General features: G+C 41.7%; 6 protein-coding genes across 15 annotated transcripts; 4 read left to right on the top strand and 2 right to left on the bottom strand.

Annotated features, from left to right (window-relative positions):
* Positions 1-2,459: 2,459 nt before the first annotated feature.
* Positions 2,460-17,810, top strand: LOC146977313 (ARF GTPase-activating protein GIT2-like). Of its 4 annotated transcripts, none has more exons than XM_085793452.1 (20): positions 2,509-2,752; positions 3,331-3,464; positions 3,628-3,740; positions 5,158-5,263; positions 5,901-5,987; positions 6,075-6,205; positions 7,272-7,366; positions 7,466-7,511; positions 7,782-7,830; positions 7,942-8,014; positions 8,117-8,214; positions 8,327-8,438; positions 8,947-9,098; positions 9,216-9,368; positions 11,564-11,773; positions 11,941-12,030; positions 12,650-12,732; positions 13,466-13,618; positions 14,685-14,748; positions 15,059-17,810. In XM_085793452.1, the coding sequence occupies exons 1-20, from the start codon at positions 2,701-2,703 to the stop codon at positions 15,266-15,268; spliced, it is 2,211 nt and encodes a 736-aa protein (XP_085649578.1). In that variant the 5' UTR covers positions 2,509-2,700; the 3' UTR covers positions 15,269-17,810. The 4 variants fall into 4 exon arrangements, with proteins under 4 accessions (XP_085649580.1, XP_085649579.1, XP_085649578.1 ...); XM_085793451.1 differs by having other exon boundaries at positions 7,779-7,830; XM_085793454.1 differs by lacking the exon at positions 11,941-12,030 and having other exon boundaries at positions 2,460-2,752.
* Positions 17,811-17,897: 87 nt separating this feature from the next.
* Positions 17,898-20,028, top strand: LOC146977312 (glycolipid transfer protein-like). Its single transcript, XM_085793455.1, has 5 exons — positions 17,898-18,144; positions 18,603-18,661; positions 18,768-18,901; positions 19,017-19,167; positions 19,304-20,028. Exons 1-5 carry the CDS (start codon positions 18,042-18,044, stop codon positions 19,484-19,486), a joined length of 630 nt encoding a protein of 209 aa, XP_085649581.1. The 5' UTR covers positions 17,898-18,041; the 3' UTR covers positions 19,487-20,028.
* A 1,796-nt stretch (positions 20,029-21,824) lies between these two features.
* Positions 21,825-43,479, bottom strand: LOC146977311 (protein FAM222A-like). Of its 6 annotated transcripts, XM_085793450.1 has the most exons (4): positions 43,147-43,472; positions 34,519-34,687; positions 23,455-24,566; positions 21,825-23,424 (listed from the first exon to the last, which is right to left on the bottom strand). In XM_085793450.1, the coding sequence occupies exons 2-4, from the start codon at positions 34,646-34,648 to the stop codon at positions 23,116-23,118; spliced, it is 1,551 nt and encodes a 516-aa protein (XP_085649576.1). In that variant the 5' UTR covers positions 34,649-34,687; positions 43,147-43,472; the 3' UTR covers positions 21,825-23,115. The 6 variants fall into 6 exon arrangements, with proteins under 6 accessions (XP_085649576.1, XP_085649571.1, XP_085649574.1 ...); XM_085793445.1 differs by having other exon boundaries at positions 21,825-24,566; positions 43,147-43,479; XM_085793448.1 differs by having other exon boundaries at positions 21,825-24,566; positions 34,519-34,684; positions 43,147-43,471.
* A 4,932-nt stretch (positions 43,480-48,411) lies between these two features.
* Positions 48,412-68,058, top strand: cplane1 (ciliogenesis and planar polarity effector 1). Its single transcript, XM_085793444.1, has 50 exons — positions 48,412-48,508; positions 48,830-48,984; positions 49,087-49,222; positions 49,306-49,425; positions 49,672-49,904; positions 50,015-50,118; positions 50,205-50,361; positions 50,465-50,568; positions 50,657-50,839; positions 51,110-51,359; positions 51,471-51,671; positions 52,021-52,817; positions 53,427-53,617; positions 53,711-53,791; positions 53,881-54,045; positions 54,779-54,943; positions 55,361-55,592; positions 55,708-55,844; positions 55,931-56,148; positions 56,235-56,399; positions 56,671-56,818; positions 56,904-57,013; positions 57,117-57,266; positions 57,376-57,487; positions 58,108-58,423; positions 58,514-59,632; positions 60,358-60,509; positions 60,593-60,678; positions 60,764-60,828; positions 60,965-61,220; positions 61,311-61,682; positions 61,793-62,479; positions 62,574-62,761; positions 62,856-62,943; positions 63,037-63,115; positions 63,740-63,874; positions 64,116-64,178; positions 64,260-64,330; positions 64,585-64,804; positions 64,924-65,183; positions 65,297-65,396; positions 65,559-65,708; positions 66,076-66,118; positions 66,211-66,342; positions 66,435-66,606; positions 66,705-66,760; positions 66,844-66,993; positions 67,191-67,333; positions 67,465-67,709; positions 67,844-68,058. The coding sequence occupies exons 2-50, from the start codon at positions 48,904-48,906 to the stop codon at positions 67,997-67,999; spliced, it is 9,744 nt and encodes a 3,247-aa protein (XP_085649570.1). The 5' UTR covers positions 48,412-48,508; positions 48,830-48,903; the 3' UTR covers positions 68,000-68,058.
* A 1,012-nt stretch (positions 68,059-69,070) lies between these two features.
* Positions 69,071-106,565, top strand: wdr70 (WD repeat domain 70). Of its 2 annotated transcripts, none has more exons than XM_085793442.1 (18): positions 69,071-69,126; positions 69,938-69,997; positions 70,114-70,197; positions 70,284-70,386; positions 70,564-70,777; positions 71,907-71,966; positions 72,491-72,624; positions 74,113-74,266; positions 77,306-77,382; positions 84,738-84,912; positions 92,309-92,408; positions 92,833-92,917; positions 93,027-93,165; positions 100,187-100,287; positions 100,991-101,070; positions 102,740-102,856; positions 104,463-104,625; positions 105,329-106,565. In XM_085793442.1, exons 1-18 carry the CDS (start codon positions 69,102-69,104, stop codon positions 105,414-105,416), a joined length of 1,959 nt encoding a protein of 652 aa, XP_085649568.1. In that variant the 5' UTR covers positions 69,071-69,101; the 3' UTR covers positions 105,417-106,565. The 2 variants fall into 2 exon arrangements, with proteins under 2 accessions (XP_085649568.1, XP_085649567.1); XM_085793441.1 differs by having other exon boundaries at positions 70,552-70,777.
* Positions 106,566-109,740: 3,175 nt separating this feature from the next.
* Positions 109,741-116,249, bottom strand: gdnfa (glial cell derived neurotrophic factor a). The gene is made up of 3 exons (XM_085793443.1): positions 115,488-116,249; positions 114,330-114,560; positions 109,741-111,042 (listed from the first exon to the last, which is right to left on the bottom strand). Exons 2-3 carry the CDS (start codon positions 114,532-114,534, stop codon positions 110,483-110,485), a joined length of 765 nt encoding a protein of 254 aa, XP_085649569.1. The 5' UTR covers positions 114,535-114,560; positions 115,488-116,249; the 3' UTR covers positions 109,741-110,482.
* Between the last annotated feature and the right edge of the window lie 2,105 nt (positions 116,250-118,354).

The following is a 118,354-nucleotide window of genomic DNA, read 5'->3' as shown; positions in this document are numbered from 1 at the left end:
GTTAAATTATAGGCCTCATGAAATTAATTATCACAATCACACTAGGAGAATTAATCCATTCATATAGCCTACAAACATACTCACCGCAACCTGATTAAAAGAGAGGGCAGCTGGGTCCATTAGGCTTCACACACCAGACCAGCTCATTTCTTTATCACATATCACATGAACACTGAAAAATGAATGGAGGAGAGAGAGAGAGAGGGAGAACAAAACAAACAATTGAAATTCCCAGTCAGTATATTATAGGCCTATATAATGTGTGAAAGAGTTTACACATTGAGCCTCAAACTGCAGCAGAACGTCTCCAAATGGAGAAAACTCTCCAATTCATTTCTTTTTATCGACTGCTGACTTGGTAGCCATGATCTTTTTTTTTAAAGTATATTTTTTGGGGCTTTCTCACCTTTAATGGGCAGGAAAGTTAAGAGAGAGACAGGAAATGGGAGGCAGAGAGCAGGATTCGAACCGGGGCTGCCTGCAGTGAAGAGGACTAATAGCCTCAACACATTGGGCGGGTGCTCTACCAGCTGAGCTAAACACTGCCCCTAACCATGATCTTTTGATTGGAGATATGGCAGTGTACAATATGTTGCAGTCAGCTTTGGTGCAATTCCATGTAATTTATGTAACCACCTTGAGGTAACACTCAACATGAAGCAGGAGACAGTGAAGCCTTGAATAGAGATGGCATATTGTGAGCAGAGATATGAGGATTTTCATGAAATTGATTGAAAGCAAGGACAAGAACAAGACTGTAACTGGGCATAAATCAAAAGCATTTTCGGTAAAATTTCAGAAAGGGGACTGACAGTAGGTGAGGGAAGCGCTGTACTACATGTACATTACTGTACAGAAGGTTTACTGGCAGTGTGCATCAAAGGTAACACTCACTTAAGAGCCTACATGTATTAGCCTATTATTTGTTTATTGCGTGCAGCATTGCAATGTTGTGACAGATTAAAGTGAAGTAATTTACACATTGTTAATTAGGCTAGTTTAATAAAAGATGATCATACAGGTTTCATGTGAAATCTCAGACATCACAGCGGCAAAGTAACTAGGCTATCATGGGATCAAAATTACAATGCTCTGAGATGTGTGGGAAATGTGTGTATAAAGTAATTAAAATTTAAAAAAATATCCAAGTAAAGCACATTAAAGCAGGAGTAAGCGATCCGGTCGTTTTGGCTAACTTCTTGTCAGCCGATGGAGTTAGCAGTCCCCGCCCTCGTCCCTACGTCACCACATTCATGCGCATCCCTTGGCTGCACACACAGAGAGGACCGCCCCTTTATGCCGTTCTCTCTCCTCATTGGATGAAGGTTGTAGGATACAAGGAAAGTTTTCTCCTCGGCTTACAGCAGAGCAGAGTGACTGACAGACCCGTGTTTCAGACCAAACACTCTAAAGTGATTGTCGTCGGAAGATATAACTATTTAAGACTTATATTAACACAAATATTCCGCTTACTTCTGCTTTAAAGCAGATATCAGTGGAATGTTTTTGTTAGTCCTAAATAGTCCTCTTTTCCGTCAGCAATCACTTACATTAAGTATTTCAGCCTAAACACGAGTCTCTCCGTCACTCTGCTCTGCTGTAACCCGAGGAGAAAATTTTCCTTGTGGGATACAAGTGTTATCCAATGAGGGGAGAGAACGGCATGAAGGGCTGTGTGTGCAGCCAAGGGATGCGCGTGAATGTGGTGACGTAGCACGAGGACCAATTGATGCCTGACAAGGGCGGGGGCTGCTAACTCATGGTGCGTTCAAGGAAACTCGTACTTTGTGTTTTTCCTTCCTGTGAAGTCATACCAGTTCGATCTGGTACGAGTTCACGGGTCGGAAGTTACGAGTGGCCGTTATAGGGAACTTTCACAGACAACAGGACAGTAAAAACACGAGCTACGGGTTACCTGGAACGCTACCAAGTCGTAGTTGTGACTTGAAGCTGTAACGGTTTCAAAAGCCTGCCTTGAACACAGCATTAGCCGAAACGGCCGTGCCGCTGTTATCTGCTTTAACTGTAGCCTACTACCACAATACTTGGAAGACAAACAGATGAGAGTTTTTTTGATTTATTAATGAGTCATACCCAACTCCATATTATGAGGTTTGCAAATATTACCAAGGCCTTATCTGTGAATAGAATAGAATAGAATAGCTTTGTCATAGGCTACGATGATTTGCAGAATAAAATATACAGTGACAAAATCTTTATAAAATTATAAGGAGCCATAAAACATAATAGAAATTCCGTTAGTGCAGGATGAACAATTGTGCAATGTAATGTAATGTACAGGTGTGCAACTCTTTAATATTATTATTTTTTCAGTATTAAAGAGTCTGATGGCTGCTGGCAGGAAAGACTTTCTGCTCCTTACATGTAGGATAGGATACTAGGCCTATAGACTGGTGTGATGATGAGACAGCGAAGGAAACAAGGAAGGAAGCAGACAAGGAGGCAAGGAGGAGGAGGAGGCTCTTTCTCTGAGTATTGGGATGGGACACCGCTTTGTTCAACAGTAGGAGGGGAGGGCAGACGGGCACACACACAGTTGCTTTGCCTGTGCTGGAAGCGTTAAATACAATCTAACGGGGCGGACTATCCCTGTCTTATCCTCCTCGTCCGGCTGTGTTACAACCGTACCTTATTATTACACTTTGTCTTTCGTGGACTCTGAGGATTTCTGTCGAGGGGATGTCAAAGCGAGTGCGAAGCAGAGAGGTCTGCGCTGATTGCAGTGCTCCGGGTAATGATGTCAAACAGGCTAGCAGGAGCGCTAGCCGCCTGGCTAACCACAGCTAGCCTTGACTACAACTTAACGTCCAGTCAGATAAACCTAGTTAACGTTAACAAACGGCCGCGACTAATTAGCCGTTAGTTAGCAACGCGGCTAATTGTGATTTCTTTTTTTTTTATTCTCCTCTTGTGTGGAAACATTTGTTAACATATCGTGTCTGTGTCTTAACCTACCTACCTACCTACCCACTCACACGAACTTGTCTAAATCTGCAACTCTTTGCTTGAAATTGCATTTAACGGTGGTTTGTGTTAAAATATGTTTTACGTTAGTTAGCTTAATTAGCTACCTTGCTAATGTAACCCACGTCTGATAGCATTAGTAACTGTAGTGTTTATTTTACGTGTCTAATCATCGGGAAGGAACTGACCTGGTGGAGTTGTCTGTGGCTGTCAGTTAGCAAGTATCTATGTAGCCTGAATGGACTATAATTAATCAATTATCACAAATGCTTTAGCTTAAAGTGGTATGTAACGTTATTATTTACTTAGGTTGGACTAACCAGCTCATTTTGCATCCTGTTGTAGAGCCACGCTGGGCCTCTGTGAACAGGGGTGTGTTGATCTGCGATGAGTGCTGCAGCATCCATAGAGGACTGGGGCGACACAGCTCTCAAGTCCGACATCTGACTCATTCTCCGTGGCCCCCCTCCCAGTTACAGGTGATGAGACACAAGCTAAGCACATACAAATGTGTAATGGATTAGAATGTATTCAAAATAAGAGTTACATGTAGTATAGTGGGTACACAATCAAACACATCTTTAAGTGGTTGGGAAAAGATTCAGTTCAAGTAATGTGTCTTTGTGGTTTTTAATATTTTAGATGGTCCAGACACTGTATGGCAATGGAGCTAACTCCATATGGGAGCACAGCCTTCTGGACCCTTCTTCCTCAGTGAGTGGGAAGCGCAAAGCGAACCCCCAGGACAGAGTTCAGTAAGTACTTCAAGGATTTTGATGCGTCAGAGCCGATTGTGGTATGCCTGTTTGCCCTTTTGATATTAACATCTATTGGCAAAATTGATTTTCAGAGTTAAGTTCAGGGAACATGCATAATTGGTCTGCTGTAGCATGAACATGACTCATGGCCAATGGGTCTCAAGGAAGTTTTCAGCACTTCAGTGAGTTGGTTAACATGCTAACCATGAAAGCATAATATACTAAATGCTAAGAAAAGCAACTGTCGATATCCTAATCATGCTACGCATATGGGATCAATTTGACATTTCCTTGATTAACCCACTCATTCTGCAAGCAGTAATTTGAAAGGGTTTATGTAGGCTTTCCCTTTATTGTGAAAGCTTTTCCACCAGCAGTATCTACTGTCGCTCAGAAGGCATGACAAAAAAACAAAATCCCTGAGGGAGAGAGATGTGATGTAGTCATCCACTGCCAGGTATAAACACTGTGTCGGTCTGGTGTCTGGCTGGTGGGGTAAAGATAAATAGTCAGCCACACATAAACACAACCGTGCTTAGACCAACCCTTATACACAGAGCAAATGCATTCAGTCAAGAGACAACAGACATTTGCAGACAGAGTGTACGCATTGCACCAAATGGGAGGCAGCTGTCCTTGATCGCAAATACAACTTTCAAGATGAAGCTTATCTCATTGGTTACAGGAACTTTTTCAGGGGACTTCATGCCCTTTGAGGCACTAAACAACCAGGACTAAACTTAGTTCCTCTAGGAAAGTTCCAGGTGTTTAACAAAGGTTCCCCCTCGAGGGATATTTATAATTTATGATGGAGCATGAGCTGTTTGGACAGAGTTCTGTGATTGATTAAACATTGACCCTGCAGCTGCTTCAACTCATGTACCGCTTGATTCACACAACACAAGGAAGTATTGACTTCAGGACGTTATCTGGACTTATCTCATTGTTTATTAACGTGAAAAACAATGTTAGTCTTTGTTGTGAAATCGACTTTCCGTTAGTTACGTTTAGTTTAGTAAACTGTATTGTACTCTCTCATTACAGAGATATAGTTGGTCTTATGATGGAGAAGAGGGATGTGAATTTGCAACTCTAACTTCAAGGGAGGGTTAGACCCACAGAAATAAAAGCTATCCACCTGTTATTTGTTTGTGCTGGCTGAAGTGACAGCAAAGAATACCGTTCTGTTGCATGTTGGAGGTTATAATGGAAGAATGTCTTTGCTGCAGTTCAAACACTGCACTTTCATATTTGCAGAGGTGTGATTTCAATATCAGAAATCGTGACGTCCCCAGTTGAGAAATGTTCTGCATGCTGTTTGTCTTTAATAGCCATATACATTTGAAAATGTCAATGACGGTCCAGATTTTTAGTACACTGAGTTTTAGATACACATGTCTTTTGTTGTTTTCAGCCCCAACAAGACAGAGTTCATCAAAGCCAAATATCAAATGTTGGCATATGTTCATCGGATGCCTTGTCGGGAGGATGATAGTGTAACCGCAAAAGACCTCAGCAAGGTGAGAAAATGACTCAGTTGTTTCTACACTTTGTATTCACCAACCTTTATTAGGTGTACACACAACTAACCCAGCGTTGTCCCATGCTATTAAGCCGCTTAGAGACAGTAAAATCAATGGTGATGCTTTTAATTTTGGTAGCCTAGCACTTCCCATTTAGTTCAGAAATGGCATGGTCTATTTCGCATTCAGTGCTGCTGTGACATTCTGCCACACACATTTTCTTAAATTAGTCATGCTCATGCTGTGACTATCAAATAGAATAGCCTGTGTGACCTCAACTCTCAGCTGCCTCTAGTTCACTCTCTTCTAAGATTTATGAAATGAATTCTGGATCATTCATCCCAAATAATTTGATAGCAAGTTGGATTACATGCATATGGATATTATGCATTTCAGTAACCATCTATGGGTCACTAATACCAAAATCTATGGGGTTTATTAAGAAAAGAGTTAGAGAAAGTATAAAGGATATAGAGGTGCCTATAAAGCTGCACTAATATTAACCTTTTATCATACAGTTTTATATAGTTCCTTCAGGATAATGCATCATGTCATATGTATTTATTTATGCAGTGAAGCCAGAACTCAGCCAGAACTTTATTAAAACAAACTACTTGTTACAATATCATTTCAGCAACTGCACTCCAGTGTTCGGACTGGAAACCTGGAGACCTGCCTCAGACTCTTATCCTTGGGGGCACAGGCCAATTTCTTCCATCCAGTAAGTCTAGCGGAATAAGCAGCAAAATAAATTGTACAAGTCAACATACGACTAATGCTTCATCCTAATGTTGTTTTGAAACCACAGGAGAAGGGAAACACCCCACTACACATAGCAGCAAAAGCAGGGCAGATGTTACAAGCAGAGCTGTTGGCAGTTTATGGTGCTGATCCTGGGGCCCTGGACTCCAGTGGAAAGACCCCTATTGATTATGCAAGGTAAAACCATCACTTGATTTTATTTAACACTTGCTCATCTGTTTATTTGTCCTATTAAATACCGTTTTTATAGTTTTGAGCACCAAAACTATACAGTATAGTGTTGTGAAAAACATAATTTTAGAGATGCCACCATGTCAGACTTGTAAGACATTTAGGTGTATGATATTTTTATTGGCCACATGAGTTGTGTGGTCTAATTTCACAGTGTTGCCTACATAGAAAACATGTTATAGCTACTGATGTTGTGGTTTTCATAACTACTCGGTAGCAAAGCTTCATGCAGCCCAGCTCGCTGGTGGCTGTGCTACAGGAAATGATACACATCCTTTGGAGATTTAAAATACACAGAAAAAGATGCGAGTATAATACGTGGGCTATTTATATACTGATGTGTTAATGAGGAAATGTTGGACATTGTCACTAACAGGAAATGTGCTGGACAGTGACCAAACACTGGTACACATGGCCTAGTTAGAGACCGTGGAAACAGTCACAAGCTGAAATGGCTAAAATATTTTGCATGCCTTGGACTACAATGAACACTAGACACAGACCCCAATGGCATTATGTCACAGTTTAACTAATTCAATAACAGTATGACTAACTGAGACAGGATGGGAGTGGATTCCAAAGCACGTACCGTAGCCAACGCAGCTTGAGTAGTTTAGCAGAAGTTGATCTGAAGATAAAACCACAGATATTAAATAAAGATAGTAGCAGCTCTTCCATGTCATGTTACTTGTTGAACAATTTTCAACACAAATAAAACCTGCTTGCTAGCTAAAGCATTGTTGTACTTAAGAGGAATTCCTCAAAGAAAACATACTTGGTTTTTTTTATATCAGCATGGCTGGTCTTGCTCTGTCAATGAAATACTCAATACATTACTTTGAGCCACCAAACCAACATCATACTCTTAAAGAGGAACAATATTTTCTGTGAACTTAATTCTCAGAAGTTTATGATGTAGAATATTTTAAAGACCTCCTACCTGAGGTATTGTGTAGCCTCAGTGCAGATCTGCATGTCTGTAGTATAACCTTTTTATTTGTAACCTGTGCAGACAAGCTGGGCACCAGGAGCTGGCAGAGAGGCTAGTGGAGATCCAGTATGAACTCACTGACCGGTTAACATTTTACCTTTGTGGAAGAAGACCAGGTACGTGTAGTATGGACCTCAAGTGCTGCTGCTGTATGCTTATTTTTCCTTTTTTTTTCTATGTTAATCACTTGCTGTCATGTCCTTGTTGTGTTGTAGATCACAGGAATGGGCAACACTTCATCATCCCACAGATGGCAGACAGGTAATAGCTGTTGTCAGTAGTAGTTACAGAAGTTGAAATTGTTAAATGCACAGAAAATAATATCAAGTTATAGTATCAGCTCCAATAGGCACCAGGCTACTGTTAATGCTATGATATATATTCACATAATTGCAATCCTATTTTTTCTATGCTGCATTGGATGGATAAGAAATAAGTAAGTACGTTTGTTACTTTTGCTGTTGTTTCTCAATAGTTTGTCACCAGAAAAATAATTGTTCCTTTTTTTTGTTTTGTTTTGTCTCACAGCAGTCTGGATTTGTCAGAGTTTGCAAAAGCTGCAAAGAAGAAGCTGCAGTCGGTGAGACATTCCTACTTGTGATTTGTTGGACTTTGAGAATGTATTGTTCTTTTTCACCTGCTGTTCAGTTATTCAGGAAGTAAACAGAAATTCTGCTTTGTTGTGCTCTAGCTAAGTAACCATCAGTTTGAAGAACTTGCCATGGATGTTTATGATGAAGTTGACAGAAGAGAAACAGATGCTGGTAAATTCAAGAATTTACAAAAAAATGTAAATACCGTAGTATATAATGACGTGATATATAATGTATGTTATGTATAATTTCTACCTCGTTGTGTTTTTGCAGTGTGGTTGGCCACTCAGAACCACAGCACACTTGTAACTGACACCACAGTTGTACCTTTCCTGCCTGTCAATCCAGAGTACTCATCTACCAGAAACCAGGCAAGGGATTGCATCAGTGTTGCCTCCTGTTTAAATTTCAGATTTGTTGTGTGAAGACTGAGTTTAACAGCTCTTTCACTTGTTTCCCTCCTTTTGTGTTCTGTTTCCTCAGGGTCGTCAAAAGTTAGCCAGGTTTAGTGCTCATGAATTTGCTACCCTTGTGATCGATATTCTAACTGATGCGAAACGACGGCAGTGGGGTAATTCCTGTGACAGTCCCAAAGGTAAGGCTGATCTTTTCACATATGTTATTTTAACAGCTAATGAACCTTTATTTTGGGTTTTGTTAGTCTTTGTATTGCAGTAAGTGCACTTCTCAGTGGGGGGATGGAAAATGAACTGAGAATATTCAGTGAAGAAAATATAAATTGGTTGGTGCAAATGAGATGCAGAAAAGTCAGTATTGAATTTCTTATTCAAATGTGGCCCTTGTGGGCCAGCTTTATAGGCCACAATTAGAGTGTAGACCATGTGTACCAAGGCTGCCAAACACTGATTGTGAATTCAGGCTTTAATAATGAAAACTTGTGCATTCTGTAACTCACAAACCACATCACAGCCTTTTTTATTCATAGGGCATGCTCAAAGAAGACAAACATTGTTTTGGTTGATAATGAGGAGCCAGTCCTAATTTTTGGACTCAGTGTAGGGAAAATAATGTCTGTCTCTTAGCTGTGTAGCTAGTAGGGTTTGTTTGATCTCTAGTCTTGTGATGTGGTGGTCGTTCCGCAGAAAGCGTGGAGCTGATCCTTCAGGGAATCGACAGCCGCCATAACAGTGAGAGCCAGGACAACGATCAGCCAGATTACGACAGCGTGGCATCAGACGAAGATCCAGTCCAAGAGGCGACTTGTGGGGACAGCTGCAATGATGGAAGGACCAAGGTTAATGTTTGTCAGACTCCTCTGCCAGTAAGAGATAAAGAAACAAATACGACATTGTGCTTTGCTTTTTAAACTGATCACATTCCTTCCTGTCCCGCGTAACATGTTCTCCTGCAGAGCTCAGAGTCATCTGACCTCTCTGATGGACCAATCACAGTGCAGGAATATATGGAGGTGAAGAGCGCACTTACTGCATCAGAGGCCAAAATACAGCAGCTTCTCAAAGTCAACTGTCACCTTAGTGAAGAGCTGCGGTTGATGCAGGGCAAGGTTAGTGAAGTCACCTGTAATTGAGAAACAAAGTAGATTTTGTGCTGCAGATTGTTCAGACTTGTTTATTTCCAGCATTACTTTTTTTATTAGTACACATTAATATTTTAAGATGCATACTGAGAAGGCTTACACAGGATTTACATCCTCTCTGAGCCTTGTTGTCCTGGTTATTATTCACTTCCAGTTGTATTTCCATCACAAACAATATGCGCTGACATTGTTACAAAGGTGAGTTATTGATAGCACTGCCGCATCCTGTTCTCCCATGAGTGCTATTTACTAGAGGAGTGAAGTGCATTTAAGTGCAACTCTTACACAGTCAGCCTTTAAATAAGTAAGTAATATTGAATATCAGACATGTAGTAATTTGATTTCACCCAAGGACACAAGTAATTCATGATAAGGACATGGCTCTATTAAAAATTATACTATGCATGAATCACAGTGTGTTTGAATGTGTAGCTGCAGGGAAGACTGGAGTTTGACATATAAATGAATGAAAATACCACAGGGATTCTGCTTCACTGGTGTAACAGAGAAAATGGCTGCTATGTTTCCGGATGGGTGAAATTCCTGTGGTGATAATTAACAACCACCACAGGAATCTTTGATGCTATTCAGTTAGACCGCACAGCAGATATAATGGAAATAATGTTATAGTTCTTTGTGATCTAAAACAGAGGATTCAAAGAGGACATACAGGGGACATACTGATTCATAATCTTAAATCTACAGAAACATCAAACAGCCACAAGTCACACAGCACCTAAATGTGATTAAGAGTGTTGCAGTGTGGGTGAATCACTGGATTTATCTCCACTCAGTGTTCACCGTAACAGAAATGTCATTGAATTTGGTCCACAACACCTCCAGAAGGCATTTAGTAAAGTAGGCTACTGGCAAACCAGAACAACCCACAGTCATGTTATGTATATCTTTATTCCAGGCATATGGTGTCACTCAGTTCCTTATTTCTGAGAATTTCCATAAAGTACAGTGTTATAAATTTAGATATTCACACATCATTGCAGTTTTATTTGCTGAGGTTTGAGGAAACCCCAAAGTCTTAAAATGTCTGCCACCACCCCAACACAGTGGTGAGAATATTCTAGTTAATCAGCAAAACACACAAACCTTGGTGTGGGCATTTTGTACTGTTATTGTTGTTATTGTTATTGTTATTATTATTGTGATTATTATTATTCACTCCTTTCATAGAAAATACTTCCCTATGTGGAATGCCATGAAATCTAGTTATTTTGTTGAGCAAAACCAACTTACCTTGAATGTCTTGCCTCTGATAGACACTAATGCAATTAATGAGGTTGTCAGGGTGTCATCCTGAGGAGCTGGCATGTTTGGCAGAGGTTTTTGCATTTAAAAAAAGGAGGTTTGTCACCTACGCAACCATTTTTGAAGATTTAATTTGGTTTCCTTCGATTCCTCAAAGTGTCACAGCCTGGTTTCTTTCTCTCTACTCTTGGCTGAGAGACGGTGTTAACACAATGTGCTGCCTCCTCCTGCTGGTTTATTTTCTCCTCGACCATGCTGCTTTTTAATTTTTTTTCTTTTTTTACACAAGTTAGCTTTCTCCATTCTACTCCCTTATCTTCTTCACCCCTATTGCAGTTCCCAAAACCTCAATTAGTGACACAGTAGAACCCTAATACGTCTCCTAATATATAAGCTAATAATCCTGTAAAATCTCCTTTTCAAATATTCATGTCTTTTGAGACAAAGGACCAAACTGTAGCCAACACTGCTCTTGCTTGGTACCATGTAGTTAAGTACTTTATCTGTTATCCCAAAAGTTAATTTGTTGAATTTTTTATTCTAATTTACATAATAATGTTGACAAGAAGCTTAGAAGGTTGTTTCCCATGAAAGAGTGCTGTTCGTGTAAATAAGGGCAACTACTTCTGCAGCAGTTTGTCAGGGTCGTACTTCAGGTGTTGTTGGCAACACACAGTGTCAGCACTTTGTTTGTCAGAGAAACAATCCTTTTTGTTGTGAGAAAAACTTTGAAGGCAAACCAAAAACAAAACGGAGATGAAGATGAACTCTCCACGGAGGAATTGCTTTTCTCCTGCAGACTTAGCTGGATTTCTGCTCTATTATTGATGTCTGGCCGGGCTTGTAAGGAGATCAACCCGCAGCTAGAGTCGAATTGAAAGTTATTTTGTTCTCCACAGCTGAATTCCCTGCAGACTGAAAACACATCGCTGCGGTGGCAGACCCCCAGCGGACAGCAACACCTGCAGGGGCCCTTAGGTCGACACCCGCCCCGCGGGGGTCGTGCCATGTCCATGTATGAGACGGGTTCCACCGCGAGGCAGTACCCCCACCGAGCTGAGACGGGCCGGCATGAGGATGGAGTCGTTTTACAACCCTTCCCGACTAATGTAAGCACAAGAGCACCAGTGTTCCTGCTGGATTTGTCCTCATGGGAGGACAGGACAATGATGCCTGGCTTGGGGGGGCTGGCGTTGGTTTTTTCATTCATTCATTCAGTCAATCGTTTATTGCATCTCAATGGAGTATGCTCAACTTGGTTTGACCCCTTTTCTAGATTGGTAGGGGTCCTTTGGGGACGGCTGCTTCCTCCCTCCCTACCTTCCCCTCTTCCCTGTCCTGGTCGTGGGATGAGAGATCTCGAAGGGTTAAGTACTGAAGTTTAGTGGCAGCCCCAGGGGACGGTGAAAACTGTCCCCCCCTGCTTGACCCCCACAGTCTTCTCTCTCCTGACCTGTGTCTTCAAACTGCTCTTTATCAGTATCGCCTTTCTGCATGCATGCACCACAGTGCCTCTGCTACCGTTCAGTTACCTGAACACCTCCAGCTTCTTCTGTACAGTGAGCCTCGGCCAGAGCCACTGCTTTCTCTAGGAAACATCAGAAGTGATGATGAAATGCTGCACGAGAGGAAGCTGTTTGAATGATCAGACAGCAAAGTCCAATATAAAAGATAAAATATCCCATAACAGTGTGCCATTGATAAGAGAAGACACGGTTTCCACGTGGATTTCTTTGCATTTACTAATCGCATCCACTGCAGTACCCACTGTTACACCACAATGACCTTGTTGTGTATTTCCTGTCTTTCTCTATTTACCTGCTTTTAAACCAAGTGTCTGATAGTGTGTGGTCATGGCTTTGTTTTCAGAAATGCATGATTCTGACTCATACGTGTGCGCAGGTGCTCCTGTAATAGGTCTGTGCTAATCATCCGCACCATAAACTGTATTTTTGATTGATTGTAATCCACTGATGTGTCTACAGGGCTGTAGTTTAGAAGGACGGAGCACAATGTTGGAGAATGATTGCGACACTACGCCCAACCACTCTGAGGTGGAGGAGACTGGGTAAGACCTTTTAAAGTTAACTTTGCACCCCACTGATCAATATGACAATCACTGAGACTGATTGTTGATTTGAAAGCACAGTTTCTTTCTGTGAAGGTTTGTAAACTTTACTGCTGATTTTGTAAAAACCATCTGATTGGTTCTTCAGATTAATACATTAAAAATATTTTTTATATATCAAGTCCTGGTATATATTGATTTTATTGATGCTGTTAACAGAAGGCAAACAGATAAAGTAAGAATTGCCCAGAAAGAAGCAGTAAATTAAATAAATGTGAAGGTTTTTCTTTTTGGGGCGAGACTCGACTAATATTAGTTTAAACAGATGTTAAAACATGTCATGATTGGTACAATCTGTCTAGACAGCACGAGGACTTTCACCGGTCTGATGTAAGATACCAGTTGCAAAACATCAACATGTGATGAGGAGCTAAGGGCCTGACACATCACTGACCTCCAGTTGTTCTCTTTCCATTTACATGTATATGCTGTATGTAGATTATAGTGGCTATTTTTAAGCAGCTATAAATGTGATAGAACAGTACATAGTTTTAAAACAAGCTGCTGCTGCTGGGTATGATAAGATTTCACTAAATTCTTAGTCATCACACTGCCCCACCTATTTTTTATATTTTTTAAACAAAAATCTGTTTTAATATTCAAGATAACATGTATAACCCACTGTCTTTACAGCTGCAAACACTGATAAAACGTTTTTGCTTTGCTTTTGCAGCAGCCCTCCTCCAGCCTCGGATGCTGGGGAACCAGACGGGGGGGAGGAAGATGCCACACTGCCATGCACAGAGGACGTCATCTGTAAGACAGAGCAGATCACTAAGAACATACAAGAGCTTCTGAGAGCTGCCCAGGAGACCAAACATGAAAGGTAGTTTTATTATTAATATGTAATTGATTAACATGTGGTAATTGTAATTAAACAGCATAAATGTGGTCAACTCCTGAAACATCAAATTCAGCTCTTGTCATTATTTGCTGTGACAGTGTTCACCCTGTCAGCCTATACACTTAATCTGTGCCTGTATTTCTGTCACTTAGTCCAGCCTTTTAGTAAATGGAGTAACTCTGTCCCAGCTGCTTCTAGGTCAGTGGTTTTCAATGGTTATCCTCCAGGCCCAGAGTCCCGCTGTTTTTCATTCATTTTAGCCAGCTAACTGGTAACTGATTTTCACCTGTGTGGCAGAGCCGTCAGTCACGTAAACGATAGAAAACCAGCAGAACGTTGTTTTCAGGGACCCAGATTCACTGTTTTTGAGCCTTGTTGTCAGGCTCCTGTCCCTGTGTCCCAGAAGCTTTGTGTCTGCTGGGGGTTAGTCCTTATGTCTTTCAATGCAGCTGACAGGAAACAAACACCACATGATCATGTTCCCCTGTGACCTGCCAAATCCACAGCGACTCACTGAGGTTTCCTGCATCCATCCATTTGTTAATTTCTTACATTTTCACTGTTTTATCATGATATACAGTGTTAACCATTTCCCTCATCTTACTCTTTTTTTAATGTAAATATTTTGAGATTAACAATGTGTGCAATCTATCTGAAGTGCTTGTGGTTTTTCACAGTCGTTAGTACTATATAAAGCTGTAAACAGTACTTGCAAGATATGACTGGTCTAACACTATACTTTTGTTTAATTCAAGTTTTTTATTTTGAACATCAGGGCCTGTGGGATCTCACCCAGGCTGGTTATCTCAGAGTTCTTCTGCACTTGTACCACTTGGCTGCATATATCTGGTGGTCACATTATCAAATTAATATAATAGATTTGCAGCACAACAGACACTGAAAATGCAGTCTCCCATTTGATGTACGGAAGTTGTGTGAGTGTACACAATGGTAAAAGAGGATCTGACCTCAGGCGGTTCTTTTAATCATATTATTATATGTCGTGCAGGAGTGGTTGATCACCCATTCATCCTTTTGTCTCCAACAGCTTCCTGCCTTGCTCTGAAAAGATCTGCATGGCCGTGACAGAGATGGCCGCCCTGTTTCCCAAGGTAAGATGACTCCCGTCAACAGTGTGCTGCCCCTCCCCCTGCCCGAGTAATTAAAGGATTTGTTGTTTGTTTGAAAACAGCCAACGGGAGTGGCTTGCCTAGATGAGTGGGCCGTGTTCATTGCATTACCTTGTTTTATGTTTAGCAATTATTGGATTACTTTGTTTTATGTTTACTCTCTTCACACACACGCAGACACAGTCCCCATGGGCCCACTGACCACAATGAGAGTTTATTTTATAGGCGTTGTCATGCAAGTCCCTTTTACTGAGTCTCTCATCATCATTATCATCTCTCTACCCCCCCGCAGAGGCCGTCCTCGGAGACCGTGCGAGGGTCTCTGTGTCTGCTCACGTCGAGCGCCAGCCGGCTGCACGGAGAGTGCCAGAAGGCTGCCGATCACAACCCCTGCCCGTCGGACATCCAGCTGGTCACTCAGCAGGTCATCCAGTGCGCCTATGACATTGCCAAAGCTGCCAAGCAACTTGTCACTGTGACAACCAAAGAAAATAACAACTAACCAAAAACCCAAAGACATTCCTACACACGCCCAAAATCCATTTAATCGACGTCGTTGCTAATTTGATCTTAATCATTTAACACCATGTTTTGTTTTCCCATGTTAATCAGTGCGATCATTTACATACATTCCTTGAGATGGGAAAATCTGAAAACAACAAAACAATATGCCATATAAAATTATAGATCATTCAAAAGCTTTATTTATTTGGTTGTTTTGTACCAAGGTAAAATGGAGTAACAAAATGGAAACATCTTAAAATATACAGTGTAGTACACAATTAGTTAGAAATCTTTACCTCACAAGTAGATCAGTTTCATCCACACAATTTCCGAAAGTGCAATGTTGTGTGCGTGTGTAAATATAAAACAATCAGAACAACAAGCAGTTGAGCCTTTCGACATTGTACTTGTCTTCTTAGTACTTTCATCACTCGTGCTCCTTGAGTCTTGTTTCTGGCGTGGCCGAGCTGCCAGAGAGGACCAATAGTCTGCAAGACACCAGGCATCAAGGATCACAGTAGATGAACCTAAACTAATCCAGTGACATTGGTTTATTTTAACTGAAGCCATTTTAAATGTTTTTTTTATTTGTAAGATCCAATGATAGTGTTTAAATCTTGAATCATCGTGATGCCACTTGCTTAGAGTACAAATGTTTGTTTAGTAAGCAAACTGTGATTAGAAAAAGAAAACAGCTTCAGTGCATTGAGCACGCTGCAAGGCCAGCAGTACCCAGAGTGTGCAACCTTTCAGTCCATCCAGTCCCTCCGCGCTGGTGACACATTTTCATAGGCAAGGAGGTCTTAGTAGTTTTTTGGAGTTCTGTTACAGCCATACTTCTAATGCGTGCGTGTGCGTGTGAGTACGTGTGTGTGTGTGTGTGTGTGAGAGCGCGGTTGACAGAGATGGCCTCGACGGTCTGTGTGAAATCCATTTTGAATCAATTTTAATAGCATTATGCAAATATATAAGATGTATGTATCCATGTAATTCTTTATCAAAATAATCCAAATGCTATTCTATTTATAAACTGTATGTCATACCTCTAAGAAAATATCAATGTTTATTTTCATAAGCTTTTTTGTTTAACATGATGCTCCTCACAGGCTAACTTTTGTTCTGAGGTTTGGGACGTCTCAGCTGGCAGTTAGTTCTAGGCAACTTGTGATCTGTTCATTTGACGTGGTGCTGTAACTCCGGTGTATTAGATGCTGCCTCTGGTGAAACGCGTACCGCTAACGGTTTACAATCAACGATAAAGTAAATGTGCCCTCTCAGTTAGAGTCCCCGTCGTAGAACCTGGGTCTAATGTGTCAACTCGTTGTTGTGAGCCAGAGGTTTGAGCCAGGGGTGGACAGAAAACTAGAATACCACACACACAAGTGGAGCACAGATGATTCAGTATTAACCAAGTAATCAGTGTCTCTCTTTTGAAAACTTTGAAGTTACATAGTTACATCTGGTCAATATTAAAAGAGCCAGAGCAGCGTCCTGACTGTAACCTTTTCCATATGAATATGTAGCCCCATCCTTTAAACAGCCCCCTTGAATTCAGTAATGCTTTCCAAAGCAGAGAATGTCCTTTCTTTCTAAAAGCAGCTTATGGAAAGAAAAGAAGTTCAAAGCTTCTTTAGTGCACATTAGTATTTCATTAACGTCTACGGCTAATTCAAAAAGTTTCAAATCGTTTTTTTTTTTTTAGGTTTTTTTAGCTTTACTAAAGATCCACTTACTCGCTTTTTTCATGAGCTTTCACCCACATCCCTGTACATGAGTTTGTAAAGGAGTTCATCTTATTAAATTATTGTTTCTTTTTATCTTTTGTCGCTCAAATTAAAAAATGTTTCGTCTTTTGTTTTTTTTGTAAGGTGGTGCCGACTGTCTTTTGTTTTTTTTAAAAAACACCACTACTTTCATTTTCTTTGTTTCAGTGGTGCAATAATTAATGTTTTAATTTGAATTAGCTCACAAGTTTTAAAGCAAGACAATGTAACTTTTGCAAAACAACAGCTACTGTAGCCACAACTCACACAACGGAGCAAAATGCTACAATGTATAATGTAAAAAGAGACTAGTCATTACATATTGACCATTATAAACCAATATTTATCCAAATATTGGCAACATAAGCTAGTAGTACTACATCAATAGAGGTAGTTTTATCAAAACCACTTAGTGTAATGAATTCAACAAGGTTGATTCTTTTTTTATAGCTTATGAAATAAAGAATATGTTTTTTCTTATTTTAAAAGTTAGATAGTCTTGCTTTAAATCTGATTTCATTTAAAAGCAATTATCCTGACTGGTCCAAGTGCACATTAATTGTAACACATACATAGTTATTTTAAAATAAAGGTAAAAAAAAAAAGTTTTTTTTTGTCTGTGGGCTACTTGAACAATTCAGTACAAGTATTTAGTTACTTCCCACCCCTGGTCTCAGCCCTGACATTTAATTCCTTGTAACTTAAAGCCTGCCACTGCCTCTGTGGTTGAAAACAATCCCTGCCTTAGGTATAATAAAGTATAATTCATACCTCAAACGCGCTCAAGTGTTGTGTTTTTTTGGTCGTGTGTTGTTGCGGGCGAACAGCTTGTTGTTTAACACGCCCATGTTTAATGTCCCACCTGTCGGAGAAGTACGAAAGTGATAGAGACGTCGGCTGCTCCCCACCCATCTGACAAGAAGTGAGTTCCGGGTTCTGTCTCGCTGTTACAACCGCTGCTGCTGCTGCTGCCGCCACCGCTGTCGCTGCTATAACACGGGCTGGACCATGGCTCTTTTACTGGAAAACCAATTCGGAGAGCTTCCTCCGGACAAGTCCGTTGACACTAAGTTATTTCTGGAAGCCGTCTCTCACATTCCCCTGTTCTTCGGTGAGTATTACCTGTGTGTAAAGTCGATAAAAGCCACGTTGAGGTGACTTTAAGAAGCGCTGCTGTCGCGCCGCAGTCGCTGTCACGGTTCATACTTTTGCTGACTTGTTCCTCATGATATGTTGATTCAAAACGACATGTCCCTCCGTCGGATCCCATGATTGGGGCCCTTTTAAGACGGGACGGGGGTTATTTCATACACTGGCCCGCTGGGTCACGGTGGGAGATCTGAACCAGCTGCGGCCGTGAAGCCTATAGAGAAACTCTTTGTTTACTCATTGAACAGAGCACACATTGACCTCATTGTGACTTAACTGAAACTATGCATTCACTGCATACCCCCCCTCCTGTTTGTAAAGGCTGATCTGTATTCATCCTCCCCTCTTTGAGCCTGGGGATGTGTGATGAAGTCATTCATATTTTATTGCTTTGCTCTCAAATTTCTGCTTCTCTTTCAGACTGCTTGGGATCAAAAGTATTTTCAGTGATCAAATCCGACATTAATGGCAATATAACGGTAAGATACAGATCTGTCTTGTCTTGTTTCTGGTGTGTTTTCATACCACAGTTAATGGAGCAGCTTTCTTTCATGCAAACTAAACTCAACATGTGCATTTTTTCAGAAAATTAAAGCAGTGTATGCTCAGGATCCAGCAAAGTATGTCACCCTGCAGGACATCCTGGTGACAGAGCGGGAGGCCCACGGAGCACAGTGGCCCAAAGTTGGGGCAACGTTAGCTCTGATGTGGCTCAAAAGGTGAAGCACTATTGAACTCACTGTTATGTCATACTGTATGTTGAACTCACCTAGTAGCCACTCAACTAAAAGCAGGAAGGCTCATCTTTCCTCCCTCTCCCTCTCTCTCCTGCAGGGGTCTCCGTTTCATCCAGATCCTGCTGCAGAGTTTAGCAGATGGAGACAGAGATGAGAACAACCCCAACCTCATTCGGGTCAATGTCACCAAAGCTTATGAGCAGGCGCTGAAGAAATACCACGGCTGGATTGTCCAGAAGATTTTTAATGTGAGAAAGAAAAAGAAAAAAACCCAGATCCCTTTGAAATAGTAGATTAGATGCAGCATCAGAAAAGATGTTTCCATGCAATGTTTCCATGTTTCTTTCTTTTTTGTGACATTTCTTTTCTTTTTGGTCGTTGCAGGCAGCGTTAATCGCAGCTCCTTATAGATCGAACTTCCTCAAGGCACTGTCAAAGGGAGAGGAAGTGAAAGAGGAGGACTGTCTAGCAAACGTGCGTCAGTTCCTGGTTAATTACACTGCCACTATAGATGCCATCTACGAGATGTTCACGAATCTAAACGCAGAGCTGGACTACACTGTTTGATGTCCCGGGACATAACTGGACTGGATTTGCAGGAGCGCCCTGCAGCACTTTCTTGTCTGTTGGGCATCAGACAAGTCCACCTTTCAAAGGTGTTTTTAATAAGGTTGTTTTACTTTTTGCTTTCAGTGTGGTATTTATTACTTTGATTATGCTTAAGTAAATACTAATATACTGTATGTGTTCCTAAAATTATGCAATTGCCTTAAATCTAAACAATCATTCTAGCAGAGAAAACATTTTTGTTCCCCATACATAATTGAATGTTACTGTTTGAGCTGCTGCTTTATTTATCTCATTTAATGGTGACTTTCACCTGACAGGAATACGAGATTGTAAATGCTGAAAAAAAGTGCTTTTAATGCTTAACATTCAGATGTTGTCTGCCTGCTGAGCCCTGGAGTTACCTCCACTGTTAACCTGGGAGCAGCGGCCCCAGAAGTAATCCGTAAATTTGAACGGTGCATTTCCAGTTGAATAATAAGTGCTCGCATCCACTGAGTGCCTTGGTGTTACTGAATAAATGCATACTCTTTTTAAAGTAAGCTCAGAGTCTATATGTGCCAGCAATTCTGTTAAGAGATTTTTTTTTTTCTCTTTTACCTTATGGTGAGTTTGTGATGTGACGTGTGTGTTTAGCAGGGAAGTGTGGTTGAGATGCGCTTGGTTTGTTTGTATTGTTCTCTGGCCTGTTCTGCCCCTTTTAATGCCTCAAACGAGCGTAAGCATGGCATGATGCTGTGTCATGTGCACGTTTACTTATACCAAGCATATTCCTTCTATGAATATTCACACATTGTTAGTTCCTCAATAATCAACAATGAGCAGATTTGTAAGAAAACTGTGTTAAGACTTTTAGTCGAATCAGTAAAACCACACTCACAGGTTCACTTCCTGAATTTTACTCTAGGTGGCGATATTTACTTGTCTATACTTTCTGTTTTAATCATATTTATGGTGCAGCTACTGCATGAGACATTTAAAATGATGTTACTGATAAGATGTATGTTGCAAAACAGATACAGTTCCAGTCTCAGCCAAATTAGATCTGAAGTGACTCTTTGAAAAGAAAAGGAGAAAAAAAAAAATCAGTTTTGTTGTCTGTAATTCTTCAAGAGCTAGTTTGTGAGAGGCTCATGATAGACATCAGTTTGATCTCACCAAAAAAGGCAAACTGCTGACAAAAATGTCAGTGCGGCTTAGTTGGAACACGATACATACATTAAAAATATATATTTATATATACACTTTAGACATTAGCCGTAAATCTGAGGAAGAAAAATCCCCTCTCTTTTCATGTCTCCTAATCCTCCAAATCAACCAACCTCTTTCTCTGCCCACTCTTACTTATCTGAAGTGTGTCCCAGAGGAGCCAGAGTGGCTCTGGTTCCTCTCCCAGAGAAGCCCAGCCTGAGCTAATCGTCTCTGAGTGAGAGCAAGAGGGGCATGTCTGTAATCCTGTAGGTTTATCAGAAGAGTGTCCTGGCCTGTCCCGCCTGATAGATAGGATGGAAAACCTCCAAGCGGAGCCAGGACACAACAGGAAATCATTTACAACAAAGCCTCAATGACAAAGCCGCTGACCTTTCACACTGCAATATTTATCAGCAATAAAGTCATCAATGGAATATTGCAGTTTTATTCACAACGCTGCGTCTACGGCCATTATTCATGCCATCTAGGTTATTTGTTTTGTAATAGGCTACTTAAAGTGGGTGCTGCGGTGATCTAAACTACATTACTGCTTTAGCATCCAATTTAGGGGGACAAATGAAGCGAAATAAGAGGTGCATGAAGGCACACCATCTACGATTAGCAATTCAGAAGCTGGGTAATAGCGAGCCCATTTCTAAATCATGTGAACGTTCATACTCTTGTGGATGTATCTTAAAGAAAGCATGTATTTTTCATATAAAAAATGTAATATCTTAAGGACAAGGCCTGTACATTTATGTGTATTTTGAAATATTCAATGGCTTCTGCCTGAATCGTCTGCTCTCCTTCTAGACTAACATAATTCACTTTAACAAAATTACTGCTTTCAACTTGCATCATTTAAATAGGAACCAGTCCAATGTATTTTAGTAAAGGATTGACTTACATCACATAATAAACCTGAGATCCTCCAGTGAAAAGATGGATCTTAATAAAATGAAATCTGACTAAAAAAAAAAAAAAGACCTGCCTGGTGGTTAAGCCTTAAATCCCTTTGCAATAAACCCAGAAAAATGTCTCATTTTCCCACAACCACTTTATCATTCATGAATATAATATAATCAAACCATCTTCTCAGCTGCACGTTTGACAGATAGTAACTAATGGCATGTAATAACACAAACTATTTGCTGGGTTTAGAAAATTTCATTTACTTGACAATCCTTATTAAGAAGAGGCAAAAAAAGGGGGTGAGGGGAATCGGGGTCATACATTGCAAAATGTAGTTATTTCAACAACATACTTCATGGAGAGCGCTCACATGTTCATATATAATAATTGCACTTTATAATTATAGAGACAGTTTGCTATGTAACTCAACAGGCCGACATAAATAAATAGTATTACAGAACCAGTGCAGACACACAAAGATCTACTCAGTCATACATCTCACACCATCAGAGATAATATAGCCCTACATAGAAGATACATATAAATGATTCAGTTGGCCAGCTCTCTGACATGGCACTCCTTTATACCCAGGTGTTGTGTAACAGTGTCAGAACCTTCCAGAGAAAAAAAAACAAAAACATTATATCATTCAAGAAAAATGTCTACACAACCTCTTACAAGTTAACAAAAATACAACCAAAAGGGCACATCTTGCTTGGCCTGAATGCCACAGTGTTGATTTGGATATGCAACAGTCCTAATAACGCTGAGCTGAGCATGACTACATTGAATCAATTAAGATGTTAAATTACATAACTTTTGTCTTCGACTGCATAACGGAAAAAAAAAATATATTCACATTTGTACGCAAAGGATCAAAACGCTTCCCTGGCCTGCACAGTGGCTGGGAGATTTGTATCATATTGCAGAAGCTGGGGCAGGAGTCACTGAAAAGAGGACGAAACAAAACCCACAATTAAACAGCGGACAACCAAAAATAACCGAGGGACTTTCCTCTCAAATAAGAAGCAATTGTATGTAAAAAAAAAAAAAAAAAATGCAATATATTCACAGGAACTGTAAGCAGAGAGCCCTCCCAAATTCAAGTGTTTTTTTTTTTTTTTAGAAGGGTACCAATGATTATTTCAGTTCAGCACATTTCTATTTTTTGTAAAGGCGTACAGAGGAATCACCCGCAAATGACACGGTCCATGTTTAGGATGGAACGGCAGATTCTGATTGGGTGCTCAGCGTCAGTAATAAGATGAACAACAACAGCAGGCTTATTTGATGGCCGTTTAAGATATAAAATTAAAACATGTAAAGTCCATAAGATAAACTTATATCTTAAGTCGTGATTATCATTTACCTTCAGGCTTTTAGAACACAAAGCCTCCTACAAATACAGTACATGCACAAACTAAAAAAAGGCATGTCTCATTCTCATAGATGTCTGAACTGACACACTTCCACTGTCTTTAATGGGTTCGTCACCCCTGCGGCCCGCTGTGTGCCAGCACCTCGTCTTATCTGTAGACAGGGAGTTGGATGTGGGTCTGCTGGTGGTGCTCCAGCAGCTGAGGCATCCCCATGGCTTCGTACCCACGGCCCAGCATGCGCTCTTTGATGCAGGGAGGGTGGATCTCACTGATGAGGCACTCCAGAGACTGCAGGCTGCTGCTGAGTACTGCAGCGTGGCACAGGCTAGTACTAGGCAGCCCACAACAGAGGTTTTGGTCTTTGCTGTAGACCTGGGTATGTAGAGGGAGAGGAGGGTGGATCTGCAGCTGGTGATGCTGAGGGTGTTGGTGTTGATGATGGTGGTTGTGGTGTTGGTGTTGGTGTTGATGGCGGTTTGGGTGGAGGTGGGGATGCGAGAGCCCCAGGTCTCTAGGCCTGGCTGCACATGTACCCGTTGCCAGCACCTGAGTAGTGTAACAGTCGCTGTTAGGGGTGGCCACCACGCCGTCCCAGAGAGGAGCGAAGTACTGTCCGACGGAGAACTCCCCCGGCATGGCGGAGCAGTTCAGAGAGGAGCCGCTGACTCGCTCCTGCCCGGGAGGATGCGGCCTGTATGACAGCTGCGAGGAGCACGCCAAAGGGAGGCAGGTTTCAGGAGACTGGCCAACCCCGGCCTCTGCTGCTCTGTGCCCCTGAGCGCCGTTACTCACGCTGTACATCCTCACTGCTACCTGCTGATACGACGGCTGCTGCTGCTGCTGCTGCTGCTGCTGCTGCTGAATTTGATGTTTGTGCTGCCACACTGCGTAGTCCCCTTTTTCTAAGTAAGCAGCTTTGGCTACGTCTGCACTCTGTGTCGGCAGCACGGCCCCCGTGAATGCCAGACTGCTCTGGGGCGGCACTCCCAGGACAAAGTCTGAGTCTGAATGTGCCACTGCGGCCACAGCCTGCAGAGACGGGCTGGCTCGAGCCTCCCCCCCCAGCTGCAGGGTCTGGCTGTGGGGAACTCTGCTCATCTGCCTCATCAGGCTTTGAACCTCTGCCAGCTCCGACTGGGGGGCCAGGCTCCGATCTCCCGAGGCCATCCCTGCACTAGAACAAAGCGTCTCAATGGGTACATCAGGCAGCTTACATGCGCTTATATGATAGGCCTTGTGCCCATGTCTGACAGCGTAGCCATTATTCAGGGGATTATTATACGGTGCCACGGAGGCCTGCGTGTTTGCATGTTTAGTCCTCCTGCCCTCAGAGTTTTTCACCACACCTTTCACCACCACGGAGGCTTTGATGACGGCCAGCAAGCCCTGATATCCTCCTGAGTACGGGTTTGAGTACGGGCTGTAGCGGGGACCCGTGGTGTCTAAGCCGTTGACTGTTTTGTTGAGCTGTTTATGCTGCGGCACCCGCACGTCAGATGGAAAGATTTTGATTGACAGCGGGCTGTTGGCAGTCTTCTGGGCAAAAGCATCCAACTCCGCAGGAGAAGGGTATCGAGAAACCATGGAGGCCGGCTCGCCTGAGAAGAAAGCAGACAAAGATATGCCATCAGTCCACAGGACGCCCAATGAAACCTTGTCTCTTGTTTTGTATGTGTGTGGGTTTTTTTATTTTTATAAACCTACCTACAGGGAATAAACGAGAGACATCAACTAATTTTACAGAGGGAAACACCTCCAGCTCTGCTTGAACAGTGCTTAATGAAATTAACTCAGACTTTGTTCATCCTAGAATTAGTTTACCCACGTAAATCAAAAGAAGAGCAGTGGGAACAGGAGAGTGGCTAATTTTACTACAGTGAGATTAAACTAAAGTGAGGGAGCAGGGGCAGCTGAAAACAGCAACTGTGAAAAGCTTCTCTTTAACAATCACTAATTGGAGTCCCCCCCCCCCCCTTACTAATTAATATTTCAATAATTTGAATAGTAGAATGCTTCCTAGCTGATCCACACTTGCTTTTCGGTTGTTTGTTAGTAATTTGCAATGATTCAAGCATCGCTAGTTCCTACCTATGATCTTTTCTTGTGCCATTTTATGCTTTTATGAACCTGCACCCATTCTACTGTAAAAGAACAAAAAAAGCCTGAAGCCTTGATTGTGAAGGAAAAGTTGTTGCTGCTGGAAAAAGAGCAAAGAGCACCACTGATTGAATTGTGTGTGGGTAAGCTAACGGGGACAAACTAAGATTGGATTTAAACACTATTATTCAAGCAATTTCATGGCTGCTTAACTCCATGCGACAAAGGAAAAAGTGGGAGAGGGGGCACCCCATTTAATAACAATAAATCACCTGTTAGAAATTACCGCCACCTTTCGGAGTGACACTTTTATGGAATTCCTGACATAAAAAGAAAAAAGGTGCTCAAATTAACCTAGATCACAATGAGTCAGTGGAAATAATAGCAAGCAAAATAACAAGCTTGTAATCGGCAGAAAAAGGCTAAAAATAATAATCATAATAATGAAAAAAAAAACCCAAAACACTTCATTTCATTTTCAATAACAAAACCAATTCCAGCTACGCAGGGGCGAGGCTCACTTGTTGTTCCCCATTTGAAATTGATTTGGGAGTTCATTTCATTTCAGGCCTACAGTGAGCCTCCCGACTGTGAAAATGATTCAATCTACAAGATCCATCTCATGAAAGAAATAAATTGGGTGTTTAAAATGGAGGAAAGAGGTAAGGTGGAGTGTTCAATCCATCCAGAAATCTCCCAGCGGAGCAGAAGGAGCAGCACCATGGTGCCGGGAGCATGAATGAATTCTACAGAGAAATACAACAAAGCAAAAACACTGCTTATTATGTATCACAGTGTAGTGCTGCTATAGAAAACAGTGACATCTGGGATGCTGGAGAGGTGTTTATACTGTACACAACATCAAGATGTGAGCTCTCTCTTCTCTAGTTTCCCATCATGCTTCTCATGGAGAAAGAGCTAACAGGAAAAACCAGCTGCAATAACAATTTCAAGCCCTTTGGATAAAAGCTGAAAATCCATGACCGTAACAGATAAGCAGAGGACGGGGGTTTCATATCCACCTGAATGAGAAGTGATCGATATATCAATACGCACATGCACTGACACCATAGCATAAAACCTGCTTACTTTCTGCCTCAGATAATAATGCTCAATTGGCAGAGATGGATCATTTAGTGAGGCGTTTTGGCTGATTCTTGCTCAGTGAAATGTCAGTGTTAAGCCCTGCAGGCTGCGATCAGCTTGCTGTTCCACAAACATTTCAAACACTTTGAATGCTAACACATCTTCACAGGGTGTCTGATATTGTTAGTCCAGAGATTACAGCCCTGTCAGAGCCGTGGAGACACAACACAGCTGCGCTTCCCACTGTGGCTGCCTTAATGTGGCACTATGGAAACCTCATTAGCAAATAGTCCCTTCCCCACTCTGCATTCACATATTTATCATCTAAAGGCCACTACTGTGTGACATATGCATTAAAAAAGGGGGGATCATTTGAGCTGGTCTTGCCAGAAGCCCAGCCACTGGGTAATGTGAAGGCAAAGCTGAGATCAGACGCAGCATGACAAGCATTAAAGCTGCTCTAAATTACAACCACAGGTAATTGTTTCAGTCTTGAGGACTTCATTACCAATCAGTGCTGTTAAACTGCAGTAAACTGCGCACAGCACGTCATGTTTATCGGTCTGCGGTGGCTCTTTGAAAGCATGTGGTAGCAGTGGTAAAAGTATATGCTGAAGTCATTGTTCACAATATTTGTTCATTTCACGGTTTTAAAAACACACCCAGCTCTAAAGAGGACCTTTAATGTGTAGTTCATTTATTCTAATCAGGCACCAAGATGGATGGAGTTTCCCTCTGAAGGCGTCAAGCAGGCGAAGAGCCCACTTTGTAGAAGTTGATATCCCACACAAAAGCTCCTCATAAGGGCACGAGGATTTCTCTGCATTATTGTCCATGATATGCAAAAAACATTATATTGCTATAATATGGGAAGATATTGCAATTATTCAGCTTGAATGGTCATTTTTGCTTTTCATTTTCACTTTAAATAACTGATCATGTAATTTTTGTTGGGTCTTGTACCAAACAAACATGTCTGTTTGAGGCTTTTGTTGGTTTCTCTTGCAGTAATACAACACTTAGGCTCCTAACAATTAACAATTTTACCTTCATCAAAAACATTTCAGCTTGTGTGATTTTGATATTGCACTTGTTTTTTTACATAGCAAATAATTGTGCAGCCCTAGTGATTGTGACCAAAATAATACACAATAACAATATTATTGTGTATCATATAGCATGGTATTGTATCACATGAAGACAGAAAGAGGTGCACTGTGATGAAATATGACAAAAAGTGAAGGTGTCTGAACAATTTCTGAATGCACTATGAGCGAAAGTGGTGATTAAACAGCATCAGCTTTCAAGTGTCATTTGAACTTTCCAAAATGTGAGCAAGTTTGAAGTAAGCTTCAGGTTAGTGTCTTGCTGTGCATTAGACCACATTAAACAGCCAGAGTATTTCAAAAACATATGCAACAGCTGCTTCCAGCTCATTCTGGCTGTTCTCCTGAAAACAAGCAAATAAACAAGTTTTTTTTTTCCTCCTCCCTACTACTCCTCAGTTGGCAACAGTCATTATATTCAAGCCAGCCATTTGGCTCTGGCATTTACAGAAGCCAGGAAATGAGTAAATATTTTTACCTAGCAGGTGAACTGTCTGGGCAACGATGTACTTTTAGCTTAAGAAGTGTATGAGTCACTTAAACAAGATTAGTCACGTTGTTCCTCTAGTAGTATATTAATGCAGGCTTAATGTTTAGCACGCAGTCAGCATTTCAGACACAGGAAATGCTCTGTATGTAGCACACATTAACTGAAAGTGGCCAAAATTATGTTAATTTTATATATTCTTTTTATCTTCTCTTTATCTTCTCTCTTTTGCCAGCTATACATTCATTGTGACACTGTTTCCTGTGCGTCTTTACTGTAGTCACAATGAAATTCAGTGGTGTAAAATCAAGGAAAGAGGTGAAAACAAATATGAGGCCATTCACATGACAACGGGGAAATGGCAGCTACGTGTTGTCAGGTAGAGAATGGCAGAGAGATAATTAGCAGTCTGACCTTAAGCACTTAATCACCCTGAACCTGCAGCCTGCACGCCGTTTCACTCCTCGGCCCTGACACGCAGCACAGGCACACAGAAAGACGAAAAACAGCACAGAAAAATAACACCAGCCACTTTTTCACCAGCAGCCTTGGCCGAGGCAATCGCGCTTTGCTGTTTACACATTTTAATTCTTTGACCCTTTAACATTTGCTTTCAGACGGGTCTGATTGAAGTAGTTTACGTGGGATTAAAAAGCTTGTTTTGTATTTTTCATTTTTCCACAAAAAAAAAAAATCTGCATAATGACTCTGATGCGTGTTGCATCTAGAACACAGGCTTGATAAAATTTAATGGTCCCACCAGTCAGGCTTGAATGTTTTCTTCCTTAGACACGGCTCCACACAATAAACACGCTGCTCAACTGTTGTGGCACCATGCTGAGAGAAACTGGCACTCTTTCATAGGAAACACCTAATCCTGATTTCCTCTTTCCATGCAGGAGACTTGCTTGGGAAAAAAAAAAATTAGTTGGGAGGAGGGAAGGGAGGGTAAATCAGAAACTCTCAATCACCACAGGAAATAATGATGTGTGTGCATGTGTATTTGTGGCTTAAAGAGTTTTTGGGAACATTAACATAAAGATAATCTGGAGGGACAAACGCTGCATTTTAATCACACCATGCTGTAAATATATAGGCTCTTTTATAACCCTGATTCCACCCCCATACAATTCTGCCACTTTAAACTGGCTAATCTTTTTCCCGTGGTCACACTCGAAGGCATCCCCCCCCCCCTCCTAGATTAGAGCGGAGCCCTCATTGTTTTGGAGCAGTTTAAGTTAATCGCTAATTTATGGGCAAAACAAGCCCCGGAGGCATGGGGCTGAAAACAGGAGCTCATTGCGTTTCCAAAGTCACCGCATCCGACGGTTACATACCCCAAGGGCCAACATAAGGGAATGATTAGAATGACCAGCAGATATGTTTCCCGTATGAACTGAAGCTAAAGAAAAATCCATAAATGACTCTTCATTAATATCCATACATGATGGACTGGACGGCCAGAAATACCCTACTGGCCTTTGATGTTATGCTGGAGACTCGTGGTGAACACTTTAGTGAGATAGCATGTTTACAAGAGTCAAATCCTCAGCAGGAACATGGCACTGAGAGCTGGCAGTTAATTACAGAACAGCGCTTCTCAGCGAGCATAAATACTTGTTTACCACACTAATCATCCCGATATTTTAAATACCCTGGCCCTACCTTAATAACCAGGGACTGAGCTCAGCACATTTGCAACGCCTTTAAAAACCTATGTCCCTGTTACCATGACAACCCCCTCTTTGCACCCAGTTGGCCCAATAAGCCCAGTCATTAGAACCATGTAATTAATTGGCCCTGCCTTCATTCATCTGTTTGAGATGAGCTTGTGCAGTTGACTATCTGCTGGTTAGACGGACGCAATAACACCCCAAAACTAGCAGCTGCCGGGTTCTCCCTCACCCCCCGACTCAAGCCACAAATGGAAGATAAAATGATGATGTTTGTTTTGTTTTGCATCATTTATATGATTGTATGTTAATTGCATTCGCCGTTGATGGATAACTTCGATCAGTCCATTTCCAACTTCAGCCAGAAGTCAGTGCAAACATGGAGATGCACAGACATCAGTGATTTATTAAAGCTGTTATAGTTTCCAAGGTCCTTGGTCCTGGAAGTAGAAGTCACATTTATTTCCTCATTGATAATAGTGGGTGACTCGTAGTTGGAGCACTTCTGTGACTTAGATGGACATACAGCTCTCCAAGCTGAGGCATTAGAAGACATAAACAACTCTGATGGGGAATAACTTTGGCCCAAAAAAAAAAAAAAAGTGAAAGTAGCCTACATTTCATAAACTGTGACGGCAATTTGTTGTGCCAAATCCTCACTTTCACGCAAACTTTCATTTGTGTTTTGAAAGTGTTGCCACCCTGACTTGCACCTCTAGCTGGATTCTTCTCCACAGTATTGGCTAAAGCTCATGGGTAGTGTAGTATTTATAGCCATCTGCTATGTCCAACTGACAGGCACAACAAAGCTGAAATAATTAAAACTGGAGTCTGTAACATATACCTAAACGGTTGTTAAATCATTCAGGAGATGTTTCCCTTTAACATGAGAATAATGGCTGGAAAGAAACACTTGAATATTTGCATGCAGTCGCAACTGTGTTACACGCCACCTCACAAATGTAAAAGGCCAATGACTTTCCATTTGGATCTGCTCTGGTCTATATATCAACTCCTAAAAAAAACAAAAGGGAGTGTGGAGTGGTTTAGCAGAGTTGTTTACTGAACAGCTGCCGGCTGCTGTTAGGAAAGCAGAGCTGATGTGACTGGTTACATGAGCCATATTGTAAATGTGTCGTAAAGAAACAAAACATTGTGCTGAGTAAAGCTAAACGGAGCCGAATGGCAATTCTCCGCTTTGTCGCCGAACACGCTCTTTCACATTACGGTCATTTGACTCCTCGCTGATATAAAATATATTGATTAATACAGGTTTAAACTGTGTCATCAACACAGAGAGGTGCAGTATCAGCAGCTTTCAGTACTTCAATGAAAAGGATGAATATTTATCTCCTAAGAGGTGAAAGGAAGGTTAACAGTTTCCTCCATGTGGTTCACCCAACCTGGCAACCAGGGGGACCATTAGATAGAGATGGATGGGGTGGAGAGAGTATAGACACAGGACGTGCTGACATCAGAGCACCAAATCTCACTCACACTAACTTCTCTATTCACAACCTTCTTCCGTAAACACGCAAACATAAAACTACAGACAGTCATTCACCCTGCTTTCATCCGCCGGCCCCTCTCCATGTCAGTACTGTCTACATGAAGGCAGCTCACAGGACATGGTAACCTCGGGGTTGAACACTGTGTGTGCTCGAGGAGGCTCTGGTGAATACTCCTTTGCATCAGTGTCACTCCTCATTTGTTTCTGTGCCGCTTGGCCCAGCTTGGGCAAAGTTTCCCCTCTAAAAGCCGGCAAACGAGCGCAGGCCAACAGCGTGGGAAAAAAAAAAAAGAAGCATTTCCAGGCCTGGCTTTCAAGCGGAGATAGCAGAGAGGAGCGCGGCTCTCATTCACTCTCATCACATAATTCCTAACCCTCGTTTCTCAGAAATCTTTCACATGGGTTCTGCGTGGCTGAGAGCTTTCATGTCCTGTGCCTTCCATTTATTGATAGCTAAAAATGGAAATGGCTCTCAAAAGCGCAGCAGCGACCAAAGACCGTCCCCATTTAACTCGATCCAACGACAACTCATTTAATGAAGAAGCCCGGGCCACACACACTAAGCTCCCATCAGCAGTCTATTCCCTGTGGCTGTGCTTGAAATGTCAGGATTGAGCTGGAGGGTGCTGCACTACGCTCAGTCGCAGTACATAAAACTCAAAGGGGAGGGGGTTAAAAGGCCCTGCAGGTAAACAGGATGAGAAACGCACCCCTGGTTCTGCCTGAGGCAAACTAGGCCCTTCTGTTCCAATGTTTAGCAGACAAGTGCTCCACTGATTCCCAATTAATATTTAATAACAAAAAAGACAAAGAGGTATTTCACCCAGGGAGAGAGCTGGGAGACGATGATATGAGGATATGGAGCTCAAGGAGGAAGGAAATTCAACATTTCAAAGTTGAATTCACAAGTTGGATACACAGTGTGTGGTTTTGTTTAGGCTGTATAAGTCTCAAAATAATAACGCGCCACCACCCTTTCCATGAATAACACAGGTATTTCCTCTTCATTTTGACAGTTTGGCCCTCATGTCCGGACCAAACTTATTTTCATTGTGTGTTTTTTGTTGCCCCTCTTAGATCTGCTAAAACATTTAAGGTTCTTTGGTGACCTTATGGAGAACTCTCAGCATGGCTCTGCCCAGCCTCAACCTAACAAGAGGTCTAATTCAGAAAACACCTGTGTTCCTGTGCAGGTGTTAAGGTTAACCTGTCACTGGGATCCAATAATTGCAATAAAATTAGGCCGTCTAACAGCGCAGTGCATGATTCACAAACAAAGATATCTTTTATGCGAATGCACAGGCCAATGGAAATGAACACAACATTTACTGGTAATGGGATCAGTCAGATAAGATAATCCTGACCGCTGCCCGGCTGCAGATATGACATATAGGCTCAGCAAACACTGATAGTCAAATTATGGTGATTCACTCAGAGAAAAATCTGGATGTGCACAATGTTACTGGTCAATATTTGCATACTCTTGCGTTTTTGTTTTCTCTGAGAGCACAGCCTGAGTCCCACACAGTTTCATTTCATTTACAATTAACCCTGTTAACTTCTGCAGTGCATTAGCTGTGGGTCTAAACGAAACACTTTTAAATATATGACAGCACAGACTCAAAATAATAACAACACAACTCACTGCAGCACCCATGGCTAAAAGAAAACCCACGGATCTTTCAAAGGACCAAATAATTTAAGCAGCTCTATAGCTATATGGATTTATAAAACTGCAACACACACACACACACACACAGTTGAACCATTAAACTATAAGTAATTATGAATCTTCGATATAGCTTCAAACCAGACCCAGCAAGGAAGTATAAAGCATCAGCAATTTTTTAAAGCAATCGAGAAAAAGGAAACCACAGCAGAATAACTTCATTTGTGGTGCTATGATCTCATTATATGAATCTGGACTATCTAGGAAGGAAAAAAATAAAAGAATGCATTTGAACCACTGCACAAATATTATAGAGTCACGTATATAAAAAGAATACGAACTAATTCTGCAAAAACAGATGTTGCTTCTAATTTGTTAATTGAAAGAAACCTAATCACAAATGTCAATCAAGGTTAGTTCTCAAAAATACCCACTCAACCTTTCGGTGGATGCAGTGTAATCAGTCAGAGATGAAGGTCAAACAACACTGACATGGGGGCGCTTTCTGCTCAAAATGTGAACATCATTAGTAACCCTGTATGGGAGAGTTGATTAACTCTGTAATTTCAGAGGTCCACTTTGACCTGCACGCATTTGCACTGCAGGAGCACGCTGATTAGTAGCCCAATTAAGAAGCATCATCATCAACATCATCATCATCATCTAGGAGGCCCATTATTTTAATTCATGAAGCTTCACATTCACAGCAACTGAAAATTCAACCCACTGCTAAACCCATGTGTCGCAGGGATGCCCTGTAACCTCTACGCTAAGTAAGACACAACACACACGACTTTTATTAATTACCTACCCAACAGGTGGCTGGTGGTTGTTTGGTAATAAACGCTGATTAATGTTCGAACTCTGTTGGCAGGGGAGGGGGGTTAATATTTAGTCTTTGGTTGTGCCTAGGAGAGTATAACTTATCGGTTGTGTAATGGATAATCACCCCTACAAGCAAATCAATCAATCAATTGTAACGTTGTTTTATGGAGTAGGTGGAGCCAGGGCCGTAGCCAGGGTTTTGAAATTGGTGAGGTCCGGAGGGGTCCGGAATTAATTAAATGATAATTTTATATGTATTTTTTTATTGTATGGCAGCCATCTAGGGAAGGTTTTCACCACTGTTCTAAGCTTAGCGTTCTCCTTCAGTGGATAAAGGCATCTCTCACCGTGGTTCACTGGCGTCTCAAAGCTTTAGAAATGTCTTTGTAACACTTTCCAGACCGGTACAGTAGGTGTCAATTATTAGTTTTTTCGTCTGTTCTTGAATTTCTTTCACCCCATGCAAAAAAAATTAATTATCACAGTTAGTTCATGATTTAACAATGCATCACTTTGGACCCTTCTAGCTATACATAATTACATCAAAATGACCCACAATTATATAAAGTAGACTTAGACTTTTTATAATTATTATCAGACCTATTAGTTATGAAAGGAGGCTGGTTGAGCCTTACACCGCTGACCAGCAGGACAGACTTGTCCTGTGGTTTTCAGCCTTTTACGTAACATCATTTGTTCCCTGTCCATTAAATACAGTGCAGTGGAAAAGTTTGCCCTCTTCCGGATTTCTTACTTTCTTGCAGATTTGTCACACTTAAATGTTTTATTTTATTTTATTTACTTATTTTTTATAGTATTTTGGCAGGGTTTTGAGGAATGTGTGAAAGTTATGGACGTGTGTGCAAAAGACGCTATGTCTGACGCTTCTTCTATTTTTTTCTCACAGAAACTTTTACCGAGGTCCGGACCTTGGTGACCTCATAGCTGGCTACGGCCATGGGTGGAGCAACTAAACAGGGCTTGGCTCTTGTCCCAGGAAACTTTTACTTAACTGCTTTCTTTTTGATTTTCTTTAACATCACTTTTCACTTTGTTTTTCTTTTTTTGATAAATGTGTAAGGACATTGCAGACTCACCTTTGTGGGTGCAGGGCTGCAGTGGTGGTACCGGCAGCAGTAATGGCGGTGGTGGAACATCGAGGCTTTTGGGTGTGCAGGGCAGACGCTGCGACGAGAGGTTCTGCCGTCTCTGGATACAGGCCAGCATGATAGTTGACTATGGCTGCACACAGCCTGGGTAAACCTGCTGGAGTCAAGAGAAACAAAATGCTGATTGAACAAACCTGAAGGACAGCTGCTGTGCTTTGAGTTAAATGCTAACCTGAGCAGGGTAATATACACACAATGAAAAAATGGCTTGTGTTAACAGGTAGGGCCTACAGTACATGGTAACCATGCTTACCATTAGCTAATTAGCACATAAGCACACCAGTTGAGGCTGTAAAATCATTAGTTTTGTAGATACTAGCTTATAAACAATAAAATCAATGTTCGGGTATGAATGTCAGGATCTATTATGAGAAAGAAAGTTAACCTAATGTTGGTGCTAAAAGGTTAATTCAGAAAATCAACAGTCAGTGGGTTTCATTCTCTGAGAACAATGAAGGTCTGTATGAAATCTTAAAGCAATCCAGCAGTGTTGAAATGGATCCCTGATCAGTTCTGCTCTCTCATCTTTTCTTATTTGAAAGGTTTTTCTACATTGAGAGGACACGCAGTTCTGAGGATCACTGGAGAGAACCTAGTTGCCAACTTTAAGTTTTTTGGGGGGGAAAAAAAATCAAATGATGAGCAATACATTCAAAGTCTTGCATCAAACATCAGTTTGATGTTGGAAAGAAAACTGCAGGTTTGCACACTAGAAAAAAAAAACCCATAGGAGGCTCGATTCAAAAACATCTTATCCCTGCTACTTCAGTAGATTACATATCTTAGAACTCTTCCAACGTCTTGGGTCCTTTTACCATATTAAAATTCAGCAGCCCCACTTTGAACTGCCAAGACTGCGCATTTAAGAAAGTAATATCACTTAATGACGACTCCTTCTGCTTAGTTGTTATGATGGTTCTTTCCTGTTATCAACCTTGGTCTGTCGGCTGCAATCGCACAGATCATTTACAAGGCCCCCTGTAGCCTCGGGCTGTGTGTTTCAATTTGTAACTAGCCCTGAGACCTGGATTTCTTGTTCCATAAATTTATGGCTGTATTGATCAGCGGAGAAAGCCAAAAGCAGCTCACTCCCTAAAATAGGCTGCGCTGTTTGCAGAGCTAAGTATTGTCAGAGGAAATGAGAGACTGAGTCTGAAAAAGAAGGCGCCTCTCCACAGCTGTGCTGATTGAAGCAATCATTGCGGAGAAGAAAGCCAGGCATTGAGGGAATATTTCAGTGATAATCGCATTTGACATTCTCTTTGATTATCTGAGAGAGTCAGCAAATCTGAATGCTAGCACTGCAGAACTACAAAACCTGGGGCTACTGTAAAATACTTATTACTGTATAGGAATCAGGTATTTCATATACGCCGACAACAAAATATCACAGATGTATAGGCTATTAATAGTTAATAAATCCAACAATTGCAAATGGAAAGACCCACATTTCAATACAGCCTGGTGCAATGGCGATATGAGCCCGTAACACACAGCTGTCAAGATTGCTTCGTCTTCTTGTTCGGTGTATTTGGTTCTTTTGGATTTTTTGCCTCGGTTTCTCCCTCAGGGTCCAGAGGGCAGCTAAAGCGAGCCAACCGCACAACACAGTGTTCAGTGATGAGCTGCAGAAACATGATTATACCTTCCCCTCAAAAAAAAAAGGAAGAAGAGACGGGGTGGCTTTCATTTTTACTCAGGTGCCAGCCCCTCACTCTTCCCTTTCCCCGTGTGCCCACTCCCCTCCTCCGCTCAACATCTGTCCCTTGGTGACGAGCCCACTTCAAACTGCTCGGCGCAACCTGTCTCATCTGAGCGCGCACATCTGAGGAGCTAAAACCCCTCAGTATGGTCCGATTCCATTTTTGAAAATAATAGCAGTTTCACAACAACCCCCTTCCATTACCACACATTTGTCAAGAGGGAGGTGCTGAAAAACGCTGAAGGAACACAAGGGAGAAAAGGTATCTCCAGGGAAATCCCTTCACGAGCAGAAAATGAGACATGAATTGGAATACCTTCCATTACCCTCCCTAATTTGCAACTGGAAGAAAATACATCAAGGAGGTCATTATAATTCAAAGAGAGGCCAGCAGTGGCTTAAAGAAAAAAAAAAGTTTCACTGAAAGCAGAAAAAGGAGCTAGATATGATGCATAAAGTGCAAGTAATGATGGTTTCTTTCATCCTGCTATCTAAATTTTAAATTTAAAGAGATTTTATGAAAACTTAAGCTTAAAATTGCCTTTCTCACTCTTGAGTAGAATTACCCGAAAATGGGGGGGGAGAGAGATAAAAGATCAAAGTAATCCCTGAATTCATGATATTATCTGGGCAAAGTTCTCAAGCAGCAGTATCAGTTCTCCTGCCCTCCATTTAATGTTCTGCTCAACAAAAAAAGTTTTGTGCCTCACACACTTTCTTATGATGTCACATCAGGATATCGCACAACTGTGGAACTGCTGGAATAATGTCACACAACTCCAAAGTCTTTAAAACTCAACCTTCACAAGTAAGGTCAGAGATCGTTGTGGTCAGCGTTGCTCCCCCCACACTTCCAAGACACTTTTCGTCACTCAGCAGCAGCCAAGACATCACGGCTGAGTTTATAAACCAGATGTCGCACTTCTCACATTCTCTCCAAAGCCAACGCTCTGGCACTTCCAGAGTCTTACAAGTTCATTTCTTCAAGGACTTCTGTAACATGCATATTAAAGAAAAAGGACACAAAGTTTAAGCTGCAAGGACGTCTAATCCTCGGCACTCTCAGGCGACATCCACGCGGCTGATAAGCAGCATGATGTGGTCCACTGAGGGGGTGCCAGGAGATAAAAAAAAAAGAAAAAACCTTGTGCTTTGCGGTCCATCTAACTGTCCCCCACGGTTTTCTGATAAGGGTGTTTTGGCAGACAAGTTTATTTTTCAAGCCTCCTCTCTCATCACTGACAGGATTTAAAATGCCTTGTTTTTTTTTTTTCTTTCTAATGCCATCCATCCACCCGGATCAGGACAGGGCATTTTCAGAGAAGATAAGGTCAGCTGAAGAGCTGTAAGGGAAGGGATGGAGAGACTTTACAATGGCCTGTTCACTTTAAAAGACAGCTAAGTGACGCTTTAATTGTTCATTTCAAAAAGCAAATACTCACCAAAAATATACCCTTTAACTTCTTTGAGAAAAGCAATATTTATGGTGTAAAATGGAAACTGGTATCACTTAAGAGTTCCCAGTAAATACACTGCTATGTAAAGAAAATTGAAAATGGGCCATGCCTGACTTTTTACCTGCACAAAGTGGCAGCACAAGAATAACCATCAAAGCAGGAAAAATGGGATCTAAATTATACAGGGGAGTCAGACAAGAGCATCTGTCTGACCTTCTGGAGTCTTTTATGACTCTGCACAGCATCAAGGGTCAGAGCGAAGATAGAGGCAAATTGCAAAGAGAGCTTCCCTCTCAGCAAACATGCACAGGAAAAAAAAAGATGCACACACACAGAGACAGACACACACACGCACACACACACGGGCAAACACCCCCTCCCTGCCTGAACCATCTCAGCTCCTGTTAGCGGTTCTCAGAATCCTCAGTTAATAATTAGATGATAATGAAAAAGGTTTAAGACGAGCACCCTTTTCACTCTCTGGGTGGATTAGCATGTGAGTGCTATGCTAATGTTTCTCCTTCCTTCCACTCAGAAACTGCAGGCGAGCGGAAAAAGGGAAAGAACACAAAAGCAAAAAAGGAGAAGGTTAATTTAGAAGGAAATAAATGATTAACAAAGAGCAAATGGTTATTAGAGAAGAAGAAAAAGCAGTGTCGCTCTTTGAATGAACATGACATGGCCCATGAATAACAATACACTTACTGTATAATTAATTGTATATTATTTATGGCTTCATACAGTCTTCAAGGTAGGCACGGCAGGAACCTGTTTAAGTAATGGAGACCAGACAAGTAGTCTGACATTCAGTGCTGCTGCAGCTGCTGGATTCATCTCTATATACCCCTCCTCTCTCTCTCTCTCTCTCTCTCACACGCACGCACACACACACACTCCCAACCCCCTCATACAATTTTAATAGAATCTATTACTTCTGGATTAGCCGATAAGAGCTGCCCTGGTTAAATTCTATAATAGTTTGCATAATTGGTATCAGAGCAGCATATAAGAGAGACCCAGATTTCTCTCTTCTCCTTCTGACACAAAGGTTCACATACAGGATAACCAAACAACCCGGAGCCACTCTGCTCCACGCTGCAAGAACACTCAAGGCCCGAGGCTGATAACAATGAGCCTCATTTCCATTGAGATTAGCTCCTGTAAAAGGTATTACAACAGTCTTAAAAAGCGTTTCCTATACAACTTGTGTGCAAGCACAAAATTTATGTAAATACGATCACTGGGCAATACTCAGACAGATGTCCACGGCATTCAGTTGGATGTAAATCATGCAGCGTTAATGGCTGGCTGTCTGGGGAAAAAAACATTAACATTGCACTTTCTCTGCAAAATTTCACATAGCCAAGACAAGACAGTTGTGTTGCATCGAAGCTACGTGCACTGACGGCAGATCGGGCTAGAAATCACAGGTTTTCAACTCCATAACAGCAGCCAATCATCCACTGACAAATTTAGGAGCAGTCTCTCCTAGGCTACATATTGCCTCACTATTGCAAAGACACACGCGATAGGGTAAAGTCTACCCCATGTATAAATCAAATATAAACTTGCACATTATTATTGGACTAACTAAATTTTCCTCATGTTCCTCGCAGTCTGTAAATTGCACAGCCACCTCCCCGTGTTGCGTTTCCAATAAAGGAAAACACAGCTTATATCAATGTGTTTTAGGTCTACTGAACAAAGCAATATATGAGCTCCACTGTGAAACCTACATCAATCAACATTTCATTTCCCACTACATCATCGATTTACCTTCTAAATAAACCACAGTTATTTGAAAATCCAGACAAACTACATATTAAATATAAAAAAAGTCTTAACTTAGCCAGAGATTGACATCAGGATTTTTCCCCCCCTGCAACTATACCTGCAGAGAAACCCCTACAGTCGCACACAAAGCCTGTCCCCATCCATCTTTTCACTCCCACCACCTAATAGTGAAAAAAAATTACATCACCTTCCGTAGGAACAATCTCAAACAGTATTTTCAATAATTTAACATCTAACACTGCGGCAACAAATGGTCTGAAATGAATGACAGTCCAACTCAGTGGGATCAGAGCTTGCACCATTAACTTCAGCAGCAGCCACAGCTACTGGCAGCATGAAGTATTTGCCTATGAGCTTAACAGTTTTGACAAACAATTAATCATTTACGTTGGAGTTAATATCGGCCATTTCTGTGAGTCGCTCTTCCAAAACAGCACTGGTATGATGATTAGTGGTTAACCTGTCCAATACATCATGTTATATGTAAACTATATAACCACTGTTTGTTGAGTAAGTGGATTTTTTCCCCCCGCTTATGCACATTTTCCTCTGCCCAGCCTTAATCTACAATGAGGAAATGGTTAAGCTATAGATGAGGAAAGAGGTCGTACTCCTGGGGTTTAAACATTGGATTTGTTATGTGGAAAATAGTAATTCCGGTTTCTCATTTTATACAGATGCTGAGCACAAATTAAGCCATTAATCCAAAGCTGCACAATTAAATCTTATCTCTGAGAACAGCCTTGTTGTGGAGAAGAAAGCCTTGGACTGACCCAAATCTGCCCTTGCACGTAGACGATGCCAAGGTAAAAGAAACTCACCGCATGGGGTAAAGTCTGGCCAGTGCCAAGGTAGCATTAGAGGGTAAACAGAGCCTTATCTTATCCTTATCCCAGTATGCACACTGAGACGCACTGTCAAAGAGCTATGGGTATGCTGTCCAGCCTTTAGAAAACCTTGACTTCAAAGATAACAGATGGTGAAAGAGTAAGCTGAAGGTTTTTGTAGAGAGATAACTTCTCTTTCAAATCGAAGCAAAGCTATGATTTAAATTTCATGTTGACATCTGCCGGTCAATTTGGACCTCAGTTGTAGACGTCCAATTTAAGAGAGGAAGACAGAAATTAGAGGAAAATGAGTTTATAATACTCAAGATTAAACTCAATCCCACCAACCCCCCCCTCCACTCTTGCAGCTCTGTCATCTGGTTGTTTAGCTTACTCTTACACTGTTAGGGGTCACCGACACTTCCAGTCATTAAAATCTTGAAGCAAACATAAACCTCTGTAGGGGAAATGCTGCTTGTATGGCTCATATGGGAGATAACATAATGATAAGCTCTCAACCAGGCATCACTGACTGAAACATCAAAATGTTCTAGGGGGTCTTTGATCTCCGGACCAACTAAAGATGTCATCGTCTTACTGCATTTCTACTCGCAGCAAATGATAATGCATCAATTGCAATTTGGCAGTCTTAATCATTAATTTGAAGTAATGACCATCATGTAGACAAAATAAAGATTAGTGTTCCAAACAACACCGTCAGTCCTCTCCCTTCCCCAATGACCCCAGAGGCCCAGTCCTTAACCTTCCACCCTTAACCCCCGTCTCACTGCCCCTTCATCCCATTAGAATGAAAAGACCAATTAGACAGATTTCAAAAGATGGCAGGCTGCCTGTAATTACACATGACATCTCTTAGCAGATAAAAAGGTGATTACAAAGGGTGCACAGGAGAAATTGCTAAGCAACTGAGCCAGTGGCATTATCCCTGTAAGTTGGGAAGAGAGGTTGGGTGCATGCATGTACATTTTCAAAGTCATTTTGCATCATCTTATCATTTGGTCTCCAAACCACAGACTGACGCACAACAGAAGCCTCACTGAACCCACTGTAACAAGCCTCGAACACGGAGCAATGGACGACATGGCAGGGAAAAAAAAAAAAAGGCATGACCTTAATCAGTCCTTGTTCTGGCCTGGGTAATGATCATCCAAGAAAAGGTCATTCTCGTGGTGAGCAGTTTCCTCCATTCAGTGATTCAGTAGGCCTGGAGATTGAGCGAGCCTGGGGAAACTTCACAATAAATCAGAGCTCAGCCTCACTCCTGAGAAAGCAAAGGGAAGCAGGCAGCCAAATGACAAATCCCTTCTCTTCTCGGAGTTGGAATTACTGCTGGGGTGTGATGTGAGATCAGAGGGAAAACCCCATGGGATACCTGAGCATTGACTGCTCATGATACGAGGCAATATACAACCACCTCAAAGAGGCTCAGGCCCCCCAATGCAAAACACATTTCCAGAGGAGAACCAAAGCATGAAAATCTGTTGTTGTGTAATTACAGCTATTTACATCTGACAGTCTATAATTGAAGACCACAGCAGAGCTAAAGCACAAGCGCTGTTAAGTATATGAGGCGTAAGCATGGATTGAATGTCAAATCAATACAGAAGATAAGGCACTAACATTTCACTGTGGTTAAATTAAGGCTACAGTGGCATGATTTGAGTATATTAATAGAGAATGATGAGAAAGAAAGATTTCTGATCAAAACAAAAATCATTAACCCAGGGGAGTTGACATACTTTTCTTTTTCAGTCAGAAAAGAAGCAATGAAAGAGAGAAGAGGACAATAATAAGACACCAAAATTGCAGGCTTTTCTTCTCTATCCTCTGGTGAGAAGCTGTGACATCCCATCTCTCTGGGTAATAAAGGATCTGGCACAGGCAGGAAAAGCATGCAGAGTAGAATTTCACACCTGGCCAATAATCTATAGGCCCCTCTGCTGCGGCTAACCTTCAACCTCGGCTGCCACCGGTGCAGTGAGGTGCAATGATCCCACCTCCGGCTTCTAGACAATAGAAATGGAAACCTTCAGAGGCAGCCCTGAATGACCGATAATATACTTCAAAGCACTTCCCGTTTCCACTGAGCTGCTGAGCGCCTTTCAGTGCAAGCAAAAAAAAAAAAAAAAAAAAAGCCAGCATCCAACTCACAAATGCAGACAGACGAGACTAGGGATCGTATCAGCTCACAACAGAGCAGTTTCTAAAGAGGAAGAAAAACACATTTAGAAACTATGCAAATATTTCCTATTCATATATAATTACCAAATAAGGCCTGCAATTATCTATATTCAACTGTCAAATGGATTTCTGGGAAATATCCTGCCATTAAATGAATTATCCTACATAGTGGGTATAAATTACACCCCCCACAGCTGGACTCGGCCCATATAAATACACATTAGGCAATAGCAGGACACTGATATATAGTAAGGGCGAGACGCTCCTATCCATTAGTGCGCACTGGGCATCTTTCACCACTTAAGCGCTGTCGACCTAAAATCAATGCAGGGGCGAATCCTGGCATCATGCACTGAAGCATCTTTTACAACCACACGTCTTCTTCTTTTCTTTACTCTGTCATTGTCGTGTAGTCAGTCAACACAGCGACCATTAAAAACCAATCCAGTTGCTTCAACTGCGGAGGAAACAAAACATGTTTGTTTTTTTTCTGGAGAAACTACATGCCCAACACAAATACTAAAGCATCGATTTAAACAGTATAGGGTGGAAATAAACATAATCGATGTCTTACAGAGTTTGGTGTTATCATAAGGCTTGTTTATCTTTGGTTCGCCACGGCTGATTGGTTGTTCTCCTGCTCGGAAGGCGTATTTCCTCTGCAAAAGCAATCTCGCCACTGATTTCGCGATGCGCACTGGAAACCTCCGGAGATAGTAATATCCATTGATGAAGCTGGCTCCGGTGGCTGCTACTTCCTCATCAACATATTGGTGGAAGATTGTTTCACCGATTTGTGCTTTCCGTGCGGCCGCATCTCAGGAGCCGACAAAGCTGTGTAATGTATGTATGAGTGTGTGTGCGTGTGTGAGTGTGTGAGTGTGTGTGTATGTGAGTGAGTGCCACACAGAGCGATGTCGGAATGGCAATGAGTCCTCTGCACTGTTGAAACCGGCTCCGGGCCAATCAATCAAGCCTGGATTTGAATATTCCCACGGCTCGGCCAATCCCGTGCAGTAGAAGGCGGCCGCTGCCGTGATGCCAAACCCGTCAAAGTAAGCACGTTGCTGTTTCGCGGAAAAATTTAAAGGAGAAGACACATCTGATTATATTAACCACCAGTCTCTGATATTAAACACATAACAAAATGCAAGTTTCAGATCCGCCTTGATCCCCGCACGTCTTATCGATTAAACGAGCCGCACATCAGCTCTGTGTTTGTGTTGCGGCTCAGCCAATCAGTGGAGTTTAATGAAATCCTAATCGGATGAAGGTGTGCAAGAGCAGAGCTGGAGATAAAAACCTGCATCACTTTGAATCAATGATGGAAAAAGTAGCCCACTCAGATCACTTACATAAGTTAAAGTAGTAGGAGCTATAACACCACACTGTAAAACATAACAACCATTATCATCAAAATCTCCATACATTAAACCTGGTTATGGATATAATGTTATGAATGGTATCATAACATTATATAGCCTAGTTATTACATTGTGATTTTAATGGCTGGTTGATACCTAAACAGGGTTAACTGGAAGGTTTATATCACAATTCATCAAATGGATCATTCTGTGTTTTGCAATTAAAATGAGAATCTCCGCAGTCACTCTGAAAGATAAGCCAAGCTCTCTACAATTTATAATCATCATGAGATGCAGCGAGGCTGAAGTATGAAGAAGCATAAATTGGAAAGTGCACTTACCTCAAAATTGTCTTTAAGTACAGTACTTAAGTAAATTAACTTGATTACTTTCCATCCCTGATTGAGAGAAACAGAGAGGCACCTTAAAATGTAATGCAATCCAGACACACCACAAACTGTAGCCTCATAAATTGCTCAGACATTGAATCAGCACCTAGTTGATGGAGTCGGCCAAGATCATGGATCATGGTCTTTTTGTTGATCCTAAAAAGAGAGATAAAGAGGTTTAACAGGCTGGTTTAACAGGTTTCACAGAACCACAAACAAAAAGTGATATTAAAAATGTGCAGGGAAAACCTTTCCAGTGAGAATGACTAATGTGTCTTGACAGAAACCGAGAACTAATTTTACTATAAATCCTGTCCCCTGGGTTAGAAATATCTCTGGATAAGAGGTTGTCACGATCTGTTGCCGAAAAAAATTTAGTATGCCATTTTTGCAGCAGATAGTCTCTCTGAGCCCACAGTGTCTCCCAGTTTGAGTATCCCGGTAATGTGCTCGTTGGCTCGTTGGCATGGCTCACTGTGACTTTTAAATGGAAAGGAGCCACCATTAATGTCATTAGTCATACCTGTGCTTTTCCTGCTGTGTCAGAAGTCGAGTCAGAATGAAAATAAAATGTGCATGTGTTTGACTAGCCAACACCCACAGAACCACAATTTAATGTGCAAACTAGTTCATCCAGTTTTCAAAACATCAGTGTTACATTTTTAAATCATGTGGTGACAGTGCGTGTTTCTGTTCTGGTCTTACATTTAGCTTCCTGAGTTGGGCACTCTTCATATTTCCAGCACCTATCAATACAACAGTGCACCGCCTTGTTACCTTGAGGTGCATGAGGTGTGTGGCACATTCAGATAGAAATGACAGTTTATGCTCGACTGCTCACTCTGCTTAAATCTAATGATAGTTCCCCGTGGCTGCCAAAATGTACATGTTGTAAGTCTAATGGCATCACAGCGTGAGGTGACTGCATTATAGGAGAGGAGTAAATGTACCTGCACATTTCTATGGCTGTGTGTGTGTGTGTGCAAGTGTATTTCACAAGTAAATGTGTCAGTGTGCAGATACTGTCAAATAAAATCGTTTTTTTTTTTTTTTTTTACCCCCCCCCCACTCGAGACATTTGGGCTTGTCATGGAAGGAAAATTACAGGTGTGAATAATAAAGTTAATGATGGCTGAATGCTATTTAGTCACACTGTCATGGATCACAGGCACACTTGAACAGAACAGAAACATCGTTATTGTAACAGCAGTGCTTTTTCAGGTATGACAAGTCTGAGTTTCTACCATTTGATCCCAGTGCCACCACACAGTCTAATGAGCTATAACACAGCAGCACTCGCTCCTGCTTTTAAAGGATTAGACGTATGGATACCACTTTCATATCTGTCCATCAAAGTAAGACTATAGCAGCAGCCTGTTAGCTTAGCATAAAGAGTGGAATGGGGGAGGTGGAGGGTGGGGGGGCAGCTTACTGGCAGCTGGCGAAGATCAAATTAGTGCATAATGAGTGTGAATTTCTTGTTGATAATCCTCCAGGTTGATAAGACTCAATGTGCATGGTTAAGAAACAGTCCTGCACATACAGTCACAACTTGTTGTTTTTATGCTTCAGCTTTTCAGTGGATTCAACAAATTAGGTATGACATGTTAAATTAGTTTCTCCTCACATGCTAAAATTGAGTTCAACCATCCCATTAATTTACTCAACAATGCTGCCTTCACAACCCCGCTCACTGGTATCGCCCCAGTGTGATGATGGAAACCAACCATACTTGCTACAAAACCCAACCCATTTAAGGCTGGTGTTTTGTTTTGGGTTTTTTTGTTTTTTGTTTTTTGGAGAAAGGCAATCACGCACACACAGACGGACTGAAAGAGAATCACATATTGTTTCTTGACAGTTCCCAAAAGTGTCATTTTTCAGTATACATGAAGCCAAAAAAGGCAAACAAGGTTACTGTGGTGACTTTGTCTTATATTGAACACTGGAGATATACTGTTAAGTTTATCATAAATTGTTGATAATGGACAGATAAGTTAAAGTCCACTGTTATCATACAAATATAGTAGTCATTCTGTGTTATTTAGTAGTTGGCTAATTGATCAGTTCAGAGTGGATCATCCAAGGCCAAAACACAACTACTAGAGTACAAACCTACAATATTACTTGTAAAGTAATATGAGTAAAGCCGTTCCATTTGTACCATGTCACTATGGAGTGAAAATGCTAATCAAAGTTAGGGCTGTAAACATACAGGCCTATGTAGAGGCACAGACAAAAATACAAACATATGGCCGCTAATAAATACTATATTAAAAAAAGAAAAAAAAACGTATTAGGTAAATACCCTTGGGACACAACTAAAACCGCGAGCTAGTTAGAATTTTTCAAATTGGCTCATTAGCATGACAATAATAATGCTGGCTACTGCACAATTGAATCAACATAACAAACTGGTGACAAAAGAATGAATAAGCTTATAATGTGAATGCACAGAGTCTGTGTAGGGTTGTAACCACCCCCATCCTGATAATCATTCTGCTTTGGCCATGTCCTCAATGTGATGTCAAGCTCTCCCTCTTAAGACAGTCCTCATCAGGCCGAAATGAACCTGGCAGTGACAGTAATAAAGAGCTCCATCTGTGCCTGGCAGGCGGAGGCAAATGAACCAATAAAGGTCTGGTGAAGTCTCCTCTTTCACCTATTGGCAATGGCTGCCGTCATCTCCATCATGATGAAAAGGAGAGAGTGCAAGGGTAATTAAATACCAGCAGGGGCCAGGGGGCAAACCTAATAACTCTCGGTAACAAGCCAATAAGAGGTCTTATTGCTTAAGGGTTCACACAACCCAGAGCATGTTAATAGTGAAGGAGGCCACTTACAGCACACAAACATTCAAATAGTTAATAGGCCTGCCGGTTCCTAAGAGAAAATTGACCTTGTAGAGAGATATCAGCAGTAGCTCACAGACAAAGTACAAAAACCTTTTACACCACCTTATATCTGCCATAGTGATATCTTCTTCCTGAGCCAGAGCTGGCTTTAATGTGAACTCAAATACACTTAGCTGTGCTGGGTATAAATATAGTGCTTAATGAGCCCTGTTGTAGCATGTTGCCATCTGCTGGCAAAATAATGTCTGTGCAAAGGACCCAGCAACATTAGGGATGTGTGGTGTTCCACATACATGTCACCCTGGTGATCTGTTGAGGCTCTGTCCTGAAATTTTGCATGTGTGCATGCCACTGGCTCCAATTTAAAATCAAATCAATAACCCATACAAAGCAAACAACAACCAAAAACCACATCCTCACAATAGAGAAGCCAAAGAGAATCATTAATTTAAATGGCAATTATGTTTGTGTTTAACTGGCATGAGTCCTGTGAACTGTCAACAGTAGGTGCTCAAGTAGTTGATGTGTATTGCATTCATTAAAAAAAAGAAATAGAAGAAAATTGGAAATCTGATCTCATAATTATGATTTACCATCTCATAATAATCTCAAATTTATGTGAAAGCTATAGCAGTAATTAAAGTTATTAATCGCTGCAGTCTGAGGCGACAAAGGCATTATGTCTCTTCCTAATTCAATGCACTGTTATTTCATCTTTTATTATCGTTTGAAATATGGAAGCCACTAAAATATGAATAATATTATCAAGGGAGGCTTTTTTCTTTCTTTCTTTTTTTTTTTTGTGCTATATCCTTTATAATAACTTAATTAGACCTATTAATAGAATTAAGGTTTTTTTTGCCAACAAAGTAGGCCTATTATGAAAAAAGTTATTAAAAGTTACATGTATGTAAAATAAAATAGAATAAAAGTCTTCACATGTGTAAACAGAAGTTAATAGTCGGTGAATTTGTGATTGGCCAATTATCTGGGCGAGATCCATGTGTAGTATAACCATGGATCTATTATAAGATATATAATAATAAATAAATAATATAATACATCCATGAGTATAACTAAATATCCCACTATTTTTTTCTCCTACTTCCCGATAAATAAATAATATAATACATCCATGAGTAGCTATATCTAAATATCCCACTATTTGTTTTTTCTCCTACTTCCCGCTAGGTGTCGACGTCGGCCTGTGACGTCTTTACCTCTGCGTTCCTACGGCAACGCACTGAAGCTTCCTCCAAGGGGATCATGGGAAACAACCCTGGCTACTGGACCGGAGGGAGTTTCGAAATATTTAACAATTAGCGACGGTAATAACGTGTTATACCACCTTTAACTTACACTTTCCGACCCACCGATGTTAGCATAGCTTTACAGCCGAGCCATTGTATTTGACGTACCCGGGTTTGACTTTTTCGGGAGCCTTGTCCCTCGCTGTAAACAAAATTAGCTAGATGGCTAAAGCTAGTTAACGGTTTATATAGCACCGAAGAAAACACCACTATCCCGGGGAACAGACAATGATGTTACCGCGTATTTAAAGATGATGGGTTATGAATGTTTACTTTGCTACAAGTAAACACGTTAGGTACCCGCTAACCCTATGGATTTATACCGCTTTGCTTATCTAGACTAGAGGGATCCTGTAACTCCAGCCCTTCCTGAATGCAGAACCACTGCGGGGGACTAATGCTGTCCGCTAAACATGGAGCTAAAGTTGGAGGTTGTTTTGTCATCCAGCATCAAAAGAAAGAAACCATGGCCACGATTCTGCTGGCTTGGGCAGGTGAGGAGACTGAAGGGTTCAGTGATTTTTCACCAACGACGCCTCAACTTTGCTATCCTTTGTCGGGAGAAAAGCCACTCACTCTGTGTTGTATCTTCTCAGGAGAAGGAGTCTGTGTTCCTGTTAGATGACAAACGGATCAGTGAGATCAACATGGTGTCTGGTCGCACCAAGAAGAGGACCCCCAAACTCCATCCTCTGCTCAGCAATGTGGTCACAATGGCTTCATCCCACAATGGTGTGTTTGATAACTTTCAAAGTATTGAAAAATGTCATTTCAGGGCATACATTTACACGTGACTATTGTTTTTGTTCTTTTAGGCATGTGGCTTTGTGGACTCTTGGTCTCAGGAGAGCTCTTTCTGTGGAACAGGGATAAAGACTTGTTGAAGACTGTAGCAGCAGCCCCTGAAGTGGTCCACATAATTACTTCTGGTCAAGGTATGGACAGTATGTATACGTGGTATGCTCATCACTCATTTTCTTGGACCACTTAATGCATTCACTTTTGGAGAGTTGTACAAATACTTATAAAATATTTCATCCTGGATAATTAAATAATCTGATTTACATATGATTTGTTACTAGCATCTCAGTTTTCTAAAATCTTTTGTTAATGTTATGCTGAAGTGGGTGATCTCAAATCTTAACTCACGTAAGTGTGTGTGTGTGTGCGTGTTTTCACAGGAAATACCACCAGGTTGTCTCTCCAGGTTTCAGGAGATGGGATGCGTGTTCTGCTAGTAGCCATAACAGGTCAAGTCTTCCTATGGGAGTGTATGGATGTCCGGGATCTGACCGGACTACGAGATGGCATAGTCAAGGGACTATGGGCGCATATACAACCCCTTGAGGATACCATTCTGCCCTCCTCACAAGACAAAGAAGCATCTCAGCACACGATATTTGTGAAGACAGAGGTTTGTACACATACTAAGAGAAGGCCTGCATAATTGGTATATTTGTCCATTTCTTATTCTCTATAACCCTTATCTCCCACATCAATACATCTTTATGCAAACTCCTTCAGGCCATGGGTGATACTTGCTTATCAGCCCTTGTTTTCACATCTGGAAAGACCCTAATCATCACCTGTCTGAAAATTCAATGGGAGGAAGGCCACATGAGAGTTGGGTGAGTGAGCAGGTTTATGCCACAGTCAGGACCCTCACAGGATATTTCTGTTGTAAAAATGTATACAGTAAATTTCTCCTTTGCAGGTCTGTGGGCTTCAGCATTCAGTGGGCCACCAAGACATACCCCATGTCTTGTCTCACGCCCCCGTGCCAACCAGTGAAGTCAAGAGGGGCCTTGGTGACAGCGTTTTCCCCTGATGGCCGACTGTTAGCCATCGTCCTGAACCAGAGACAGCCAAAGGTGACGTCACCTTTTTCTTTTTCAGGGTCTATTCATTTGAAAAAATTGAGAATGAATGAAATGAATTGAATCAAGTTTTTTTTCTCCTGTTTTCTGAAACCAGGCTTCACAGGTCCTGTATGTGAACACACAGAACTTTGTCTCAGTATCCAGCAGCCTCGGAGGATGTGGAAGTAAAAAAATGGAGATACCCTCCAAATACATAAGGTAGAATATACATGTGAAATGACTTTGAAATCATTGATGTGCAGTGTGTGTTTATGTAGAAAAGACCTTAACATATATTTTCCTTTAGGTCCTACTGGGTGGGAAGTATGAGCTGGTCACCTAGCGGCCTGTTCCTGGCTTGTGTTCTCAAGAGAGGCTCCCTACTGATGTCGACTCGCCTGGGTGGACTTCTCACTTTAACAAGCTCTGGTTGCAGTGTTGACTTGGGGCCGGCACAGTTCCTACCCCTTCACCCTCTTGTCACTTACCGGTACACATCTGAGACATTTTACTCTTCATCTATAACTCCATGTTACAAGTTGTTTTTTTGTTTGAGCTGCTCTTTTCAGTTATTACATCACCCCTCCTCTTTTACTGATTTCTACACTTTCATTTTCCAGCATTACAGTCTGTCGCCTATCATATTCCTTTATCTCAAGCATGATTGAAGTATAAATGCAGTGTGAAATTTAATGGTTAATTTTACATATTTTTCGTCCTATTTGCTGTATGTAATGAAAGTTATTCTGTTTCTTGACAGGCCACCGCTGTCTGCAGGGAAAGGGGAGGCCTCTCTCTCCAGTTCCAGCTTGTCTGTGCGGGATGTCCTGAGGCAGCGATATTCTGTGACCTGGCACCCACGTCTGTTGTATCTCATTGTGTCTGATGGCTACATGGCCACAGTAATGCGGGTTCTGGATAGGCCTTCTCCTGCCATGTTGCTGAAAACACTTCTCAAGGACGTAAGCAAGGATCTTGAGAAGGCCAGCTGCAAACTGGATAAATCACAGGTGACAAACCAGACACTTCTAAAAGTGGGGCTTTCTTACGTAGTGTCAGCTTTTGCATGTACTTTCTTTAGAACTAACAGTACATATTTTCTCACTTTCTTTTTTTTTCAGATTCATGTGAAGGCCTGGTTGGAGTCCGTGTCTTGTATGAGTCTTGTCGGCAGCCTTGAGACGCTCAACCCCATAGTTACCTGTGGCCCCAACACCACAGACTCTGTCTTTTCAGCAGCCACAGATGGAGCCACTGTGCCACTTTTCCTACAAGACAAGGGGACCCTGGGTGGAACTAAGGAGCTTCTTGAAAAAGTGCAGGTTGGTCACATGTTTTCTGCTAGGTGATTGTAGTATTAGATTTCTTTGTAGGAATAATTACCCTTCATTGGCTTGTTTGTTTCTTTTCCTTTATTTCTTAACTTTGTTGTATATTTTGTGGGGATATACTTGAAAACATGTACAAAGATGCAAAGAGATTGAAAATATTGTTTGTGTTTGTGAAGACAATGAAAGAAGCTTTGCAATAAAGTAATTAAAAAAAAAGAATAATTATCCTACTAATCTGCATGTAATTAAACTGTAGGATGCATCATTGTTGCTGTATCTAGGGCTGGATTCACTAATGTCAGCTGTCTTTGACTTGTGCTTTGATTGTGTGGGTTCCTAGACTTTCTTTGAGGATGACTCTGATTTGGATGGACCTCCTCCTGGTTCTCATATGGAGGATGGCGGCCGTTTGGAGTTCGCCTCAATGTTCGACACACTCCACGCGCAGGACACACACACACACACCGACGCTGGACTTTCCGTCGGTCTGGATTATGAAAAGGACTTTGTCGAAACAGAGAAGAAGGCTCCTCTTCTTCACCGCGATCTTGGGAAAATCCGGAGTAAGCTGCTGACAGCCTGGGCCTTCGGCATGTCTCTAGGAAACGCTGTCGAACACAGAGCTCGTCTGCTGAAGCATACCCTCTATTGTGTGGTGCGATTTGCCGCTTTGCTCCATCTGATCCCCGGCTCCGTGGTCCACACGGGGAAAAAGAATAGCTCAGTTTCCGCTCGCCTCCTTCGTCTCGTCAAAGCCGTTCTATCTTTTCTCCCCTGGGATAGCACTCACTCAGATGGGCCGTGCTGCCTGGGGCTGATGGTAGAGTTCAGTAAACGTCTGGTACGCCTCCTGTTGACCCCTCACCCTGAATTCTACCGGACCGGTCACTGTCAGCTCTCGTCTCAAAATCTATCCACCACCCTGCGTATCTTGCAGCTGATCTCTGATTCTCTTGACCACACCTACAGTCTACAGCTAAAAACGGCCTGGTGCTCTGCAGAGAAGGAATCTCTGTCTAAGCCTCCACAGCTCTGGCCTTCAGATGCGTACTGTGTGCCTCTGCTGCAAGAAGACAAGGAAATGACTCACGGCTTGCTGCATAAGGCACAACCTGTTCCCCAGCGACCACCCAGCAGGTAGACATTGTCTCTTTTGGCTTTATACAAACACTACTAGCCAAAAGTTTTGACACACCTTCTCATTCAATGGTATTTCTTTATTTTTATTACTGTAAATTCATACTGAATACATCAAAACTATGAAGGAACACATGTGGAATTATGTAGCAAACACACAAAACTATTAATTAAAACAAAAGTGTTATCTGAGATGGTTTGGTTGGATGGTCAAGTTGGACCACAGTCTGAAGGAAAAAGGTGCTCAGCACCTCATTCAAGACTGTTGGAAAACCATTTCGACCTCATGAAGCTGATGAGAGAAAGTCAAAAGTGTGCAAAGCTGTCATCAAATCAAAAGCTGGCTACTTCGAAAAATCAAAAACATATTCTTTTTGTTTACAACATAATTCCATGTGTGTTCCTTCATAGTTTTGATGTCTCCCAGTCCCATATGAATCTACTGGAGAGTAATGAAAGTAATGAAAATATAGAAAAACCACCTGAATGAGAAGGTGTGTCCAAACCTTTGACTTTTAGCATATGTGTTAATGTTTTTGACCCAATAACTACCGTATTTGTTGTATGAATGTCACTTCAAGAATGATGGTTTTCTCCTTTTGTGGCCAGATTGTTTGGAGTGTGGCAGTGGGTGTACCAGATCACCCAGCAGTATATGGAAGAACTGGAAAGCTTCAGAGGCTGTGATGGATGGGAAGAGGAACAGCAACAGTTGTCTTTCATCATGTCGCAGATCCAAACAGCTCTGCAGGCTACAGGAGAAAGGCTGGAGGAAGGCCCTGCTCTGCTGAGTTATCCAGGTCTGAAACAGATGGAGTATATAATGTTTTAATCATATGGAATGACATCAGGCCAAAACTAACTAACTTAGCATGTCACTCCTCTCCCTGCAGGTGAACATCTTTTCCTGCGTGGCCACTATTCAAAAAGTGCTGATGCTTGGTGGGAACATATTTCTGATGAGAGTACCAAAAGTAAGAACCAGTGCTTTAGTGTTGCCGTTAAAGTAAATCATATATGTCCACAGTCAGACTGAAATGGTGATCCTTTGTCTTTTTATTAGGTTCTGCTCGGAGCGTCTTCCAGGAGACACGGATTTGTCTGGCGCTGCTGTACAGTCTCTTGTCCCAGTACTGTCTGAGAGAAGCTCAGGAGTTGGGGGATCACATGGCTCGTCTAATACTGCATAGGGCAGGACACCAGAGACACAACACAGCCTGCATAACAGGTCAGCCACGGCCATTAACTCCTGTCTTTTAGATAGTTTTCATATGGATCAGTTTTTTTTTTGTTTTTTTATTTCAGTTTAGTATAGACAATACAACTTGAGCAAATCTGAGATATTTTACATTAACTATAGAAACTGCCATACATTAAGAGATTACAAAAAACAAAAAAAGAAAGAAAAAGATAAAATGAAATAAATAAACAAAACAAAATCACATTTAGGGGAGGGAAGTGTGGCTAATGATAAAAACTGTTATTACCTTATGCTAAAGAATCATAGCCTTACGCTGTGGAGCATATGTCTCTGCTTGTTCTAAGGATAGTGTGATGTGTGTCTTCAGATAATCAGGAAAAGGTCCTCATATTTCATTGTAGTTACTTGTTGAACCTTTCAAAGAGTTTCTTATATTTTCAAGTTTGAGAAAATAAAGTACATCTTTAACCCAATGTGTAAATGTTGGGGGTTTGCAGTCGTTCCAGTGGATCACAATCAGCTGCCTGGCCAGGAGTGTGAGGAAAGTGATACTGTTTGATTGTAAATGAACAAGTGTAACCCCAAATAACCCAATTAAGGGGCTCATATGAATTAGTTTATGGAAAGAAGTTGTAAACAACTGACACCTCAATTTTCCACTATGTTGCCTTATTAATTGCCCTTATTTCTCAGTGATTATCCAACAAACATGTGGGAGTAACACATGTGGCTTATTAACTCTGCCTTTGTCTTGAAGCAGACTCTCTTCCTTACCCGTGGCTCCCGACAGACCTTCACAGTGACGCAGCCTGTGCAGTGGTTCAGAGCCTGGGTAGATTCATGGCCTCTTACTTCACCAACCAACCCCTCTACATCCTGCCCCCTCACAATGTGGACATCCTACCTCCACTACATTTGCCACACGGTATGTTTCCAAAAATAATTTGTTAGTTAAAGGGACATTGTGTAACTTCTCTTGTTGTCTACTCACAAAAATCGCTTACCCCCATTAACAATGAATGAATGAATTTGCCATTCATATATACATAGAGCTGGTAAGCTCAGCGCTGGCTGCTGTGTTGTGCTGCCATCTTTTACGTTCAGTGGCAGCGTGACCGTAGGTAACCACAGAAACTCACCGGAGGCACTGGAGCCATCGTTTCTGGGAGAAACGGTAGAGTACGTCTGCCCGATTCCATGTGAATGCAGCATAAAGAATACGATTGAGTTGGTTGCGATATACAACTGCACTGCTAGATGGGAGTAATTCCTACACAATGTCCCTTTAAAAAGATAATTTCTGCATTATTTGTTGATAATTTGGTAATATGTCTTTGCTCAGGCTCTAATGTTGGGCGCTTGGTGCCACTGTGCCAAGAGGAGGTGGCGACAGCAGTTCGACGGCAGCACCTGTCAGAAGTATGGACGGTGGACTATGCCCTGGATCTGCTCCTGCTGGGGGGGCTGCTTCCTGAGGCTGTGTGGTTGGCTTACCATCTCGGGGACTGGAAGACCGCAGTGTCTCTGAGTCAGGCCTATTCAAGCTATTGCACTGACCACTTTGACTTTTCTCGGTCAGTGTGAAAGAAAGCCTACACTAGAATCAGTCTTAGTTACTGTTGGTCATCTGATTTCAAACTTTTATCATAGTTGTATTAATGAGTATGCTAATTATGTCTTTCCTCATAGACTGAGGAAGAGAGAGCTCCACCTCCCAGCAGCTTTGGAAGCAGAAAACATTTTTCAGTCTGAGTTGGAGTGTCTTCTCAGCAATAAGTCTGACTCCCAGGAGCAGGGACACAAGGACGGTGACAAGAGCTTCACAGGTTTGTGAGATCTGACATAGGAGATACCTACAACATGCATAAACCTTTTAATCCAAATCTATATCTTGTCTCACTTCCTTTATCAGACCCACTGGAAGGAGAAGACTGGGATTTATTACAGGCTTCCATACAGGAGATTTTGAAAGCATCAGTCATGGCCGGAGTGAATGTTATGTCTTCACCCTTGTCTTCCTTGCTGGACAAAGCCAAAGATTTGTGTTCCTGCCTGCCTGCGTTGGTGCCAAATGGACTGTATCTGCCTTCCCCGCCTCTTTATTGCCCTCAGCCCTCACCCAACACACAGGTACATGAAATAGAAGATCAGCTTGCCTTCTACCTATGTTTACATGTAAATTATATAATTAAATGTTGTTTGTGTGTGTGTCTCAGGACCCAATCGGGACAACATGGCAGTTTGCAGAAGTTGCATCCCGTCACAAAGTATCCAGGGTCCTCCAAAAATTACTTTTACTTCTGAGATCTGCCCGTTGTTGCCATCCTGCTGCTCAGTGGTACATCACCCAGCTGCGCCGTGCCAGGCACCTTCTGCACAAGGTACCTTACAGAGCTGCAGGGTTTAATAAAAAGGATTGAATGTCCCTAAGAATAAAATATGTGATATTTTTAATCTTAATGAAAGAAAGACATATTGTTTGTTGCATTTTTTTCTTATAATTACATGAATCACAAATTCAAAAATAATTTTTCCTTAGGGGACTGAACAAAAACATTCACACTTTTTCTGAATGCTAAAACCGGATGAAACTCGAAATAGTTGATGGTTGATGTTACAGCAAGTACATTAATTATCTGATGTTGGTTTCAGATCAAGAAGAAGTACTCATATCCAGCAGCTGCCGAAGAAGAGAGGGCTTTCCCAGAGGGCCTGATGAAGTTTGACACCCGCAGTGGCTTCTTCAGACGGGGGCCTAAGAAAGACGGTCACTTGGACCCTGATACCATCCAAACTATCAGTAAGATGGCACTGAAAGTAAAATGTGTGTGTCCTGATCCATAATCAGTTTTCAGATTGTACTTATATATATTTTTTCTTCTAAGCTTATTTCAGGGAGCTGTGTAGTTTGTGCTGGATGCTACACGTCAGGGATCAATTCTCCATTTCCTGCAGGAAGTATCAGGCTGCCAGACAGCATGGCATAGATGAGCAGGTATTATTTTTCTGCCCGAGTGTGTCACATATTACTCTAACTTTACTAAGATATAGATACTCAGTGAGTGTGTATGTTTGTGTGTGTGTGTTGTGTTTTATAGATCCCTGTTGATTCAGAGGTGAGATCTAGCTGCATTGATGCTCTGCGCTGGGCCTGTCGTCTGCTGCCTTTCTGTCGTTACCTCAACGCTGAAGAGATTCTCCAGGACGTCCTGCTCAGCCTTGTGTCAGAACTGCCTCCTGTCTCTTTGGTGAAATGACTTTTTCTTGCCTTTTCTTACATAAGCAACACTTTATTAAAGTTAAACTCACTGACTTTCACTGAGAGCATTTCTCATCCCTGTCTTTTCTTCCTTCAAGGTGGCAGACACACTGGTGCAAGCCTTCCCAGAGGAGGAAGAGTCTGTCAGAGTCCCGCTGAGAGAAAAGTATCACTCAGTGCTGCAGAGACTGAGGCAATGCAATGTCATCGGTATGAACACCTCTGTTACTTTGAAAAGCTATACAACAGTTAAATGAAACCCTTTCTGAACAGTGATGTGTTTAACTTAAGTGATGGCAACATTTTATTATAGATTCTTTGTTGATTATTAGAATCTCTTGAGAATTTATGCCCGTGATCAGGAATGTACAGGTCATTTGTGTCACTTGTCTTTTTTTATAGACATGTATTAATTGAGTTTTAACAGTTTACAAAAATACATTTTAATACCTTTAACAAAGCATATAACAGTCAAACTATAAAAGAATCCACTCACCCCACCCCAAAGGAAAAATAAATAGTTAAAGAAAAGACAGAACTAAAAACAAAACAAAACGCAAAACTGGGTAACGACATGATGTAATCATACACAGCTTAGCATCACATGGTTAAGGTATCGACAGTTAGGGACACATCACCTTCAAATTACCAGAGTTTCTTCAACTTCACAAGAAAGGGATTCCAGATCTCTTTGCATTTGGCTGATTTCTTTTTCATTGTGTATGTTAACTTTTCAAGGATAAGGCATGCTGATAGTTTTCAGCAAAGAGAAATCAAGCGTCCAGCTTGTACTTAACATACTCTTCTTTATTCTATCTATTCTTCTCTAGATGGAGACAAAGATGAGATGGATGAGTTGATGATGATTCTGATCCAAGACAAGTACCGACAGAGGAGAAAACATCTGGGGCGTCTGCGGAGGCACTTGGCCGCCCCCGAGCTGCATCTGTGGGAGAAAGAGGAGGAAGAGGACGACAGAGGAAACAAACACGGGATGGCCGTGTTGAGGCAACTGTCGCTGGGTACAAGTCTGAGCACCAGCACATTGACCGATTACGGGTTTCCTCCAGTGTGCAGCGACGGAGACACAGCAGAGAACACGTCTGAGGCGATCTCCCCCGAACAGCATTCCCGACCCATGACCAGGTAGTCGGTGTGAAGCGATTGCACTACTGTCACTCTGAAGTTTTGTCTATGTTGTCGCTTATTTTGTCTTTTTTTTTTCTTTCCTTCCAGGGACAAAAAGGGGAAGAAAGTAAGAGACAGGGAATATGTAAAGAAGACTGCTATAAAGATTGAAAGTGCCATTCAGGAGGAGACTCAGCCAAATGATGACAAGGGGGATGATAAAGTCTCCCTTCCAGTGGTCGGCACCAGGGAGTTTGAGCTTGAAGATGACGAGTATCTAAATTTCCTGGAGCTGTTTCTTAGCTACGTGCTAGAGAAGGATAGCATCGATGGAGGGGTCGACTCGGGCAGCGAACTTCCTCTGTTGAAGGGATTCTCCTCCCAGCTGAGGGAGCGAGAGCTGCATTCTCTCACTTTTGACGTGCTCACAACTATTCACCGCCGCCAAAGAGACGGACACCACCCAGGGAGGAAACACTGCAGCAACGATCCTCCAGTGTTCAGGGCCGGGTGCTGCTACAAGCCCGTTAAACAAGGTGCGACACCTGAGCCACAAGTGTCTTCCATCAGGAGTGAAGCTCCCATATCCAGAGCTAGTCTTTCTGTCAGCTCTCTTCCCGGGCTGAGAGCCGGCCGGCAGAAAGGTTTATTCGGACTCCGACAGCAAAGCAGTGTGACTTTAGCCCAGAGAATGAAAGGAGGCCACTCTGGTTCTGAATTGAACCCGAATCAAAGTGCCTTTCCCACGGGGCATCCATCAGAGAGCGTGATACTCGGCTCATCGACTTCAGTGGAGGCTGTGACTGAACTGCAGCAAGGCCTCGACCCTAAATTAGAGGCTCAGTTTCCAGATCTGGGCAGGCTGCTGGAGTGGATGGTCCGCTGGGCCGACAGGAGGGCGCTGCTGGGACATCATGGCAAAAAGAAGAAAGAGAGGGGTGGAGGGGCTGGAGGAACGGCCGATGAAGGAGTAGTGATTCGCGTCAAAGCCTCGGCGCCTGCCGTCCTCACTTCCCTCAGCTTACTGGAGTGGAGGTACGCCGCTCTTCTCGGCTCAGACCACATCCAAGTTCCGGAAACACAGTGGACTGTTGCTCCTGTGCTGCGGCCTGACGCGGACACGAGGCTGGAGAGAGAGAGCAGCGTTGATACAGGCTACCCTGGGTCAGCCAACACTCCCATCATCGGCCTTGATCAAAATGTACAGCAAGGAGAAGAACTGTCCATGTGAGTGATCTATGTTTTATTTTTAGTGCTTTACTGAACCAGTTGAATCTGGCTCACAAACACAGAGTTTGTATCAGCAGGGCTCCAGACTAACTTTTTTACCAGGAGCACAGTGGCCCCTAAATTAACATTTTAGGAGCGCAAGCAGAAAATTTAGGGGTGTAAATGAACTTGGAAAGCAAATATTCATTTTTCCTTTTCATTCATGATCCTCACACACATTGGTCTGCCATCTGTAATGACAAATTCCAGATTCTTTGAGTCGCCCTTTCCATGTTTTACCAGTGTCAAAAAAAGAAAAGAAAAGGCAAATTTACTGTTTGTACATGCTCAAAAAGATGAAAAATGTACTAATTTAGGGGCAGTCTGGAGCCCTGATCAAGCCAGTTTATGCCAGAATGTAGTTGACCAAATGTCTTAATGTGGTCTGACAGATATGTTTCAGTATATATGTAAAAACTGGGTTGTGTGTTGTCAGTGTATGTGAGGTTTATCACAGTTTTTTGAGATTTAGATATTTACTCAAGAAGCAAAAACTGGTATGTCAGGAAATATCACTATCATTGGGCATATGGTGGTAGCACAGTTGCTGCAAAAGTAAATGTACATTGTAAATGTATTGTGGTTTTATTTTGTATTTATTGATTTGACAGTTAGTTTGTTTTCATTTTACTCATTCGTATGAAGAATTGACTGTATTTTTTATGCTATTTGTTTCCCTGCAGTGGCTCTGGCACAGATGATCCAGAGGAACTGACATGTCACAGGACACCTCCTCCGAATGATCAGGATCAACTGACTTCTGATGCTCAGCAGGAACAATCCAGTTCACAAAAACCATCTCTGGATGACTTAGATGTTACCCCTGAAAAAGAAGGCATAATGCTAACTTATTGGATCGTACAATGGTTTGAAAAGCTTTATGAGAGAATAGTAATAAATGTGTTTGATATTTTTCAGGCAAAAGTAGTGACAGTGAGGGATTTGAGGTGTCATCCTCTGTTTCCCACGGAAACATCTCTGAAAACATCTGCACACCTCAAACGGTGAATATTACCATTCCGGATTCTCATTCGTGGGTATCATCAAGGTTGTCAAAACACAAACGGATGTTATTTTTGTTCTTTGCAGAGTTTAAAACTTGCTGACCTGGATGTCTCAGAAAAAGATGAAGATACATTCAGTTCCACCTCCCTGTGAGTTTTTAATGTTATGCTTATTTCACTTATTTTTTCTGAGGCGAGCTGGTACTGCAGTGAGTCTGTGCCAAGATTATTATCTTTTCCAGTATTGCTTAACTCTTTTAGCCTCTGTGTTTTCTGCCATCCATAGAAGTCTACACGCTCCTCCTCACCCAGAGCCCCAAGCTCTTCCTATCGTCCAACCTGTGGCCTCCATTCACACAGAGCGCGCAGAGTCAACTGGAGTTCTGCTCCCCAATACACCTGTCGACCCTCCAAGCCTTCAGCCACAAAGCTCCACAGCTGGCGCAGCCACTGCTGCTTCTACAGCCCCCGCTCAGCCATCGTCCAATCAGATTCCACCAATGAGACAGCAACTGGGCCAAGACTTACTTAGACTGGTTCAGGTAAGAATAGACTGACTGAAAGGAAAGGTTCATGCTTTGCTGTCTCTGATGACTAACTTGTGCCTGATTTGTCTCTGTTCTTTGTTGCAGAATGTCAACTATGTGAGCCTGATGGAGGTTTTGAGAGAATCATTTGCAAACCTGCAGATGGTCCAGCAGAGCTCTTCTCTGGCTCAGTCTAACATGAACTACTCACACCCAAATGTGCCACCATCTGATGTAACCAATTTCAACCCTCAACCAAATGCCTTACCTGTTCAAACCCCCGTTTCTGTGTCACAGCAGACACAGGCAAGTGTGCCAAGTTCAGGATTTAACAACCCTCACTTTAGTCAGGCCACTGCAAGTCTGTTTGCAAACCGGCCTGATGAGCAGAGCTCAGGGACTCCCTTTTTAACGGTCGACCAGCTTCAAATCACCAGGAATCTGCCCCCCACTTCCAGTGCAGGTGTAAATTATCAGGTAGCGGTCTAATGTATTGTTAAGTTGTTATATATTTTATTTAGGTGGTAAACTCTGTTTTGTCATAGTGAAATCAGGCTAAATACAGTTTTCCCTTTCTTTCGCCTTAGGAAATGCAGCCACTCTCTGTCCAGGCAGAGTCACCAGAGATCCAGTTTAAACAGAACAAGAGGTTGATCCCATCCTCCCAGGGCCTCCTGGCCACTACTGACACTGGTCACACTATTGCTCCCAGTGCTCCCATGGCGCTGCCTTCTGATGGTAATATACAAAATGGCCAAGCTCCACTGGTCATGGGACTCAAGTTACTTCATCTCCAGCGTCCTCCATTGCCCCATCAGAGTGCCACACACTGCCCTCCAGCTCGAGGGCATCAGACGCTGCACACTGCAAACCCTGCAGCCCTGGAATCCCATCAGCCCAAGCTTAAACACAATCAGCAAGCCGCGACACAGAGGGCAGAAGAAGGACAAAGAAACTGGTCTTCGGTTCCAAGAAGACAACTCAGTTTTAATCATCCACATGACTCAGCTCCCAGGAACTCACAACCCCAGATTCAGACTTCAGAGGGGTCCAGAGCGCAGGAGTTCCCGCTACTCCCTCCTGCTCTGCCAGCTCACACACCTGCATCAATGCAGGGTCCCTATCGGCTGCACTATGAGCCTGTTTCACACAGCAACGTCACATTCCCAAAACTGCACTTACCATCTTCGTCTTGGCCTTCTACTGTCATCACAGCTCCACTGGGAGAGACACCTGTGATCAAGCTTCTACGTATAGACTCTGCACCAAAAACGGCAAGCAACGGCTCTTACTTCAAGATGTTGAAATTAGGTGACGTGTCAATTAATTGCCTTGTAGTTGATGTACAGATATCTTTCTCTGCAACAGATTTTGCCCGTGGCAACTCCTTCGAACCAAATAACCCGTCTCATGTCCATGGAGGAGTTGACAAGTTCAGTGATTGGGAGGCAGAACATGGAAGAGTCTTCTTTGCGGTTGGTCAGAGTGGATCGACCTACTGAAAACACCAGAGCAGCTACCACTCAGCCCAGCTCAAACTCCAGGCAAATCACAAGGCAAGGCAATCACATATATTTTTAGTGATGCTTTAGAGTTGTTTTTATGATTATGAGTATTTAACACACTGTGTTTCCTGTGTACTGTTTATAGGCAGAGGAGGAGAGCAGAGAAGGAGAGGAGGGCAAGAAAAACAGAGGTCACATTCAAACCAGATGAATCCATCATTCCTGCGCAAGAGGTTGAGAAATACCCATTTTAGTAAGAAGTATTTTCTACAGTTAATAATAATAAATTGTTATTTCACTATTGATTTGTTTTGCTATATCTGCAGCCAACTGTTGAGCCTGTAAATGAAGCGCCTCCAGTTGCAGAGAGCATGATCCCTGGACCTGACTTTCCAATTCCTGTTGGTAAGTCTCAAATACCAGATACTGTGTATTCAGATGTTTTAGATCCCAAATTGAAAAGGTAACTAACTATATGCAGTATGTTACCAGTTAAAACAATGGTGGTTGATTGGTGGCACCAATAAAATAATAAAAATGGCAATGCTATTATGTAATAATAAATAAACAGTGATAATGACCAGTGTATTGTTATATGTGGAAAATTCAAGAAAAACACGTACGGCTCAGTGGAGGAACCAAGATCTGCGTCCTTGCAGTTTTAAATTAAAAGTGATTTGATGAGGAGGTGGTGGCACAGAGCCCGTTTAATTGCCCAAACCTCAGTTTCTTTAATGGCTCGGCACAATCTGACGAAATGCAGATGACTGCAATTTCTCTTGCGCTTTTTCCTGCCATATTTAGCTTCAAGATAATCAAAAAGGCAAAATGAAAATAAAGTGCATGAAGTAATCTCATTTGAATTAGCAATGAAATTAAAGTTCTATTTTTTGATAGCAATTTACCCAATGGCCTTTTTTGACTTATGTGTAGTGTAGCTTTTAATCAGACAAATGGGTGGATTACAAGAGTGTATTTACAGTTCTATCGATTGATCTGTTGTTTTTCTAACTGAACTTCAACTCCAAGGACCCTCTGACTCTTTGCTGACTGGTCAGAGATTATTGGACAGGGCCATGGCCACGTCAGCTGAGCTTCATGCCTATGCTTCCTCCTGTAAAAGACCCCCAGAGTGCCACGATGCTTTCACCAACACAGACCCAAGTGAGTTAGGATGTATACTTTGTTAATACTGGAATCGTTTTGCACAGTTACAGTCTTATCACACAGTTTCTTTTTGATCAATTAGAAATTAAAAACATAAATTCGATTATTAGATTAAACATAACTTAGACTTTCTTTGTGTTCTACCTGCATTCAGTAAAAATATAATGGTTGTTTTAAGTTGTATGATTTTCAAAACCTAGATTCTAATCATGTATCATGTTGACTATTTGCCTGTCAGCTTCTGCCCCTACACTTGTGGATAAAGCTGTGTCTGCTTCTGTGACTACTACAAGCCCTAAACGTAAGTTGATCTGAATTTGTGTGTAGAAGAACAACATACTGCTTTTTTATTGATACAATGATGTGTGTTTTCTCCATGCAGCACAAAGTTCGCAGAATTTACGTCTCGTTCAAGACACAGGGGAGACTCCAAAGAAAGCAGAGAGGATTTTGGTAAGAAGCAAGAAAAGAAGGTGGACTCAACTTATGAAGCTATTTATGGCTTGTGCATAGTGTTTAAAATACAATAGGCCATTTTAGCAAAACTGACACCTTCCTATGCAATCATTTGGAATTTGAACTGGCATATTATTTTCAAATAGCAAGGTTATAAACTGACTATGATCTCTGTTCTTGATATGTATACAGACTTGTACCTTTTTATGTCATATAATACTCCCCTGCATTTGTCTGTTTGTTTTTTTCAGGATCAACATGGCCACCAGTTCATCAGTGTCTTAGATTTGGAGGACAAAGCTCTGCACCATGATTTGCCGCTGTGTCTCAGCCCTGTACCACAGAGTGTTCCTCCCATCCGTGCTCCTTCACCTACCTCTGCCGACCTTCATGCTCTTGCATCTGCTGTTATTACAAGTGCTGTGACTGCTGCTGCTGAGGATGAGGATCCAACACCCACAACTCTCCCAGGTCTTTTTTTCATGGTCTTATACATTTATATCTTTATAATTAATATAATCAGACCTGTGGTGAAGCACAACACTAATGGTAAAATGTGATCAAAATATGTGTTGTACTGTGTTCTGTAGATATTCCTGTGGATACTCCATCAGTCAGCCACATTGAGCCCAGTACAGATCCCAAGAGAATCACTCCACAAGACATTGCAGATCCATCTGACTCAGAGATCTGTCGAGCCATAAGGATGCAGAGCGTCAGACCTCCTGGAGTGTCCTCCTCACCTCCTACAGCCTGGTTCTCTTCTCGCCTCTCGGAGATGGACGTCCAGTTGGCTGCGCTACAGAACATTGCAGATCATCTTGAGATGGACTTTTCCAACTCCAGGATGGTACTGTTATTACATGAACATGCTGTTTTGTCTTCATTCTGCCTATACTTTACTGCTTATACAAACCGGACTGTCTGACAAATATTTAATTGTTTTACTTTGTCTTTGTGTAGCTGGTGAACACCATTGAAAAGCTCACTCCTGTCCTGGCTCCTGAGATGAAGAGTAACATGGCAGGGAAAAAAACTGTCAGACTGACTGTCCCACGTGAAGGTCTGTCTCTGAACACTTTGTCTTGATTGAAAGTTAAAATTGCATTGTATTTACTTTATATTACAAAATTGAGAGGCAAAAGTTGCAACTTTAACAAATTACATGGTAACACTGTTTAAAGACCCTCTATAAGCCTCTGTTTATATTCTCTGTCTCTAACAGCCTGGACATCACGATCTGACTTTGTGATGGAGCGAAATGCCTGTGAAGAGGAAAATCAGTATCACAAACATCTTCAAAGTGACTCTCGCTCTCCAGAAAGAAGTCCTCGTAGTCCCAGAGCTGGTCCTTCTTACCTTCACACCCCTCCAAGTAAAGATGCAATTTATTCAAATGTTTTCTGGAAAAATTTACTGCATTAAACAACTTACTTACTAATATTGAAGTTAAAAACAATGCAGACTGCTCTTTTTCCAGATAGGACACAATAACATACCTGAATAGGAACTGGAAAAAAGAGAGGACAGTATTTTCAAGTTTTACTTGAAGATAAAAATGGGATTACTTGATTTTAACAACTCTAGAAAATCTCAAGTCTTCAAGTCAGCTGTTGCAGTGTTTGACTTCACAGTGATTTCAGATGGATTCTTTATAGCCAGATATATGGTTATTTTCACAGTACTGTTGTAATGTCAGAAGTTATTATTTCATGTGTTTTATGTATATGTTTCTCCCACAGAAATGAAAGATCAGCTGAGTGAAGCATCTGGGATATCTCACTTGTAAGTTTTGAATTTAATCTGAAATGTTGTAGCCATATGGTGACTTCCATTATCAGTTATGTTCCATTTCAAATACTCTGTCCTCTCTCTAGATGGGAAGATGAGACTCTGGGTCAGTCTGGGCTATTGGATACAGCAGAAATCTTAGACGAGTTGGTAAAGGAAGGGTATTTGTCCCTGACCGACCTGGATTTGTCCACTTCACACACTGCACACTATAACAGGTATGGTGCCTATGAAAACTTACTGCTGAACAAATTACTGCTTAAACAAGGACGAGTTTTACTGAGCTGAAAAGTAGTGTGACCCAAAGCAGGCAGCAGCAGAGTAGCCGGATGTCGCAGAGAAGCGCCCTTCCAGAAGAAGAGAGGCGAGAGCTGAGGATCTGGATGAGAAGGAAACAGAGGGAAAGACTGGCTGCTTATCAAAAACACAGAGAAAGCCTGAGGGAGAGGGAGCGCAAACCTTTTACTCCATCTGGAAAAGTGGTAAGATGTGATTATATGTTTTTTATTCCATTGTATGGTATTTTTTTTAGCATTACATCAACATTGTTGTTCACTGACTACACCCTCTTTTGCCATAGAAATCAACAAACGGAAATCAAGCAAGCGTTTGGAGGACCAGAGAGGAAAAAGAAAAGTATGTACCTGCTTGCTTTGCATTGCACTGGAGACAAGCTTGTGTAGGAACATTATAACAGCTATTTGCATTTGGTTTGATAGGTTCATGCTTCTGGAGCAATACAACAGGAGGACCCTTGAAGCTTGTTCTTTGGCCAGTGACTTCCCCACCACCGCTCAGCAGCCTGAAGGTCCTCCATTGTCTTCCACCATGCGGCCAACCTCTACTCCACTCCCTGGTCACACTCACAGGTACCATCTGGCACAGTAATATGATCAGACTCTTGTCTCATTAAATAATAATTGCACTTGGATATAGCATTCAAACAAATCATTAATTATTCCACAATGATCACAATACATACCGACTTCATCTTTATTTTGCTCGTTCATATGAAACTCCTAGAATGGTCTAGGTTTGGTAATGGGAGTAATATCTTTTTTTTTAGGCCTTACAGTGCACCTGCAATCGATAAAAGAAGTCTTAAGTCCCAGTCAGGACAAACTCAGCTCCACCTTCGTCCAAGGACTGCAGAGGTGCAGGGACGGCCTTTGGAGGATTATGGCAGGAGACTGGGGCTGCATAGACCAGGTAATGAGATTATCTAAAACTGATTTATCAGCTGTAAAGATCCCTTAAAACTTTTTTTTTCTACTTACAGTAATGCCATGAAAGAAAATATTAAATCAGACAAAATGTTCTGCTTTGGTTTTTGCTATTAGTTACTTCTCTGCCAAGGGACCGTCTGTCTCAGGTGACCAGACGTGGCATGATTACTGAAACAAAAAGCCACAGAGACGGCAGAGACGGCCAAAGTGAGGAACAGCAGAGAAAGACACGGAAGAACAAAAGTCCCTCAGGGGGGACTGAAAGAGGAGCCCAGAGGGAAAGGACGAAGACCGAAGACAGAGCAGAGGGGAATCCTTGGGGGCCCAATTCAGACCTGGAGGAGTCAGAGTCTAACATGGTGAGAGACACATATTTCTAATTATCTTATATCACACATGAATAACTTTTTGTTGACAGATGATTTGGTCTAGTTCCCAGTGTCTGAAGATTTGGTTGAATTTCCACTTTCTTACATTTTTATACTCTTGTTAGATTTTGGCTGGGCTGTTGGATGAGCAGGATGATGGTGCCAGAGCTGCTGCGTCAGGGATGGACTGGCTGGACAACCTATCAGAGAGCGCCAGCAGCAGCCTCAGCAAAATAGACTGGGCTGCTATTGAGAGGATGGTGGCTGCCGAGGAAGGTTGAGCTTCAGTGGAAACAACGGCAGTGCCATGTTGATGATGAACCTTCCAAGATTGTATGTGCCTTTTAAATGTACTGTAAATCAGAAACATGGTAAACTGCAAATTTTGAATGTAGGTAATAGATAAAATCAATGATTTGGATACAACTTAGTGATATTAAATATTTACTAAATATATTTGTAAAATAGGCCTTAAACATATTATATGTAATGTAATCACTTTCAGTTCGTGATGTTTTGTTTGTTTGTTTTTAATGTAGATTTGTGCCATCTGTGTGTATATGCTAAGTTTTCTAGTTGTATAATTTATTTTTCTACAGACTTGGCGAATAAATATCTTAATAAAAACATGAAAGTTTGGATTTGAATATAATAGGAAATAGCAGTTTCCCCTTTAATACGATTTCATATCCTGGCCAGTAGGTGTAGCAAGGTTAATATGAAGCAACATGAAATTAGCCATTTAGGCAGAGATGGACAGAGTACTCGACCCCAGTACTTGAGTAAGAGTACAAATACTACTGGTCAAAATTTACTCTGTTACAAGTAAAAGTAGCTCAGTCGACATGTTACTCGAATAAGAGTAAAAAAGTACTTGCTTTTAAAGGTACTTAAGTATCCAAAAGTACATGCTTTTAAATTTACTTAAAGTAAGAGTAAATTTCTTATTTTTCACATCAATGAATTACTATAATTTTTTCTAAATGAATTTAAGGACGTTTTAACTCTTGTTTCTGAGAACTTTGGCAGTATCCTTATGGGGAGGGATGACGTATTTCCGCTTTTACGTAGATCCCACTGGAGAGCGTGCACTGTGATAGGTTTCCTTCTTTGACAAACACAGCTTGTGTGCAATAGTATTTTAGAAAAAAAAAAAAAGAGCAGACCTGAAAGTAACAAGTACTTTTCAGCCTTCCTAGAAATTTACTCGAGTAAAAGTAAAAATATTTGTCTGTCTGTCTTGTCACTATCACATCTTGTCATTGCGGCTCCGCTCGGCGGCGGCGCTGTGGCGCTGCGGCGCTGTGGCGGCGGCGAGCGCAACGGAAAGACGCGAAGAAGAAGAACTTCCCGAGGTCAGAGGTTAGCGTCGTTTTTGAAAACATGGATCCCAGGAAAGTGACTGAAGGTAACAATGTTTAGCCGTCGTTATGTCTATAAACCTCGTATATTGATGTTACACAACTTATATTTGTGTCCTGGTTTAAATAAGCTGTGTTTTAGTTCGCTTTACATATATCAGCCAGTACAAGAGAAGAAAATACACACTCGTATCTGTTTTTGTTAGCTTGTTGTTAGCAAACATTTGTTTCCAGCTGTGTTGTCTAACTGTAGTTAACCACAAATTAAGATTTATTGTTATCACCTGGGTTGAAATGATCCAGTATCGTTAGCTGACAGCCAAGGCTCATTATTATTTTAACATTTTCTAGCGTATCGACTTTGTGAAAGTTTGGATGGGTTTTTCGATTGAGGTAGATTTTTAAGCTTAAATATAAAATAAATATACGTATGTGAGGGTCATGTAGTATGAAGTTAGATGTATTTAATCCACCGTAGTTTTATGTATAGGGTTTTTAAGTACGTGGGGTTTAAAACCTTGTGTAGCTGTTGCTATGTTAGTATTTATGGCTGTTATTCAGCGTATGGCCAGAATAATTTACAGTCATTGGGCCGGACCCTTAATATAATAATAATTTATGTGTGTTAAGCTTTCATATCTTCATACTCGATACTTTAACTTTTACATGAAATGTCTTCTTAAGTGGACACTGAATGATGCTTGTAGTTAAAACTGTGTCACTTACAGTCAACAGAGCTTCATCCTGTATTTTTAAGCATTCATTTAAAAGGCATTTCAACTTGTCATGACAGTTTTCATTACCGTAACAAGATCACCCCAGACTATAATTAAAACCGTGCTGTGTTTCCCTTTTCAGGATCAGGAAAGATGAGTGGTGATGGAGACATGGCATCTGTCATGGGATTTTCTGGGTTTGGTATGTACTGCCCAGCATAAATACTTACTTACTTAATATATTTGATATACCTATTCTAATTATTTCTTATATATTGAACTGTCAGTATGATTGATGAAAGTCATTACTTCTTTTAGGTAAGAAAGCCCGCACATTTGACCTGGATGCCCTTTTCGAACAGACCAGACGAACAGCTATTGAGAGGAGTCAGCGTGTATTAGGTAATGTTATACACAACCATGATGTAACAAGCGCATCAGAAATACTTATGTGTATATTAACTGTAATTGGTGCATTCATACTATAGAGGAGCGCCAGAAGGAGGAAATGGAGGAGGAAGGGGAGAGCTCCAAGTCAGTCAAGGCATCAGTCCCCAAACAGAAAGTCAAAGCTACAGCTGCCTCCTCCAGGTACTTTTCTTGTAGAGTTTTGTTTGACTGAACATTATAGTGTTTTAGTCTATAGTTTGGTTTCACCACCAATGCCTCATGGTTTAGTTGCATGTCTGTTATGAAAGTGTTATAAAGGTTTTTGCTTTGTTGCACACATACTGTATATTTTCTTTTCCTTTTTAGAAAACAGGAGAGTGACAGCAGCAGTGACAGTGACAGTGACAGTGACTCAGACTCAGACTCAGAGCTTATTGGGCCGCCGGTGCCTCGACAACATGCAGCCCAGGATGATGATGATGATGATGATGAGCTTGTGGGACCTCCTCTCCCCCCGGGTTACACTGGCAGCACAGCTCACGATGATGACGACGATGACGATGAGCAAGAGGCACAAGATGACGATGATAACGTATGTCAGAAATGACCCATTGAGCAGCATGTCATGAATGTTACAAAATATTTCCCATAATTCCACAGCATGAATCTTTTAATTGTTCCATGTAAAACATTACATCCGTTTCCCTCCTCCATCACATAAACATGTTTTTTTCATAGCAGATATATTGGTAAAGCACAGGTGTTAGAGATCACATTTATTATCAAATATTAGTCATTTTTCAACCGTGACATGTCTGTAAAACAAAACAACAACATCATACCATAAAAAGGCACCTATCTCTGCTTTTAAGATTCCACCACTAGATGGCAGCAGAAGAAAATACAAGTTAAATTTAAGCTGTGTGCACTGCACCGTGAAGGATGGGATGAATCGTGTCAGGTTTCTGAACATTAGTTTTCTGTTTTTCCTGTGTTTCTCACACATATTTTTCTCTACCACCTCAATATATCTCAGCATATAAACAAGGTTCCCGTGGGTCCGTGGAATCATTGAAAGTTTGTGAATTTCAGACAAGAACAATCAAGACCATTGAAGTTTCTGTAAATAGACTTGAATAGATGTGGTGGGTAATACCGAATTTATATATTCTGTGCTAAAATGCAAAAACATTTTTTGCTTAAAGTCAGAAAATATGTCCCGTTGTCTGAGACGACGTTGTCTGTTATCAGCACAAATGAGAGGTGTTCCCACATTTAAACCTCTTTCTCCTTTCAATTGTTGTCTGTGAGCTCCTGTGTAGCCTGCTAGCTTTCATTGTAAAAAAAGAAGGGCTCATATCATGCCATGTTGGCTCCTTGACTGAATGGGAAATGGGCCTGGAAATTTCACAAGGGCTTGAATTAATTGTCCAAATTAAGGATTCCTCACGGTGATACATTAGTGTCATACTACATTTGCGTATTGCAGGCTGTGAGTGAAAGTCCTAAATCCTAGTCCTAATTTTTCATCTCTGAATGTTCCCAGTCAGTAATTTGCAGCAGATGACTGTGATTCCAGACTTTTTAGTCACACGATCGATTAAATTGAAATATCATGTGTGATTGAGTCTTGGAATGAATGACTAAACAGTAACAATACACCTAATTCAGCCCTGTCTTCTAGCGCCATTGACTTGTATTTATACAAATTTCTGCTGCAGGATCCGGTGAAGAAGATTCCTGACACGCATGAGATCACTCTTCAGCACGGCACCAAGACAGTAAGATTGTCTTATTTGAGCTTTCAAGTGATTGTAATTGTTGCTTATGAAATACTGTGGAAATGTATTCGCTGAGTTTCTGTTAGGAAAAAGTGGATTGTAAACAACACTGAAATGTATTTATATGCTGCACACGCTAAGCCGTCTCATAAAGCAGATCTTTATTTTAGCAGTACAAAGTGTACTTTGTTTACGCTCCTGTTGCAATGAAAAAAGAGGTGAAATTTGTTTCAAGTTTTTTTTTTTCCTAGTTGGAGAGCCAATGTACTCTCCAGTTCCAGTGCTGATTGCAGTATTAAAACTATTTACTTTTGAATAATTTGATTATTACACAAGATTAAACTCTTAATTTTGTGTTTGTGTTTATTTTGCTGGGTTTAGAGAAGACAGTGTGACTCCACTGTCAAACATTTCTGGCAACTGAAGCAAACTTCAGCACTCTCCTCTTTTGGATAATAATATAAAATTGAAGTGCAGGTTTATACATTGTCTTCAAGTTGCAAATAAGACAACTGTCTCCCTAGGTGTCGGCTCTTGCTTTAGATCCGTCTGGAGCCCGCTTAGTTACTGGTGGTTATGACTATGATGTTCGTTTCTGGGATTTTGCCGGGATGGACCAGACTCTGCAGGCCTTCAGGTCGCTGCAGCCCTGTGAATGGTGAGTCTATTTCTGAGAACAAAATGTGGAACATCAACACAGTTGCTTAACATGTGGTTAATTAGTTTCATGCAAACATCCAGTCCACTCACTGTGCCAAAGTGTACACACATACACACATTTGTTGAGCTTCATTGAGCCTCACTCTGTGACATCCTCTCTTTTCATTCAAAATGAGCCTTTCACAAGCAGATGTTTGAGATATGTGTTTGTGTGTCTGCATGTGTTTATTCTGTGTTTCACTGAAGCCATCATCAAAGATTCAATTCTTTACTTTTTGCCTTTGGGAACCAGAAGGCTGAACTGCAGCAGGCTTCACCTTATTAACGAGAATTTATGCTACATTAAATTTGATTACAATGTGATCCAGTAGCCTGTTTGGTTTACTAACAAGCTGGGCTACATATAGAAAGCTGTGCTGCTGAGGTCCACTGTTCCTATTCCTGACTCAGAAAGGAAACTGGTGTGCTCAGTTAAACTAAAACAATGAAGACTCTCAGCATTTGGGGCTAAATAGCGGGCCTTTGAAGATGCCACAACCTCCCAATTAAAAACAGAACTGATGCCAGCTTCACTTTCATTTCAGCAATGGAACTTTTTGCTCTGTGTATGGAAATGTTGATGCCCCATCTACCCCCTGTTGTGTTAATGCTATTTGATAATGACCTGAATTGCTAGTCTGTCTCACCATGCTTAAGTGGTCTAGAAAGTTGTCGGTCTCTTTATTTGCTTTTACTGCTGTGAATTGTGGATTGACTGCCACAATTGAAAACATAAAAATCACATCTTTGTCATGAAAAGCACTGAATAGTCTGTGTGTTATAAATCTTTTCATTTCCGAGATTTAAAATAGCATTATGGCCTGTTATGGTTTAGTACTTTGTGTGTTTGTTGTTGTAGATCAAAGAAAACAATCATCAGATGTACATCAGATGTTGTGCAGTTTTGTTCCTATAGCTACACTTATCTTGTGTTTGTTTCTTTTTCCCTAAGCCATTTGAAGGAGAAAAAGCTTCTTATATAACAATGTCTTTGGTGCAGGAGTCTTGTAAAATTACAGTTCACAGATGGCTTGCAGGCACGAAGCTTGTCAGAATTTACAGTGCATTCAGAAATTGTTCAGGCCCCTCTAGTTTTTTTTTTTTCACATTTTGTGATGTTGCAGTCTTGTGTTAAAATGAAAAAAAACATACATTTACAATCATCAATCCATATTCAAATCAATACCCGATAACAACAAAGTATAAACAGAATTTTTTTGCAAATTTATTTAAAAGGAAAAACCAAAACATTTTGCTGACTTTAGTCTTCAGATCCCTTGCAAAATATATGTAATTTAGCTCAGGTGCCTCCCCTTTCTCAGGATCATCATAGATTGGAGACCTAATGATTTTTGTAAGGAGCATATAAGAGCAAAAACCAAGTCTGAAGCAGGAAAGATTGTCTTCTTGATCTCTTAATGTGTCTCCTGTGTCTGTGTCCCCTCAGTCATCAGATCAAGTCCCTGCAGTACAGCATCACAGGCGACGTGATGCTTGTGATTTCTGGAAATGCACAGGCCAAGGTGTTGGACCGTGATGGCTTCAATGTCATGGAGTGTGTGAAAGGAGACCAATACATTGTGGATATGGCCAACACAAAGGTATGCCAAAGTAGTGCTTGCATATAATTGTGATGTATTACAGCTCAGATCTTGTTTTCATTATTTTGGCTGTTTATATTGATTATGATTATGCTGAGCTCACCCCACTATCACCAGTGCAGCCACTGTAAAACCCAGCAGGGTCAACTAACGAGTTGAGCCAGTTAATCTCTAAATTGAGATGAATGTTTGCTACACAGTCTGGGTAATAATTTCACATCCTCCATTTGTTTTCCCTTCCAAATAAGATGAACTTAAACTGGAGGTTTGTTTAAGACCTGTCAGATATTTCTTGCCCTGTCTGACTTCTTTTTAGTGATGGTGCCGCTTTTCCAGATATCAGTAGTTAACTTGGTCAGTGCAGTATTACAGCTGTCTAAATAATGGCCAAATCTGTAAAAATAATAAGACAATGAGTTTTTAACTGGAATAAGTCTTTAAGAAGTTACATGTATTTATTTCTGTAGCAACAGCAGCTCTCCTAAAAGTGACTACTAATCCCAAACACAGGCTGTGTGCTCTTCTCTTCTCCTCTGTGGGATAACCCTGCCAATGAATAATGGTAGCAAGGTGCAGCTATGAGCTGGTCTGTTTTTGTATACGAGGATAATGGCCTGTGCTCTGTGAACGGCCGGAGGCAGTCTCAGGGGGAGAGGAACACCACATGCTTTCAGGACTGTCGTGGTTCATCTCTTGCTTGTACCTGCATCTACAAAGGAAGATGCTAATTAAGTGTCCATGTTTAGGTTTTGCTGAGTTTAAGAAAGCTGTATTGGTGGTCACTAACCATCTGTGCCAGCTGCAGTGCATTTAGACATGGTTTATACCATCCATATGGATTACTTGAACAAGTGAAGGCCCATTGATTGCAAGTAGTGTTTTCCTGGATGTCCTACATTCTTGTCCCGCTCAGTCCCATCTGGAGTTGAAGGGAGAGTCTGGTTCAATGAAAATGCGTTTTGGCCTGCTGACAGTGTCCCAGTCGATTAGTTGTGTCTCATGTGATAATTAGGTCCTTGCTTTTACTCTGCCTCTGTCGACAGTTACTTGCCTCCAGCTCATCCCACTGTGTGCAGAGATTTGCTGCTCAGAGGACTATACATTCATGCAGTGGGAATAACAGTCCAAGTCCAAACCCAAAAACAACATAACAGCAAATCCTCACATTTGAGGACAGTGTGTGGTACTTTGCATGTTAAATTACTACAAAGCACAAAATGTAATTTACTGCAGTGGGGATTTTTCTGTCAAAAACAATAGCAGGGTTTGGTGACATTTTAAGTTGTGCGGGATTATGAGATTTGTTTTCTTCATTACCACTGCTGTGATCACAGCCAGTTTTTCCCACTTCAGATACTCTCAGGGTCAATCATTAAGGACTTTTTTTTTTTTTTTTACTAGGAACTGAACCAAATTCCAAGATCAAACAATTTTACTTTAAAGATGCAATAGGTTTAAGAGCTGGATAAAGAGTAAATTGTGATGCCAAAACTAAATCAAATAGACTGTTACCTTGATTGAAGTTACTGATTTCATTAAGTTTGCAAATTGCTGGAATCATTTGAAATGATGTAAGTACACTACTCAACAAATTATTTGGCAGGATCTGATTATTTTCAGACATTTTCAGGTGGAAAAGTTATACATTTAAACTTTTTTTTATTCTAAGCCTGTCCAACTCCAAATTGTAGTTGATCAATAGTTACAGAAACCTTTGTAGTGTTCAAGTGCTGTGTGTGTGTGTGTGTGTGTGTGCACTTCTTATTATCAGGAAAGGGTTCTTGTCTTGGCTCTGTTTGTCATTAACGTGCTTTTTGTGTTTACTACTACATAGTATGGTATCATTCTGTATCTCTTTAGTCATTGTCAATTTGTTGTCCTAAACTGTTGAGGAAGGGTAATCTCCTTTTCTTTCTTTTTTCCGGAAGGTAGCTGCTCCTTCACCCAAATCGAGAAGCCCTTTTGTTTATTTTGATGTTTTTGCACAGAGCACAGAAGCAGGTCATTCTTGGTCCATTTGAGCTTTAACCTCATCTCATATAGTGAGTTTATATTTTACAACTAGCAATTTGGTATCAGTGCTGTTTTGCCATTAAAGTACAACGACTTAGGCAGTTCTCTTTTATTGATTATTAAAATGGTGTGTTTAAAATAGTTTGATGGTGAACAGGCAGGCCACTCTTCCTGCTGCACACACATACCAATGTCGTTTGGTCGACTTCTGCTCATGCAAGGCTCTGCCTTCTTAAGCATCTTGTCAAATAGCAGTATGTCATGTCTGAAGCCTCTTTGCAGCACACTGAAGTGTTCCTCTCTGACCTGGTGTTGAGGGAGGCCTCTCGCTGGGTTATTCCACTTTGAAGTCATTTGTTATGAGTAATTCTCAGTGGGACTGCTCTGGAAGAGGAAATGTCTAAAAGTTGCTCTCATGCTGTTTGAAGCCATGACACAACCTTCTGCTCTGCTTCAGAGTTCAGTCGCTCAGTTGTAAGGCGAGGCCACAAGTCAAGGTTACAAAATGATCAAATTAAAGGTCCTTTTTGCTGAAGGGAGTGCCCTTTAAGATGCATTTAAATGAAAAAAAGTGGTACCTCCTGGGATCCTCTGCATGTATCTCAGGTCTCACAGTTGCCATGTAGTTCACACTGCACAACTATGAGACTGCATCGTCACAAAAACGTAATTCCACCTCTGAAATATTAACTGATGACCTTTTGTACAACAGTCTTGGCTCAAGATTTAACAGGGAAGAACAACAGCTGTCTTAGCACGTGATTTGTGAGCAGTGAGATTGCAGTATGTGTCTTCATTAATTCACCTTCACTGGTTCCTCCTGGTGAGCAGCTCTTACGCACTGAAACTGTTACAGCTGGCCTCTAAATACACAGTTTGAAAACTGTTAAAAGGAAAATGGCAGTGAGTGCTGGATCCACACAGTAAACCTCATGACTCACAGGTGTGCGTTGATTTTCAAAACAGCTGGAAATCAACAACAATTTAGTGCACTGTTTGTTCATTCTCACCTTCTGCTCTTTTCAGGGCCACACAGCGATGCTGAATAGTGGCTGCTGGCATCCCAAGATTAAAGAAGAGTTCATGACCTGCTCCAATGATGGGTGAGTTCTAGTGGAGTCTAACAACTCCCACTGTCTTTCTTGTAGCCGCTATTAAGTACATACCGTAAACCTATAATTTAATGTAATAATAATAATCCCATACCTATTATAATGATGGCTATAATTTTCTGAAAAACAGTCATGTAAATTGCCACTAGACGTTGTTTCAGTTATTTTTATTGTGATGCAAACAGTGTATCAGGAATACAACCTTCTTTGATATAGATATGCCTCATTTCAAATATCAAATATAGCACTAACATGTCGTATACCGGTGTGCAAACCTTACAAACACAATATGTAACACATAGATAACAAAATTAAAAACAAGTAAATAAATAAATGGAAAAAAAGGTTTTCATTTCATTCTAAAATAAAAAGCAAATAAAACCTGTACAGTAACTCCCCGTCCCACCTCACCCATCCAGTGCTACAGGGTTGTAAATTGCCACTAGATGCACAGGCACATCATATGTTTACTGGTCTTCAAGCATTAAAATGTGTCACTGGTTGTGTTTCCAAAATCTTTTTTTAAACAGTATCTACTTGAACAGGAGAAATGCAGTCAAAAATATCATGTGCTGCCTTTTTTTATTTTTTTTATCTACGTCTGTTTCTCACTTGAAACAATAAATTTAGCTTGTTGCATGTGCATTATTCCATATGCCTGAGCAGGATGTGTAAATTCCCACAGTCTGTTGTACAGTGATGACCAGACAAGTGAAATGTGTTTTGGATACATTTTGTTTAATATAATGATTCATCATAGTCACACCTCCTGAGTAGTATGATTCACTTGTTGAAAATGAATTCAGAAGCATCGCCCATCATCAACAAGCTCTGTCCAACTTCATGTTCTCAGCTGAACAGACTTTTCGCTTGCTCTCCTCTCCTCTGTCACCAGCAGGGAGTCCTCTAGTCCAGACAATGCCTGTGGAAAGGGTAGCTTTGCCTCACAGCTGTGCATCAGTACATGATACATTTTTACCCTGGATGTTGTCCAAATGCAGTCCTTCACTTGCGTGCAGTAACTCGGACCAGACAAACACAGCAGGAGATGACAGGATGTCACAAAGCCACGCACATTTATCCTTTTAATACCAGTTAACTCTGTTCTGTTCTTATTAAGAACAACACTAGACCTTCATGACTGCAAAAGTTGTAACCCTTTGCTGTGTGTATAGGTGTGCAGGGATATTTGGGAGTGAAAGCACAGTGATGAGTCTAAGTGAGTGTGACAGGCAGCAGTGCAGAAACCCAGGGCTATCATCATTAAGTGGAAACAAGGGCCTAGCTCTGTGGGCAGGCCGCAGCCCAGTGTTTACCAGTGTTACTGCTCTCCCAGATGTGGAGGCTGGTTTATTTAGCTCTTATTGAGGCTCTGGAAATCCTCCCCTGGCACGTTAGCACTGGGTGTTGCCCCTGGCCAGCTCACAGGAGAACAGCGTAGAGGAGCGCATAGGGAGCCATTCACAGAGCAGAGCAGCTGCACGAGAGAGAGGTTCACAGCAGCAGAGCAGGTCAACACAGCAACCTGAGTCTGAGAAAGAGGCAGTGACGAAGAGAGGAAATGAGAGAGGGTCTGCCTATTGTGATTTACAGGTGGGAGAGGTTGTCCTTCTTACCATTCTTAAATCTCCCATATTCCACTTTTACTGATCATCACATTAGTAATGTGTGTTGCAGTACAGGAGTTTCCTTATGATAAACAGCTTTACTTTCTTGGCAGCCCCTCTCATTCCCTACAGTGCAAACAAACTGTGGAAATGGGGGTTTAACAGGTGCCAAACATACAGGTCATGTTACTTAGATCCCTGTTTCTATAATATTGTAACTTGTCATTTTCAGCATTCAGGGATTATATATTACAGTTGACACAATGTAACAGGGGGTTTACTGAGTGATCATCTAGATATATTGGGTTCTGGATGTATTCTCTATCTTGGAATAGGCTCCTGGACTATAAGTGAAATTTTCAACTTCTGTGTGTTTTGAAAATCATTGATTTGGTTCAAGTAAAAATTAAATTGACAGTGGCGTCCAAAGGTCTTAGAGCTCTTTCATAGCATCAGACATCATGTTGTCTTTATTTTACTCCTCCTTAACACATTCATTTTTCCTCAAATGTTTGGCATAAGTGATTGCTAAAATCCCAGCGAGTGACACCTGTGCTCAGATCAGTTCTTTGTGGAAGAAAGTGACGAGTAACATCACAGACTATATGTCCAAGACCCTACTGTCAATGGACAACAACATGGGACATTGAAAATGGAAACATGGACTTCGGTAGAAAGAAAAAAAACTTTTCAAATTTGTATTAATACTGATTGAGTGTAAGGTACAACCTGAGGATATTCTGAGCTTTCAGTCTCCACAGATTATTAATGCTCCACTTGTTTTGGAGGGACCACAGTGCAATGTTTTGTCCTTTTTACTCCTCAGCACTACCTCATGAGTACGGCTCCATCCACTTCACTGGCATCCTTTTCAATAGGTGTGTAGTCTGCGGAGGCCACACTGCAGTGAGTGGGCCTCTTGAGAATAGATCAGCAGTCCACCAACAGTACCAGTGGGCGCCTGCTACAGGCTGCGTCCGCTTAAACATTAGACCAACATCAAGGTCTGCTCAAGTCTTTCTTCCTGTGTCAGCCTAGTTAGAGAGTCTTTGTTGTGTTTACTTGAATAGGTTATTAAGCATGATCACTGGACCGCCCAGCTCCTTCATTAAAGATCCCCCCCAGTTGTGTGGAATCTCATTCATAAGAACTGCCTCCCAGCTCCCTGAATGATTTCATTAAGCCAGACATTTTTTATTCTCGGACAGGAAGTGGATGAGCGGGAAAGTACTGATGTAGCGGTTTAATAATGCAGCAGCGGGGTGGTAGTGATTGTCCCTGCACACTGAGGACTGAAAGGGGCTCGAGCAGAATTGTATGACCCAAGTCGGTCAGTGAAAAGCGTTTTTGCTGAGACTGGTGTGAATGTGTCAGCACCTGACATTTTTCTGTCGTTCTGGCGGAGGGTTTGTGCAATCGTAAACCGGCACCATGTTTTCCCTACAATATTATATTCATGTCCGATCCAAGGGTGCCAAATGCGTATTAAGCAGACAGCCACTTTAACTAAGTCTTATGCTGAAAGACTGAACACCTGTTTGAAAACTGCAGATTTATTTCTCAGAAAGTGAAGGCAATATGTGCTGGGTCAACTCCCAGAGGAAGTCTTTCTTTGGCAGTCTTAGACTTGAAGTAAACTAAAATATGACTGGGAGTTGGTGTCAGTGGTTTATTTTGAGACCTGCAGACCTTTTACTAATGAACAAAATCTTAAATATTCGTTGCTTTAAAATTCTTGAAAAAGCAGTTAAAACTTTTAGCTCTCTTTTTTTAAACGACTGCATAGTCTTGTGAATAATATATAACCAACACTGAAGAAAACATATTATCAGTGGCTTCAAGGATATGACATTGCTGATTTTTAGTTTCACTTTATGTAGTTCTATAGCGCCCCGGGAGAACAATGAAAAATTAATGTTGTGCTTTTGTGACTGAAATTTGCACCAGCGGAGCAGAGGATAGGACAAACGGCGACTTTCTAATTAGACCCACATGTTACTTCTGTTGAGGCTTGAGACACACTTGTGCATGTGCACACATAAAAACACACGATTTGAGGAATGTTTCCAGGAGGTTCGAATGCCAGGGATTCCCTTCGCGTTGGCCTGCTGTCAGGGCTGCAGCTGGACTTGGATGTGTAGCTGTATGCAAGGACACCCAGAGGACAATATGGCAGGTCTTTGTTTTTCCTGCTGAGGAAAAAAACTATTTTTCTTTGTCATGTGCTTCAACCAAACATATGACGTGATACTTGTGGCGTATTCGGGAAATATCATTGGAGAGGATGCACAAAAATAGGACAAGTCATACAAAGAAGATTCATGACCTGCTGTGTTGATAAAACTTCAAAATCAATGTGTTTTTTTTGCACATGGATAGTCAGCATCTGTGTTGAAACTTTTTTGGCTTTTTATAAGTCAGTGTTTTATACAAATCTCAGTGTTTGCATCCTAATTGATCATTCCTGACATACTGATCTTATCAAGTAGGTTTTCCAAATGCTGGGTGATGGCTTACCTCAGATGTTACCGCTGGGTTATTAAAGGTGATCTGCTTGACAGAATGGGGATGAGGAGTGAGGACAGACTCCACAAAGTGTGTGTGAGCATGTTGGGGCCGTCCACACAGTTTGACACGTCAGGTTCATCCACAGTCCAGCGCATCTCCACCACTGTTGCCCGCCTTACAATGCAACTGTTCCATATCCTGCCCAAGAACGCACATACCGTACCTTGAAAGAGTGCATTTATCCTTCTTGTTCAGTTTACTGTCTCGGCTGAAATTTTGACAGTTACTTTTGTCTCTGTAGTGTGTGTGTGTGTGTGTGTGTGTGTGAGTGTTGCAGCGATTGCACAGAATTTCAACAACTTCCTTATGTGGACGTCCAGTGTCTTAATCAGATTGCCTGATTAAATCTGAACAGCAGTCTATTCTTCATGCAGTCTATGAGTCAAGCATCTTCTACCTATAGTGTGTGTGGTCTCACCTGCCTAAGTTTTATCTTCTATCTTGGAGCCGCAGTAATAATGTTGAGAATCTGCATGAATCAGCACTGCACTGTACCCACGGTACATCCCTGCTTAGACCTCAGAGTTTCCTCTTTTGCTTCCTTGCTTGAATGCCACTGTGCATACGCCGCCTCCAAAATCCATCTGTTATTTCCCTGCTTTGTCTTCTTCAGTTGGAGATAGAGCATCTTTTCTCCTAATCCGCTTTTCTCATAACAGAGCCCCAGTTAGTCAGTCAACCGGCCGTCAGGCAGCACAACCTAGATCCATTGCCGGAATTTGACCAATAAACAACCTTATACAAGACGTATGCCTTTTCTTTTCCCCTCTTTCTTCTTTATCTCATCATCTGGGAAAATGATCCAAGCAACCATCGCCCCCAATGGGCCTATAACCTGACGGACAGATAAAATCTGGGGCCAGGGGAGTTGTCACTCCTCAGTTGATGTGTGAACGACTGTGCTACCTCGTAAAGTGCACACGCATGACTGAGGATGTATGGGTCTCATTTTTATTACATTCACCTCTCTGCCTCTGAAGCGTATGAGCGGGAAAAAGGAGGCTGCTGATTGAAGGGAAAACAGAGTTGCAGGAAGGGGGAAAGGATGAAGGTGTTGCCCTTGGATGTCTTTTGGTTGGTTTCTTCATGCTGCATGTGAATATTTTGACATCTCATACTCTTTCATTGTTATCACCTTCTCAAAACAACCACGTCCTTTTTAAGAACAAGGTTTGGGACTGCCCCAGATGTTTCCTTCTGGAATAAAAGGTGAAACTTGAATTAGGCAGCAGTTAATTTCTTTCAGTTTACCTTACTTGATTTTTGTTATTCTAACAAGAGATGGAAAGTTTTCACACTTCCATATACCAAATTAGAAGACCACATATTAGAGCTGACAGTTTCCCCCTCCTCTGCTCTGACAGGTGAGGGTGTGCAGTCTTCATTCTGTGTGCGCAGTTGGCTCCATCCTCTTGGCTCTGCCCCCGTGACAGCCAGCAATGCCATGTTTTGGAAAGAGCCCTTACGATAAATAGCATTCCAGGTTTTGTGTGCTATGCGAAAGGTTATGTTGTCTTTATTGGCTTGACAGACGCCTACAGTCTTCCGTAAACAAAATAGAGATGTCTCTGTTAGGCGGCAGGTGGACCAATTTGTCATCTAGTCCGTGGCTATCGGTCTTTCTCATGCACTCTCGCATGTAGATCTTCTCATGTAAACACTTACTGTACAAAGCTGAAGTCCCCATGTTGTACTTGTTAACCTCCTTTTTATATATATGTGGCTTTTGCACCTTTTTCCTCAGCAAGAGGCTTTTTGATTTATGAACAGCTTTGGTTTATGCGGCTTTAAACACAACTATGCATCAAACAGAGTTTTATTTGACCCTTGCCAGTCCTCACTCAAACCATATGTCTTCAGTTGGCATTTGTATCACATTGTTCGACTTATCCAAACACAGTTGAGTGTGTGTGCCTGCGACTTTGTATCCAGCCCCGGAGGAATCTTGGCCTGGCTGTTAGTAGCAGCCCTGCCTATGTGTTTATACTCCTCTGCCGACCTCATGACCCAACAGGTCACAACGCTCACTAGAGCAAGCAGAGGGTCATAGACACATTTGGACACACTCTGTCTGGTATGGGTGTTGGTGTGGATGTGTGAGAGGTTGGCTAAACATTTTTGTGTGTAGTCTTTCAACAAATAAAGGTGGAGCCTTAAAGGGCTCTCAAAGGGACTCGTGATGCTCGCAGGCAACTCAGTTTGCTCTGCCTTTTACATTATTTTATACTTTTCTCATAATCAGTGCTTTTCATCAGCACTGCAGCATCAGTTCACTTTTTCTGCTTCAAAATATGTTGAAATACCTTGTCAGGACGTACCTACATGATCTGCTTGTTCTTGGGTTTGAATATCAAATTTGTTAGACATAAAAAATGTGGGGATACCTGTTGAAATTTTGGAAATTTTCATAGATGCATACGCAACTGGTCAGATCTTTTAGAACACCTTAGTTTTCTTGCCGTTTGATTCATTGTCACTGTTTCTGAAATGAAAGAAAAGAACAAATAAATAATTGGACATATGAAAACAAATGATAATGAAATGTTTTCTGTAATGAAAAGTGAAGTGTTGACATGTGTATCATGTAAGTCCATGTTATTCACTGGACTTCAATGAAAACCGTTGCTTGAATGTCAATAAAAACTTGGAAAAATTAGTCTTTTCTAAAACCTTTGTAGAGTAGGTATGTGTACGTGAAAGTCCTTGTTCTCAGTGGTCCAGGTTTGTGTAATGTGTTCAACAGATGTAGAAGAGAGGATCAGAATTTCATGGAAGCGTCAGACATGCCTGTCAGACTGATGTACTGTTCTGCTGTTTGCTAACCCTTTGCCCTGCAACACATAGCTGCCTAACCTCATGTTCATAAGTGATGAGACTGACTGGGGCACACTGTATCTTTGTATGATTTTGATTTATGACCGTAATGGATGGGGTAATGACTAGATACATTTTAAGGAACAGTTATTTTTATGATTTATTAACGACTTTAAAGGGATATTTCAACATTCACAACAACTCGCATCTCTGCCCCGCCGATCTAAAAATAGCTTGCACCGACAATTAAATGTAATGAACCTACTCCTAAAACTCGAGGGATTATGGCAATAGGCGAATTTGCAAAAATGTTGAAATATCCCTTTAAGGAAAAAATTATTCTCTGTTTGCCCACAGCACTGTGCGGACGTGGGACTTGAACTCGGACAAGAAGCACAAGTCTGTGTTCAAACCCCGCTCCCTCCAGGGGAAGAAGGTCACGCCCACATGCTGCACCTACAGCCGAGACGGGAAGCTCGTTGCTGCAGGCTGCCAAGACGGGACCATCCAGATCTGGGACAGAAACCTCAGCGTGAGTCTTAAAACACACATACCAACCATCACAATGTGCATACAATGTGGTTGTAAACATAGGGTGTCTGGTTTGTTATGGCCTTGGGTACAGAGTCATGAGCCTCAGGTCATATGGTCACAGGCCAGAGAGGTCAGAGTTCAGCAAGTCATTAACACTGACCAGAACTCAGATGCCTGGCTTTAAAATGCATTTGTCCAAACTGTAAGTTGTTGAGAATATTATTGAATAGCCCATTGACCTTTATAGACCCTGTAATGACACCAATCAGATTGCAGCAATGAGCCCTGACCAGACTTCCTCCTGTTACATCATAATGGAGTCTCTGTTAGCCTGTACTTGGACACATTGGTGCTTTGAGCTGAATATTAGCATCTGTGTGCTAACGGTGACAATGGAAACATGCTGATGGTAATAATAATATTTACCCTTTGCAAAATCCTGAGGTTCAGGAAAGTTTTGATCTGTTGATTGCATTAGAATAAAAATTAAGAAAACACCAACGTGATTAAAATCCATCCTGAGGGGCACAAGAATGTTTGTTCCCAGTTTAATTCGACCCATCCAACATTTACTGAGACGTTTTTCTCCGGTTACAAATCTCAACCTTATGGTAGCACTGGAGAAAAAGTCAGAGGATTACCAAAGTGGTGGACCGGCAGACAGAATCTCCATCCTCCAGAGCCACATCTCCGGCAGGACAAAAGATAGCAGATTATGTAACTGTATCATAACTGACGTGTGATGATTGAGTTGAGTTGCATGAAAGTTACTGGGAGGCCCAATCACAATTTCCCTTTGTACATTTTCCACTATTAGTTAATTAGGCAATTAAGCGATCAAAGTGTTCATACCATTCTTCAAGATTAACATTGTTGAGGTAATAGTTGATCTTGGCTCCTGGGAAGCATTGCTCTCACTTATTTGGCTGTTTTCACTTGAGTTATTTGACAAATCGTCACTGTGGATGAAAATGACTTCCATCCCTGGCAGGATAATGGATTTCCTCCATCTTCCTTGGAGTAGAGCTTCTAAAGCTCCCAAAATATTACATCACTGATAGTTACTTCTTTAACCCATGCATGCCTTTCTACCCATGACTCTGCTTTATTAATGGCTCTCACCGTGACACCTCTTTGGTCATGGTCTGGACAGCAACAGGATTTAACTTGCTGTTGTTCCCTGATGAAAAATGATGAAGCAGGTTTGGCAGCTTATTGCTCACTTACTTTTTCACACATAAGATGCATCTCCAAAAAGACAGATGGAAAGACGAGGAAAAAAAGTTCAAGAGGTTTCTGTTGAAGAGAGTTTGGGGGACCTGCAACTCTCATAAGTCAGTATTTTCAAAGAAGACACATTACAGGCATCCTTCCACTGTGGTATTGTCTTACATTATGGCTGGCTCTTTTGGTTTCACAACTCGCTCTCCTGGGAGTCATACAGTACATTGCTGAAGATTCACATTTTAAGATGGAAAATAAAATTGATTAAGGACTACAGACAGATATTGCTGAATACTTTCCTAGCCAGCACTGTCAGGACAGTAAAGATTTTGCAAAATTGGGTGCAAGTCTATTTTCATGAACTCTCAGGAGATAAGAAGTTGTTTTTCTGCCCTCGAGGATTTGGCACATTTTTACTCTAATTCTTTTGGTTTCACTTGAGATCCTTTTCATCTGTCCAACCCCATGTGTGGACAAGGTTGAATGCTTCTGTTATTTCATATGAGAATAGCGACAGTGACAATTAAGCTGTAGTTGGTGAGTTGGAACAGTCTGATTGTACAGAGGGGCTTATCCAGATTAGTCAAATGAGAAGTAGGCTACACGATAATTACTCCACCAGTCAACTTTGCAATCAACAGGGCACAGAAACAATGTAGTTAGATGGAAGATGTGTTTTCCTTGGAATACTTTCCCAATCTAACATTGTCTTTGCTCAGGTTGTATAGACTCCTACCTCTCCTCCACTCAACCATCATTCTACCTCTGTAGGAGCAGGCTCCAAATGATTGGGTTAAAGCTCTCAAAATTTATTACCCCTCCTTCTCCAAACTAAATATTTACCCTGCGTCCCATAGCAGCTTACAATAGTCATGTCTGTTGCCTGACCACTGGAGCCTGTCTTGTCTGAATGGCTCAAGAATTTAGTCGATGCCCTCTGCCCTAATCAGCAACCTGTGCCGCTGACTAAAATTCAGCCACAAGCCTAAAAAGGAGTTGACCTCTCGATGCTTTTATTGCAGCTCCCTCCCCCACTCAAATGAAGCCTATCTCCTCTTGTATCGCCGCTATTACTCATGGCTGGAATATGCAGGCAGATCAATCATGATCAATCATGTACATGACCTTGATCTAGAACTCAGCCTGAAGAGAAGCTATTGAGGATGACACATGGTGCTCTTGAACCCTGACATTGGTTGATTGATCCTATGATGGGAGTCAAGGAGGTCTCTTTTAGTGGACTGCCACAGAGAGTGATTGCATGCTCATTCTCTGACCAGAGGGGTCGGTGCCAGAATTACAAGACTGCATGTAAATGGTTGCCAGGTAATGTGCACTCTGTGATACTTGGTGCATTGAGGGTGCAGGCCTTCGTTCCAAAACATTACCACAGAAACCTGAGGAATGCTATGATGTCATTGGCGGACTTACATGTTTCCAGACTTCAAAGCGGGACCCCCAAAAAGAGGTGGTTTTGATAAACTACACAGTGGGGAGTGCTACCATGAGATTACATGGTAAACTTTCCCCTGTTCCCTGTATGTGCTGCGGCTTTGTCACTGCTGCCGTCAACACGAATGATCAATTAGCAGCAAAAACAAGTCAAATTGCCTCTTTTTTTAGTTCAACATCGTAATGAGGATCAAAATTTGATTATCTTTTTTCTCCAATCAACAGTAATTTTTTTGTCCCACATATTGCCACCTGCATGAACTGATCACGAATTCTGTCTGGAACATGAGTTTCAGTGACCTGGACCCTCAACACACCAGTGCAGCTCTCCACAGTATCACCATGAAACAGTAATTGTGTGAAACATAAAAGATGAAGCTGTCAGAGATTAAAACAGACATAAAGAACTTGAGTTCCAACAAAAATTGTCTGGGGTTTGACAGCCAGCTACACTACACATGAAACTCAAACCTCTCTTCATGGAAGTATTTCAAGTCCAACTGGTCCACTAGGCTATCAAAAGACGAAAGTGCAATCGTAAAACTTTACACAGGATCTCTGTCAGGAGCAGGAGTATTTCAACGTTCAGAGTTATACATTCCTCATTCCTTACCAACATTTTGACCCCCGAAAGACAACATTTTTTTTTTTCATAGTATGTAGCTCAGACTTAGAGGAATACAGTTACTTTAATATAGCCCACTATCGGACTATCTGGACACTCAATCTAGTGTGTGTGATCCTTTAACACACACACGGCTTCACATCACATCACCACTTGTTGATTTCCATGAAAGATCAGAGCAGCTGTTCAGGGCTGCGGTTTGGCCACTTGATTCTCAGAACGTAACAAAGGTCAGAGTGAGATGTTACAAGTGACTGCACAGTGGGCATCATTAAGTCTTTCAGGTGTGCGGCTGTAAAAATACGGAGGTAGGAGAAATGCAGAGCCGTGCAGTATTTATATAATGATACTCAGTGTGGTTAGGAACAGTTGGCCCTGTGGTGGATTGCTGTCATAGTCTGCTGAGGATGAAACCCAATGCTGTGTTCCTTCAGCTATGTATCAGCTCCTGCTGCTGCTGAGTGTGTGTAGATATGGAACAGGTCTGTGTGTATGTGCACATGCCAGTGTCCTCATGCATGCATGCATGCATGTATTATTAACTGGTATTCAAAAACTACAGACATTGGGTTGATAAAACTGAACTTTGTCCTGATATTTGTCGGGCCAGGTGAAGGGCACAGCTCACAGAGGATGTCACAAGGCATGAGAGAGGTTTGAAACAGTGTATGAGAATCCGGTTTCACAAACCGGCTGTATAGATTATCACAGGAAGCAAACCCCGTGGCATCTACCAATGCCAGCCAACATCAGGATAGTAAATAAACACTTGGGGTTTCACAACAACAGTATATGCTCTAGAAATAGCTGCACTGGGTTTGCAATAAGCAGCTAGAATAACTCCGACCTACCTATTGACGGTGCTACTTTCTCAACAGGAAGATGTCACATGAAAAGACAAAAAGTTTCTGAAGTGATTTATTATGAGTTGAACAAGAGCTTGTAACTTCTCCCTAGTTGACCCGAGGAAACCTGTGGCTGTTGTGAAAACAGTTAGGAACCAAGTTATTTTGGAAAAATAATGAAATATTTCTGTCCAATTCCCTCTGAGGTTGTACAAAGCAGATTTCATCACCTTATCCTTTGCAGTAAATTTATGGTGTATCATATTTGTATTTTCCCTGCAAACTGTAGAAAGAAACCAGAAACCTTTTTGAGCCTTTTGAGCTTTATGCAACAGCTTATATGAAAAGATAATTACAAGAAAACAGTTCATTAGCACAAGCTCTCGTTCATAGTCCGTTGAGCCCACCCAACGTTTTTGTGCCCACCATGTATAGCTGCATCCATTATGTGGATCCAAACTCTGTATCTCTATATAAGCTCCCGTTGTCCGTGTGCACATGACACAACAGCGGTGGTCACTGTAATTGCATGATTAAAAAGGGGCCCCTAATGTCTTTGTTTTAGGCTGATCAAGAATAGCAGACAGTTCTCTGAACTCAGTCACCTTGTATCTTAAAGCTTGTCTATTATGTTTGACTGTTTAAGCCTTACATTGTACTTTACATAGTGCTTTAGCTGCTACTCATTAGGCCTGAGATAGCCTCTGGCCTAACTGTTCCACAAAAGCACTAAGATTAGAAAATGTCATTTTTACACTGAATGATTGACTTTCTCAACCAACTCAATTTTAGTGTAACAAATAAAAGACCAGGTAGATAATCAAAGATTAAAAGAAGAGGAAAATGGAATTGAGTCAAAGGTACTATACGATGAAAATGGTGATGAAATGAAGCAGAAAATTATCCCTGGAGAGACGACTGAGGCTAAGTGGCCGAGACCTAAAAAAGTGGAATCCACGTTATCTACAGTTCAAGGTAACAGTGTTATCTGTCTCGTCCGAGTTAATAACTTCCCTCCATTTACTTTGGAAGTGAAGTATGGCCTCGTTTCCTCCTTGTATCATGAGGACACCTCACTCATTCACCTCACGCTCCACTCTCCCTGCTCTATTCGCCAGCACTTCTCTATATTTCCCTATCTTATCTGCCTTCTACACTCTGTGCTCAGTTCAGACTCTTATCCTCCCTTCTTGGTCAAAAGCCTGTATTGCTGCAATTCCCTTTTCACTGATTTATTTGCATTCCGTTTAGAATTAATGAAAATGTAGCCGTATAAACCAAGGTTATGTTTGTTTGAGTGTTAGCAAGCCTACTTCTCAGACTATTGCTTCACCAGAGTCTAGTAATGATCGATCTCTGTAATCTGGCTGTACTCAGCCCAGGTAAAACCAAGGCACGGGGCAGTAAACTCGCAGAGAGAATGCAAAGTTAATAAGGCATTCACATAGCGCTGAAACATTAAGTTGTTTGGTAGCCAGAAAATCATGTGCTGCAATTTCGACAGTTGGTTGATTATTGAATAATTTATGAAGCAAAAAAAAAGAGGTCTTTCAAATTTGGACTGTTTATTCATATTGTAGACTAAGTGCTTAGTTGATTGATTAGAAAAAATATTAGATTAATCAAAAATGAAAATACAAATTGGTTGCATCCCGGAATGTAATAAATCAGTGTAAATAGAGAAAAATGGCATTTGTTTTCCCTTGGGTATAGATTTTTTTTTTTAGGCCGTGGACTTTACACAGCTTTTCTTCTAGCTTTTCCTTTGTGTTTATGTGTGAGCAAGATAGAGAAAATTATCTGTGTTGGTTGGGGAAGGAGGGGGGGTGTTGAGATGGGTTATTTCCAGCCCGTAGCTGCAGATTTGGCACACACAGACTCTGTGCTACAGCAGTACACCACTTACTCCGAGCGAGCACTGAGGAAGTACATGGAACAGCAGGCTATCCAACAGCTGTTTAGATGAGGAGTTAAAATGCTTCTGTTTGCAGAGGATACACGGCTGCAATAGAAGACCTTTTAAATTGCCCAATTTGTTATTGTTTCCAAAATCTCACTAAAATGCTTCCACCACATCCATAAACGTAAAAACTTTATAGAAAGAAGTAGAAGCAGCATCTAGTTATTGTCCCCAATAAAGGTCATACTCCAAAGGCACAGGATCCTCCCCTTCATATCATGTACTTTTTAATGTGTAAGAACGGTGGAATTCCCCTTATTGTAGGGAGGCGGAGGTGTTACTTACTTCTCCACATTTCCTTTCATTTTAGCACTTCTCCAAGTAAGCATCATTGCCTATTATGTAAGTGATCCTGGTGGGATGTTGATATTTCAATATGACAGTTCAAAATAGTTGTTGCTACTGGCTCAGGCTTGTGACATAACACTTGATTAAGGATGGCTAATAATATGAGGGAATCAAAAGGCCGACTGTCGTGTTTGTTGTGTGTTATTGGCTGCTTGAATGTAGGCAGCAGGGATATTATAATGCTATTTCAGGTCAGACCAAAGCAAAAAATCTAAATTACCAGACAGACACCTCAGCTTGCCAAGGTAAATCTCTGTAGTCTGAATGTCTTGTTAAAAAGTGTGGTAGGTACGGTCGGTGCGCCAGGTTACTGGTATTTCATAGGATCAAGGGCTTCATAGTTAAGTATAATAGTACGGTGTTCATGGAGGAAATGGAAACCGGCTGTTGTTTTGAAGAGAGAGAGAGAGTGAAAAGATTTTACCGTTACTGCAGTGACGGACTGAAAGTCCTCTTGAAGCAGAGCATTGGCAGTTTCACAGTGTGGTTCATCAGGAGATTATGAGAACTATTTAATATTTATGATCAGTAGTAACCACAGCAGCGTGTTTATGGAAACTGCAGAGAGAGAGAGGACTGCACTTGCTCTTCATTTTTTTCTGTAATGAATGATCAAGCTGAGCTTGTTATCTTTTTCCGACTCTGTAATGTCCTATTAGACTTGTTTGTGACAAATATCAACAGTATATAAATACACTTGTAACTGTATTTGCTGAAGTATTTCTATTTTTGTGACTTGGACGAGTCTATTATTAGACACAAACAGGAATGACTTACTGCTGCTATCATGACCTCTGTGCTCAACTTTCACTTTCATACACTTTACATAGGGCCTGAGTCTAAAGCTGCAGTTGTGCCACACATCACTGCTAAACCATGAACCATACCAGAACCTGTACAAATCACTGTGGTCAATCTATTGTGTTCTTTCTCTCCCCAGGTCCATACAAAGTTTCACTGTCGACAAGCACACACCCCAGGATCAGACACCTCCTGCCTCTCTTTTTCTTATGATGGCACGACTCTGGCTTCACGTGGAGGTGAGAAAAAGCTCTCAGTCTTATCTGCCAACTCCCCACAGGCACTTATTGCTCATGTGGAAGTTGCATTCATCAGCAGCCCAGCTCAGAGCCTCTAGTTTTCTAGGTCCAATGCTTGATCACTGATCCAAAGCAGTGGCTTTAGGCGGAGACCAAGCTCAGCTGTTTTTCAACTAAACAAGGACCACCACCGATAATAAAGCATAGATGACTCACAAGAAATAAATACACAAAAAGACTGTGGTTCTAGTTAAGAGGTTTATAACAAAGATAAACAAGAATAACTCTGAGGAAAAGTCCTTCACCCAACATCATTTCATAACGTAAATGATATAATCCTAAATATAGCTCCTCTTGTGTGACTTCTGTTGGGTAAATCTCACAATTTACAATTGACCTGTTGTTTCTATACATTCTTGTTTAGGTGATGACACTCTGAAGACATGGGATATACGTAACTTCAGGAAACCCGTGAACGTAGCTACTGGGTTAACCAACTACTTTTCCATGTGAGACTTTTTTACTTTGTTACAAGCTGTCTGTTTGCTGTACTTGTCATGAGTGCTTCATGTGTGGAATATGAATTGATTTTGTATTTGTGTAATTTCCCCCCATTAGGACCGACTGCTGTTTCAGCCCGGATGACAAGCTTGTTGTGACGGGGACGTCGGTGAAGAAAGATGAGGGAAACGGGAAGCTGGTTTTCTTTGACCGAGCTTCCTTTCAGAGAGTCTATGAAATAGAAGTCACCAACGCCGTAAGTTCTTCCTCAATCTCCACAACCACAAATACTCTCATTACAAGATGTTTTTCAACTGGTTAATATGTTGGTTACAAACCAAATTGACCTAAAATGATGCAGACTGGAAAAGAGCCATTAGAAATCCTCAGACATAATGAAACCAATGTGGATGTAATGTCTCCTCCATTTAAGTAGTCTGTGCTCACAACTGCAACATTAAAATCTTTTATATCATTCCATCTTCTTTTAACAGTGGTCTAATGTCACATTTTGACAGCTGTGACAACCGTAGCAGATTAGAACATTATATTATTGATGTTAGCTGGTGTTTAAACATGTGGAAGCGATTTCAAACAGCATATATAGATAGCTGTGTACACCAGAAGAATTTGGAGAGACAAATCCAGATCTGTGCAGTCAGCAGCTTCGGTTATTTATAATTAGAGAATGATAATGCTAGAAAAACAAGTCTACTCAAATGTTATTTGAACTGATACTAATTCCCTCTGAAGGATAAATTAGTTTTTCTTTTCTCTGTAACTGAAATCAAATATGAAATAGCCCAGTCTTCTGGCAGCTATTAGACATTTTCCTTTTAAATCACTGTCTCAGAAGCTCCTCCTATCGCAGCAGAATAGCACAATATGTGCAGTGTTAATCCAGGATGAAAAATTAATGGTAGTAATATATTGTTTGGGTGTAAGATGAGAGGAGTTATGGAGGGGGAGTGAAGGCAAAGGAGGAAACTTGCAAATTAGTTTGAGGTAAGCTTGGAGTAAGTACAGTAATGTGACATTTCTCTGCTGCAATTCCCACAAACCTTTAGCAGAAAAGCTATTGATACTTTTTAGTATTTTTTTTATAAGTTGATTTCAATAACTGTAAGTAATTGAAATCAGTTTACTTATAATAAGCATGTTCCGTTCACATGCACAGACCTCAGACCCAGGAGCCGTTAGCGTACTGTGTACTTTACACTAATCCTGCTTTCTCAGAAATCCATTCTGTGAGGGCAACCAGCCATAGGTGCTGAAACGAAGGGCAGGGGTGCTGCTGTCTTCCATAGAAAAACTTTTGTTTCGTTGCTTCCTGTTTCTCCTCTGTCTCTCGTTCTTCGAGCCCTTTTCAACAGATTTAGCACTGTGTATCTGTAGTCATAACAGTGAGGGCTGACAGAGGCTAATGGCTTCTTACTTGGTCTCTCTGGCTAAAGCATGACACTTTCACATGGGCCATTGAGTGAACATGTTTGAGAGAGAGGGAAAAACACAAAAGCTGGGTTTGTGTGTGTATGTGTGTTTGCATCCCCATGCCCTGCCAGCCAGCTGCTGTTCACTTGCAAACCTTGGCACAGCGTCCACACTAAGTACACACTACGCTGCACAGTTGTGCTAACTGAGGGGAGGGGACTGTTTTGTTTGACCCCATTTCATTGGAGCAAAAATTTCATTTAAAAAATGACACATTTTCCCCTAATTTAATTTTTTGTACAAATATATGACTTAATTTACTTCAGATTTTAGGGTTTAGATTAATGCTTGAATGTATGAATAATGGTAGCAATATGACATGCAGCTGTTGAGTTCAAACTTGAGTGTAACCTTTCACGTCTGCAAACACCTTTTTACTGAGAAAGCAACACGGCCCCATCGGTGCAGACATCTGAAGTTAGAAGAGAGTGAAAAAAAACTTTACACTGCATTGACATTGGATTGACTTTGAATTAATTTGATGACTAAAAGTGCTAAAAATAGCCCTGTTAACATTAGTGTTCTCTATCGCTGCCAACGGTGATTAGAGATACTTTGGTGTACTTACCTAACAATCTTTGTGTCATACTAGGGTCTTACAGTATTGTTTGTGCAGGTGTTTCTTAAAATTCAAACCACATTGTGTGCATAACACTGTTGGGTAGATGGTGGTGGCAGTATACCTGTCCTCTCCTCTCCTAGAAAGGATGATTAATTGCCTGTTGTTTTGCAGTTATTGTTTTGTTTAAGAGGAGTCCACTGTATAACCAAAGCAGCTGTGACATTTGCACTCATCGTGGTGAAGGTATCGCTGTCGGCGGCATCAAGAAAAGACTCTGGGTCAAAGAGTCTGTTCATGGATGTTTGTCTTCTCTTTCACTTTACTGAAGAGAGGGTAAACATTTGGAAATTATTTCACTCGTTCCACCATCTGCCATAGAGAAAGCCTCATGTCGGTTTCACTGGAAAGACGGCGAGACCTCTTCCTGTCTGCTCACCCGTTGCGCTGTACAGAAAGCCACCAGATTTCCCATGAAATCCAACCCGGTGCCACAAAAAACAATGCAGTTTCAAGACTGGTACAGGCTGCCAATGGCCTTGGCAATAGTTTTATTTCACTTTATTTGGTAATGATTGTTTAATTGTGCATGTTCCCCTCCAAAAAGAATTTAACTTAAAATAACCTTTGAAGCCAACCATATATTTCAGCAGTCCTACATTTCTTTCTATCCATAAAAGCTGCGGTTTATGTGTCAACATGTTGCGCTAAGTGGGAACATGGATGGAGCAGCGGCACGTTATACATGAGTCACAAACCATTTGAAAACTTAAAAAGAAAATATTTATAGTTAATTGCTGTAAATTATTATGTTACTGCAAAGTTACATTGACATTTGAGTTTATTTGTGGGTGTTTTGACATTAACTGAACGAACAGAAACAGAGAGGTTTAGTGAAGTATGAAAACAGAGGTTTTACAGGATATGCTGATGGTTCCTGGCTGCCCAATTGTGTAGCCTAAACCATTTTGATTCTCCAGATTGTTGGACTGATTATCAGATGCACACATTTGACAAAGTTTTCATGAAATTCATCCTCTGTATTCAGTCTCTCATCCCAACCCCCCGAACCAATCAGAGTGTAACTAGATGACCCTTATGAAATATCAATAGCCTGTTTTAACCCTGTTTTCTGCAATAATTCTGATGAGGAAAAGGTAGTTTTGTAGGTTATTGGTTTTATCTGGTTGACATGCACTCAGTGAACCTGATGAATGTGCTATTTACTATGTTTACATCAGCCATCTGCCTCTCAGATCACCCAAGAATTTAAGTGCAGTCTTTATAAAGTGGCGTACCAGACAGGCGAGTGAAAGGAAGGGCCACCAATCATTTCTAACTAAACAGTCTACATAACCCCAGACCTGGATTCTGGGGTGTGCATGAGAGCAGAGGCTGTTTCAGGGCCCATTTGGTAAATACTTCAGACACTCTTAAGCTTATCTGAGTCCATCAAAAAGGAGCAGGAACCAGGTGAGACCCTGCTGGCTATCAAAGCACTGAGCTGTTGGCTGGATTTCAAATGGAGACCAATGAAACCTGCAGCCCTCATGCACTCTCGGTTCTGTGTCTCTGTGCATACAGTATATGCACTGTATGTATTCACATTTCAGCCTCCATGCTTTTATGTGTCTTCTGTTGTTATGCATTGAGTGATTGCCTGCACCTGTCAGCTAGCATATTTGTTTTATACTGAAATGTAGTTTAATGTGAGTTTTATGGAATACTACGGCATGAATCATGTCACATTTAAACACACAGTGTTGTTTTTACTACTACTAAAATAACACAAAGCTAATATGAATGTTTGTGGTTGACTTGTGTAGTTAGTGACAGCATCATGATCTCACCCATCAAATGGATTTTGAAATGAAAACAAAAACAGAGCTCTGGTTTCAGTTTGGCGCTCAGCATTAATACAAAATCCTATCTGTTGGTGTAGGAATCAGGACTGGGAGACATGATGTGATATGTTATGATATGATTTGATATGCTCATATTAGGAATCTGATAATTTTGCATTTATGTTTGCACTTATGTTTTGCTCACAGGTCAAAGAGATAGGGGGAAAGTCAGGACAAATCCTCGAAAAACATGTTCTTGAGAAAAAACTGATCCTGATTTCCATAAGTAGACAATGAGTGATTATCTCTTCGATGAACCCTCATGGAGGTTAGTTTTTAGGGATGCACGATAACTCTTTTTTCCCACCAATACCAATAACCGATAACTTGCTGATTCTCATAACGGATGATACCGTTAACATTTTTAGTAGTTTACTGTATATACTTGAGTTTAAGAAAGGCTAAGATGTAGTGAGTAAAGATGAATTAAACATTGTAGCTCTGCCTCTGACTTAACACAATAATATAACATGTCATCGCTACTGTAATCACAACAAAAACAAGAACAGTTATGACTCTTCAAAAAGCAACAATTATTATTGTTTCAAATCAAAGTAGGGGGCAGACAGACTAAAAATGAACTATAATTGGCTCTAGTAACGTCATTATCATACTTATCAGTGTATTTGACAATAGTTTTCAGCCAATATCTGGCCGATAATCATCCATACCAAAAGTTATCGTGCATTCCTATTAATTATTAGAGGTGAAGTATTCTTGGCCACTTTCACTAGTCGTTGTTGGCACATTCATTCTGCACCTTCTCGTCATCATGCTTGATAGCTGTTGGGCGCTGCTGCTCCCAGTGCTGTGCTCTTTAAGGAGGCATTTGATATGAATGGTTGGTCTTTCATCCAAAGAAGGAGCAGCCAAGCTTGAAAGGTGGAAGGGAAAAGCCTTAACTCTGTTCTTTCTTGTGCATCTCACCAAGTAAATGTTGGAAGATGTGGAAGCCAGTCGTTCCAGTAAGGTAGTCCATAATTACAGACTTCTCGGACATGTGCCCACTCGGTGTGTAGCTGAGGTGCTGAGAGTAGCGGTTTCCTTTCCCCCGCTGCATTCAGTTGGCCTGTGTAACCCTGTAAGTCTGTCAGGAGCGGCGCACATTTGGAACCACTCACCAGCAGCTAAACAAGGCACACAGCTGCGACTGTTGTGTCCCGCCGCTGCATAACTTTATTTCATAATGAGCGTACGTATTGAGCGAGTGGCTGTTGTCTTATTTATCCCTAATCAGCCTCTGGTATTTTAATCTGATAGGACACTGAGGGCTGCTACTGAAGAGCTGACTGATTAAAGTTTCCTCCTTCATGATGTGATGTAATTTTGTGGACATGAAGCATAAACAGGGGTTCCTAGAGTATAAACACGCTCCTCAGAATATCTGGAAAGCAGTCCTACTATTGGACTGGACTGGGCTCTGCTTGGCTGTGGATATCTCAGTGGATCCAGCTGGGGGTGGGCCTCACTGAACCGGGCTGTTTTAGGCAGCTCCGCTCTTTTTGGGTTTACGTGTTCGACCGTTGACAGAATGATTTGTTTTGAGTCTGAAATGGCAGTTTTCTGAGCTCGACTAGCTGTGCTCTCATTTTTTATTTTCCTGATAAGAACTGTTCTGTTTTGTGTCGCTCTGCTGCGCTTTGGGTGAATTGCTTGAGATTTTGGCAGTATCTGTGGAGTGTAACAGAATTCCTAGCTGTCGTCTCTGCCTTCCCTCTCGTGTGGGGACTGTCCGTGTTGCTTTAGCAACCCTGACAGGGCAATTTATAACTCATTACACATGTACACTGGAGCACATCCACGGTGGGTAGACTTCAATGGATCATACAGTACGTGTTGATACAGGTGTGGTGCTTTCTATGGTTTCAAATAACAGTTTTCCTGTTTAATTATTTGTTAAATTAACAGTTTCTGTGCTAAAATTTGTACACCTTTTTAATAATTGATTTAAAATTATTTATACAATTTCCCCTTTCTGCCAATGAATGGGTACACGAAGCTCATGTTAAGCACATCCTGTTTAAAGCATATTCCAGATCTTTCATCAATTACAGTTAGCTCATGATCTGGTTGAGCAGATTAACACTCATCTGTCCCTTGAGCCACACACACACACACTGATCTGCTGGCCTTATAGTGTGTAGAAATTCACATGTGATGGTCCTGTAAAGTTTTACATTAGAGATTGTGAATTATTTTCAATACCCTTCTAGCACAGAGGTTAATGAATTAATTTGCACTGGAATATGATCGTGTTTTTTATGTTTAGTAGGTTTTGTGTGTTGGATCTGTTTTATATCATTCTGTCAAGTTATGTTTTATAGTTTTATTTAGTAATATTGAAAAAAAACACAAACTAGCCCTCCTCACATTTTTTCCATGTATATGTACTTGTCAGCGTGTGTGTCTGTCCCCATGTGTTTGTGTGTTTGCCTGTGTGTGTATGTGTGTGTGTGATTGAGACTCCTTCCCCTGGTATCCTGGTGGGAAGCTGAACAGCTGGGCGCTAAGCAGCTTTCACCGTCACAGAATCTGGACGTCCTAGTCGTAGTCCTACCCCCACCCCCGATCCTACGCTCCTGTCCCAGACCCCCGCCCCCCAGACTGCCTTCTCTGTTCCACATAAAGACGCGCCAAAAGCTCAAACACACTCTCTCCCAAACTGTTTCTCCAACTACAGGACATCCAACCACAGCAGATGTACTGTAGATGTGTGTAAATGATAACACTCTCACACACAAGTCATCATCGAAGGTTGTGATGCTTCATAACTGTGTGTGTGCATGTGTGTGTGCAAGGAGACACGGCTGCAGGAAGTGGAAGTCTAGCACTCTACTATATCTCACATCAGAGACTGAACAGAGGGACTTCATCACTGTCCAACAACTGTGCTTGTATTTCTCTCTCTGCCCCTCTTTTGCTCTCTGTCTGTCTCTCTCTCACATACACACACCTCTGGATAAATGTGGTCACATTTGCCTATTGGCACTGGGCCATCTGTCACACACAGACTGAGGGATCCAGCCCTTATCCCAACAACCAAATATAGTCAACTAGAGCAGCAGAGCACACTGGGACTGATCCCTACTGTACCACAACCAACCTGGGTCACACATTCACAATACCTACTATAAAATGTGGCTGTTACCTTTTGTTAGCGAGAGACAGAAACATCCCTGCAAATCAGAGCTACAGAGGAAAGTTTTTCACTACCTGCTGTGAGCTGCTATTTGCAAGCATGACCTAATTTCTGCACATCTACCACCTTCAATTACTGTACACAAAAACATTTTACTTTCTGTGTGTGTGTGTGTGTATTTCAGAGTGTTGTTCGCTCCCTGTGGCATCCAAAACTCAACCAAATAATGGTGGGAACTGGTAACGGACTGGCCAAGGTCTACTACGATCCTGTCAAAAGCCACAGGTATGTGCGGTTAAGACGTTAAGTTTGGTGCAATGTTATTTTCTTTTTATAGACAACAATTTTCCTGAGAGGACTAAAACCAGCAGTGAATTGATCCTATTAACCAGAGTTTACTCTCAAGCTGTAGACATGCCATAGAACTATATTGGGTAAAAGTGTAAATATGCAACAAGCATCAACATGGCATCCAAGTACAGTTTGTTTTTGTCAACTTGTCAAAACAGCACAAACACACATGGACATGTGCCCAAAGCAAAGGTACCAACTGATGTTAAGAAACAAATCTTATTTGACCCTGATTTTTAAATTCAGCATCTTTTTCTATGTTGAGCAAAACAAATACCATTGGTGCATCATGAGTCATTGTTGTTCCCAGTGTCACTCACTGTAGCACTATGGCTCTCACATACATACAAAATATTTGGCTACCGAATGCTCTGAAGAAGGTCTTGTGCCAAAACCTGTCAGCGTTATCTGTATCTGTGATGTGAGCCAAGTAAGAGAGTGAAATGTGTTTATTTTGTCCTTTTTTGACTGAAAATTTAGGATCTGCTGCCCTTTCAAGTGTTTTTTGAATTTTTGTGTGTCCAGCAGTCCACCAGGAATCCTACTGTCCCACTTTTTTTTTACCTCACAAAATTCACTCTTCACTTTCTTTCTATATGATACCATTATCATATGTAACCTGCTGACTCTTTTCCAGAGGGGTCAAACTGTGTGTAGTGAAGAGCAAGAGGAAAGAGAAACACGCAGAGACACTGACACAAGATTACATCATCACACGTAAGTTCTCCATCATCTGTGCTTCCACACACACACACACACACACACACAGTTTTATGCAGTGCTTCTAAGGGTAATAGATTTTGCCACTCAATGAACTTTAATTCTTATTCTCTGCCCTCTTGACTTTTTGTGCACGACAAACAATTACTGAAGCAATTAAAGTGAAGTGGCTTTCTCAAAGCCTTCCTGCAGTTTAGTTAATCTTGCTCAGGAGTGCTCTTCACATAATATGGCAGTGTGCCTTTTTATTAAGCATCACCAAAACAGTGCCAGTCATCTACCAAGTGCATGATGTGACAAGTGGAGCATCTTCAAAAGTTTGTTCTCAGAGGCAAAGAACAAAAACCTTAACCCGTGTTTACATGCCAACTCACGCAAACGTTCAAACACTCTATCTCATACCGGCAGCTTTTTGAGGAATGAGAGTATTCAGTGCTTTCACAGGCTCATTAGCTGATGGGATAGGGTGTGGATGAGTGGACGGACGGCCGCAGGGCACTGTGCCACGCGGCGGCCACGTGGTCTGCAGTCACGGTGGATCACGCTAGGAACAGCCGCCTCTCCCACCTCTGCTGGCGTGATCTGCCGGGTCCACACACAACCCCACCCCCCCACCCCCTACCTGTCATCCTGTCATATCACCGACACACGAGGCTGTCATCTCCTTCGTGCGTGCCTCGCACTCCTTTGCCCCCGGACTAAAGTCATGAACCCGCAGAGACCGGACAGCTGCCATCATCGTCCTCCCTGATTGGCTGCTGTGGCCCAATTCAGACACCATTTATTGTTCGGGCTGCTGCAGCCTTTTCAGATTCATCATGTGATTTCATTGCTATGCCAACAGGGTGTGAAGCAGGCAGGCATTTTGACTGACACAAGCAGGGAGTGACGCACTTGGTGCCCTGGCACTGGAAAATTAAAGGGGACAGGAAACAAGTGATGGCCCATTGAGAAAAGCGAGGGAATCTGTTAACAGTAACCTTTTTGCTTAATGTAGCGTGGAGGAGAAGAATTAACACTGAACAGCGACAGAGCTCCTGAATGGAAAATCACTTTATCTAGCCCTTTAAAAAAGTGTCTCTTTGTAACCCCTGAGGGTAAGAGCTGAGCACACACTCGCTTTACACAAACATTAATGCTCACACACACATAGACACACACTCTCTCTCCCTCTGTTTCTCACACACCTTCGAGGGCACTCATTCACACTTACTCATGCACACGTTCACTCACACACTCGTGGATTTAAGTGCTGGGGGCCTTTATTGTGATAGTGCTCAAAAAAGTGTGAAGAGTGGCAGAGTAATTGTCTGAATCTAAACATGGGGGATATAATGAATATGTTGGTGTGCACTATGGCAGAAAGAGTACACAATATGAGAGACGCTGCCAGAGATTAACAGGTGTGTGTATCTTCACATAAACACCTTGCGTCCTCCGCAGGGTGTAGTAGTAGGTGAGATCGAGAGAATGTGTTTCTGTTTTCTGGAAACAGTTATGAGCCTCAGCTTTGAATCTCTGTGTTCATTCACGAAAGTAATATACGTGGGCCGCGAACGCTGCACATGAAGCCAGGCCTGCTTGTTTGTGCGGCTGTGTTATGCGATCTTGCAGTTGGAGTTACCTAAGCAACTTGATTATCCGTGTTTACCCTGTGTGTCTCCAGCTCATGCCTTGCCCATGTTCAGAGAGGCCCGACAGCGGAGCACGCGGAAACAGCTGGAGAAGGACAGACTCGACCCCAAGAAGTCCCACAAACCCGAGCCGCCAGTGTCCGGACCAGGTAACGTACATTTGTTTTTCTTTCTTTCCTTTCTTTCTTTTTTTTTTGCTTGCTTTTAATTTATTAGAAAAACTGACAAGACAGAACCAAGAAGAAGAGCATATAGTATCTGTAGCCCATGTCCACTGTCATTTAAATATGAGAATCGAACAAGGTATGGCCTCGGCTCTGCTTTAGTTTTTCCAGTGTATTATTAGTCATGTTTGTAAGTGGATGAATACATGATTGTGTTTGAGACAGATGTACAAATCCACAGTTGTTGATCTGCTCAGTATTATGCAATCCAGCTGATGTCCAGAGCTATAACAGCTCTGCTCCCACTTGGCCCCTCAAAGTCTCATTGTAGCCTGCTGTTGCCTCATATTTTTTAACTGCGTGGATATAATAATGCATTGTTAACTTTCTCTGGGACCCATCATCGGCGTGTTTATCCTCATACACGCATCCACACCTATACATAATCAAAGATGCTGTTTGAGCTTTGCTCCAATAAGCCAAGGCTCCAGACAGCATTTCCTGCTTGACTGTATTCCAGCTGGCTTAGTGCCGCCATGTTTGGTTGTGTCTTTTCACTTTCACTGTTTTTTCACTTAATTCTTCAGTACAATGTTCTTACAACAATCTAATGGTTCCACAGTGAAATGAACACGCTCTCGCTTTGATTGGAAAAACAGGTCTAAAAATTAAGATGGAGCAAAGCCACGTTTTAAAAGGAGAATTATGAAAAATGTTATGAAATAAGATTTAAACTATTCAAAAAACTCTCCCAAGGCAAATAAAACATTTTCAAAGGAAGCTTATTTTTAGGTTTCTTAGTGGCTTTATAGGTTAAAACCACTGCACAGCTAAATAACATTATGTAAAGATTGTCAGAACGGTCCAATGGTAATGTATGTAAGTATGGAAACCTAGTTTGAACAGTCTACAAATTAAAATTCAGGTCACTTGCATGAAAGTAGGTTTGACTACTTGATAGCAGAGTAGTGATTTCAAGACGACAGGCTGTCTGTTGTATTGTTTATTCTCTTTGTGAATCGACCTGCATAAGTGCAAGGTAATGCTGGTGGTTTGCTGAATGCTTACAAGCAATGGAAAGAAGTGCCTCTCAATCCCCAAACAACCCTACTGCACAACTACAGCAGGAAATCCCTGTGTCTTTGAGTATGCGAGTGTGTGTGTATGTATGTCTATCCCAACCTTGATCTTTTCAGACAACCGTAATAATGTCCTCTCTGGAAAGCAGGAAGGTTTTTCCCCCCAAAAGCTCCATTAAGTGCAGCCGAGTCCTGCCAGCAGCTCCACCGTACTGTACAGTAACTACAGCAGAGATCACTGCACTACTTTCTCAGACAGGAAAGAAACAAAACAGAGCAAACCCAAAGTCATAAAAAGCTCGTAATGTGATAACCTGCTGCTGTAGCATAAAGTCTTTGAAACATTTTTATGAAAAATATAAAACAGTATTAAGTAAAGAAATAAATTAAAAATGAGATATTTCAGTATACCTCTCTACACTACACTACAGTACATCTGCTAATGTGGAAGAAAAAGTTAGTGGTGGTGTTTTTTGTACATAAATCTAATGATTGACTGTGTGTGCCGACAGGTCGTGGAGGCAGAGTGGCAGCTCATGGCGGCACTTTGTCTTCATTCATCGTGAAGAACATCGCTTTAGATAAAACAGATGACAGCAACCCACGAGAGGCCATCCTGCGTCACGCCAAGGAGGCTTCGGAGAACCCTTACTGGGTTGCCCCGGCGTACACAGAGTAAGAAAACCCTCCTGTCTTCATCTTCATCCACCTTCACCGTTCCTCCCTCTTCGTCACTCACTCATCTTCTCTCGTTTCTGGTGCTTCCTCTCATTAGCACGCTGTGTAAGCTGAGCGCTGGCCGTGCCGCTCTCGGTGTTGTGATAGCGCTTGGGTTTCTTCCTACTGGTGTGACACATAAATGTTTAAAGGGCTGTACAGTTTTTACAGGTACAACGGCAGTAATGGACAGCTTTAGATCACAATCAGACTCAGACAGCTATGTAAGCACAGAACAAAGCCGTGAGCCAAATTAAACAGACTGTTTCACATACAGTACTGCGAGCAAACTATTTTTAGTTCAACATACTGGTGATGTACATTGTAGTACAGTATGTGAATCAGATGACACACACTGCTGGTCACTACTGTGGCTCCCCTTGCTTGGCTTGGAGACAGTAGGGTTTTTAAAACAAGAAGTTAATACTACTGAAGAGCAGCAACGTGGAGATCAAGAGCTCCTGTACGGCCGTCTGCTTCATGTAACATCTGCAGCCTTCATCCTCACTTGGCCTGTGCAGAAAGAAATTATGTCTGAAGCAATAAAATTATATTATCTAACTTCTTAAAGCTGTGTCATCTGGTTATGTTCTTTAAATTACAGCTCATTGCTTTGCGCTGAAGTCGTTAAATCGTTGCTTGCTTTTGTGAATCCCTGTAGGACGCAGCCGGAGCCTGTGTTTGCGGAGGAATCGGAGGAGGACGAGGAGGAAGACAAGGAACCAGCGTGGAAGAAACGCAAGATCTGAAAGGTTTCATCAGCAGGTCTTTTTATATCGGTCAGTTGTGAGGGTGGGTTTGTTGTTGGTATTTTCAAAATTGTAAAACCACAAGGTCTCAGGATCAGTCACAGAATGCAGAGTAGCCGTCAACAACTCAGCATGAAAACATCAATTAAATCACCAAATTGCAGAGTGTCTTTCCTCCTGCTGGGTCCAGGCCACTGTATTCAGCATATAAATGTGCAGGCATTTTAACTGTGCAAGCATGATAGGATTTTATACAGGTTTATTTTCCTCTCTTTGCAATTCATCAAACCACCGGAGGAATTTGGATTTTTTTATGCCTGTTTTGATTGTATGAACTTTATTTGCATCGTTTCTACTGGCCTCTCCTCCCACATCTTCAGAGTTTGCTAATGCCTCATAAATCAGCTCCAGATTTTGTGGTCTCGTTCTGTTCACCAACTATGAAGTTTGCTGGTTTGTAAAAAAGTCAATTGCAATGAACATGCATACAAATTTTTTTCTTTTCTTTTTTTACACACTGTATTCCAGCTCGCAAATTACATAAAAGGAATTTATATTCTCATGTCAAAGAGTGAAACATTTTATCCAAAGTGAAACGTGGAGTGACGTATCTGTTTTTACCAGCTGATCAAAGGGATTCTCCTGCCAAGTATCATTTTTTTTATAAGACACTAACTCAAACCTGCAGATACATGATCCACCCAGATTGGGTCAAAGCCGCTGTTTTGACACTGTCTTGAAGTTTAAAGTATTTACAGGCTACATTTTTCATTGATCAGTCATCGTTTTGTTTAGATTTACTAATCCTAGTGGTTCTAATTCCAAATATCTCTCACCAGCACTTTCTCCTCCCTAGCGAATTGAAGTTGACTCAGTTGACGTCTTTAATTAGCTGATAAAGACAACGAGACTATGAACCTTGAGTTAAGATTATAAAATTACCTTGAAGATGTAGGATGAGGTTTCACGCCCATAATCCGGTCCAGTTGCTTCTATGCTTTGCTGTTTAAGATTAAAACATAGGTGTGGCCACATGTGATGATCATTTATTATATTTGTTGTCATTGCAAAAACAATACAAATCCAGAATCCCTTGAATAACCTGTGTAGTATCAATAAATATCTTAACTGACAGAGAAAACCACCACATGTAGATCTAATGAAAGCCATGTTTGTGTTCTTTACACATCCTCCAGATTGCAACCTTGGCCCACAATATGTGAGTGGTCTTTGTTTTTCGAGTACAACAACGAGGAAGTCTGAGTCACATGGTTGGTCTCTCCGCACAAATTTGAATTGTACTGACACGATGATGATGATTAAAGCCGCTAGCAATATGTAATGTTACCTTTTATCATATGTAATGTTACCTTTTATCATGAAGACAATGAAAGTCCTAACACTCCATATCTGTGCGTTTAGCTGCCGCCTAAACTCGGTGACTTACAAACTGTATAACCATGTCATTCTTCGCCAACCAAAATTACAAGCAGACAACTGAATGTCTCAGTGCCCTGGAAAACATGCTGCGGCAGTAAAAAAAAAAAAAAAAAAAAAATCACTAAGAAACAAAGAGAAATACCAGGACGAGGAATATGGGAGGACGACAATAACGAGTGATGTTTTAAAGAGCAGCGAAACTGGAGAAGGAGAGGAGATTTGCTTCATGGGGGAGAAGCTGATGTTAAATTCGTCTTCATGACCAAGTGATGAATCAGTCTGCATGAGGAGAGCAGAGGCTGACCTCCAGGTACCCAAGCTTTCAAGATGCAGCTTTGACCTATTAAGGGGTCAGTTCACCCAAATGAGAAAAACATTTTCTCACTTAAATAATCTGTGATGATCAGTCCGTGTCTCATGCATAAGAGATGTGAGTTAGTTTTGCAGCTGTTCACATTATTTAGAAGTTATATTCAAGTCACAGTGCCAGGGCCAAGCAGGTTATATTCTGTTGTTTTCTTAATGCTTAAACAAACATAATGCTAAAGTAAACAGGATGAACCACTTCCTAAAACACAAGTAATAGTATTTACAGAGGTAGGAAGAATAGAGAAGGAATATATAGCACATATACTTCATGCTTTGGCCACACAGTTATATAGTTTCCATGGAATTTGAATCACATCACATCCTTTTAGACACACGAATGAGGATGAAAACAAACTCCTTTGACGAAGTATTTTCACAGCCTTAAAAAACAATTAAATGCTCAATCATTCTAATGGTCAGCAGTCTGACTCCGCAGAGATTAACTCAGACAAATTAACCCCAAATGGTCCCTTAAAGCACCTCGGCTAACTCACCTTGATCCCCTGCGTAATGACTCACTGTCTGCACCTCTGCATTTACATATCTTCTGTGCACAGTGGAAACATTCTGGAGCGCCCTGATTTACAGCCCGGTGGCGCTTTACTGCTCGCTTTTGTTTACTGTACGACCCTGGGCTGGTGTTCAGGAATGCAGAACAGGAGGGGACGCAACACGGTCGAGGCCATCTCTCAAACCATCCTCGGAGTCCTCCCTCGTTTCACCCACATTTTCATCCCCCCAATTTTTTTTTTTTCTCTTTCTAAAATGATGCTTGTGTAAACACATCCCAAGCAAATTAGCACCATCTGGGCCCCGGTGGATTATTGTGCATGGCAGAATACCAAGAGACACGCTCATTTAATAGAAACAAGTTTAATTCTGTAAAAAGTTATAAAATGAATATTGTACAAAAATAAAGTTTGCCGAGAGCTTTGGTTCTGTAACACAAAACAAGTGAGACGACATGACAGGTTGTGTTTTTTTTCACAGAGGTGTTAACACAATAAGGAGTGAGAACAAATGCAATCCTTTTCTTCTAACATTAACACTGAGGTTTCCTTCGCATCTTTACCTTTCGCTTGTCTTCTCGTTTAAAACCGGAGGATGAGTCGCCAAAGGAACAGTTGAGCAAACAGTGATGAAGATGAAGATGAGAGGGGGGCAAGTGGTCACAGTTTACACACTTTAATGTATGGTACTCAGGAGTGGCAAGGCGCTCCGAGGCTTCTGGGAAGTCTCCTAACTGCACATTCTCATCTGGAAAGGCTTATGCACAAATCAGTTGTTAAAGGGGAAGATGATCCAATTGATGAGGTATGCTGTGATAAAAGCTCAATTTTTTTTTTTTTTTTTTTTCTCCTCTCTGTGTAGTGTTTGGCCTAAATTCAGCTTGATGCAGTGGATTTGTTCTGTGTGCAGAGGGATTACACAGTAAAGCTGGCTTGCTTGCTTGCTGCTGGGTGGGCACAGATACCTTGGTCCCTAATCCGTGCTAACATCAAGACCTACCCGAGGGCTGTCTTTGTTCCACTTAAACGATCCCCTTCGCAGGGTCTCGATGGGCAGAGCAACATGCTTTTACAGACCCTCCTGTTTTCCTGGATGTACGTTTCTGCTACGTTTTTTAGGAATAAACTTGGCTTGAGCAGGTTATTACATGCAGACGGCGCGCTGAGCCTAGCCATCGTCTTACGCTCCTTTGTCCAAACGTCTCATCTTCAGATATTCACATCAGTTTCCTGATGACAGCCGCTACAGTAGCTAGATCTTCCTTAAACTGCCTTCACCAAAATGCCTTTGCCAGCGGGGATATTTGGTTAAGACTCATGTTAAAGGATCACTTTCAAATCCCCTTTCAGGGAGCAAGACCCGTCTGTCAGTGCCGAGACAGAAACACAGGCAGTCCCGTGAACTTTAAAGCCTATTGGGACAGTAACCACTGCAAAGCCTTTTGCTCAGACTTGGTGCCGTGCCAGAGCGAGGTTTCGGATAACGTTCGCTGATAGGCAGGTATTCTAGCAGCTTCTGTACTCTGCGACTCAAAGGATTGATCCTCAAAGGCACCTACAGATCCTCAGAGAGACGACAGCTCTCCCTTTGAGATTTCAACTTAAAAAAGACGTGATGGACATTAAATCTATTCCTGATTTGTTAATTTAAACAGCAGCAGATAGTCGTTGGCCTCCTTGTAAACATACAGTAAAAATGATGTCATAGTTGGATCGGTGTGTACCTAGATGGCGTGAGGAGAGGGAAACATCCCAAGCCCCCACCACCACCACCACCAACACCAACTTAGTGTGGTCACATTAGTGAGAATGAGGTGAATCTACCTTTAAAACAACAGATCGCTTAAATCAAAAATCTTCAATTGGTCCCCTCTGCTGTCTCTACCTACACTCCTTTGACTTGATTGCTACAGATCTTTCTCTTTTTCTTTTTTTTCTTTTTCTTTTGGACTCATCAACTGAGAAATCCTGGAATCTACGTGAAGCCAATAAATGTTATTAGGATGTGTGTGTGTTTGTGAGTTGTGGATTGCCTTGTAAGATTTTTTTCATGAGAGAATGCTCCACTTTGGCACCATCCAGGACAAACAAAGCTTTTAAATAAATAAGAAAAACAACAATTTCTTCTCATAAAATGGATTGAAATAAATAACAATAAGTTAATTCCATCTTAATAAATATACCTCTTACACACACTTGTATGCATATATATACTATATATACGTAGATGTGTTGCACCAAAAGAAGTCTCCGCTGAACCCCGATGTGGTATTTCTCATCACTTGGCTCTGAATGCAAATGTCAAGAAGCAGACTATGCAGTGGAAGTGATTTAGACTGCAGCTGAATATACTCCTCAAGTCTCTCTGTTTGTCTGCAGTCTTAGGAGCCAACCATGGAAAAACTGATGTTCCTGGGAGAATGAATTCTTCCAACAACAAAAAAAAATTAATAACCCAAGCCAACTAAAGTTATTATCTTTTCTCTCACCTTTTCAGACCGCACAGTAGGCGAATCTGGAAGTGTAACAATATTGATGCTTCCGCAAATCGGTGCACATGTATGTCTGAACTGGAGGGACTCTCAGAGTTAAATGTACATCGCCCATTCAACGATACACCTCCTCTTTGACCTTGTATGCCCATTTCCAACAGCGATCCCTCCCTCTGCAGCAGCAGCAGCTTGTAAAGGTGATCCTTAGTTCACTGTAGCTGGATGATGCTGCGTACATCACATCCGTCTGACCTCCTCAGACGCAGGCACATTTCCTCGCAGAATGCTTCTTCAGTGTGTGATACACCACGTTGTCGTCCAAGAAAGACAAGTCATCGTCGAACGCGATCGGTCGACAGCAGGTGCGAGAGGGCGTGTCCTTGTCCAGCTTCTTGTTGTGTGTGAGGTTGTTCAGGATCTTGTCATAGTTGGTCTCGGCCTCCACGCAGGGGCCGCTGCAGTACCGGAAGATCAGCTCCTCTTTAGTCTGATAGCCCAGCCCCAAGTCCGTCACGTTGAGGTGGACCTCCTTCAGCAAGCAGCCTCGGGTCTGCACCGATATCCTCTCCCTCTCCCTCCCTTTCTCGCCTCGGCCTCCTTTGCTGCCTCGGCTTCGCCCTCGCCCCCGCCTCCTGTCGCCATGTCCTCTCCCCTCGCCTCTCGTGCCCCCCGTGTTTGCTGCTCCTCTCTGTCTCTGCTCCCTCCGTCCCCTGGAGCCCCCGTCGGGCTCCGATGATCTCCGGAGTCTGCCGATCGTAGCCTCGATAAAATCCATTACATCGTCAAACTGATCTGGATAGGGACCTGCGTTGTCATCTGCAAAACACAGAAGTAGAAGCAGATTGACTTATAATAAACTTAAAATAGTAACAACGTCATACCTGACCTGGACACTAAAGAACAGTTCTCAGAAACGTCACCTCAACAACACTCAGCAACAAGCTGATCTTAGATTTACTGCTTTCAAAGGATACACTATGTGAGCAGATAAGATAAAGTCATGAAGATGTTGGTGTGTCAACAAGAGGTGCCTTTGCTCTCCCCAGTGTGGGATACTCAGGCTATTTGTATCTAATGCTGTACTTCTATAGTGACAATAAACATCATAATTGAATCAAACTTTAGAAATCCATGTGGGGGGGGGAATGATTGGTATGAAAACATTGTAAAACCACAAGCAAAACATGCTTCTATTTCAGTAAAATCTGTACTCTTAATGAAGGGAAATCACATCCCATTATGAATGAATGGATAAATAAGGTATATAATGTATTCAATCTAAGTAATGTTTACTTTAAAGGAATAGCTTGACATTTTTGGAAATAGGTTTGTTTTCTTTCTCGTAAGGAGTTAGATGAGAAGATTGGTTGTTAGCTTAGCTTAGCTTAGTTTAACACAAAGATGGGAGCTGAGGGGAAAGTAGTCAGCCTGGCTCCGTCTAGGGTAAAAATCTCATTAGTTTCATCCGTACAAGAAAAACCAAAGTGCAGAAACAACAACTTGCCATTTAACAGACATTTATGTAGCAGACTGTTTCTTGGCTCGGAGCAGCAGCTTCCTGTCTCTTTTGCTTGCCTGGCAACTGCTCAGCCGTATATTTCACTGACAGATAAGACAGTAGTATCGATCTCCTCATCTAACCCTCTGCCAGAAAGTGAATGAAGCGTATTTCCCAAAATGAACAAGCAGAACTCAATAAATGCGCTTCTGCCAATTCAGTTCATCAAACCATCTAGACCGAATGATGTACACTGAGCGTGCTCGTGCTCCGCCAGCACATTCACAGAGAAGCGGACAGAAGAATACATGCTGACGTAAATGCAGACAATGTCCATAAATACTGAGAAAAATGTGCAGATCAGAAACGGTGCATGCTGATTTATAGATTAGTCCCGGGTGGAGGAATGCGGTGAGGAGTCCAGAGTTGTTCATATGGACGTGCAGGTGCCCTGCTCTCACTCCCTCTAACACGGCTCTTGGGAGGATGAGTTGGAGGCTAAAGGTCAAAGGGTGTTGTCAATTCCGTTTTGAGATTCGCTTCACCCAGAAAGGGAGGAAATGTCTACATCTGCAGGGATGGGACGTGGCTTTTGCATCAATAACATGACCGGCATGTTAACACAAAGCCCTGCCATCATTAGGTTTCCATCTCACAAAGTCATTAAAGGTATTTCAGGAATTTCATGCAGCAGTTTCCTGCATTGATCCAATTGGCACAGACCAAATAAAGCCACCAGCAGAGATGCAGTGGGACATTGTTTCAGTCAAATCCTTGATGGATCTAATTTTAGAACTTCAAAGGCCTAATGAAAAGACACTTTGAGTCATTTACATGGAGCAGACTGTAGTCGGCTTGAAACCCAAAACATGTACCAGCACAGCTCTCCGCCATCTGCTCGGAGGAGCGGCAGAGGCCGGGCCTGACTGAAAGCCTTGGACCCTCCTTTGTTACACGTTGATTCTATTACTGGGAGAAACGTCACTCCTGCTCTCCAACGCCTGCGGGCCAGGCGGCAATAAACTATGTATGAAGATCATGAAGACATATTGTTCTGAAATGAATCGATTGCTCCGACTCGGGTTACACTGCCCTTGTGTTTCTATGCACGCTTGTGGTTGCGCGTTGCCGTGCTGCTTGCGTGGACCGGCGAGGTTCGGTGTCTGGCAGGTGGCGTTGTGGTTAACACGGCCTCTCTGTTGCAGTGTCACCTAACTCTCCTCTCCTACCTGTTCCTCTGGCAGGAGCAGGAGAACGGGCCATCTGATCCGCCTGCTCTCCACAGCTGAGTGAGCCGCCGCTTGTGTATCAGGTGAGCCAGGGCCAATCTGTTTAGACACACCTGCCCTTTGATTTAGACACCTCCTATTGTATGTCAACTGACAGGCAGGGTGGTTACAGTATACACCTGCTGACAGACTGAACTGGTGGCAGGAAATGGTTTGATTCACGATGAAAATCGTGCCATAATTTTCCAAAGTTAATGCTAATTTCTTACCATTTCTTATTCCACTATCAGGATGTACATGTTCAGCTGCTGCTGTACAGTTTTGCATTAAAACATGCTCATTATCTGATTTTTACATTCAAAAACAAAAGACCCATCACCCCTTGGGGCTACAGTGTTGTTTACACTTTTGGTGCATACTTAACTGTCTTGGGTTACACAGCAGATCAGTGATGTCACGGCGATCCAAACAGAATATGAGGTGGCAGCACAAACGTTTGTCTAAATGTTCCATTCCTTATCTAGTTCTTGGCAGCGTTTTACGTCTGTGTGAAGATGATACAGTGTCACATTGGTCCAAACAAAATAAATTCCTGCCCACTGTTGCTGTTAAAATGAACATAAACACAGAACTCTCACTTGATTCCTCAAACTTTCCGGCGTTGTCTGGCCTCTACCCTGAAAATCCCTATGACCTGGCACGCGCTGCTGCCGTCTTCTTCTGAAACATGCCATGATCTCTGACTTTGGGCAGACGGGTCTCTGAGTCACAGTGAGCCGGAGGTGAACGTAAACAAAAGGGAAGGAGGGAAGGAGGGGGGGGGTAGCGTCTGCTTGGAATTGGAGCCGCTCATACTTGTATTCATGTTGCTCCCTTGTTTTGACATCAGTGTGATGCAACACACAGCAGCAATAAAACACAAATTAAGATCTTCCGTCTGATAACCTGCCCGTTATCAATGTAGGACTCCACTGGTGGCTCAGCCCACTGGATATCACCTTACATGCTGTTTCTCAAGTGTAATTACTCAAGGAAGGCCAAATTATTTGGCCAGCAAACCAACTGTGTAAGATTCATGTCTGAATTGCCCCTGGTTTAAAATGTAGCCTAAAGCATGAGCCTGTGCTCGCTGCCAAATACTCCTCCCAAGAGCCAAGCCATGGAGGTGGATCACAACAAAGACAAAAACATGTTAGATTCCACCTCTCACTTTACATAATGAAAGAGTTGTTGCAGGTTGTGTTAATGTAGGTTTGCACAAACGGCACAGATCTATGCCTTGACCCCAATGTGGGCTTATCACCTTCCATTCAAACGACTATCAGTGTGATTTCACTTCACAATGAGATTTTGTGAAAACATGCCGTGTGCCTTACATTGATTCTCCATAGAGATCTCCTGCAGGTTGTGGTCTTCACGCTGGAACGCTCGCTCTTCGTCCTCCACTGACAGGGACACTGAATCACTGTAGCTGCTGGGGAAGTAAGTCCTCTTGGCTGGCTGAGTGTTTTGGTAGAGAGGCCGTGTAGCAACAGAGCTCAGGAGCAACAAACACGTGGCCAAAACATCCCATAACTTCATCTTAGACTCAGTTCCTATGAAGAAACCTGCAAAAAATTACAGAGGGGATATTGTTGTTTGAAACAAGAGATAAAACAAACTGGGAAGAAAAAAAAATCAAAACACACTGTGGATATAGGCCACTGTGTGTTTACAATGAAGTCAGCAAGTGTTGAAGCCAGCCGTACCCTGACTCAGTCTGTATTAATAACTGTGCCATCACATTAAGAGACAATGATCTTCGCTTTGTCTCTGTCTCATAGTTGACTTTGCTGCATATATGAATATCAGGGTGAAATTGCCACTTAGTTTTTATTTTTAGGGAAATAAACTTTAATGTACCTGAGTCAATCTAGTATAATGTGTAAAATAATGCGTAAAATCGTGCGTAAAAGTGCCGCATTGTTCTAAAAATTACAAAGATAAACCATGGTTAACCAGCAGCCTGATGGTCAGACTTATTAGGATTATGAGATGATACATTCCTGTTGTTGTGATATCGGGAGGGTGCGCCTTATACACACACACACACACACTCACTCATACACACACACACACACACACACACACACACACACACACACAAACAAAAATGCGTCGGTTAAAGCACGCACCAAAGCGTGTTGGCAGCGATAGCCTAAATAATGGTGTGAGTTGGCCAGATGGCGATCCCCAAAGCTTACGTGACTCTTGTCTAATGGCATGTTGAGTCTGCAGTAAACCTAAACAGCTATGCATGGATAAATACTGGGCTTAAACATGCTATGCAAAAAGAAAAAAGAAAAAAACAAAACACATAAGTCCTGATAACTGTCTTTACACACAAGTTGCATTTCTCATTTCGCTTTCACCGAAAAATTACTGGAGAGACGCGTGCGTGTCCTTTGCGCGCAGATAATCTACGGGTATGAAAATGTTTTATCACACTCTCAAATTGTAAACAAATTACACTGCTTTTGCTTTATGCTACTTACCTTAAATATGGCCCATGCAGACCTGAAACTCGCTCGGCTGTTGGTGTTAAAATCCAAACAGAAAACTCGACTCATTTAGTGTCCCAAGCTGATTCAGCTGCAGTAAACCGTTCGAGCAGCCACGATCCAAAATTTTAATTTTCTAGTGAGTTCAAATTCAGTTTGTGTCCAAAAAGAATGAAGAAAAAAAAGCTGGAATAACAGCAACCAGGTGCGTTTTCACATACTTCGATCCAGCGCACCCGAGCGTGCAACCATGCGTCTCTCCACACTTTGGAGTCCAAAGGTAGGTGTTGAAGAGAGCCGACCGAGTGCCACTGCGCCTTTACGGGGGTACAGTTGCAGTCGCTGATTAATTGGATGCTACGTTTCCACGTTGGAAATCCGAGAGAGATCCACCATCTCCGACTGAAGGGAGTCCAATGAAGACATCAGCGTCTCCGGCGCATAAGTGAAGCGCAAAAGGTGCGCAATATCTGCTCTCCAAGAGTGCAACAAGCTCGTTTCTGTCTCTTGGTTAGAGGCTGAGCAAAAAAAAAAAAAAAAATAGTTGAAGCGCCTTTACATCCACAACTGCGTGACAAAAATCATACTCAAAACAAATTTAGAGTATCTTGACATGATAAACAACACACATGAGGGTGTTTACTCTCCATTTTCTCCGGGTCAGGTATAGTGTCTACATGCAGCTCGGACGGTTTCCACACGCGTTGTCCTCATACTGGACTGAGGCAGGACAGATGTCTGCGCATAACACCGCACCGGGCGCAGAGGGCTGTTTGGAGAGATTTATAGTTAAGTACGCTCTGACGTTTGGGGGCAGTTGGTGTCCGCCCCTCTTTTATAGATCCCTGCAAGAGCAAACAGTGAATAACAGAGGTCCACATATCCCTCCAAACCACCCCTGGAGCCCCGTTAGGAGGAGCGCAGTCTTCAGATGTCTTGGGGATTATGTCACACATCCTGATGTCCTCGGATTAGATTTCAGTATGCGGAATGCGATTTGGAGATGTTCTGTTGAGATGCATGTTTCTAACCTGATCTCCGCGCTCTGTGCGCACCGGTGTCAAGTTCCGTCCGATGGCTACACACATCTCAAATTTAAGAGTCCCACTTCACTTGCTATTTACTAGAACATATTTGTTAATGCGCGAGGAGAGCTGGCTATTTAGGACCGCTGTAGTGCACACTTTGATTTTTACTGTATTGGCAAATATGTTGGCTTTTTGTTATTGTTGTTTCAATGTGCGTACACCACCTCAGATCATCTGGTTATTCAATCAGCAGGTTCTTGTCAAGGTGAGCCCCAGGCAACGGCGCGCACACCACAAAAGGAGGACTCAGAGATGTGGCACCCAAGAAAGCCTTTCCATCAGCCCCCGTGATTTACAAGCTGAATCGGCCTTTCATCTTCTGCTAAAACTTCATTCCACGAGTTACCCATGTCCTCTTAAAAACTAAACTCGTTTTGTCTTCATTGCCAAGAGGAGAGAGACTCCTTCCAACAACTCAACACTTAAGTTTCCCAAGAGGCAATTCTGGTTTTAATTTAACACATGAGCTGCTAGAGATGGCTGTTCAATAAAAGGATGGAAATCCCGGCAGTGACATGTTAAACCCACTCTGACTTACCTGTTATTCACCTCGCACTGAGACTCCTATTTGTTTGCTCTTGTCTGAAATGTCTTGTCAATACATGTTTTTCTTTCAAGCATTTCTCCATGCCCTGCCCATCATTACTGAGTCTGTATGATGCTCAGCCAAATCCTCATTGTATGGATTCCTTCCTGTCTTGTTCTCACAAAATCTAATTGTATGGACTTCCAACTATTCATGTCTCATTTGATACACCCTCCTCTGTCCATATAATTTGTTTTTGTCCGGACCTTGATGATAACTTAGTCTCTCTTTCAAAAAGAGCTTAATTATTTTTTTACACAGTGACAGATTTGATTTGCATGACATTTAATCGTTATAGAATAGATTCCTCTCATTGGATCATTAGTTGGACTGTATAACGAGTTCATGTTTTGAAAATAGAGATGCCCTAATGTTCTCTACCCCATATAGCTACTGAAGTTTCCCCACACTGACTGAAGCCACTGTTTACTTCTCATATTGAGATATGACTCAGATGTACTGTACATGAGCTGTTCTGTCACAACTGAAACTGAGCCCAGTGTCTGTGATTTAGGTGTCGCAGCAATCCTTCACATCAGCAGCCATAACTCTCCCTGCCCTCTTCATCGCTGAATCATCACACCAGTTCGGGGGTAAGTGATGACAAAGTGGGCACAGAGCACCACAACAACTCCAACATTTTAAATGTGGTTTAATAGAAATATTATACAACTCTGAGAACCCTGATGTTTCCCTGCCAGTGCATGCCAGGATAGCCTCCAGGCTCCCGTCAGCCCCAACAGGAACAAGCAGGTAAAAAGAAAGAATGAAAGGAATCGGTGCCTATATAAACAAGCTAAGATGTATGAGTATAATATGAGCGGACATAAAGTGGATTATTATGAGACACTGAGTCATTTAAAGGCAGAGCCGGTGCTGCCAGAGCTCTGTGTGGTTCTTCAAGGTTATTTAAAGTTCCACAGTGCAACCCAGAGTCATGTGTTCTCGACTATTGTCCAGGGCATTTACAACCACAAAGAGAAAACCAAACTTATTTATGTGTTTGATCTACCAAACTCTTGGACAATAACTACTATACCTGCTGTGAAGTATACACCAAATATATTAGATTGTAAAAAATATATAGAATAATTATATTACAGCACCTGTTCAGATGCCAAATGCATGAGAATTTAAATATGTAGAAATCTTGATTATGCATACATGAATATAGATAGATAGATAGA

The sequence above is a fragment of the Trachurus japonicus genome, chromosome 12, assembly GCF_045865225.1.
Source record: "Trachurus japonicus isolate A0001 chromosome 12, Traja_1.0".
Taxonomy (NCBI): Eukaryota; Metazoa; Chordata; class Actinopteri; order Carangiformes; family Carangidae; genus Trachurus; species Trachurus japonicus.
The sequence above is the reverse complement of the archived record's forward strand: the minus strand, read 5'-3'. Positions and strand labels throughout refer to the sequence as shown.

What these genes read in the sequence shown, in the direction of transcription:
- LOC146977311 (XM_085793445.1), bottom strand. Translation starts at nt 34,648, where the DNA reads ATGCTGGCCTGTATCCAGAGACGGCAGAACCTCTCGTCGCAGCGTCTG. An exon ending in GCAGCCCTGCACCCACAAAG is followed by an intron (nt 24,567 to 34,518) that starts GTGAGTCTGCAA and finishes CTTTCTTCTCAG; the next exon opens with GCGAGCCGGCCTCCATGGTT.
- LOC146977312 (XM_085793455.1), top strand. Translation starts at nt 18,042, where the DNA reads ATGGCTCTTTTACTGGAAAACCAATTCGGAGAGCTTCCTCCGGACAAG. An exon ending in TCACATTCCCCTGTTCTTCG is followed by an intron (nt 18,145 to 18,602) that starts GTGAGTATTACC and finishes CTTCTCTTTCAG; the next exon opens with ACTGCTTGGGATCAAAAGTA. An exon ending in ACATTAATGGCAATATAACG is followed by an intron (nt 18,662 to 18,767) that starts GTAAGATACAGA and finishes GCATTTTTTCAG; the next exon opens with AAAATTAAAGCAGTGTATGC.
- wdr70 (XM_085793441.1), top strand. Translation starts at nt 69,102, where the DNA reads ATGGATCCCAGGAAAGTGACTGAAG. An exon ending in GAGGAGTCAGCGTGTATTAG is followed by an intron (nt 70,198 to 70,283) that starts GTAATGTTATAC and finishes TTCATACTATAG; the next exon opens with AGGAGCGCCAGAAGGAGGAA. An exon ending in TGGATATGGCCAACACAAAG is followed by an intron (nt 74,267 to 77,305) that starts GTATGCCAAAGT and finishes TGCTCTTTTCAG; the next exon opens with GGCCACACAGCGATGCTGAA.
- cplane1 (XM_085793444.1), top strand. Translation starts at nt 48,904, where the DNA reads ATGGAGCTAAAGTTGGAGGTTGTTTTGTCATCCAGCATCAAAAGAAAG. An exon ending in AACTGCCTCCTGTCTCTTTG is followed by an intron (nt 57,267 to 57,375) that starts GTGAAATGACTT and finishes TCTTCCTTCAAG; the next exon opens with GTGGCAGACACACTGGTGCA. An exon ending in ACATCTGCACACCTCAAACG is followed by an intron (nt 60,679 to 60,763) that starts GTGAATATTACC and finishes TGTTCTTTGCAG; the next exon opens with AGTTTAAAACTTGCTGACCT.
- gdnfa (XM_085793443.1), bottom strand. Translation starts at nt 114,534, where the DNA reads ATGAAGTTATGGGATGTTTTGGCCACGTGTTTGTTGCTCCTGAGCTCT. An exon ending in GATCTCTATGGAGAATCAAT is followed by an intron (nt 111,043 to 114,329) that starts GTAAGGCACACG and finishes TGTGTTTTGCAG; the next exon opens with ATGACAACGCAGGTCCCTAT.
- LOC146977313 (XM_085793451.1), top strand. Translation starts at nt 2,701, where the DNA reads ATGTCAAAGCGAGTGCGAAGCAGAGAGGTCTGCGCTGATTGCAGTGCT. An exon ending in TGCGGTTGATGCAGGGCAAG is followed by an intron (nt 9,369 to 11,563) that starts GTTAGTGAAGTC and finishes TGTTCTCCACAG; the next exon opens with CTGAATTCCCTGCAGACTGA. An exon ending in TACAACCCTTCCCGACTAAT is followed by an intron (nt 11,774 to 11,940) that starts GTAAGCACAAGA and finishes CCCCTTTTCTAG; the next exon opens with ATTGGTAGGGGTCCTTTGGG.